The 144,179-nt window shown below is 37.3% G+C and overlaps 5 protein-coding genes and 1 pseudogene across 5 annotated transcripts in view; 5 read left to right on the top strand and 1 right to left on the bottom strand.

The window, feature by feature from the left end:
- The first annotated feature begins 14,047 nt into the window (after window positions 1-14,047).
- LOC140229702 (uncharacterized) lies at window positions 14,048-15,037 on the top strand (annotated as a pseudogene).
- A 37,958-nt stretch (window positions 15,038-52,995) lies between these two features.
- LOC140229701 (NXPE family member 3-like) lies at window positions 52,996-53,805 on the top strand. Its single transcript, XM_072309943.1, has one exon. The coding sequence runs from the start codon at window positions 52,996-52,998 to the stop codon at window positions 53,803-53,805; it is 810 nt and encodes a 269-aa protein (XP_072166044.1).
- A 13,738-nt stretch (window positions 53,806-67,543) lies between these two features.
- Window positions 67,544-114,682, top strand: LOC140229700 (NXPE family member 2-like). Its single transcript, XM_072309942.1, has 3 exons — window positions 67,544-67,549; window positions 113,371-113,865; window positions 114,506-114,682. The coding sequence occupies exons 1-3, from the start codon at window positions 67,544-67,546 to the stop codon at window positions 114,680-114,682; spliced, it is 678 nt and encodes a 225-aa protein (XP_072166043.1).
- A 1,743-nt stretch (window positions 114,683-116,425) lies between these two features.
- Window positions 116,426-118,252, top strand: LOC140229699 (NXPE family member 3-like). The gene is made up of 2 exons (XM_072309940.1): window positions 116,426-116,489; window positions 117,456-118,252. Exons 1-2 carry the CDS (start codon window positions 116,426-116,428, stop codon window positions 118,250-118,252), a joined length of 861 nt encoding a protein of 286 aa, XP_072166041.1.
- Window positions 118,253-130,982: 12,730 nt separating this feature from the next.
- On the top strand, window positions 130,983-138,975 carry LOC140230082 (transmembrane protein 218-like). Its single transcript, XM_072310291.1, has 4 exons — window positions 130,983-131,063; window positions 134,524-134,688; window positions 135,323-135,422; window positions 136,720-138,975. The coding sequence occupies exons 2-4, from the start codon at window positions 134,585-134,587 to the stop codon at window positions 136,858-136,860; spliced, it is 345 nt and encodes a 114-aa protein (XP_072166392.1). The 5' UTR covers window positions 130,983-131,063; window positions 134,524-134,584; the 3' UTR covers window positions 136,861-138,975.
- A 983-nt stretch (window positions 138,976-139,958) lies between these two features.
- The window catches only part of LOC140229492 (succinate dehydrogenase cytochrome b560 subunit, mitochondrial-like), a 12,621-nt gene continuing 8,400 nt past the window's right edge, over window positions 139,959-144,179 (bottom strand). Inside the window, exons 5-6 of the mRNA XM_072309744.1 lie at window positions 142,864-143,027; window positions 139,959-142,043 (exon numbers count right to left, since the gene is read on the bottom strand). Of these exons, the coding sequence (XP_072165845.1) occupies window positions 141,939-142,043; window positions 142,864-143,027 (269 nt within the window). The 3' untranslated portion in view covers window positions 139,959-141,938. The remainder of the gene's footprint in view (window positions 142,044-142,863; window positions 143,028-144,179) is intronic.

Below are 144,179 nucleotides of genomic sequence, written 5' to 3'. Positions count from 1 at the left end.
TATTCTCTCCTCCTCCTGCATTTTTACCGGTATAATTACGTATAAAAAAAAAATACGTTTTATTCAATCCAGGTTGTATTTTATCACTAATTTTACATCATGGAATCCAGCTTGCTTACGTCCACGATGCCACGTGATGTAGTTCCTTTTTTCCTTTCTTTTTCTTTTTTCTTTCTTTTCCCTTCCCAATTATTTTGATTTCATGTTAGTTGACATCGGTTTGTTTTATTTTGTTTTGTATTGCTGTCTTGTGTATTTTCTGAGAGTCCCATATCGTACAAGCTTTGCTTCTTAGTGGGACTCTCCATTTCCATCCCCATCCTTAGTTAACTTGTATCATACGCTTTATGTATATTTTAACAAAGATATAATTGCGTGTTTTTTTTTTTATCTGCTACTCATTTTCATATGTACTTTGTTAAATCACATTCTGCAATTATTACAAATATCCTGTACATATGCAGTGTATATTATTTCTTTTTTTTATTTGATGGATGTGAAAATAAATTTGAATCTTGAATCGTGAGTCTTGAATTATGCATAAGTGCGTGAAGGAGCCTGTAGATTGTTTCGTTTTGCTTGTTTTTCTTCCACGACGTGCAGTAACTAGGTAACATGATGGCAACGGCTTAATGGAAAGGGAGAAAGACGAGTTATAGACAGAACACATGTTAACAAGTGCTTTCTAATGAAGGGGAACATTGTTCTTAAAGTGATTATGAACGAGCCTTAACGCAGAAGATACCGGCTGAAAGAAACACGATAAACACTCAGGTTAGACTTGTGGCGCTGTTCACTGCATCATGGATGCAGGGCTATGAATCCTTAAAGTGTTCTGCCAGCTAGCCCCTGGTGATGAAAACAAATTAAGCAGATATACATGATTATACTATATCCTTTCCAAGGCATTTCCAGCACCCGTCAAAACTCCGCCATCCCGTGCATTCCTTAACTCTTAATCAGCGGTAGGGGCCTATTCTCTAATTTTCAGATGATCAAGGGTGTGTTTAAACTGGCTGAGGTCATAATCGAAATCCATGACAGTCACGAGTCAATTTTTCTTGTTTATACCAAAAATGATATCATTTATCAAATTCTTTATTTTAGCTCGAACTTCCCAATCTCCCCCCCCCCCCTCCATTTCTCTGAACATCAGAAATACATTACCAGAATGCAGGGTGTGTGGTATTACTTTCACTGATTGCGTAAATTGGAAGCAGCATTTGTTACATCCGTTACACTTTGATTTTTAGATAGATGCAACTTTGTTGCGTAATGTGCAAATTCACGTAATGTTCAAAAATGTTTTCAAGTTTACTTTTATAGATAAGATAGAAATTAAATCAACAAAATGAGAGAAGTTTCATGAAAGTTTGAAAAAAGGAAGACAACTATGAAACTTAGAGGTTTGGTTTTTTTTTTTCAAATTTTCCCAAAAGCGTCTTTTTGGCACGACCACATACATAATGATACTAAGACAATCTCATCGGTTCAATTCAATTCAAATTTCATTTCAGTTTTCGAAAAGAACATAGACATTTCACTTTGTTTGGTAACAGAGAGTAAGGTTTTCATAAACATAACAAAGTAAACTGAGAATAACAATTCGAAAAATGGTTGGTTGTACACAAAATGTCATCGAAAGTAGGCTTTTGACGGACCTCTGCTAACTGTATTATAGCAGTCCCTAATTTAAAGCTTGTAAACAGACACTGGGAGAGAAAAAAACGACTTGAAGATTTACTAAGGGGCATTCACATTTAATGCTTGTAGCGTTCCCATCAATTTACTAGGGTTTTCAAAAAAAGAATGTATAACTTTTAGACATTTTGCATGATTTCCTCAAACTTTCCTGGATGTTTCAATACTAAATCTTTCTGAGTTCACTATATCAAAGCATTCATACTTCATGGAACTTCCTTTTCAGGTCACTGCTTTTATATAGGTATTTTGACATCGATATAGATATGAGCACGAACATGACCGAAGTTTTATCTCCATTCTTCACCACTTTTTTTTTGTGAAATTAGATACAGCCCTAAAGCATACAAAATTGATAGAAACTTTATGGTAGACACTCATCTTTATTATCGGCCGTTACTGGTATTCGTAACATCATTTGTTTCTTCTTTGAATGGTCGCTCTAAAAAAAAAAAGTACGAACAAATTCAAAAGTGGTTCCCTACATACGGGAACCTGTTGACCTGTGTATTAAGGCTATGAGGATTTCAGAATTCAGTATGGAACGGGTTAGGATTTATGTATCATGGAGTGACGTGTAGAGAATTGGAAAGTGTTGGCAGTATAACCTCTTGCATTATTTAAATCTAAAGAGACATATTACGATTTTTGTTACTAGTTCTATGATTATTAACTCCTGGGCCAGTGCTGGATATTTCTCTTACTGTGAAAACAATTGTAAAAAAAGATAATAATAATAATAACAATAATAATAATAAATATTTCTATATACCACAATGGAGCATACACGTATTCCTATGTATAAAAAGGCCCATTATAGTACATTGAAAGTGCCCCCCCCCCCCCCCAGGTTGCCTCGGGCCTGCATAAGTTATCAATGGGCAAATAAGTTGGCTGCTGATCATTTCTCTTATATACATATAGTGCGAGAGATAGTTAAGGTTATTATATTACGGTAATAATTAAATATATGGTATGTTGACTTAGATAGTGTTATATCAACTGTAGTTATGTGTGTGTGTGGGTGTGTGTGTGTGTGTGTGTGAATGTGTGTGTTTATGTATGTGGGTGTGTGAATGCATGTGTGTATGTATACATACATATTCAATGCAAATAGACATATGAACATATTATGTTATGTATACATGTATATGTCTATATCTATAATGTTATTTTGCTAGTAATTGTTATGCTTTAAATGATGAGAAAATATGATTGTTGTATTTCATTAGTTTGATATAAGAATTTATTTGTATATGTTTTTTTTTTTTTATCAATGATGTATTTTTGTTGATGAGATGATGTTAGAATGGATTTTTGTATTGGATTGAATGATTGATTTGCGTATATAAAGGTAATATTTCAGAAGATTGTATGTTATTGCATTGTATTATGACACATCAGATTATTTAGATACTAACTATTCTGTTGGTAGATCCTAATGAAGACCTGATGAAAGGCCGAAAGCTCGACTGATTAAAAGGGAGACTCAAGATCGAGAGCAACGTCCGCCTCAGTCTAATTTCTTTATATATATATATATATATATATATATATATATATATTCATAAAACGAAGAATCAAGAAATAAACTTTTCTTGGGGGCAATAAAGAGTGAGTTTATTCGACTCTTTATTGGCAAAAAAGAAATGCATTACTAGTTTATTTCTTTCTTCGTTATATTTGAGCCAATACGTGAATTCTCAACATTTATATATATACATATATATATATATATATATATATATAGTTATTATTATTATTATTATTATTATTATTATTATTATTATTATTATTATTATCATTATTAATGGTGTCTCTATTTCCTCAAATCATTCTCAAATCGTTCAGCCCAGGAGGCTGAGTTGCAAATTATTTTACAAAAATAAAACATTATACATATACAGTATCACATAGATATAAAAATGTAAAATTACATAATCAAGATAACATACAAGCTCATTCAAAACAAGTACAATTCAATATGGCATCAATAGAATATGAATTATTATCAATTCAAATTGTGTAAAATAAACGATGGAAAATAACGGAAATGTGATCAAAAAAGTGCAGAATACTAATTTCGATAAATATGAAATATGCGACCCTGCGTCACAAAGCCAACAAAAAGTCGGCAGACATAGATTTTCAGTTAAGGGCAGATTCTGAAAGAGCAGACTCTAAGCTTTAAAATGATGTATAGCTCAACTGAAATAGACTCTCTTAACCTATCTAAATATTGGAAAGAAAACACACACTCTGGAAAAGTGTGAACCGAGAAGCGCTTAATCTTTTCCAAGCCGTGCTTGCTGCGCGATGAAAGGGACAAAACACAGGATGTAAACCACCGGAGCAACAACAATGAAGGGATTATCAGATTAAGCTGAAATTGAATATGTTCTAGTAACATACTCTGTAAGTGATTAACGCCAAATTTCAAAGCAGTAGCTTTACCTTTTCAAAAGTTATTAGTCTTGAAAGTGAAGAGTGTGCAAAGGATTTCAGGAACTTGATCATTCTACTCTCCCCCCAAAGTTGGTTGTAGAAAAAATGCTGAAAACACATTTTCCCATTCATGTTATGATCCCAAATTTAAGAATGATGTAGAAGAAGGATAGCTCTTTTAGAACATATGAAAAAAATCAAGATAAATCGGTTGACCCATTTCACTTTTTATGAGTCCTCACGTAAAATCAAGGGGTGCGACTTTTTGTTTGTTTTGTGGTGCACGGTCACCATAAACATAAACAAAAGTATGATGTCATACATTTCATTTTCAATATGCCTTTCCTAAATATCAATATAAATATATATATATATATATGTATATATATATATATATATGAACAGTTTGTTCGCAAAAACCGATAAGTCCATATTTGCGATTAAAGGTCAAGAAAAACAAAGAGAATAATAAGAAAATTTTTGCTTCTTTTGACCATAATTTCAAAAATGTACCTTCATATGTACTGATCAATATATCATTTAAAAGGATTATTTTGTACTTTATGACAGATACCGTACTTCAAAATCTTCAAAAATGGACTTATCGGTTTTTGCGAACAAACTCTTCATATGTATGTATATATATATATATATATATATATATATATATATATATATATATATACAGTCCGACCTATGTTGTCGAGCCATGTCGGGACCGGCCAGATAAACGATTATCTGGCCGGATTTGGGAGAAACGATGTTTATGTAAACATGTGAATACAAGTTCTCAGTAGGCCTATTTGTACAGGCTGCTGACACAGTGGTGCTATCATACGTTGTCAATGTACACTACAACAGTACTTTTCTTCTGTTATAACGTTTATGTTGGGAATAGCATAGGTAAATTGAGTTTTGTAGTAGTCTTAATTGTGTTTGAAATTATTTTGTTGTTGTTGTCATTGCTGTTGTTCAATGCAATTTAAATTCAATTCAAAATTTCGAACATTGCTTGCTGAACCGAGCTTCACTATTCTGGTTGGATATTAAGTGTTATTTCACCATTCGCTAATACGAGCCTCATCAAATTAGTCATTTCAAGTTCGGTATTAATGCTTATAGGTAACGTCGCTATCATCAGATCATCGTCCCTATTCACCATAAGGCGACAGTGCATAACCTACGCTAAAAATAAAATAGCCTTGCCGGAATGACCTCCATCAGTGTCAATACCTTTGTAAGCTCTCTCTAACATAGATTTATTTATTTATTTATTTATTTATTCAAGATTTCATGCGTGTTCACAAAATAGGAATGCATACAAATGTATGCAAGTACATCTCATATAGCCAAGACAGAATATATACAATAAGTATACATTGATAAGAAGCAGTTACAGGATAGTATACAACTCCACTAAGAGAGCTACATTATTCAAGGTAACGAACACGCAAAGGAATTGCAACATAAGCTTAAAGCTTGAAAATCGTTGAAACCCCCGTGCACACAATCTATATGCTTGCAAATAGTTTAAATGATACTTGATAGGAGTTGGGGGGGGGGGTATTTACAAAAAGAGCGTGGGAACATGAGGGGGAAAGAAGAAATGCATGTGTGGTGCCTATTTGTCCTGTCGGACATTGACAAGAGAGAGCAAGAAAAAGTTTAAAGTGTCAAGTCATTATAAGCAAATTGTACTGATTAAATTGATTAAATTTTTCATAAATCCCATTCAAATGTCGATTTCAGGGGAAATATATGATCATAGCAAATTTAATAGTTAATAGTATCCAGGGCCCCGTCTTATAAAGCCTTCAAGTCAATCACAAGTCCCCAAATCAATCGCAACTTGCATTGCAGCACACACAAAACTTGTGATTGATTTCTATCACAAGTCTTTATAAGACAGGCCCAGCTGATAATAGAATAGAATAGATCATGATATAAATTATGTTCGAAGGAGATAACAAATGTATGAAAGCTATCACAATAATATTTCCTCTCGATCTGGCACCTCAATTATGAGATTATCCTTATAATTTAGGTGGCGGGTTCGAGCACCATTTAATCACCTCGATCTGCAAACTTATTTATAAGGTAATTGAAGTGCCGCTGAGATATCGCATAATTACCTTGGCATATTGTTCTTCCTATCATACAACTGATGCATATAACGTGCGTAAAGGAACACGTTGTTCCAGGTTCTTGAATTTCGTCTTTTTTTCTTTTTTTTTTTTTGCCGATTGCATTGGTCTTTAACATCGAGAACATCATTCTCTAGGGCTGCAAAGTCACAGGATGCCATGTTATAATATCTATATGAAGAGTTTGTTTGCAAAAACCGATAAGTCCATTTTTGAAGATTTTGAAGTACAGTCTCTGTCATAAAGTACAAAATAATACCTTTTAAATGATATATTGGTCACCACATATAAAGGTACATTTTTGAAGTTATTGTCAAAAGATGCAAACATTTTCTTATTATTCTCTATATTTTTCTTGACCTTTAATCGCAAATATCTGCATTTAACAATTTTGGACTTATCGGGTTTTGCGAACAAACTCTTCATATATTATCATCTTTGCCATTTACATAACAACAACATAAACACAACCGCATGGCAGCATTTCACACGATTGTTTCGGTGTTGAAACGATGTGATTACTGGTTTGAAGTATACTTAGTATGTGATATCATTGGTTTTGTGCTCCATGGTTCGGCGGTTGTTTCGCGCAGTTGTCAAAAACGGTCCGTGTGGCCGTCAGTTGGATGGCGCTACTCGTCGTACCGAATTAGGCGGCAGAAACCGCCGATAGAAAGACGCAAAGACCGCCTTCGGCAGTTTCGGGCGTAGATATGCCAAACATTAATGACCGACTGCTAGCAATCGTGCTCTAATGAGTGAGATACACAACTGAGCAGGAAATTGCAAGAGTACCGGTCAAGGAACCCCTGCAACTGGATTATATCATCAGGATCTAACTATTAATTTTCATGTCGTGGAGGTAAACGCTCTAATTTTGATCACATTATCGCTTTATCTTGCACCTAAGTATATTGCACTGACGACTGGTAATGGTTGCTTTTATTTTTATTCGCGGTGACATGTTTTGTGACTATCATTGAATTTGTTGCAAGTAGGCAGTATTGCCAGTTTTTGTTGTTGTTGTTTTTTCCTCGGATGTCAGTTCAATAAAACTGGCAATGCGAACGTGATATTTGTCCAAATTGATGTCGAATTTAAGTATTAATGTTTGAGTCAACAACATTTCGTATATTTTTCTTTGTCACTGACGACAACCTGACGAAAGCAAACGCCATTTTACACCGAAGCAACGTTATAGTGCGCGGAGTACATCATAGTCAACTCCAGTGTGTAGAGATGGCGTGTATTACAGTTTGCTTTACGTATATTAGTATAATTATGATGATTGTGATGAAAAAAAAATGAACAATTTTCCGCCGCCCCTTCGTAACGATACTACTATAGTAACGCAACCCAAGGATGGGCTCGTTTTAATAATGCAGTAATAGCTCTCGAGCTACTTGTTAGAAATCGACAGTGTGAATTTATCTATAGGCTTATTACGGCACTCCAATCATAGCATATGGAATAAAATGGATTCAAGCAGACGCACTAAAGGCACACTCTGAATGACTGGTGTTTCGTGTATTGTGACTGGTGCAAAATTTAACGATGCACAATCACTGCTCAATAGAAACAAACGCTGCCATGGTTCCGTCTATTCAATTCAATTCAATTCAATTCAATAGTTTATTTATTTCCATCATCAAAAAGAAAAGAAAAGAAAAAGTTGACATAATCCATTAAATTTCATTTTTCTTACACTCGTCTGATAAAGGTTTTTTTTTTCTTCAAATACAATATAAAGTATATGCACGAATGATGTCATAAAAAAGAAACAATGCACTTTGCCATTGCAACAAAAATAGTAAATAATCACAACGATTGAAAACAGTGTTCCACTAAAAAAGCCAAGCTTGTAAGACGTGGAACACTGGAACAAAACAACAACAGCACCAATTTGTTATACCAATAAAACATATTCATTTTAAATTCTTCTATATACTATTGTACATTTACGCATTGATATAATGATGCTGATACTATGAACAATACTTACTAGGATTTTAGAATGCAAACGTATAAACTATATAACATATCACATTTGTGGCACAGACACTATGGGGCCAGGTATGCCAGGAAAATTGAACGGAAAGGAAGATATGCAACGGCCACAAAAAAACATAACGACAACAAAAGCAATAACACAAAACACAGAAATAACAGAACTTGAGGAAATGCACTACGATAAGACAGATACTGGACAACGAAGAACGAGGAAAGAGGAGCAAGGAAGAATAGAGAAGGAAAAGGAGAGGGAAAAGGAGAGGGATGGAAAAGGTCTGTGGACACACTACAAAATATCAAGGAAAAGTGAAACATGACGGGTTTTTTCATTAAACAGAATTAACTGGTATATTTAGAAAACAAATATTTTTTGAGTTTATACTTAAATGTAATTAACTTCACAGATTCTTTTAGATCGTTATCTAAACTATTCCAAAATCTGGGTCCGGTATAAACAAATGTATTTTGAGTGTGTACAGTTCTCACTAAGGGAAGATGAAATTCTTTAGATTGTCTCGTGGGATAATTATGTATGTGGCTGTTACAGTGAAATAAAGAGTAAAATATCTTGGGTAGATGGTTGCAGTTGTAATTAAACATGAATTGACCAAGTTGAAACAAATACAGCTCTTTTATTTTCAGAATTTTGTGTTCAAAGAAGAGCTTGTCAGGATGTGCTCGGATATAAAGGTTAAAACCAATTCTGAGCGCCATATTTTGCAGAAGAAAAAGTTTATCTAGGAATGTCGAGTATGTATTCCCCCAAGCAAAAATTCCGTAATTCAAGTACGGCAATACCAAACTTGAATGAAGCGTAATCAAAGCCGAAGAAGGAAGATAATATTTCAATCTATTCATTATGCCTATGTTACGTGCAATTACATTACAAATATTGTTTATGTGACACTTCCATGATAACTTATTATCAACACAAACACCTAAGAATTTAATAGACGAAACCGCTTCCAGGGGAGTAGTGTCAAATATAACATTGCCTGGTAATCTATCTAAGGAATTACTGAAAAACATATACTTTGTCTTCTCAATATTCAGTGATAATTTATTTGCATATATCCATTGTGAGACATTCTTCAATTCATAATTCATTGTACTAATTAAAGTATTAGGGTCAGGGTGGGAATAAAAAAGATTGGAATCATCCGCAAATAATATGAAAAAGAGTTTATTTGAAGATCTGTAAAAATCATTAATGTAAACTATAAATAAGAGTGGGCCTAACAAACTTCCTTGCGGAACACCACATTCTATTTTCTTCATAGAAGAATCAAAACATGTTGAAATCTGTCAGATAAATAACTCGTAAACCATTGCAAGGCTTTTCCGCGAATACCATTATGGGATAGAGAGAAGTATACCGTGATTAATCGTATCAAAAGCCTTGGAAAAGTCCAGGAAGATGACTATTGTATGCAAAAATGTATCAAGTGCATGTGTAATCTTTTCCACAAAGGTAAGTAAAGCGTGGGTGGTGTTGTGATTTTCTCTGAATCCAAATTGAAAATTCGTAAATATATTACTCATATTAAAAAATTTTACAGTTCGGATATATACTATTCTTTCGAAAATTTTAGAAATTGAAGTTAATAACGATATTGGTCTGTAATTATTGACATCATTCTTCTTCCCTTTCTTATATATAGGTATAACTTTGGCAGTCTTCATCTGATTTGGTACAAGCCCAGTAATAATTGATAAATTAATAATATATGCTAAAGGATCTATTATTTGAAGAATTGTATTTTTCAATAAATAATTATCGATTCCATCACAACCTGGGCTTTTCCCTTCTTTCAAATTATAAATAATATCAATAACTTCTTCATTATACGTAGGGTCCAAAAATATAGTTTTAGGATTAGGTATATCTAAAAAAATCATAAAACACTTTATTAGATGAAGGGATACTTTGTGATGAATTTTTCCCAATCGATGCAAAAAAAAAACATTAAAAATTTCGGCCATGCCAGCAGGTACATTGCTTGAGGTATTACCCCATCGTACTTCTGAAATACTAGATACATCATTAGATGTATTCATAACATCTTTTATTGTTTTCCAAGTATTGTTGATATCATTTTTATATTTCATTATCTGGTTAACATAAAATTTTCTCTTTTGTAAACGCAATGAATTAGTAAGCGTGTTTTTATAAGTCACATATTTTTGTCTATTTTTATCCGTAGGGTTACTTCTGTGTTCATAAAACAAATTATTTTTTCTATTGGGTTATCCACGGGAGTCTTGGAGTTCTTTTGTAACTACTTTTCCTTATACAAAACGGAATATGTTCATCAATTTGAGAAGTGATAGTTTTCATAAAATAATCATAACACAGATCAAGATCGGTATTGTTGTATACAAAAAACCAATCAATATCTTTTAAACTATTTTGCAAATTAATAAGATTATTGGTCGTAATCTTACAACGTCTCTGATAATTATTTTGTCTAGGAGATAGCTTAATTGGCACTTGTGTAAATATAGGATAATGATCAGAGATGTCAGATAAAACAATACCAGACTCGGGAATTGGGAGAATATTACAAAAAACATTATCAATCAAAGTGGCAGATCGGTCAGTAACACGGGTCGGCTTAGATATTAACGGTATTAAAGAAACAGACATTAAGGTTTCTACAAATCCTTGCGAAATATGTTGGGAGTTACATTTCATAAGATCAATGTTAAAATCACCCATTGAATATGCATGCTTATTTGTAAAAATAGAGTTCTGCATTAAATTTTGTATATACAACAAAAAATCATTCGGATTCGATCCAGGGGGTCTGTAAACAACTCCAATCAATATGTTTTTCCCATTCGGGTTTACCATTTCAACAAAAAGAGATTCAACTGCATCAGTCATGACATTCAGTTCTTCGTGGATAGAATATTTAAATTTGTTGGGAATGTATAAACCCACACCACCACCCATTCTTTCTTTTCTATTTCTGTACACGAAATCAAAGCCGGATAAAGAAAATAAATGACTTATATTGGGAGTGAACCATGTTTCGGTCAGACCTATAACGGAACAGTTATTACCAGAGTTTTCTAAAAATAATCGCAATTTATCAAAATTTCTACTTATGCTTCGTATATTCAAATGAGCTAACAAAAGATTATCATCATCACTATTCATAACATACTAGTATTGTTTATACATATAGTTTATACATATTTTTATACATATTGTTTATTCATATTTTTATACATATTCATAACACATTGTTTATACATATTGTTTATCTCTATTGAGATTAGTATAATCATGTTGCCGATAATCTTGTGTGTTAATGTTCAATTCTTTTTTCATAAGTTCTTATTATGTCATTTTTACTGAAAGATCAGTCTAATATTCTTGGCAGCCATTAACTGCCAGTCATTTTAACCCTTTGTGGAATATGATGCATTCCCCCCCCCCCCATTTTTTTGTGTATTTCTTATTTTTCTTACCGTCAGCCACCGAATCGAATTGTTCGTTCCCGAAAAGCGTCTGTGATTCCTAGGAAATAAAATGGTGTCTTCTAAAGTGGCAAACCTTGTTTTCTTGGTAACCTGCTTTACCCTGTCCTCATTCTACTTCTACGGAATGTCAACTGTCAAAGTCAGAAGTAACTTTGTTGCACCCCCCATCCGGAAGGTAAGAAGCTTTGTGTGATCATTGCAGTTCTCCGCTTCTTTCGTCAGTTAATTGTTGATGAACGTCAGAGCCGTTATTGCCTGATATTTCTGTCAATTCACATTGAGAGGATTATACACTTTTGTCGAAATATGAGTTAAAAAAGAAACCAACCAGAAGTAAGCTAATGATATAGCAAGGTATATTTTTGCTTTCTATTGAAATTATGAAAAACGCAAATATGAAAAAAAAAAATTCTGATGAGTAATTTGAAGTCCTTTGCGAAATCCAAATCCTAAGGGTCTGTCGCGATACACAAACATAGCATACACACACACACACAAACGCACACACATCATGTATGTGTACATTATATAAAACATCTACAAATAGATCCTCGTCATTTGATTGGTTGCTTTATATTGACCATTTATCCCATTGTACTATTACATCATCATTCGTGTATTTAAGGCTCAATTTACCGTGCAATCTTGAATCCATGCGATTTGCTCCATTGCGCGCACGCCGAGAGCCCGGCACACTATAAACGTGTAATGTATATTTAGGATATTTTGGGGATAACTTCCTGTTCATTAACAACTCATCTTAAATTCCCTTGTTTTTGTAAACTCACCTCAGAATATAACACCAAGATTATTTACTATTAATTTCCAGTCGTTAATTACCCTTGTTTGATGTTTACATCAAGGAGTCATTCAATCACCCTTGTAACAACCCTTCTTTGTCCCTGGTTTAATTACCGAAAGATTATATACACACACCTTGTGAACCACCAGACTCTTTGTCTGCCCCTTATCTTATAATACTTCCTCCTCCACAAAAGAATCCCCCTCTTTTAATTGGTCAAACATCACTCCTTAGGACAACCCCTTTGGTCACTCTTTTTAGTTATCCCTTTTTGTTTGGTTGTCTTACCAAAATTCTCACCCATCACCCACTGAACATTTCCAAGTTTGGTGTTCTTTCCAAGGCCCCAAGGGAGATCATGATTTCGACATCAGAGAGTCAACCTCTACTTGATATTGCTCTCTCTCCTGCATCTTGATACTTCTATATTTTACTCTGATGTACATACTCGTCATTTAACTTGTCATTGAACTTCATCATGATATTTCTGAACGATTGTGAATAAACACTTTGCATCGATGAAATGTACCAAAACTGTACCTGAGCTCCTTCATTTCTGCTTCATAATAACATTCCAAATGTAACACCACCCGTTACATTACATGTTGGAGAACCTTATATCGATCCTATATCGGAATACCTCATCATTACAACTCGACATCGCTTTTGGAAGGAGACTTTCACCAGACCATGCAGGCCGAGCATAAATAGGACCGTGGCAGCATGCGACCTGAAAATTGTTGAAATGTGACTATAACAGATTTCTCGTCGACTTCGAAACTGCAGTGCTGACGAATCAGGCGATGGACTTCAACAATTATTTAGACAACGAACTTTGTGGTGACATGGCCTTTGCAAATGACGACTGATTGACGACCGACTTGGATGACGACGCAACGAGGACTACGACGACTACGACCTGAGGGACGTACGAGGAGGACCCATGACTGGTGTTGACGCGGATGCAGCTCCAGGAAAAATTCTTCAAAAATGGACGCTTTGCTGAATAATGACTGACACATTTCGACAACGATAGGACTACCAGACGGATTCAGGACCAGACACTTACAGTGTAAACACTAATAACATTTTCAAGGATAATTGACCCTTAACTTGGAGGACTGATAGTTTGATTTATTATTGTGATTATTTTCTTGTTTTTGGAATACTATACTATGCAATCATTTTGGGAATTGGAGACTTGGTTGAACCCTTTCACATTGGGTAAATGGAACTTTAATTGTTATTACTGTCCCAGTGTGAGAGATATTTGAGAATATGTTGATTTTGATTAGTGCTTACTGAGTTTGCATTATTTTATTTTGACTGGTTATTTGTATTTAATCCTCAGTTGTTTCCTTATGAATTTTTCATACTCATATTTGTTTGACTGTTATTACTGATCTTTGACTTTGATATTTGATTAGATAGGCTTTGTGTTACTCAATATTACGCCATGACCAATCACAGTACCAATACCACCATGACCACCAGTAGGACCCTCCGACAGACCGACTTTTTACCGACTAAATTTTCTGGCGGCCGACTAGATTACAATGACTGTACTGCCCATATTTTGACCTTTGAAGACTATTTAGACGCCCATGACATTGACTCGGACAAAGCTGGCAACTTGACGACTATACTTAAGACTTTCAAGCGGACATTAGAGGGACAGGCCAGACTCTGGGTAGACAAATTGACTTTCACTACTTATGACGACCTAAAGACGGCTTTCACTAGGCGATTTAGCCCCGCCAATCGACTTTTGCTAGGGTTACTGACTTTAACACCATGACTATGACTGATGGAGAGAGTGTCGAAACTTTTCTCCAACGACTCAGACAGACTGCCTCCTACATAGACTATGGGGAGAAGCAAATAAAGGACCGTTTACTTGCTGCACTGACCCCCGACTGTCGAGCCGCCATTCTTATGGCATCGCCGACATCAACGACCACCCCTGACGAGATAGCCGCGAAAGCGCAGCTTTTCATAGATCTTAGGACTGACACTACCCCGACAAAAGAGGTGACATTCGCAACCCAAGACGATGTCGACCTTCTAAGTGAGGAAATTTCCTCCCTTAGATTTAAAACCGAACAGAAAGACTCCCGAGGACGAAGACGAAATCGACATTCCCAACACAATGACTCTGACCGCAGTACCAGCCGCAGCGCTAGTAGGACTCGACATAGGGATGACCACAGCAGACATGAACGTAGTTTAAGTAGGGACCGACATCATTCTGACTACAGACGTAGTTTAAGTAGAGACAGACGACATGAAAGTAGAGACAGACATCCTGGACGGCGCTCTCCTTCTCGTGATCGTTATCGGTCACAAAGCCGAGGACGCGACCAACGGTCTCGACCTCGATTCGCTGGCAAGTGTGACTATAGTCACATTCCTGGCCATTTTTGGAGGGATTGTCGGCATAGGTTAAGAGACATTAAACGCGACAGACGACCCCAATATTACGGACCACCCCCACCCCACAGACAACAATACAATGACTATAACCGACATCATCATCGACAACAGCAACAACATCATCTACAATACACAGGACAGTACTTCGACATACATCCCCAGGGTTTTCATTAAGGGAGGAAAATAGAAGCGCTCTCTATTCCCCCTCCCAAAATGAACACCCCAGGCCTAGGGACGGACAAAAAACTCAAATCGACATACTTAGGGACAGAGGACGTAGACCTGCAACTGACTAGTAATAACTTTGTTAAGGGACGAATTGACAGTGGTAAGCACATTTTCATTCTTTTTGACAGTGGTGTTACCAAGACATTGATTTCTGACCGCTATGTTAAATCAACTCCACACCTTTCCAACCTAAAGAGGCAGAGCGTGACTCCTACTCGATTTAAACTAGGGAACGGGCAGTTCCTTGAAGCGCAAACCGCGATTAAATTCAGAGTCACAATTCAAGGTTACAAATTCGAAATTTCTGCTTTAGTCGTTGAAAACCTTGTTGGTGTTGATTTGATATTAGGCAATAACACACTTTCGGACTTAGACGGGACTTTGACTTTCAGGGACCATAGGTTCAAAATGAAACGGCGTAGGATACCATTTTCCCCTACATCAAAGGTGAAAATCGAACCATTTGGGTCCAGACTCATGACACTACAGGGACATACACCTGCCCACTTACGTAACTGTGACGTCATACTGACTTCCAATGACTACCTCAGTAGGCACTGCCCATCAACAATGGTGGTAAAACTAACAAAAGGTGCGACTCAAATCATTGTGACTAATACTGCTGACAGACCTCTACATTTCTCTGAGGGTAGGGCGATTGCCTTTCTCGACACTACTAACCCCTTAGGTGTGACTGAGCCCCTCCCAGTAGATAACATAACTATATGACCTTGACTGACAACAAACATGCACTTTACTCCACCCAGCTTGACACCGCAGACAGTAACCTTGACAACCAGACTAGACAAGCAAACCTTGACAAATACCCCCACCTTGATCCCAATGACCCCATTGCTAACATGACTGAAGACCAAATCATTAGAGCCCATATTGACTTAAAGAATAGTGTGCTTTCTCCCTCTGAAAAGAATGAGTTGATGCAGATCCTTAAAGGTAGGGAATCCCATTTGCATGCCTTAAATGAAGAGTTGTATAAATACAGTGGTATGTTGAAGAGAGTATCATTTTAGAAACTCCCATAAAGTATTGAAAGTGGAAGGTAACATTTAGTACATTCTTATTGACCGTTAGATTTTGAATTGAATTTTTTTCGGGGCTCACCGTAAATTCCAGTACATTACTAGGCTACCTTTGCAGACCCATGCACTGCATGTGTGTCCATCATGTATATTATGTGAAGAAAGTTCATCAAAACTTACAAACATTTCTATATACATTCTTGCCACACACTCTATATGTTATTACATCAGCTCTTATACTTTTAGATTTGTGTTTATAGATAAAAGAATACAGAAGACTGCAACAAAAAGGCTTAAGTGTGGCTGACACACAGAACTACTGAGTTGAGTTTTGTGCATTATTCAAATTGTAGATAACTATTGACTTCCAAATTTCTCAGCAGTGGCCTAAACAAGTCCCCTGAGGCTGCATTTTGGGAGGTCTGTAAAAGGTATCCCCTACCTTTAAAGACAACAGACCCGCATTATCCCTCTATGGTGAGCTATCTAGTTGCCCAAACTTTGAAGTAGACATTCACTTGACCAATGACGAACCATTTTTCATTCGACCATACTTTGCTACTGAACCTGACAAACGACAAATCGAAAAGGAACTGACCAAACTCGTGAAACTTGGTATACTTGAGGTTGGACATCAGGCATACACCTCGCCTGTGTTACTCATTGCCAAGAAAGACAAGACTGATAACGAGTAGTGACCGACTTTCGTTACCTGAACTCTAGAATTAGACGTATCAACCATCCCTTTCCCCTACTGACTGAAACCCTTAAACGTATTGGACATGCTAAGACTAAAGTAATGAGTGTCATCGACCTCAAATCTGCCTTTCACTGCATTCCCCTCTCTACACAAGCACAACAGTATACCGGCATTGTCTCCTATCATGGAGGAAAGCACTATTACTATAAACGACTTGCCCAAGGACTTAACATTTCACCCGGACTATTCCAAGCAAAAATCGACAACATTCTAGGCACCATTCCCAACTCCCGCAATTTCTGCATTGCTCACCATGATGACATAATCCTATTTAGCCCCGACAAGACATCCCATAAACTCCACCTGACCAAAGTATTACAGGCCCTCTCTGACAATGGACTTAAAATCTCTCCTAAGAAATGTAAACTCTTCACCAATGACGTAGACTACATGGGACATAGGATAACTATTAACTCGGACGGTGAGGCTTGTTTTCGACCACTGAACAATAGATGCGCCTCTATACACAACATGACTCAACCCAAGACACCCAGACAAGTTAGACGGTTAATTGGTGCTGTCAATTATGTTGCAGGATTCTTCCCGAAAATACAGTCTATTTTGAAGCCAATACACCAGCTTACCCGAAAGAGTAAGAAATTCAAATGGACTGACGAACATGAACGCGCCTTTAACAAAATCAAAGACCTCATGACCAAACCCCCTATACTACACATGCCTACGAATACCGGACGATTCACACTTTACAGTGACACATCACGGACTGCGACTGGATCTTACTTGACTCAAATCATCAACGGACATGAAAGAGTTATAGGCTATTACTCTAAAGTTCTCCCTGACGCTTGCCAGAGGTATAGTGTAACAGAACTAGAATTGTTTGGCCTTTTGATAAACATAACTGCTTTCAAACACTTGTTGCGTGGCTGTGAATTCAATGCATTTGTTGATCACAGCTCAATTGTTCAGATATTAAAGTCCAAAGATGAACCATCCACCACCCGCCTTCAGAAACTAATCTTGAAATTATCAGAGTACTCCTTTAAGATTGCATACAAGAAGGGTACCGAACTTGTCCTAGCAGATTTTCTGTCTCGCATACCAAGCGACAAACATGCCGAAATAGATCATGTAGTGCCCATTTCATTTAGTTTAGTTGATAATCATGACCTAGATCATCTTCATCCTATACAACCTGCCGATCGTCCAGTGACACGCGCCTTTGCTAAAAAGATGGGTATTTCTGTTCCCAATCTTTATCCCGACAGACCCAAAACTAACAACAACAACAATATTGATACTGACACCGCCCCACCCCCTGAACCAATCATCACACCTGCACCCAATAACAATACCCCACATTCGCATGAACCGGCCAATCAGAGATCAGCATTAGACACACCCCCTGACCTGCCCCCAACTACGACACACTTTGCCCCACATGACCATAACAGACCCAACACACAGAAACCAACACCTAAAGCTCCGAAGCAAACAGAACCTAGACTGGTGGACAAACAAAATGAGTCACCGTGTACACAAACATACAGGGATGTACCCCCAGACTTGTTTACAGCCCCTAAGCCACTGATCTCAAATGTTGAGCAGATTGTTGCTCCACATATACCCAAACAACATGACATAGACAAAGTACTAGACTTGATAAAGAGAAAAATCATCCGTGACTACAACCTGCCCATTGACATACGAAGACTTAAGACAGAACAAGAGACATCTCCATTTTTCAAACCGATCTATGACTTTCTAGCCTATGACATATTACCTAGTGACAAAAAGGCAGCGAAAACAATTCAGCTGAAAGCTGAGCAAAACATCCTATGTGATGGTGTATTATTCCGCCTTTTCTTTGACAAGACTGACGACTTTAAACTACAACTTGCTGTACCAGAATCACTGACTGATGTTATCATTTCACAATACCATGACAACCTACTTAGCAACCACCAAGGAACAATGCGCACTTACTTGACAATACGACGTAATTACTATATGCCACAGATGTTTGACAGGGTACAAAACTATGTCAAAGCTTGCCTGAGATGCCAACAGTTCCGTGGCAAACCAGACAAGTTACGCCCATTTCACACTCGTGTACCTGACTCCTATCGACCCTTTGACAGAATAAGCCTTGACTTTAAGACCATGCCTACCTCGGCAACTGGTTTTAGACATTTGATGGTCATTTGTGACGAGATAACCCGTTTTGTTATTTGTGCCCCACTTCGCACTCTCGATGCCGAAACAATTTGTGAGGCATTGATACAAAAGGTTATCTGCATTTTCGGACCCCCTTCCTGCCTTGTGACTGACGCAGCAGCCGCTCTCACAGGCAAACTACTGACTACACTGTGTACCGCCCTGAACATTGATAGGAAAGTGATTAGTGTTGCAAACCACGGCAGCTTACAAGTTGAACGCCACATTCGAACACTCTCTGACTTCCTCAAGGTGAACTTGAACCAATTTGGAACAGATTGGGTTCGGTTTATTCCCACTACTTGCTATGCCTACAACTCATTCTCTTCCCCTCATCTAGGTGAACACTGCCCTTACCAACTTGTATTTGGACGAGACCCCCCAACCATGACTAACTTGACCTTCAACCCAATGTCTGGTCTGACCCAGACTTATGACGAATATGTTTCCCATCTCAAACGGAAATTTGACCAGATCTCTCACACGATGCTTTCGCTCCAAAGGAGAACTCAAGACAAGCAGAATGTCGCCATTACAAATAAACTGCGGCAAACTCCTATCTATTCAGTAGGCCAGCTAGTCTATTTGTACAAGCCAACTTCTTCCTCCCTCACTGCAAACTCGAGAAAGATTGCAGCTGCTTGGGTCGGACCTTTAGTTGTGCATGAAGTGCTCGATAGAACCCACTTCATTCTCTCCACTCTCAAAGGTGAAATTCTGCGAGATATCTGTAACTACAACAGGTTGAAACCCGGTTTCATGAAAGCATCGGATGAGAGGAAACCCATCACCCACCTCCAGCGACTGAAAGAGGCACTTGGAAAGACAGTGACCCCTGGAGACGGTGAAACCTCTGACAAACCATCAGTAAATTTTATTGATGAGCATGACCACACCCCTCCTGAATGCACTGCTGATCACATCATGTGCTTTCAGACGACAGACCCAATCCAAACATCTGACTATGTGACATCCATCACCCCTAACAACGGAATAGCCGCCCCAACCCCCCTACGACAAACTGACCTTGAACGACAATTTGACCTTCTAACAACTGCGCCTTCTGACAATGACATGACCCTACACCGAGGACGATTTAAGAACGGGCAATTACAAGTACTGACTTCATTCATTAGGACTCCGACTGACGGTAATAACCCAAAAGAGGTTAGATTTTGGTGGAACATAGGACTGTATACAGACACAAGGAACTTGATAAGACAAATTCTGATTGATAGAATCATTCCTGTCACGGGAACACCAAAGAAATATATGAAACGATTATACACATAATTTTCTTGATAAGCTTTATAAGTCTAAAGCTGTATATGATATATTTCTTTGTCATTTTATGATTTGTTGTATTTGTTGCTGAAGTAATATACGTAACTTTCACATTATTAATCTCATTGCCAAAATAATGAGAATATAAGGTTTGGAATCCTTTTTCAAGGCTGTGTAATTGCATGTTATATTATTGTATCAAATCAATTGTCTTGACACTGATTGGAGAAATTTGAGTGTAAACTCATTTTTAATAAACAGACTTGAAAGTGTCTGTTCTTTCGCTTTCTTCTATCGTTATCAATTTGGAGAAATTTACTTTCTTATCGAGTGAGGTTTGAGAGTCATATTCTTCTGTGTACATCCTTCACTGAAGTGATAATTCCTAATAGGCCGCACAGATAGCTCTCATACCTCGAGCGCACTCGTTACCTCTCCGCTGATACTCAATTAGATGCTTGGAAATTAGCGTCTGCGAGAATGACTCAAAATCTTGATTATGATTTGATATATTAATTTTCGCTGATATTTCCTGATTTGCTCTTTTAATCATGAATTCCTATTCATGCATATTTTGTGCTCGTTTGATTTTCCTTGTTTGATAATTGAGCATATTGAAGTTATAAATTATAGTCATTGCTCAGTTGTTATTGTTATGGTTGAAGAAATTGACCATTTTAGGATAATTATGTTGAAGAATATTGCATTAGTTTTGGTTACTTTATTCACTGTATCTCATCGTAAATAGATCATCATTATGTCATTTAAATGTGTGAGAGTGAATGTGTGAAAGTGATAGTGGGACAGTAATGATTTGAGTTCCACTACCTACCATTCATTTGTTTTTATTTATAATATCTATCATTTTGTTTTCCAACATTCAGATTCTGGAAATTCCAGAAGCCTCTCCTTGTTCTGATTTGTTTGTAATATTTTAACCCCCCCCCCCCCCCCAGCCTTGTTTCCTAACAAAAGGGGATGTAATGTATATTTAGGATATTTTGGGGATAACTTCCTGTTCATTAACAACTCAACTTAAATTCCCTTGTTTTTGTAAACTCACCTCAGAATATTACACCAAGATTATTTACTATTAATTTCCTGTCGTTAATTACCCTTGTTTGATGTTTACATCAAGGAGTCATTCAATCACCCTTGTAACAACCCTTCTTTGTCCCTGGTTTAATTACCGAAAGATTATATACACACACCTTGTGAACCACCAGACTCTTTGTCTGCCCCTTATCTTATAATACTTCCTCCTCCACAAAAGAATCCCCCTCTTTTAATTGGTCAAACATCACTCCTTAGGACAACCCCTTTGGTCACTCTTTTTAGTTATCCCTTTTTGATTGGTTGTCTTACCAAAATTCTCACCCATCACCCATTGAACATTTCCAAGTTTGGTGTTCTTTCCAAGGCCCCAAGGGAGATCATGATTTCGACATCAGAGAGTCAACCTCTAGTTGATATTGCTCTCTCTCCTGCATCTTGATACTTCTATATTTTACTCTGATGTACATACTCGTCATATAACTTGTCATTGAACTTCATCATGATATTTCTGAACGATTGTGAATAAACACTTTGCATCGATGAAATGTACCAAAACTGTACCTGAGCTCCTTCATTTCTGCTTCATAATAACATTCCAAATGTAACACCACCTGTTACATTACAAACGCTTGACAAGCGTTTGCAGTGTGAGCATGCGGTCAAGCGCGCTAGCGTATGGCGCTCATGCAGAGAGCACTCTCTGATCTCTTGATCTCAGATCTTGCACATTCTCTCTTTTTTTTCTAAATTCATAAAACATCAAATGACAAGGATCAGTTTTTTAGTTGTTATATAACACCAATTATGAATATTTTCATTCGTGCAATGAACAGAATATTTTATTTCATTGATCCATTCAATGAAGCGCAGCCGAGTTGAATGAATCATTTCATCTTTTACCTCATGAATTCTGTCCATTGCCCTCATAAACTTTCATTATATGTGACCCTGCATCACAAAACCAACAAAAAGTCGCCAGACATGATTTTTTTAGTTAATGACGGATTCTTAAAGAACAGACTCTAGGCTTTCAAATGATGTATAACTCAATTCAAATGGACTCCCCTGTCTTATCTAAATACTAGAGAGAAAGCACACACTCTGGAAAAGAGTGAACTGAGAAAAGAGGCTCTGAAGTACAGGGTCTATTCAAGAGCTAATCTTTCACCAAGCTGGGCTAGCTGTGCGATGAAAGGGACAAAACACAGGATGTCAACCACTGGAGCAACAACAATGAAGGGATTATCAGATTAAGCTGAAATTTAGCTTGCTCTATCAACACATTCTGTCCTTGATTAATGCTAATTTACAACACAGTAACATTATCCTTTCAAAATTTATTAGACTTGAAGAGTGTACAAACGATTTCAAGAAATGAAAAGGGGCCTCTAATACAAACCTGATCATTCTACTCTCCCCCAAAAAGGGGTTGTAGAAAAACTGCTGAAAACACACTTTCCCATTCGTGTTATGATCCCAAACTAAAGAATATTGTAGAAGAAAGACAGCTCTTTCGAAAATATGAAATACTCAAGATTGACTTGGCTGACTCATTTCACCTGTTTTGAATTCTTACGTAAAATCAATGGTTGCGACTTTTTGTTTTGTGGTGCACAGTCACAAATGTGTAATATATTTACTTTATACACACACAGACATAATACCGTCATAATATATACCTATACATAACTGTCATGTAAGATATATCGATAAGTGTGGGAAAATAAGAACATTGTAATGTGTGATTACTCGTCTAAAAGTCGATTCATGGCTTCATTTTCCCTTAATCTACCCCTGGTTGCAAGTTCGAGAATGAGAAATCATGGCTCCCAGCAGTACCTACAGAACAGGTGAAGATTGATAAATATTTGTCTGTTTCCTTTTAAATCAATTTTTCTATCTCCAGCTGACATTCTCTCTTTCTTTTCTTCTTTTTTTTTTATGTTTTGATCTATTCTATTTTTCAATCTTGCCAACACGTCTAAAATTCGACGCGGTCAAGCCTTTCGAAAGAATTGATCGTTTGGCATGTGCAATTAAGTGCCGTACTGAAAAAAAAAGCAAAACAAAAACAAAAAGCCTTCAGCAGAATGAAAGCAGACGTAGGTACTTAGCCGTAGTTATATAGTCAAAGACACAATGACGAAATTATTTTAGCATTTCATTTTATTGCGCTTACGTACTTGTTCTATGCGGATAAAAAAAGCTTCCCACGTCTTATTACTGTTAATAGAATGATGTACAGTAACAATATTATAGATATGTCATACATAAACCGATCCCAATTTGACTTCTATACAAATCTTCAAGACATTTCTATCTTCTATGAATATAAAAATCAAGAAAATTAGTCACATCTTTTGCATCCACCATATGGGTGCGAGAAAGAAAAAAATGACAAAAGTTGAATCGTCAATTACTACCATAGCCTTTTGAGTTATATTAGGATAATATTGTTAAGCGCCGACAATGCCAAATTGACGTATGTGGCTATGATTCGTGAAAACGAGCCTATTTTAATATTGCATAATTTCCACAACGTCTTTATTTCAAATTTGATTTCTATAAAACCTTAACGGTTACGTTGTCTTTTTTTTTTGGTCATTTTACTGTATTAAAGTCACCTTGAACGTGAAGTGGGCTTCCACTATAAAGCGGGACCACATGCCAATCTATATCAACATTTGTTTCCTCGCCTTATATTGCTTCTTCTTTGTTATCTTCCTCATGATTCTCAGGACAAACAGGTCGTCAAATCTCAAAATGCAGTCAAAGGAGAGGTAAGAAAAGTTGTATGCTGAGTGCTTGAATTGCGTCACAATAAGGAATCCTCTACTTAGGGGGTGTTGTAAGAAAGTCAAGTTGCAATTGATCGCAAATATCTATTGCAAACTTTACAATAGATCTATTACAACTTGCAATCAATCGCAAGTTGCAGTTGAAAGAAGGGAGCTTGCAATTAATTGCAAGTTTCTTGCAACACCCCCGTAGATCGACTGCATTTCACATAGTGAATTATTTCATCATAGCATTACATTTCATTAGATTATAACAAACATGTAAGTTTTATGCATTTTTCTCTATTCGTTGCCTATGGAACTCCAGCTCATATTTTCTTTTCTCCGTAATATGAACAATCCGGAGCACTTCAAGGTTTCACTCAAGACTCACATTTTGAAGGAGTCTATACGACTTCGAATGCTTTAAAGCTTTAAAGTACTATAGTAGATAATAAAAATGATAGACGCCAAACGAATGTTATGAATCATAATCATCATTGGTGCACAAAGTGCCATATGGACCAGGAGCCTTAGTGGGTCTAGCTGCAACAAAACGCTTAATGTGCCAAACAACAACAACAGCAACAAGTCTTTGTTTAAATAATTCCCATAAGTCCTGCTTTGTATGATCGCTTTCGTTCAGTCTGTTTATGGTCATGTACTTATGTTGGTTTGTTTGTGTTTTTTTTTTTTTTGTTTTTTTTTTAGTTTCAACAAAGCAGTGTTTCCTCGGATATATCACACCTTTTCTGCACTGAAAAAAAAATATATATATATACATTTATCGGCGGACTAACAAAATGCTAGTACAGAAGTGCCCGTCTGGACTAGCATTTTATTAGTCCCTTCTGCTGGACTAACATAAAAGCTTATGCTAGTCCAGCATGTGGCATACTATTTAAAGGATAAGTTCACCTTCATAGACACGTGGGTTAAGTGAATGCAGCAATATTAGCAGAACGCATCAGTGAGAGTTTGAGGAAAATCGGACAATCCATTCAAAAGTTATGAATTTTTGAAGTTTTTGCTCAGTCATGGCTGGATGAGAAGACTACGAAAGCTTGTGATGTCACATGTGTGCAACGCTATAAAGAAAGAATAAAGAAAATTCAACATATTTTCACTTTTCCTGCATAACAAAAGGTCACTTGACTTCTCTCTTTCAGAAGGCAGGGGCAATAAATTATCACTAAATATAGATAAAACGTGTTTTATAAACTTCAATACTTCACATTTGCAACCGATAATGCCTAATGACATTATTATTGATGGTATGCCCATTATTGGAAAAAAATCAACCAAGTTCTTAGGGGTAACCCTTGACTCCAACTTAAATTGGAATAACCACATTGACAATATAACCACATTAATATCCAAAGCCATTGGAATACTTCGGAGATTAAAATATTTTGTAACGGAAAAAGTACTCATTATGTTATACAATGCATTAATCTTACCGTACATTAATTATTGTAATGTTGTCTGGGGAAACTGTAATAAAACCAAAGTAAATGTTATTTTTCTTTTACAGAAAAAGGCAATAAGAATATGTACCAACTCACATTATCTAGAACATACTGATCCATTATTCCTTAGACTAAAAGTTCTTAAAGTTGACGATATACACAAATTTCAAACAGCAATATTTATGTTCAAATACACGCAAAATCTACTCCCACTCTTCCACAACGCATTTTCCCTTAACAGGGATGTCCATGCTTATCCCACGCGCCATCGTAATGATTTCCATTTGAATAACCCTAAACTCCTATTAGCTCAAAAATCAATTCGGCATAACGGGCCTGATATTTGGAATTCACTCCCTCTCCACATAAAACAGTGCACATCTCTCTATTCCTTTAAGGCAAATACAAAGAAATATTTCTTGGCACAATATCATACGGTACAGTAATCATTAAACATGTACCTCTTATACTCAACAACAAGGCAATATTTGGTCCACCCCCTTTTCCTTTTCTTTTACTTTGCTGCTTGACCCTTCGCCCATATTATAACATATCCAATCATTTTCTTAGAAGTGCTGACCATCAACACTTTCGCGCTTCATCACCTGCACACGCACTCACAGGCACCACTCCTGTTTACCAAGTAATTGTATAAAACTGGATTTACACGCACTTTAACATGGCCCATCTGTATTAGTGTTCAAGTACTACAATAAAAAATGGTAATTTAACTCTGGCTGTCCGTCTGCTCAAGCACGGCTTATAACGGCGGCCCTCTGCATCATATGTATATATTATATATTGTACTGTGAATTAAGTCATTATGGGCCATATAAACATTTTGTATGTTATTTAACGTTTCATTTGTCTTTACATACAAAATATGACATACTATGTAATATGTCAATAATTTTCAGAATTGTATTTGTGTAATTGAACCTGCCTTTGTTATTTTTGTTATTCTGAAAGAAAATATGAAATGCAGAAAATAAAATCTTTTCAAACAAATAGTATTACCCTTAACATACGTCAGTAACAAGTTGAAGAAATGTGCACTTTATCCAAAAAGTAAAGTTTTTTGAAATTCTCTTTTTATTTTCCTTATATCGTTGCACGCATCTGACATCATACACTGTGGTAGTCTTCTCATCCAGCAGTGATTGTGCAGACACTTTAAAGATTAATAACTTTTGAACAAATGTTCAAACGAAGTTATCATATCAAAATCAAAAATTTTCACATCATATGAAGAAGAGAACTCGAAAGAAATAGATGATTACGTATAAAGTATAGGAACATACCTTCCATTGCATTAATGTAAAAAAAAAAAAAAAAAAAGGAGGACGACACTCTTATCGAGAAACATTTGCATGACTTGGATAATGACCTCTTGCAGGGCACTATTAAGGTTTATTACAATTCTCCCTTATTTTTAACTGACAAAAAAAAAACACATACAAACAGGTTAACAAACTGAAATTCTGAGTATGTTCATTATTTGACCGAGGAGGACAAGATACAGGGAATATAAGGAGACATAAATGAAATTAAAAGATACCTGGATAGGAAAATTTTGAGAGACTTAGAAGGATAGTATGCCGTGTTTTGGAGTTTGGAGCTGTATAAAAAACAAAACAAAAAAACGAAACAATAGCTTTACCTAAGACTTTGCATTTAAAGAATAATGAGAATTAGAATAATTTATTTTACAGTGAACCAATAGTATGATTTCGTCAATAGTTCGTAGCAATCAGTTTTGCTTTTGCTTACTGCACTGAGACGTCACTCAGACTTTTTGTCAAGTCCACTAAATGAAGCAAAGTCAATATCTGTGCAAGCATATTTTCAAAGGTGGATTTCCCTAAAATTCTTCTTTCTATATAATTGTTCAACTAAAGACTGTCACAGTCACATCACGACTTGTTGTAGTGTGCTTATCTATCGAAGACGACACATGGATCTTAAACAAATTTTTAAAGATCAACTTTTGAATTGATTTTTCGATTCTCCTCAATTTTTTTTTTCAATGTTTTCCGCCATATCTTGCATTTGCAAATTTTTGCAACTCACGATACATGTCAAGAGGAAATTTTCCTTCAGTATTATCAAATATATCTATTGGAGGAAGAGCCAGTTTTATGAAAAATCCGGACTACTTATCCCCCGTGTGAAGCTAAGTTGCCGTGAGTTACATAATGCACTTTACGTCGGCGAGCTATCGCACATCAATCTTTGGCCGGGCGGAAAGCTGTAGTTTTATCCTGTAAAGGAGGAGCAAAGTCGGTCACAATAGCAGAGACGTGAGGTCATTGATATAATTAGCAGTGCGAACATGAATGTTATATCATTGGTATATAGGTAAAGAATATTACAACATTGTTGTTCTCTGCGTTTCAGCAAAGTTTGTTCTACCTTTGGTCTCTCTATTGGCCTTCGGACTCTGTACTCTTAGGATGCTATTGTTTTTGTCATGAACTGCTTTCTGCATGTATGTGGAAATATAGCTTTTGCATTGTTTTCCTTTTCCTGCTGATTCCCACCATCTCTGTCGACAAGAAGGCGTCTGTCAACACTCTCTTGCATTCACAACCATTGAACCAAATTCGTAGTCTTCTGATGCCCTTTCCGTGTGTAACTGTATAATGTGAAATATTCTGAAAGGAAAAATACCATGATTGGTTCCTGAATTGCTGCATTTACCGCCATGTGCATTAACTATCGACAAACCACTTGCTTATATACAATAATTTATAAAAACATAATATTATTCCGGCCTTACCTAACAACTGTAGGCCAACTTTCCTAAATATAGTCACAACGTGGTAAGCTTACTTGCCCGTTTTCAGGACAATAGGCATTTCCAAAAGACACTTACAATCAAATCAACTGAATGAATTAAAACTTAAAATATAGTTTTCCATGCAATTAAATAACTGCAGAAAATGTCGGATTTTGCTAGAAAATGGCGGCAAATTAATATCAAGAAATGTGTGTATGTAGATAAACTTGTGATAACACGATTTCAGTTGGGTAACGACGAAAACGTGAAATATTCCTCAGAAAGGTCCTCCTGAAGTAATGCAATCTCAGAACATACCCGATCGTGGATTCTACCTGACATTTCATATTCGGTTACGTCAAATTACAATAATATATCGGACCATAGCAGTATTAATCATGCGCGATTCTAACGTAACAGCTTGTTAGCTGCATGCGATTTAATACTTAGGCCTATACAGGGCACGATTCGATTCAGTCTTCATACCTACTACTGTACAGGGATAGGGTTTCAGTAATAAAACTCGGATACACCGACTTTGTTGCATTTCATACGTTTGATCTCACAACACTCATAAACAATTCATTATCATGGCAAATCGCGCCAGCCGTAAAAGGTCCTTGGCATAGAGGCCTGCAAACAAATTCTAGATTATCATGAAAATGAATTTTGAACCTTTCTTGCGAGAACTTTATGTCATTCACTTTTCTATAGCATAATGAAAGAGCACTTACTAACCTCTTTCAGAAAGCAGGGGAATATTTGCTACCCTTAACACATGTCAGTATCAAGTTGATGGAATAATATTATGTAATTTTCACGAAAAATGATTCTTTGTGGAATTCCCTTTATATCTTCTTGATATTATTGTCCTCACATGATGTAATAATCTCTAGTAGTCTCCTCATCCAGCAGTTTCAACACCAAAAACTATTTTATAAAACACCTAAAAAACAATTACTAATTTCATAACTTTTCCAAAGATTGTCCGATTTTCCTCTGACTTTCACTGAATAAACAGAAGTGTTATACTAATGTTGCTGCTTTCACTCAATCCACATTTCTCTTTTAGGTTTTGGTTTCCTTTAATCGAGTGACTCACGGCTTGGAGCGTGGGTTCGAATCCAATTCAGTCTCGCTTGAGCAGTGGAGTGTGTGTTATCATGCCGCACCTCTAGGTTGTAGAGGCAAGGAAGTGTACAAAGATACCTCTCTGGTATAGAGGCAGAACACTTTGTCCCTCGGGCATAGGACGTAAAATGGAGGTCCCTTGTGCGAGACAGTCACACCCAAAGACGGAAAAGATCCCGCTTTATTCATTCATCGCAAAGAGCAGGGTGCTTAACGTTAGCCCGGTGAATTAATGGTCCGCCCCAAGTACCTACAACCGAACCTTATGTATGGAATACCACCAAGTGGATATGTATATAGGCTATCCAGCCATCTTGTCGAGTAGAACGTGAAAACGACCAAACATGATTATAGGCCAAAAGGGAAGGGATTATATCAATATTTGTCTTTTGATAAAAAAAAAAAAATCATCTGTAAACTTACTGCACTTTCAAGGAAAGAAAGTATTTCACTTACGAGTATCCATATTTGTCAATTATTATGCATGCTTCTTAATAAAGCAATGGTCTGTTTCCCAACTCTTACTCTATTTCACAAACCAATCATATCTTGCTCTATCGTTCGTCCTTTTGCAAATCATCTGTCATTTACAAATCAATTACTACATTGCATACATTGTCTATCGAATATTCATCTTTTTATAAATTGTTCGTCCTTCATAATCATTCTTCTTTTAGCAAATCTCTTTTTTTTTTGTCTTCGTGTTTGAAAGCCCTGCTAGGATATATTTTCTTTTTAATATAACCAAAATATTAGCTAAAATATTGCTCATGCCAAGTCATTATTCTTGTAATTTTCTCTCGTCCTCCTTATACATTGTATATAATTTCTCTGTTTATTAGATGGAAATGAAAATGAATTTGAATCTTGAATAAGAAAACTCAAGCCAGTGATGTCACAATGCTGCGTACAATCTATGTCAAAATAGCGCCTTCCAAACTAAGGCGATATCAAAAGAACCTCTCACTCAAAATGAACATCAGTACCTTCCAACTGACGGTGGCAGGATGTGTCCGCTATTATCCAAGAGATTCGATCATCCAGGATACCAAAAATTCAAAGCTATGCCATTCTGGATTGGCTACAATTCGTAAACTGGGCTTGATATTCAACCGCAAATCTGACCTAGTAAAACGTACTACAACCAGGACTTGAAAATATATCAAACTTGAATAAAAACAACCAAATCTATAGGGGCAATGATACTTGAAAACTTGTCACGTAATAACCCTTTCTGTATCAGTGACTCTAGACAGTGTTTACAACACTATTTACGCTATTCCAGGTTTTCCGTGCCATTCGGTTTTCAAAGCACACAAAAGGTTAAAGGGATGGTACAGTTTTGATTGACATGGGGATACAGCTTTTAAGTTTTTGCAAGAAAATTACAAATCCACTTATAAAATGTTAAAGAGGATGCAATCCTAAGAAAAATTCAAAGTTTATTTTGATGAAAACTAGATTTGAAATGGCTGAGATATCAACGATAAAACTCAAAGTAGAACAAACAGACTCACCTTTTATCAGAATCGCTTTGGATGTCTCGGCTACTTCAAAACCAATAATTTTTAAATAGACTTTGAATTCCTCTTAGCATTGTATGCTCTTTCATATTCTGTAAAATCTTTCTCATTATGTCATGAAAAAGGTTTGAAACCCGAAGTTGGCCATCTCAACCATATCTATACCATCCCTTTAAGGTAGATAATGAGAGGATAGAAACGTGTCACACTTTAAAGGAAGAAAGAAAGAATGAAATACATAAAATGAAATGGAATGAAAATCCCTACAGCAGGCGGGAGATATAAATAGTTCTCCAACCACCAATCAAACATGACACACCATTATTCACCAAATCCTCATCACCCATATTATTCACAACTGGACCCAATGGAAGACAAGGGGCCCACATCATGAGCTATGATTGATCTTATTTTCAATTCATTGACCCTATAAGCTCAGTGAATCGAGATTAATATTAGTCGCATAATCTTACCTCGTTAAAATAGTGACGTTTTATTTAAGATTTAACACGTTTAAATTGCATCAATCGTAAGATCAGTTACCCTTTTAAAACCTGGGTTTGTTGCATAAAAGTTCATATCAAATATAAGTCTCTGAATACTCGGCTCTGATTGGTTAATACCTGACTTATATTTGATCATTTTGGACCTATGTTTGGTTGCATCTTTTTGTGCAGCACGGGCCTGGTATCTTTTATGTACTGCAGCTTGTATACGATCAATCAAATCCCCTCTCTCTTTCTGTTTCCCTTTCGCTGTCTCTTTCTCAGACATTATGTATATATGTATATATATATATATATATATATATATGTGTATATAATTATGTATAATTTTGACAATTTAAACCCCAAACAAAGTTCTGGTACGCCTGCAAAAGTTGTCAAATTTTGCTCCAAAATGTGAACGTATGCCTAGGAAATATGCGGAATTACGCTGTAATAACAAGATATTCGATGGGTAACGACGAAAATGGGAAATAACCAAAAACGTTCAGTCTCAGAACTGTCTTACCCGAACGGGGCCAGGCTAGACTCGGACTCGGGGATAACTCGGCCTCGCTTTGCTTGACGGCGGGATGAGTTGTATTGGTTGTCCCTCTGGATAGTACAGTGTGGTGTACTATGCATAATTATGGGAGCGGCCTGTATAATCTACATTAGCGTTCTGGGCCCGTTGCATAAAAGTTACAATTATGGTAACTTTGCCATCCAATGGTAACTACCATGGCAAAAATACTCAACAGCCAATCAAAATTAAGAATTCCATGGAAGTTACCATTGGATGGCAAAGTTACCGTAATTGTAACTTTTATGCAACGGGCCCCTGGTTACTCGCAGTAATGGTCCGAATTGTTACAACGTGCGTATCAAAAACCTCTTTGGCGAGCATGCAAAATTAGTAAGTGTGCGCCTCTCAAGCACCTCTAAAAACAATCAAAGACGCTTGATAAACAACAAAAACTTCAAAGACCGCGCATCTCGGCAACTAAGATGATGTGCGTATACTAGTAGGCTTGAGGACTGCGCGCTATCCATTTATTTTGTACAGGATTAGCACGCACTTTCCTGTCTGCTCAGTAAGGCCTCGTTTGGTACCCGTAGTATTATAGAGTACTGATGAACATGGCGATCACGAACTGTGTGTAAATTGTCTGAAATAGGGTCGAGTTGTCCCTGAGACCGAGTTATTCTGGAGCCTTCTGGAATAAAAGTCGGTCTACCGACTTTTATTATTTTTCTCAAAACACTCCAAAACGACTCATCATTCCGGCAAACCGCGTCAGCCAGGTAAGTTTCTTTGTAGACTTTTTCGATATATTGCAAGCAAATATGAAATGGTGCCAGACGGATTCTCAAGCCCTTACCAGAACTTTGTTTTCACTTTAATTTCTTGGCAGAAAATTTCATTCACGAGCAATAAATATTCTACAGTACAGCTGGTCCGTAATCCCGGCGTTTTCAAGGTCGGTGACGTGATACAGATCCGTATCAACGCGCGAAGCGAACAGAACCTAACCAAGAAATATGGAGGGGACTACTTCCGCGTTAAATTGTACACGGCGAAGAGCAGGTCTTCGACAAGCTTTGACGTCACGAACGATCTCGGCAACGGAACCTACGTCGAAAACGTCACCCTCCGATGGCCGGGTAGGATAGAGATTCACGTGTCTATGATCCACTGCGCGGAGGCGGTCCGAGTGCTCGAGCGGATTCGTGGGCCGGGCCAGCCGGCGAGAATGGTCTTCACCGGCCGCTACATGACGACGGTCGATAAGAAGCTAGTTTTTGAGGACCGCAAATGCGTACCAGAAGTCATCACTGACGTAAGTAGAGGACAAAGAAACATTACTTATCCTAGAAATCTGGGTTTTAAGGGCACCAACTCTGACATGTGGGGGCGACTAGTACACTGACTACATCTAAACTTTTGTTGTTGTTGTTGTTGTTGTTGTTGTTGTTGTTGTTGTTGTAAAGATACTTATACTAGGTCTCTTTTTATTCAGTTTTCTCATTTGATTTACATTCTTGGTTTGATTTGTATGTTGTATGGACATTCATTCGTCCAACATAGTATATCCTTAATTAAATGACTGAGCTTCAACCAACCTTGAAATTGTAGAGGGCAAGCTTTCGTCCTCTCCTGAGGACTTTCTCAAGCCTTATGCAGTGTCGTCTTGCTTCCGTTGCCTGTCTTTATTAATCACTGGCCCATATATTGGTGAAAGGGTATAGCCCGAGTCTCTGTTGAGAGCTGGATTGACCCTTCTGATCCAGAGTGCTTCCTTTATTTTTCTTTTTAACCAGTTGCTTTCAAAGTCAATGATACGTGCCTCATCCCATTCAATGTTGTGTCCTGTGTTGTAAGAGTGCTCAGCTATCGTATATCCTTATATAATTCTATACCTTTGATGAAAGAGTATATGTTTTTTGTGGGTTTTTGTGTGTGTGGGTTTTTTTTTTCGTGATGTGTCCGTCCCTCAAGATTCTTTTTATTTAAACAAAAGTTTCATTCACTGCTCTGCTCCTTTACAATGTCCTCGAATCATATCGTTACACTTTTTTAACTTGAACAAAGTGAGCTTACATTTTAAAATGCAAGTTTATTATCTTCCTAAGATATTCCTATAGAGTATCATTTTAAAAACTTCAGGTTAAAGGGATGATATAGTATTGGTGGAGATGAGAATTAGGCTTTAAACTTTTTGCGAGATACCAAAAAAAACCACTTATGAAATAGTAGAGGCCATGTAGCATTCTAAGAGGAATTCAAAGTTTATCAGATGAAAATCGGTTTTGCAATTTCTGAGACATCCAAAAACAAAGTGAAATAAAGCAATCATAGTAAAAGGTGGGTCCCACCTTCTGTTAGGATCGCTCTGTTTTGGATATCTCAGCCATTTCAAAACCAATTTTCATCAAATAAACGTTGATTTCCTATTGGAATTACATGTTCTTTCATATTTCATAAAAGGTCTCTCATCATCTCACCAAAAAAAAAAATGTTAGAAACCTGAAGATACGTGTAGGTCTAAACCAAAACTATGCGATCCCTTTAATCGAGGTTTTTATCCGCCCTTGCAAAATAGACGATTGACTGGTCGACGATCAGTAACCATACTCCACGGACCCTTTTCTAGCAAAACATTATTTTGAAACATACCTTCCGCGCAGTTAGGACGTTAGAATTCTTTTGTTGGTTTATTGATTGTTTCAATGCAGCCGTTTCCATTTGCCAATGTTCCTGTAGAGTATATTGTACAAACAGCGGCATGTCATTACGTTGTTCGTTAAGTCGGTTATTTAGAACCTCACCCCCCCCCCCCCATCCTGAATCAATCATACTCATTCAATCAAGATGATTGCGTTATCATTGATATATCTAGATACTGCTACCGTCTGTGTTTGTGTAACTAACATTGCTAGGAATCCGCGTGTGACTTCACGGATAACCGGACGGGCTATCCGTTTTTCTGCCAACGTCCGACAAATGGCGCCTTAAAGTGTGACGACTGGACCATGTGGGTAACGAATGGAAGCTCAGCGTCTTTTTGCCTGGACATCTTAACGGAAGAGGAGAAACAGTATCTCAGCATGTATGACACAACTTTTATTTTTTCACCTTTAAAGTTCGTTTTGTCAATATTAGAAACTGTTTGGTTCGTCATCGATACAAGATGATTGAATCTGGTTTCAGTCTAAATGATTGTTGGGTGGCATATTGGGCAATCTCACTCCACCCCCCCCCCCCCCCAAAAAAAAAAAGAACAAAAATCTGAACAATCTAACAAGCGATCCAATTTCACTTTTCTTTTTGATATTTAGGATGGATATGTTTGCTTCGCAATGATGAAAATCTGCATCATTATTTCATTTTTTTACAGACTTAAAAAAGATATTTTATAGAATTCTCCACTCTAAAAACACAAATGTTAAATTAGCATTTGAAAGGGCCGAGGAGTGACAACATTTTGAAAGTGTTGGTTTTCCTGCTAGATTCTACATTTAAAATGTTATTTTAAAAGTTGGATGCAACACTTCAAAAATGCTGTCACTCCTCGGCCCTTTTAAATGTTGATTCAACATTTGCGTTTTTAGAGTGTATGAGAGGCAAATGTGGCACTTTGGTAAATTATTAATGCTGCCATATCCACATTATTTGTCCACCATGTTAAACAACAACGTATAACAAAATCTCTCCCCATCACTGCCTATTAGTCGACAGGCTTGTAATTGACTGGACAGTCGCCTGTGTCAAGTTCAAGTTCATGTTCAAGTACCCTCTGCGATTTTTTTTTTCATAAAATTGAGTACAACATTTCAGTACATCCATGCATGCTCTGTTGACCACATTTGTTTGTATAACTTAATTTCGTACCTCACCCTTGAACAAATACGCCTTTACATCCCAAAACAATAAGCGATATAGTATATATGCATTTACAACCATGCACATTGTGACGATCGCACAAAAGAACAATGAATTAATGTTCACGCGCTTCATTAACAATAATATTTTCGAAGTAAATCACTATGAGTACAGTCAACAATAATCACTCTATGTTACATTTGAATACAGTAATCACAAGTTCCATGCAATCCCTTGGAAATGTTCTTGAAGATGAGACTTAAAGTACAGATGAATGATCCTCGATAGACAGAGAAATGATAATCCAAGATATAACTCAAATATCACAGGTTATGTTAAAGTATAAATCCACGGTGACACGTGAGTATCCAAACTAGGTCGTGACGACCGCGTCCAGTTAGCTTGCAAATGATAATCCAGCAAGTTATTATCCAGCAAGTCATCCAGCAAGTCACAGCTTCGATGTAGCAATGTCCACATAGATGAAAATGGAGTCGGCCACCATAAGTGAATCAACTCTGCACAGGCAATTATGTCTTTCAAGCCTTATTGCCACAAAATATATAGCAGGTCAGCAGGTAACACAGGACTGACTAGTCGTTTCAGTTTCAGAAGTGGCGTAACTCTCAGAGCAAAGTGTTGGGTACTCTGCCTATACGTCGTAGTTTCTGTTGCCTATCTAGGTCCCTTCAACCATTCTTGAAAGTTCGGTAATTATCTCAAACCTAGGGCTATGTAATTGTGAGTTCTAGGTCCTTCCACACACCCTTATTGTCTGATTATGTGCATTGCATGTCAAAAAATTAGCTAGAATTAGCTGAAGAAATGCTACACACTACGAGACATATACTGTACAGTGTATTCATCGGCTCAAGGTGTGTATTCATACACACACACACACACACACACACACACACACACAACTACACACATGGGTGAAAGGAATTTCCCTGGAGGGGTGTGCTTGAACATACTAGCAGTTCTACTGCGTTGCATCAGTAGCGACATAATTATGCAGGCACCATTCATAATGTTCTGGACTGTGTGGGCTCTTTCCTTTTGCGTGTATGCACTGGCAGCTTTACAGATAGAAACTTCATCACAGTTCCTGTCAATCCAATGTGTGTACATGTATGCACTCACTTAGACAGCCATAATGCATCATTGATATGTACATTTATGACGATAGGCCTACATAGATAAAAGCAACTATAAAGAGTAAGGGGGATAGGGAGAGATAGGGCAACAGACAAGGCATTAAAATGTCACTGAATTTATTAAAGGAATGGTGTGATATTGGTGGAGGTGGAGATTTGGCTATTCACTTTTTGCGAGATACCAAGAAACACCTATGAAATAATACATATCATACCATTTAAAGAGGAATTCAAAGTTTATTGGATGAAAATCGGTTTTGGAATGGCTGAGACATCCAAAAGCAAAGTAAGACAAAGCGATTCGAATAAAAGGTGGGTCCAACCTTTTATTATGATTGCTCTATTTTGGATATCTCAGCCATTTCAAAACCAATCTTCATCAAATAAACGTGGAATCCTTCTTGGTATGACATGCTCTTTCATATTTCATATGAGGTTTCTCATTATGCTAAAAAAAAAAAAAAAAAAAAATGTGAGAAACCTGAAGTTATGTCTCAACCAAAACTATATGACCCCTTCAATCCTGCCCGCACTTCCGAAAGTTGTTTATCTTCTACCACTTTGGTGGTGTTTTCTTTGTGTTCATTTCATTTTTCGAACAAGAGCCACATTGTTATCACGCTAGCTCCATGTGATTAAAACTCTCAGGAAAGAAAATAATACGAGAGAAGAGAAAAATGGCGACCGCGTGATCAAGTTCGTACGTGTGCATGGGCAGGCTCTCAAAATTTGATTTTTTTTTTTCACCCTTTTGATTCAGTCTTTAAAGGGGATGGCTAGTAACTAATCAGTGGGAATCAGTGGAAATACTGGGGATGATTGTTCCAATTCTTGTGGGAATCATTTAAGAGTACATTATATATCTATTGTTGTGTGAAAAATATTCGCTCCAGAACGGTCTCTTATTCAAGTAATGTGCAGTTTAATACCCCGTCACGGTACAGGCATGCTAACCTGGAAGCATTAAACTGCACATTACTTGAATATGAGACCATTCTGAAGCAAATGATTTTCACACAACAATAGATATAATTATAGTGTACTCTTAAATGAATCCCACAAGGATTGGATTAATCATCCCCAGCATTCCCACTGATTACCACTGATCAGTTACTAACCATCCCCTTTAAAAACAAAACCAGTGTTTAAGTCTGCGTCTAACATAACTTCAAGATGACTTTGGATGCCAAGTCAAGAGATCCACCAAGTACCGAGAACTCGCCAGCGAAAAAGAAACTCTTGTTGGAGAAAATGGAGAGCTCTCCACCGTCGCAATCAGCTCACCGCGCGCCGGATGTTTCGGGGGTGGGTATTAAAGCCCGAAGACTCTCTCACACCTCCAGCTTGGTTTCAGGCTTTCGAGGAGCGCCAGGAGGCACGCTTTGCGGCCGTGCTGTCTGAGTGCAGAGAGGAGCACGCTGCTATTCGTTTTGAGATGGGTGATCTGAAAGACGAGGTGTATAAAGTTGAAAGCTGCACTAGATGGAGCTCAGGATAAGATTGACGACTTACAGAACCGCAGTCGTCGAAACAACATCATCATCTGGGGTGCACCTGAAGGAATTGAAGGGCGTGATTTTGCCAGTTTTGTGTCATCGTTGATTGGAGAGTCTGTGAAGAGAGAAGCTATACAGAGAGCACATCGAAGTGGGCAGCAGGCCAGACAGGCTGCAGTGGCGTATCTAGAGGGAGGGGGGGGGGGGGGCAAGGGGGGCGCGTGCCCCGGGCGCCACTCCTTGGGGGCGCCACTCCTTGGGGGCGCCACTCCTTGGGGGCGCCAAAAAAGAAAAAAAAAACGGGAAAAAAAGGAAGAGAAAAAAAAAATCCCCCGGACGGGGAGGGGCAGAAAACTAAATCAAACAAGATAAAAACAAAATATGATGACGCTGACAAAATTACAATGTTTATTGTGTTCACACAAGAATTCCATGTTTTCTGAGCTAAGATACGAAATTTTCGGCTCGCTCGCCAAAATTTATATAAAAAGAAGAAGAAGATACCAAAACGTGATGATGACGCGGACAAAATGACAATGTATATTGTGTTCACACATGTCATTTTATATTTAGCAGGCAAAATGTTACACGGAGCAGCGGCTGCAATTTCTTTCGTTCTGAAGCGATCGCCGATTGGATCAAAAGAGGGCGCCAACGGTTTCGAACATACGGAGGGGGGCGCAAAAAAAAATCAAACAAGATAAGAACAAAATGTAATGACGCGGAAACATATAAATTTCGGCTCACTCGCTCGTACTAATTTGGAGTATTTTTTTCAAGACCTCAGTTTGTTGGTATAAATCGTTATTTATAAGGCCGTCACTACACCTTTATTAGAATTGTAAGATTTAATAAGCAAAACATGACAAGAATTCCATGTTTTGTAAGCTAAAATGCAAAAAAAAAAAAAAAAATTCGCCTCGCTCGCTCGCCAAAATTTATCAAAAAAAGAAGAAGATAAGAATAAAACGTGATGATGACGCGGACAAAATGACAATGTCTATTGTGTTCACACATGTCATTTCATATTTAGCAAGCAAAATGTTACACGGAGCAGCGGCTGCAATATCTTTCGTTCTGAAGCGATCGCCGGTTGGATCAGAAGAGGGCGCCAACGATTTCGATACGGGGGGGGGGTGCGCAAAAGAACCTTTGAATCAAACAAGATAAGAACAAAACGTAATGACGACGCGGAAACATATAAATATCACTTCACTCGTTCGTACTAATTTAGAGTATTTTTTTTCAAGTCTTCAGTTTGTTGGTATAAATCGTTATCTATAAGGCCGTCACTATATCTTGATTAGAATTGTAAAATTTAATAAGCAAAAAATGACGAGAATTCCATGTTTTGTAAGCTGAAATGCAAAAAAAATCGGCTTGCTCGCTGTGCTCGCTCGCCAAAATTTATCCAAGAAAAAAAAGGATAAGAACAAAACGCGATGACGCGGAAATGTACAAATTTCGGCTCACTCGCTCGTACTGATTTAGAGTATTTTTTTTCAAGTCCTCAGTTTGTTGGTATAAATCGTTATCTGTAAGGCCGTCACTATATCTTAATTGGAATTGTAAGATTTGATAGGCAAAAAATGACAAGAATTCCATGTTTTGTAAGCTGAAATACAAAAATTTTCGACTCGCTCGCCAAAATTTATAAGAAAAAAATAAGAACAAAACGTGATGATGACGCGGAAATAAACAAATTTCGGCTCACTCGCTTGTACTAATTTAGGGTATTTTTTCAAGTCTTCAGTTTGTTGGTATAAATCGTTATCTATAAGGCCGTCACTATATGTCAATTGGAATTGTAAGATTTGATAAGCAAAAAATGACAAGAATTCCATGTTCTGTAAGCTGAAATACAAAACTTTTCGACTCGCTCGCCAAAAATTTATAAGAAAAAAATAAGAACAAAACGTGCTTGAAAAAGCTTATCATGTGGATGGGGTTGGGGTTGAACACCTTTTCAGAAATTTGGGGCGTAATTTTCGTGCTTGCCCCGGGCGCCGTTTTTCCTAGATACGCCACTGACGGGCTGCCATCAGCAATCGCCCCCGCCCAGACCGAGGCCCATCCACGTGGGCTTTGGATCTTTCCTGCAGAAGGATGCTGCGAGAAAATCTCTTCTTGAAGCGTTCAAAGCAAAGTCCTACACCCATGAAGGGGTCACCTCGGAGATGTTTGTCTCCGATGATTTCTCAAAGAGGATCCAGCAAAAGAGGAAAGAGAAGCTACTGAAGATGAAAGAGCTGAGAGCCAAGGGTCAAAAGGCCTTTTTTATATAGGCCTACCCAGCTTCTATCGAAATCAGAAATGCGTCCGGGCAAATTGTAGATCCTTGATTGACTTTTTGTGAGCCCAAACATTTAGAACTCAAGACCAAGTTATGAAGAATATTAGCGTTCTATTGTTTGAGGGTGCTTCATTGGCATTGCGGAGTTTACTTCCCACAAAGGACTAATGAGAGCCATGGACCTTTTTTTTTTTTAATCTGTTACAATCGCGCGGAACTTTTCACATTGTTTTTGCTTGCATATGTTCATTTGTTAATTAACACATATCGCTATGGTCAGTCAAGTGTTAAAATCACCACAATTTTCATGTAAAAGTTTAAATATCTTGTCATTATCTTGTCTTTTGATTGATTTGATGTGATTTGATTTTGATTTATTCACAAAATGCATATACATACATTATTCACAAATATGTACATAGTTTGTACATGAAACATGTTATTATACATTTTGTGTGGATCGTCATAAGCTATGAAAAGCTTGACTGGGACACGTCCAGTATGGATAACGTACACATATTATGTACATAAACATCATACGAAAAATGTATTATGCGCATTCAATAATGTGATTCATAGATAGGGAAATGAGAGAAGGAGAGAAAAAGAAAGAAAGAAAAAGAGAGGAAGAAATAAGGAGAGGGATACTCTACATCATGGTGGTTAAGGGTATACAAGATTGACAAGTCTTGTTTATGACAAGCTGTTGAGCATTTTGGTTTGGGTAGCAGGTAAAACATGATATTACAAATACGATCATTAAATTGTAGGGGCTTACAAGATGGCTTTAAGAGGTAAAAATCATTTTGCCAAAGAAAATACAGATATATTATTTTTACAAGAGACACACTCCGATAAGGGAAGTGAGAAATATTGGTCATCCCAATGGAGGGGTCACTCTTGGTTTTGTAGTCATGAATCCAACAGCAGGGGAACCGCAATTTTGTTGAAGGCAGGTTTAAAAGCTACAGAAGTATCATACTGCAAAGATGCGGAAGGACGGTACATAATTTTAGAAGTGATTATTGAGAACACTTCATATATATTGGTTAATGTGTATAGTCCAAATAGGGACTCGCCTGAGTTTTTTGCTGACCTTTTTGGACAAATAGAGCAAATTGGTACCGCCAATTCTGTGGTTGCGGGTGACCTCAATGTCACTCTAGGCCATTTAGACTATAAAGGCTCCAGTAAATGTCATTCTAATAAATTTGCTAAACAACAACTACATACACTTATGGAGGAATACATCTTGGTAGATTTATAGAGAAGGAATGATCCTAATACACCAAATTTTACCACATACCAGAAAAACCCCGAAGTTTATTCTCGACCAGATTATATTGTGATATGTAATGATCTTGCTAGCAGTGCTAAGGATCCAGAAATTTGTGTCGGTATAGACTCTGACCATAATGTGGTTGGGTTGAAATTAGCATGTGATAATACCCCTCGGGGCCCAGGTTATTGGAAACTAAATTGTGCATATTTAAGACATGATTCAGAGTTTTGCTTGTTTATTAAGAGTCAAATAGATGATTTTAAAAGTAACCATGAGGGTTGTACCCAAAACGCGAATGTGATTTGGGATGCATTCAAATGCACTATAAAAGGAAATTGTATGGAATACACCATAAGAAAGAAAAAGAGATATTCGCAATGAAAAGAGTAATCTCGAAGCTGCAATTGGTAAAGTGAGGGAAGAATTGCTTCTCAGTGTATGACCCATCAAAATGGTGGTTCTAATGACACCTCCCATGATTTATTGAGTAAGTTAGAAGAACCACTACAATCTAAATTAAATAAGATTTTGGACAATGAAACTGCCGATGCAATCACAGGGTCTAGAATAAAGTGGGCAGAATATGGAGAGAAAAGTTTTAAGCATTTCTGCAATCTGGAGAAAAGAAATTTTGAGAAAAAGAATATTCGTTAAATAAAGGTTGACACAGGAAATATTATAAATAATCAAACAAATTTTGGATGAATCGAATTTGTTTTTCAAAACAAAAGGCTTTAGATTTTCTTGACAATGTGGACATTCCTGTCTAATGTGATCTAATGATCTTAAACCCATGTTGAATGATCCAATTACGAAAGCTGAAGTGTTGAATACGTTGAAGACCATGAGTAAAAATAAGACACCTGGATTAGATTGTCTACCAATTGAGTTTTATGTTGTATTTTTTCATGAAGTAATAGATATGTTGCTAGATTCTTAAAATTACTCTTTTGAAAATGGACTTTTGTCACCTTCACAAAGAAACGAGATAATCACATTAATTCCCAAGAAAGATAAGGATCCTTTATTTGTTAAAAATCATCGACCTATTTCATTATTGACAACTGACTATAAATTAATAGCTAAGATTATAGCAACCGTTTGAAAAAGGTGTTGGAAAATTAACACTCTGATCAGCAAGGATTTATGAGAGGCAGAAATATCAGTTGCAATATTCGAACAATTATTGATGTAATTGAATATACTGATTCCATTATGATTATTATTGATTGATTATTGAATTATATTGATGGAACAATTTTGTTGCTTGATTTTCAAAAAGCTTTCGACAGAGTGGAGCATAATTATCTGTTTGAAGTTTTGAAACGCTTCAATCTTATGGGGATAACTTTATTCAGTGGGTAAAGATTTCTATAATCTGAGGACGAGTTATGTTTGCAATTTATCAAAGCCACTGTCTTTATCAAGGGGAATTTTTCAGGGATGTCCAATTTCTCCTCTGCTCTTCTTATTAGCAATAGAACCTTCAGCTATATCTATACGGAATAATGAAAATATTGAAGGTATTTCTTTGGATGGTTCGGTTTAAAAAAAAAAAAATCAGCCAATTTGCTGATGACAAACATTTTCAGAATTCTCTGGATGTAAACTTAATATGTTAAAAAAAGAAGCCATTCATATTGGCAGAATGAAAGACAGTGACTTTCAGCCTTTTAAATCTGAAGTTTGGGTTGGCGTACCCAATCATTTCAAACGTTGGGTATTACTTTCTCCTTAAACGTAAAATCTCTCTATGAGTTGAATTTTGTACCAAAACTTCAGCAACTACAGCGTACTCTCAATTGTTGGCAACACAGAAGCCTGTCTCTTATTGGAAAGATTACTGTGATCAAATCTATCGTTCTTCCTCAGTTATTGTACCTATTTTGTGTACTGTGCTACCTATACCAAAATCTTATTTTTTTTTAATTAATGGTATCTTTTTTAAATTCATTTGGAATGATGGTAATGACCGGGTGAAACGGTCAATGCTCTGTAATGACTATGATCAGTGTGGCTTGCGCATGATAGATCCCGAGACCTATGCTAATGCCCAGAAAATGGTGTGGGTGACCCATTTATTAGACCCCCAATATAACAGCCCATTGAAATCATTAGAGGTACACTTTCTAACAAATTTTTTTCCAGATCAATCAGTGTTGTGGAAAAATAATGCACCAGACAGTGTATTGAATAAATTACATAATTGTCAGTTACAAGAAACTATAAATGTTTGATATTTGTATAGAAAGCAGTGTATTCTTCACGGATACGAATTTGCAGAATTATCATGTACAAGAGTTTTTATGGTGGAACAAAGATATCAGCTTAAAACATAAATCGTATTTTTATTATCCGATTTGGCTAGAAAAGGGTTTAGTTGAACTTTCTCAGTTATACACTGGATCTAGGGTCAAGCTTTTTGAAGAATTAGTAATCGAATATGATATTCCAATCAGAGATCGAAGGAAATATGACTCCCTAAAGAATGAATTTTTTTTTTTACAGTGGTTTGACTTCCCCCAACAGAATGAGGATATTGGAAATGTGTATGATACAATTGTCTCACAATTACTGAGGGTTTTAAAAAAAAAGTTCCACGTCATTCGTATAGTGTGTTGGGATGCTTTATGAATTCATGCAAGGCAGAAAATAAATAGAATGATGTATTTCAAGAGGAAGGAGAGGACTTAAAGGAGGTTGTATACCAACAATTTCAGGTGTACAATCGAGACTCAGCTACGATCATTTTACTTTAAAATGTTTCACAATGCAATCGGAATCAATAGTTTTCTTTTTAAGATTAAAAAGAATTCACCAAATTGCTCTTTTTGCAATGAACATCCTGAAACCTTGGACCATTTGTTTGTCAATTGCCATAAATTAAATCACTTTGGCACAATTTGATTTTTGGTTTCAAAAGAAACCGGTATGAATGAGGATTTTTCATAATTTCATCCAACAACTCATAAAAACATAAAACATGTATTAATTTTCTGTTTTTATGCTTGAAACATTTCATATATGTGTGTAAATTTCAAGATCGCCATCCAACTTTTGAGGCATTTCTGGTTTTTGCAAAAATGAAACAAAATTTTCGAAAAGAGAATTGCAGAAAAGAAAGACAAATTACCGAACCATTTGAATAAATGGACAATCCAACTTAACCCTTCATAATGTAGTTTTTAGATTGTATGCCCGTTTCATGAGATGATATATTGTAATATTTGATAAGTTTATAAATAACACCCAATTCCCACAAGATATCGACATTTGAAACTTCTGTATGATTAATATTCTGTATACTTAGCATGTGATATGTTTGCCTTGCTGATATTGACTTTGTGTACCTTCTGTAAATATTGTAAATATGTTTGTTTACCTGTTGGTTTAGATCCAATAAAAAGTTTAAAAATATATATAAAAACAACTAACAACAAGTATTAACAACAATAACAAAAATTAATAAATGAAAAAGGCCAAAAAAAAGAAAAAAGAAAATAATACGAGTGGGATCAGACTTGTAGGAAAATATGGTCGCGCACACTCCGTCGATAATAATATTATAGCCACAAAGTAACGCTGCATAGTATGCAGCGTTACTTTGTGGTTCTGAAAGTGCGTGTTTGTATTCCATTATTCATAGGAACTCCGTGCTCCGGGCAGCTAGTAGTACAACTAAGGTCAGTATCCTTGATACGACACGTCTTTGCACAGTGATAAACGTGTGAATTATAGATTACACTATCTTTGTTCTCCCCCATTATACAATGAAAACAACACCTGGACTGCGTCAAGCCCATAAACGGATCGTTAATGGGGCATGCCAGACAATTTGGTATAATTTCCCATCATTTAGTGTACATAAATCTATAGTGCCATGTATAGATTTATGGAGTTTATTGTGGTCCCTGAGCAGATAAACCAACGCTCTGAAATAAGAATGTATGTATATATATATATATGTGTGTGTGTGTGTTCATATGTCATGTATATGTATGTATACGTATATATCTCAAAAAGATGATGCCATAGAGGCTCACAATCATATTCAAGTAATGTTACGGTCCATTCTATTTCAATCTCGCTTGTTTAACAAGTTTATCTCTGTAGAATTTATGCGTGCTATCGAATTCCTTTGTTTCTGCTTCCTTCAGCTGCAACCACTTACACATTCTTATGTGAAGCTCTGCTTTGTTATCGTTCTAGTCTAGTGTGATTTGTTATGAATTTCGGAATTATTGTTATTCTTTAATCCAATTACTATAAGTTCTGAAACTGTGTACTCAGTATAGCCAATTAATAGATATTCAAACGTATCTTACCCATGGAGGTCTCCTTTCATAATAACTCGCTTCTCTTCTAAGTTACCTGTAACCGATTGCTCTCGCCTATATAGAGGTGGTTGATGTTGGTCTTATCGGTGGATTCGACCCCTTCAAGACCACAACGTAAATTGTAATATAGTCATACATTATTTTGTAAATAGTCACCAAAAATAACAGTGTCTAAATGTCCCAGGTGACTTAAGTTTTGCTTAAATGTCATTTTTTTTTTTTTTTTTTGGTCAGTTATACTATGGGAGCTAGTCCAATTATTTCCAGTAAAGGATATAAATAGACTGGAAAATATTTGCGTTGTACAGAGGTTAGACGGTCAATCCATAGTTAATATGCAAAACCAATAAAGTGGTATCAAAAAGTTGATAATGGGTCATATATCTTTGGACAGGTTAGTACTTGCATGGGAAGTCAGTGGTCTGGATAATCCTTGTAGACTTTGAACCTCGTCGTAATGTCTTACTTCTATGTTCACACTTCAAACGTAATGTGGATTGTCCTTTGGTTGGTGCAAAAATGTTGAATTGAATTGAATGTCTTGAATTCTTCACCATTGATACTTCACTGTACGGGATATCTATGGGGGTCATTTCATAATGCGTTTTGTTAAATTTTTTTTCTGATATAAGCTAAACTGAAATCCTTGCATCTGATTGTCTGAGAGCAAATTTGTCAGAAAAAAATATCCGACAAAAACGCTTCATGAAATCCCTCCCCCCCCCCCCCCGTTTTGCTTCTTATCCATAATTTCAGACTTATGTCTGTGTATCAGGTATCTGTCAGTTTGTGTGTGTATGTTTGTGTGTGCGTGTGTGTGTGCTAAAAGGTAAGTTTTCTTTTTTTCTGCGCCCAACGTCGACTCACTTCTCTTTATCTGCTTTTTTTCGACAAATGAAAGCAATTTTGTGCATGTCAATATTGCATACTTCAATCCATGCTTTATTTCATTCTATATAAAGGACACGTTACACTGTGTGAATTGATGATTGATGGATTAATTTTGATTTTATTTCTGAATTTCTTTTTCATACATAAAAGAAATACAAAGTCAATTGAACGAACTAATTGAGCACAGTATAATTTGAATCTGACAGTTAAAGCAAATGAATGATTAATTGAAATATCCAACTTTTTTTCTGACATAATGCAAAACAAACGAACTATTTTGTGCATACATTTAATTATGCAAACATTATGTTACAATATATTTATCGTTCAAAGACAAATTAGACAACTCTTGATGTACAGAAATTCAGGAGACCATCATAAGCAAACCCTTGACGAGGACAATGGCCTCAGAAATGATTGTCTATACAATACAACATTGTAAGAAAATAATATACAAGTCACCACTCACCGAGTGGCGATAAAGAGAAAAGGAGGGAAGAATGAGGGGGAAAAGTGAGGCGGTGCATTGTGCGAGACATAACTATAGAGTGTCCGTGGAAATGAGTTGTTAATATTTGTTATTTGTTCGTGTTTGTGGTGTACGTTTAGTTCGGAGCCCTTACTTTAATTATTGAAGTGAAAAAATAGCACAGATAAATAGCAACATGCTCTAATATTCGGATACATATTGAAATAACAACATACCTTTAAGATGTCTTTTGAATAAATGAATAGATCTACATCGCTTAAGGTTATCGGGTAAAAAAATCCAAACATCAGGGCCATGTTTTAAGATTCTTTTTTTTTTTTGTGCTATAACAATTCCTGGGTTTTCAAGATGATAATCACAGGAACGGCGAGTTGGGTAGGAATGAATATTAAAATTAGGAATCTGGAAATCATTGAACACCAAGGGAAGTTGGTTGAACGTGTATTTTTGCATAAAAATTGCCGTTTTGGAAAGTATGAATCTCATTAATCTTCAATGTTTTTGATTGAGAAAACAACGGATCCGAGGGAGATAAATAGTGGGATTTTTTGTAAAAGAAATATTGAGTATGTTATAGTTGTACCACAATTTCCCCACATAATATTACAATACGTAATATATTAAAACATTATAAGATATAAGCAAAGATTTCTGAGAAACCAAATTTATCAGGTGGTATAAAATTCAGATGCCTCTAAGTATAGAAACTGAAGTATGAACATTGTGTAAATGATCATTCCAAGACAAATTTGAGTCAAAGGTAATACCTAAGAATTTAGATGTCTTTTCAACAATTGGCTGTATAATTAACATTTAAAGAATTATGAAGCTTAGATCTAACAAAATTTGTCTTAGAAATACTAAGTGACATCTTATTACCTAAAATCCATTGGGATACTTTACTTATCTCCATATTTAATGTGGTGATAAGACTTCCAAATACTTTAGGAGAATAGAAAATATTTGCATCAGCAAAGGCATTAAAATAAGAAACGATGATGAATTTATAATAAAATTAATATAAGTCAGAAAAAGTAGAAGACCCAATACGGATCCTTGGGGGACACCACATGTAATCCAGAATAGGGCTATACCTTGAATACCATATCTCATCAGTATATTAATCAAAATGTCATGGTTGATGGTGTCGAATGCCTTTGACAGATCCATAAAAAGCAAAATTGTATGCTCTTTATTCGCAAAACATTCTGTCACCTTATTTAATGACTGGACAATAGTATAAGTACCAGAGTGTCGTTTCGTTTGTTTTTTTTTTTTTCTAAATCCGTATTGATTAGCGACAAGCAAAGGATTGGTATTTAGGAAAATATACAAATGTTTATGAATAACTTTCTCACGAATTTTAGACATACAGGATAATATGAAGATCGGTCGGTAATTTGTCAAAAGTGAAGGATCATCTTTCTTAAAAATCGGAATCACTTTGGCTATTTATAAAGAATTAGGACATTTGCCGGTACAATATATAAATAAAAAAAAACAATACGTAAGAGGTTTAACTATACTGAAAATTATTTTTTCTTCAGTAGGCACATACTAAGTCCGTCATGGCCGGTTGACTTACTAGACTTAAGATCTCTAACAATTTGAAGTATTTCTTCATCATCTGTTGGAGTAAGAAAAAATGTCTTATGGAAAGGAAATGGAAGATACTTTGTAAAACTGATATTAACATTACCGACATCGATTGCTTGTCTTGTGGTTCATACAGGGTTGTTGTTAGTTAAAGACTTAAAGACTAGGAAATTTTCTTGTGTAAATGCCATCAGAACATTATTGTATTCCCCTCTGGGGCTACGGAAAGGGTTCATCAATTGATAAATATCCTCGCACAATCTGGTATAATTATTCCTTCGTTTTTGTTCAGGGGCGGATCCAGGAATTCCGTGAGGGGGCGTGTTTACAAAAATAAAGGGGGGCGCACGCACCCCTCCCCCATTTTTTTTTCTTTTTATTTCTTTTGTTTCAACAAAAAATAAAGGGGGGCGTACGCCGGTTGCTGTCCTCCCTGGATCCGCCCCTGTTGTTGTTTCGATTTATTTACTTCACTTGCTTGATGCATGTTTTACTCGGGGGAATAGGTACTCTGCGAGATACACATTCATTGCAATGTTTGAACAAAATTGTTATTGTGTTATGTAACAGTATTTGTATGGAAATCAACTATTAATTACTTCGGATAGAAGAATTCAGTGGGACACATCATTTTGAACAAAATTAATTCTTTTTAGGAGATTATATGGAACAAAAGCAAAATACTATACAGTACATTTCATAGAATTGTTTATCCAAGATCAAAAAGAATTAGATTGAAAAAATCAGTTGTCACTGATATTTCCCCTTGTTGTTTCAACTACCAGCAAACATCTTTAGATGAAAAATAAGCAACTTTCTGGAGTATTATAACAATGAATGAAATGTATATCTCTTTCGCAGGCACAAAGTACCCATTAAAGGTTCTCCAATTGTTTTCAACGTAAACAATAACAGCAACGGTAAGTAGACCATGATCGCATGATGAAATTTCATTATTCAAATTAATTCATTTATTTTCCATATCAATTGATACAAAAATCACTTGCTTAATTCGAGTGGTGTTCTCGATCCACAATGGCACTCCAAGTTTGTCTGTCCAGCATTGCAGTTATTATCTCGTTGGTGTCTAGACCAGTGTATCTCTTAAGCATGTCAACAAAGTTGATCGCTGGTCTGCTTGGTTTCCTGCTCCCATGCTTGGGCATCCAGTGTATCAGTTTAGAAACACATTCATTGCTCATGAAGCAGTGGCCGGCAAAGCGAAGCCTCCTTATCTTAATCTTCTGGCTTATTTTAGGTAAATCCCTATACAGTTCTGTGTTAGTCATATGTTGTCTCCAGCTTACATTTTACAAAGTAACAACTCTAATTAATTCTAACAAGCATATGAAACGCCAAATAATTAGATAATACAATGAAGTGATACGAAAATGTATATGAAATAACCTTATAATATTTACCCTGTATATATCTATATATATATATATATATATATATATATATATATATAAAACACACATTGATGACATATGATACTTCAAACGACTCTTGCTTTTGTCATCTTGTGTACTGAATGTACTGCCATAAAGTCTTTCTACTTATTTAATTTGGCATGGTCGTCTTCTAAACGCTAAATACTTACTTAACCTTCATAGATTCAAGTTCATAACAGCCAGATTCTGCTTTTATCATTGTTTACAACTGAGAGAATATAAATTATGTCAGTAACCAAATTCAGATAAGGAAGGGGATAAAACTCGGCTAAAATCAAATGAGCACAAAGCCATTCTAGGTATGACGTATAAGAAACAAAGCCTTTGTTGTTGAAATGTCGCCTTGTTTTTATAATGTATAAATTGAAAAGATTCCTTTCTGTCGCACAATATCTTTTCCTATATAGAACATCGAAGAAAGCATTCTGAACTTCACCAACACAGTGGTACTTGAGGTGTGGATTAATTAGATTAAACCGGCAGTTGTTCTGAGAAGAAAGATATATTAGTTTCTTCGCTTGTTTCTGTTTCGGGTTTAGACATACCATGCACTGTCTACATATTTATTCACGATGAAGTAGCACACATCAAACTACGCACTTCAGAGCAAACAGTTTTATTGCGTTCGTCCAGCATAAAACCCTACAGGCAGACAATAAGGTGAAGGATAAAACGTGTCTTATAAAACTGTTTAGTTTATCACCTATAAAATGTTACAAATATAATTATACACACTGTGTAGATATAATAGTAGGGATCATGCTCAGTTCATGCTTGAACACTCGATTCCGATCCAGATTAAAGTCCGAAGTTGAGCTTTTCAGGGTGTCGCGTGAGATTTCCAGACAGTCATCTTTTTATTCATGGCGCCATGTACTCGTCTTGAAACGTCTGGTAGCAGCACCATGGCATGTAATGCGTCTGCTTTGTTGTATGTGTAAAGTACTGGCTCTTTGGAATGGAAAAGTTTGATGGCATCGTATATGAAAACATGACTGCCTTTAAAAGCTCAGTTTTGAACCTGGCTCTGGTTTGGAATCCAGTCTTGCAGCATGACATTAATGGCCAAGAACATTCATCAAAGGTGACTTATGAAAATTGCAGAAGAGCAATGTGAATTAGATACAGTGAAAACCGTAGAGAACCTGCAGACAAAGCAAAAAAAAAAAATGTTCAAACTAGAAAGGCAAAAAAAAAAAAAAATGTGACTGAACTGTAAATGATCTGTTAACAGGATTAATGGTCCAGACTTCCGGTACTAAGGGCAGCGAAAGAAACTAGAAGGATTAACACAAATATTTAGGATTGATGTATGGAAACTTTTGACCTCCAGGGGGGGCGTTTCATGAAGGAACTTGTCGGATAAAATATCTGACAAGTCAATTATATCCGACAAGTTTTGAGAAATTCTTTAGTCTGATTGGTTGATTTCTCTGAACTTGTCGGATATAATTGACTTGTCGGACATTTTATCCGACAAGTTCCTTCATGAAACGCCCCCCTGATCTTCAGCTAAGGACTATTTTGAACCATGCATATGCCATTGGGTGTTTTTGATAAATCATGTATCATGAAAATATGTTACGCATATATCTAAAAATTGTCTGTCCCCATTAAAATATATTTTGAAAGGATTAAAAGAAGTTGTTAAAATCTGAGGGAAATTGTTTTCTTCCAGTTGTATGTAAACTTTTTTGACCAAAAAAAGTACATGTTTAAAATAATTGATACAGAGATAAATGAATGTAGGCCTACATGTATATCATACCAATCAGCCAATATCGTACTTTGAATAGCTGGCATGTTATATTCAGGTAATTTTATAAGGCGTATTCGAGTCCTTTTATTCACTTTCACTTTATCTCAGATTGGTTGGGTGATATGACGAAGTACCAGAAGTCTTTGCCGCCGTGTCTTCCCGGTCAACATCTCAAGAACGCCATCCCTTCGGGATTCTTTTTCAACGACGTGTGGTACTCGGACCAGTGCGAAATACAACGCCCTGATAAAGCGGAAGCCCTGGCGTGCATGCGAAATAGGGACATCTACATCTATGGGGATTCCACTGTGCGACAGTACTACGACTTCTTGGCAAGTGCGTATGGACCAACACTGATAGGAAAGAGACCAAGGGACAAGACGGAAACCCAAGCAGGTCCTAAGGTGGCAGCAGACACCACCAACAACATCACTGTCCACTATAACTTCCAAGGGTTTCCTGCACGGCCGTCTTCCTTCTTGCGCCGCAACTCACTGGACTACATCGTCAACAGGTTGGACAGCCAAGAGGCAAACGATCGCACGGTCGTTCTGATCTGCGTCGGAACTCACTACACAATCTACTCACTCGAAATGTACCTGCAGAGAATTAAGGACATCAGGGCGGCGGTGGAAAGACTTCACGCAAGAAGCCCTAACACGCTGGTTGTTCTGAAGAGTGCCAATACGAGGGCGCACAACGGCCTGATATCCATTCTTACTAACAGCGAATGGTACATCAAAACCATCGATCTAAAGATGAGAGAGGTCTTTTCGGATTACGCCAAGGTGGCCTTCATAGACGCCTGGGATATAACCGTCGCACAGAACTTCAAACATAACGTTCATCCCAAAGCGCCCGTACTGAAAAATCTCGTAAACTACTTCTTTTCTTTTATGTGCCCAAAATTTGAGCCAGGGTCACAGCATTGACGATTGCTAATTTCTAATTCTCATTTACATTTATGATATTGAGAGAAAGAAAGGCAGAAGGAGAAAGAGCAAGCGAGAGAGAGAGAGAGAAGGAGAGAGGACTGTTAAGACAATGATGTTCTGGACTCAAATCGTGGCAGGAATCATGATTATAGGTAGTCAGGCATGTATGAACAATATGAGTCAGCATGCGAGTTTTAGAATACAACGAGCATATCCATTTATTTTCGTTCAAATGCAATATCATACTTTTAAGCAACCGACACCTGTAATTCAATGGTGAGTAACTAACATTGTATTGTATAATACTCTTCTGAGATACAAAGTTTAAGCTGGTTTTTTATATTGACGGGAATATAGTGCACAAGGCTTTATAAGAAAGGGTAAGCGATAGTTGATTTGCGCATTGATAAAGCACGAGGAAAAGTAAAAGACGTACTGGGTGAATGAAATGAGCAGAATCAAATTATTGACGAGGAAAGAATCAAATTCACAAGACATGCAGATCTCGGGGAGCAGCCTCAAAGTGTGCACATTATTTAAAAAAAAAGGCATCTTGTCAAGTTGCATATGAAAAAGGGCTTACAATGGAAGATTAAACGAGAACTTACCGTTTGAAGTTTAATATTAATTTTATGAGTAATTGGAGGGTGAGATTACGTCATATATGAGATCCCGCTAGTGCGCGCGCCACTCAATATTAGAAGCAAGAATGTGACCACTGATGTAGGAAGATAACGAGAGATTAAGTTACCGTTTGAAATTGAGGGAGGGTGAGGTGGGACGTAATCTCACCCTCCAATTACTCATAAAATTAATATTAAACTTCAAACGGTAAGTTCTCGTTTAATCTTCCATTTTATATCGTAATTTCGTGAGAGATTACGTCATATATGAGATTTCGAAGCCAGTGGTTACATTCTCGAGGCAACCCCCCCGAACAGGGGTAGGGAGCATACCTTAGATAGAGGTTCCATTGCCATTCTCATTCAGGCTGAATGCTGCATAGATATTGTGTCTCCAAGAGTTCACAAGTTCAGGCAGTTCAAGACATGTCTGCTCAAATCTTAGGGCTTCACAGTCTATTTTTTGATAATTGTTTCTACAAAATTTTTCTCAGCAGGACAGGGCTTGTTGTAGTACTTGCGAAAGGTTCTTTCGTTGGCCCAACCGGCTTGCGCAAGTATCTTAGATACTGGGAAATTTCCTTTATTGGCTGCGGAGGTCGACGCTGCCCGAGTAGAATGCGCCTTGTAGATCCCTGTATCAATACCCGCAGCCTCCAAAACCTCCTTAATCCAGCGAGCGATTGTTTGAGAGGATACCCTGTGATACGGTTTCTTGTAGCTAACAAAAAGGTACCGCTCACTAGCTCTGATCCTGTGGGTCCTTCTGATGTATTCCTGCAAGTACCTGACCACACAAAGTCTCCTGTCTGGTGGGTATGCCTGGAGCTTGACACTGTGTGAGTAATTTCCAGGCTTGCTCTGTTTTAGGAGATCATGAGGGTGAAAGGTGGCTGCATTCTCTCTTAACACCATATCATCCAAGCTTAGGTAGTGTAATGATTGAATCCTTTGTGCTGAGATTAATGCAATAATCACACACAATTTAAGCGTCAATTTTTTCAGGTCCAATACGTGCGCTGGGGACCAAGAACGAAGAAAATTGAAAACAAGGTTAACGTCCCACGTTTCCATGTATCTAGGCTTGGGTGGGCGTAGCTGAAAAACTCCCTTCATAAACCTCTGGATAAAGGGATGGTTTCCAACTGTAAACATAGTATCTCGAAGTATCACAAATGAAGATAGAGCACTCCGTGCTAAGTTTATGACACTGTAACCTGCCCCTTTTTCGAAGAAAATTCCAGGACAGCTTGAACATCTGAATACAAGTAGTTGCTGCATTTCTTGTCACAAAATGCTTTCCATTTGTTTATGTACACTGCATACTGTTTTTTAGTCCCTTTTCTCCAAGAAGAGGCCATTACAGCAATTATCCGTGCATTCAATCCCGCATCTCTGAAGGGGTTGCACAGAACCTGCAAGCAAGAAGATCAATCTGAGTGTGAAGTGGGTGAGAAACTGGCAATGTTAGTAAGGATTCACTCCTATGAATAACAAGTGGTTCCTCATTCATCATCCTGTTTAGGAGAGGAAACCATGGCTGGCTTGGCCATTTTGGGACTACTAGTATCCCAGCTGCATTATCAGATTTGATTTTTTGAATGCACTTAGCAACTAAGCAGAAAGGAGGAAATGCATAAAAGTACCACTTTCCCCAATCGAGAGTAAAGGCATCAACAGCCTTGGCATGTGGGTCGGGCAGCCATGTGACATAGTTCTCTACCTGCTTGTTAAGTCTGGAGGCAAATAGGTCTATTTCTGGTGTCCCAAAACGTGAGGTTATTTCTTGGAAAACTGTGCGGTCAAGCATCCATTCTGTGCGGTCATTGAATTTTCTAGACATGCGGTCTGCCTCCACATTCAGCTTTCCTGGCAAGTGTGCTGCTGTGACCCAAATTTTATGAGTTTCGCACCACTGCCAAATCTCTCGGGCTGCCCGATCACAGTCAAGGGATTTAATGCCTCCCATGTTATTAATGTACGCAACAGCAGTACTGTTATCTAGCCGTAACAAGACATGAATGTTTTGTGAATTAGAACAGAAGGACTTGAGTCCCATGCCAGCAGCCAGGGTCTCCAGATAATTAATCTTATTCTCCCTGGCTTTTTGCAGTTCGTCTTCATTCCATCTACCCCCTGTATGGGTGGTATGATCAGATGCCCCCCAGCCTTTGCCACTGGCATCCGTGCACAATTCGAGCATAGGTTTAGGGTGTCGTAAGGGTGAGAAAGCAGACTGCACATTGTCTATCCACCATTGCAGCTCTTCTTTTGCTTCCAAAGATAGGCTCATTTTTCTGTCAAAATGCCCCTTATTCATTTTGAGTGCTTTGATTTTGTCCCTTTCTAAAGCCCTGTAATAGAGCTGTCCATACTGGACTGCGGGAAATGATGCTACCATTTTCCCGATAATTCTAGCCACCTGCCTGACACTGGGGTTTGCTATTTGCATAAGTTCAGTGCACAAGGACTGTATTTCCTCTGATTTGTTATCAGGCAGTCGAATTGTCATGGTCTGAGTGTTGAGAATGAAACCAAGAAATTGTATTTCTTGAGTGGGGCATAGTACTGATTTATCTGGGTGCACCAAGAACCCAAGTTGTGCAAGGATGCTAGTGGTTTCCAAAACCGTTTGCAAAGTTTGATTCTCACTTTCTCCAATAATGAGGATATCGTCAAGGTATCCAATTACTACATGCCCTTGCTCTCTCAGTAATGTGAATGCAGGTTTCAGTAGTTTCGTGAACAACCTTGGCGCCGTGCTCAGGCCATTAGGCAGTACTTTGAATTGCCAAAGTTGATTTTTCCAGGAGAACTTTAAGAACTTCCTGTGTGCTGGGTACACAGGTACTGTATAGTACGCGTCCCGAAGGTCGACTGAAGCTAAGAAACTATTTTCTGAAATGAGTTCAATAGCAGTATGGATATTTTCCATCTTAAAATGCTGGTACTGGAGATATTTGTTGAGATCAGACAGGTCTAGGATAACGCGTGTACCCCCATCTTTTTTAGGCCGTGTAAAAATATTAGACACGTATTCTCCAGTTTCCCTCTGGCACTGTTCAATTACTCCCTTGTCACGGAGTTTAGAAATTTCAAGATCAATATCAGCCTCTTCGGCTTTATCACATCGAAAAATGTAAGGGGGTTTAGTTCTAGATGGTGCACCCATCTCTTTACTGAATTCAAGCCTGTAACCACTTACAGCATTTAGCACATGTGGGTCTGAAGTAATTTTGCGCCACTTTGGGAAGAATTGCTTCAGTCGACCTCCTACCACAGGTTCTACATTATCATGATGACATAGCTTTGCATGATCACTAGAAAAGGATGTTATATTTACCTCGTCAGTTGAACTGGAGGTTATCGTGCTCTCTTCATCCTGAGCCTTGCTTGCTGCCGCAGTGCGGTTGGTGCTGGCTGGGATGTGTGAAGGTGTGGGGAGCTGGCGGCTTCCCCCTCCCCTTGGGGCGCTGGCCTAAAAAAGCATGGCTGGTAGCTCCAGTCCACGGTCCTTTTGCACCTGTAGGCCTAGTCACATCACTTGTGCTTGCACGAGATGTAGTCCAGCCCGCGTCGCGGTACTGTTGGGGCAAATTTGAGCTTCCTGATGTAATCTTGCTCCTGCCCTTGCCATATGCACTCCTGCCATAGTCATATGGGCTGAAACGCTGCTTTTTGTACTGTCTGCTATGCTCACTCCTGAGGACACCCTCAGTTGCTTTTTGTTCATCCCTAATGTCTTTCATTTGCTTTCCCAGGTCGTCACCGAAAAGGAATTTGGAGACCGGTGTAGAGGGCTTGCAGAGATGTTGGAATTGATAACCAATGTCTGGTTTCATGAATTCCTTACGTAAGGAATTTAGCTCAAAGTTCGCACTGCACAGAAGTGCTAGTGCATCTTGCTGCTGTTCAGTAATATTCTGTGCCGACACTGTATGTATGTAGGCATTGATGCCTCTCGTGAGATTCTTTTGGAGTCTCTGAAATTTGAGGTCTCGTGTCTTTGAAAAGGCAGGTAGCCCATTCCAGATTCTTTGGTTGACTTTCGGCACATCCACCAGCTCACAGTTGCTGGGAATGGGGTATTTAGTGATCGTTTCATCTACCACTTTGGGCTCAAGCTGGTGGGTCAGAAGGTAGGCTGTAGACTTAGCAATTTCTGGGTCAATGGGGGGGACCAACTTCCTCAGCCACAGCAAATTTGGCTGCAATGTTTGGAACTTTTTCCACTACAGGAGGGGGAACTTCGCCTTCTTCAATATCAAATTTGTCATCCTGACAACGATCCCCTTGACCTGGTTGGATAATCACTGAGTTTTCATCCATATCTCGGCCCAAAAATGGTGCCGCATATTCATCATCATAATGGCAGTCAGTATCTGCCGAGTCTGAAGGGGAGTATTCAGAACGAGTCCTGATACTCTTTCCATTGCCACCGCCTTCACGGGCTGGTGTCTGCTTTGCCGACTGTGCCTCCACAAATTGAACAACCACAGCTAATTGGCCTTCAAGCTTGCCGAGTCTATCCTCCAAAGTTGAAACTTTAGAAGCCAGTTTGGCAGGTGGTTTCACTGTTTTGTTTGCAACGGTACTACCACTAGGGTTAGCACTGCTTGTAGTTGCAGTAGTACTATTACCAGTACCTACCTTGCCGGCTCTAGTAGGCGTTTTACCTTTGGCTGTCGCAGTTTTCTGCTTGCACTCTTGTGCGTGTTGGTCTCCGCGACCCCCGCCGGTGGCTGCCGGGGACGCAGCTGCTGTCAGCAGCGGTGGTGCGGCTGCGCCGCCCACGTTTGGAACGTTGGTTGAAGACATAAATACCGTTGTTGTTCAGCTGAAGAATGATCGTTAAAACCATAAAAAACCTGGCAAAACCTCCCGTTGAGGTAACTTTAGCTATTATGTCAAACCAACTCGAACGAAACTTGAATTTTCAAGTGCAATTCCGGCGAATTTTCCGATGCACAGAAATTCGCGTGTAAGCAAGATGGCGGCGACTAACGAATTGAGTGGCGCGCGCACTAGCGGGATCTCTCATATATGACGTAATCTCTCACGAAATTACGATATAAAATTACCTCTGACGACCACGTCCACCAGATTTTCATAACTTTTTGTTTGTGATTTAGACGTGGAGTGCTGTGTGACCGGGGTATTAATGGTAGTGCATTAGACGTCTATTGAACGGTAAATTAAGCGAGCTAGCCGTGCAATAGATCACTGCCAGATCTAGATCTAGTCCTATCTGTTAGTCCTCCTCTTAGATACGTTGAACATTAGATCTATTTTGATCTAAACCAGGCCTATATCGTGTGTTGTGTATAACAATATTCATCGTTTTATAATTCGTGCTATACGGTTGGAATATTATATTCGCTCTATTCAACTCCACTTCGCGTCGTTGAATAGAATGGTTAAACTTCACGCTCATGTAACACTAAGAACCATCGCACTCGTGTATACTATAAGCCCTGTTTATATTCATGTTTTAATGCTTTAAAATGGGGAAAGAAAGGAAAGTATCTCGGTCCGTTCTCATCAAGTGAACTCAGTAACATGCCACCCCCCCCCCCCATCGCGTGTAATTTTAGTAATCAGAGATGTATGCAAAATTTCCGCAGCTTATACATGAAAAAGTCTTTCGTTCTTTGGAAAGAGAAAAAAAAAAAACTTACCCATTTTCCGTTTGTTTTTAATCTTAATCCTAATCAAGTGTGTTCATCCGCCCTATTTTCCAAGATTTTAATAGTTTTATCACTTTCGTTTTATAGGGTCCCTAAAATCCAAGTGCATGTTGATTTGTGTTGATTTTCGATACCCTCGACATCTCTTTTGTGGTGAAACGAATATCTGTGATATTAATGTGACTAACAAAAGACATGGCGAGGGAACATGCAAGTTATGCTGAGTCGAGGGGAAGGTGCATTCCATTGTCTTTTATTAAACATTCCAGTACTAAGCAAGTCCCCCACATTTCATGTTTGTAAAATTGTCTTCTCTTGTATTCTTTGTAATTACGACGCTATGTCCAGTCTTATGTTCAATCGATTGTATCATGTTATCTGTGTTTGAGATGTGGAACACTGAAATCAAAGCAAAGCAATCAGTTATAACTATTGTTCACATTTTGTGTATATAGCAATACTTAACATCAATTTTACTGATTCAAATTCTTACAGCGGCTGTTTCTATCACTAAATAAACTCACATTTTATGACTTTTTCAAAGCACTAATGTTGGGTGTTTGTTTCATCTGCAAGTCGTAAGTTATGCCTTTAACACTTGGAGTAAAGGTGTAAATTGTTATCTACGTTTGTATGTGTATATGTGTTTTAGTTTGTCAGTGGGTAAGGAAAATTAAACCGTGCATTAACTGCCGAAAAGTAGTAAGTACAAACGATTCCTTCATTCTCATTATTTTTCCTGTGGAAAAAAAAAAAATCAAGCCCGTAGATTGAATATGCCAAAAAAAAAGTAGTCTCCGACCTGTAAATCCCTGCTGGAAAGAACACAATGTGCCACAGTATGTTCAAACTGTGTTCAAATAGTCGACTATGTGAAAACGCTCGAACTTAACAGTGTGAAGACTATTTCACACTGTGGTGTGGTTTTCACAGGGTACTCACATATCAGTGTTATCAATGTTCTGTTTCACGCTGTGAATTGATGATTCACGATGTGTTCACACTGTTTAAATGATCGAATTTTAGTGTGAAGAGATTTCACACTGTGTTCACAATGTGTTCACATTGTGTTTCACAATGTCTTTCACATTGTGGGACATTGTGTTCTTTCCAGCAGGGATGGATGCAGCCTCTTTAATGGCATAGTAACCTTCGTATAGGTCCTTAAAAGATCTAAAAAAGATAGTAGTTACCTGTAACATGATGTTACCCTTGACTTGAATCTATACTGTTGACATGATGGCGTCATGCAAAATGGAAGTATAAGATACAGGGGAAACATTTTAAATTGTATAGTTTCCTGTTAAATGGGTGCATTCTATTAAAATATAATGGTCGGATCGGTGAAATGATGGCATTATGTATTAATGTTGTCCTGCATAATAATGGTATCTTGCAGGATAGCAGTTGGTATACTTTAAAATGGAGGTATGATATGATGTAAAAATGCTATAGTAGTGGTATCCTGTAAAATGAATGCATCCAGTATACGTTTGCAGTCCCCGTATGGCGCTCGTAACTGAAAATAGATCGGTTTCGAAGCTCTCACGTAGGTCTCATGGAATACACGCAAGTAGCAGGTAAGTAGCACGCGTTTAGCAGGTAAGACGCAAGTACGGAACTCGCCAACATCCTTGTCTGCCAGCAGAAAAAAAAAAGTCCTGCTTGCTGGAAAATCCCTACTCGCAACAAGCCCTCGTAACTTGCCCGGAAGATGTGACAGGGCCTAAACTTGGCTGCGGGTAAATAGGACTTGCGTGCGCAACTCTGGGTAACTACGGGTGAGATAGGTGCTAGGAACTGCCATGTGTGGGTCATTTTCGGGGACCTTCGGGTAGCAAAATTGTTCTTCGCAAGTTGCACGCAAGGCTTGCCCGGAAAGGTGTGACAGGGCCTTTATGGGTGGAAAAGAGCTGCTTGGCGGAGGTCTGTGCTCTACGAATGTTTTTGTCCTTACTCAATGAGGTCTTTGTGGCTTCGATCTGATTCACGATCACAGTGCTTTCATACCAATCAACCATTGTGTCGACCCGCCACAATAAAAGACTGTAAAACCTCACGTAATCGATGTTGTATACCCTATAATAGGGAATGCAGATGTCTCTCTATAATTAACAAAAGGAAAGCACCGCGAAAAAGGGGGAACCCTGTTGAAATTGAGCCAGCTTTTAATGACGTCTTCTATACTATTCTTAGCTGAGAACATAACAATAATTCAATAATGGCAGCACAATATCGGCCTACATAATACATACCCTGAGCATGTCGCATTTCCGTCTCATTCAATACGTTTTTGAGTTGAGTTGAGTTGAGTTTATTAACAACATACATTTGAATACGATAACATGATAACATGAAATTCCATAGGGTAAGATACAATAACATGAAAATTTTTTATGAGAATACAATGATTTTGTACAAGGTTCTTACAGCTATGCAAGCATATATTTTACATACTTATATTTATCTTACATTAGATTACATGTGGTGTAATAGATTTAGTTTCGTTGTGATACATTTATCACTGAAAAGGCAAAGAGTATGAATAAGTATGTAATGTCGAAATACGCATAGACAAAGGTTCTGAAAAAAAAATAGAAAAACAGAAGATAATGTTGTTAAAGGGGGAACCAAAAGTTAGCACAAGTGATAGTCGAGAATGGTTCTCCCATTATAGCTACATGTACATATATTTAAGCTGCTTATTGCAAGGTCTACTCTTTTAAAGTAACTGTACTATAAAAGTACATTAAACTAAACACTGAATATTCTTTTCTTCACTAAACTTCATTTAACAAGTGCTTTTTTAGGTTTCTTCGAAATGAAGATCTTGTTCTTTCCTCCTGAATATTTTTGGGCAAACTATTCCAAAACTTTGACCCGACGAAAGATATAGAAAATGTACCATGTGTTGTTTTACATTTCGGAAGTCTAAGCATGGAATGATCTTTGCCTCTAGTCCTGTATGCATGATTCATTGGCTCAATGCGTTACAGAATGTGGTAAATGTCCCTTGTGTAGATCATATACAAAGATTGACACTGCAAGCTTATGCAGGTCAAGAACATCTAACACTTCTAGACTGGTGAATAACTGCCTTGAACTTGTTCTTAAGGGGGAAAATGTTATTGCTCTCACGGCCATTTTTTGTGCTAAAAGTATACAATTTAAGTGGCTTCTGTAGGTACTTCCCCATACTTCAATTCCATAAAGTATATGTGATTGTATAAAGAATTTATATAAAAGCATGAGAACATGCCTTGGAACAAAGTATCTTAACTTAAGAATTAAGCAAAATGCATTTGTTGATACACTGAATCTGATCCTTCCACATTAAGGTCTCATCAATTTTGATTCCTACAAAAGATGCTACATGTACTCTTTCTATAACCGTTTCAGAGACTGTTAACACACCTTTAATTGCAATTGGTTGTCTTGGTCCTTTAATAATCATATAATTTGTTTCCTTCAAGTTAATAGTTAATTTATTTACAATACACCATTCCTGTACCTCATTCAATTTTCTATTTACGTCATCCATATCAATTTCATTTGTACCTTTGGGAAATGTATGAAAAATGTTTAAATCGTCAGCGAATAGTCTGAACTGAAAATAGTTCGATGAGCTAGGTAAATCATTGATGTATAATAGGAACAGTGTGGGCCCCAGCACTGATCCTTGTGGTACTCCACATGTGATCGTTCTACTACTGGATATTTCATTCTTGTAGCACAATACCTGCGATCGGTTTGAGAGGTGATTTTGGAACCACTGCAACACAATGCCTCTTATGCCATAATCTTCTAATTTCGCAGAAAGGATGCGATGATTGATTGTGTCAAACGCCTTTTTGAAATCTATAAATGAAGAGTTTGTTTGCAAAAACCGATAAGTCCATTTTTGAAGATTTTGAAGTACAATCTCTGTCATAAAGTACAAAATAATACCTTTTAAATGATATATTGGTCACTACATATTAAGGTACATTTTTGAAGTTATGGTCAAAAGAAGCCAAATTTTTCTTATTATTCTCTTTATTTTTCTTGACCTTTAATCGCAAATATCTTGTATCTCTATTTGGCAAATATGGACTTATCGGTTTTTGCAAACAAACTCTTCAAATATACCAAGGGTTATTTCACCTTTATCATTTGAGTGTATTAATGTATTAACCAAATTGATTAATGATAATTTTGTACTGTATTTCTTACCAAATCCATACTGGTGTCTGTACAAAACTTTAGTGGGCTCTAAAAAGTCCATTAGACGACCATTGACTAATTTCTCGAAAATTTTTGCAATTGCTGGCAGAACTGAAATAGGTCTGTAATTACCTGGGTCATCTTTCGAACCTTTCTTGAACAAAGGCGTCACTTTTGCAATCTTAAGTGCATCAAGGAATTGGCCCGTTTCTAATGACAAATTAAAGATATAAGTCAATGGGGGAAACAATATATGGTGCTGCGTCCTTGCTCAATCTTATTGACAAATTATCATAACCATGAGACTTTGTAGCATCAAGAGCATATACAATATCAATATTTCTTCTTCTCTTATAGGTTTCCAAGCCAAAGACTTTGTATTTCTGGCACCCAAATAATCTTGAAAACAACTATTAGGAGGCCCATTTGGTATTCGTTCTGCCAAATTTGACCCAACAGTGACAAAGTAGTTATTGAGTTCTTGGGCTATTTCATTGTTAGAAGATACAACTTTGTCAATTCCACCTTGATTAATAGTTAACTCTTCTATATCCAAATGCTTATCTTTAACCTTTCTACCAATTAACTCATTAATGGTATCCCAGGTCTTTGTCATGTTACTTTTGTTACGATTAAAAGAATTGCAATAATACAATCTCTTTGCATTTTTAATAACTGTCACCAAAGTGTTTCGATACCTTTTATACTTGTTTCCGTATTCGTCACTAAAATTTGATGACCTGTAGTTTTTGTATAAGTTGTGCTTCTTCTTGATGGATTTAAGAATCGCTGATGAGATCCAAGGTTTCTTTGAGCTGTTCTTTTTCTGGGATACATTATATTCTATTGTAGGTGCATGCTTATCACATATTTTCTAAAAACATATCATGAAAAACTTCATAAGCTGGGTTTACATTTTCGTATCTAGATACATGTGCCCAATCAATTTTCCCTAGATCCTCGTGAAATGACTGGGCATTAAATGACTTGTAGGATCGGGCAAATTTCCGCACAAAAGCATTCGTATTTTTATTCCCGTTTTCGAAAATGACAAAAATTGGAAAATGATCTGACACATCTTTCTCAATGACACCTGAATGAATTGTATGACTATACACATTAGTATAAATATGATCAATAACAGACGACGTAGAATCTGTAACCCTTGTGGTGACGAGATAATCTGTTGCACTCCTGTACTCTCTACCATACTCAGATAATCATATACCTTTTGATTATTCGTTTGAGATATATCTATATTGAAATCACCAAGAAGTACAATGCCTGTTTTTCCAACCTTAAGCTCCTCTAAAACATTAAGCAAGCTATTTCGAAATTGTTCAACATCAGTATTTGGTTTTCTATAAATTATTCTTATCACAATTTTATCAAAACAATTCTGATTTATCCTGAACCAAAGACTTTCTGTGTGCTCAACATAATAATTGAGTGTAACATAGTTCAGCGTCTTATGAATATAAGCTCCTACGCCTCCACCCCTCTCCTTTCCCTGGCGACAATTGACCTCCAAAACATAATCCTGTAATGGTAATGTGTTAACATCACATGTACTAACGTTCCAAACTTCAGAAAGTGCAATAATATCAAATTTGAATTTAAGGCTGTGATCATACAATAATTGCAGTCCACTTATATTTCTATTTAAAGACCTAACATTGTCATGAGTGATACTAAGAGAGTTCTCATTTATTTTATTTATTTTATTACCAAAATCACTGGGACATAATTTGTATTCATGAACTTCCAAAGTATTGACTTCATTTTCTATCATTACTTATTGGGTTGGAGTTTATTCTAATGTGGGATTAACAAGGTCACAGGCTATACTATAAAGTGAAGTTTGAAGTCGCTATAGGAACCATCATCAAAACCCAGATCAAACAGACCATCCGGGTTCTTGATGATCCTCGTCTCTCCAGTTACATTCCCGTACTTGCTTGTTGTTGATTTGACATTTCGGGCCGTCTTTACCTTCATGAGGATGGAATGCTGCATTGCTGTCAAGTCTTCATTGATGTATACCCCTTTCATGTTGTCCTTCCCTTTAAGTCCAAAACGGGCAGCAAACAAATTGTCTCTTTTCCTCCTTGCTGTGAAGCGGACAACTTACAGTTTGCCTGCTTTTCCCTCCTTCGCGCTTCTTTCCAAGTCGCTGACAAGAAGATATGTTCTCAGGGCGTATCTCCACACCCGCTTCCCTAGCCACTTTAGCAATACTTTCAGCAAGCTGGTCCTCCGTCTCCTCGTCAGCCTCGATCAGGGATCCCAGTCAGCCGAAGGTTGTCCCTTCTCAGCTCCTGCTGAATTTCATCTTGCTGGAACTGTATTCGCAGCAAATGTGGATTGATGGCTTCCTTGATGGTGTTGAGACAGGCCTCCTTGACCACCTGCACTATTTGGGGTAGTGCAGCTTTAAGCGCTGTTTTCACTGCCTTATCTATGAGCTGAGTGATCTGGCTGCCTGCTGCCCCACCCTCACTTAGCTCTTCACACAGACCACCTGAATTAAGCTGTATGTCCCTGTCGCTGGGTGCGGTCTGGCCTCCCTCAGCTGCCATTCCTCTCTCCCTCTCCACCGCTTGGTCAACTCCCGGGTGGGCAATGAAAGGCCGCCTTTGAGTTGGAGTTTGGTCTTGTGGTTTAGGACTGCTAGGCAAAAATTTCCCTGGCATCTTATTCTTCTTGCTTCGACCAGGCATGTTGGCAGGAACTCACAGTAAATGCTATATGTGGGACTTGAGTTCAAAATTGACACCAAGATCAGCAAAGATGTTGTCCTGAGAATGCTCCTTGTCTCTTGCGACGGATAGTGGCAGTGAAATCAAACCACACCAAAACAGTCTACTCTGTGTCCAGTAGTCAAAGGTGGTAATTATTACTTGATGAAAAACTTGAAAAAAACAAGAAGATGATAAATCCAGAGAGCCTTGTAACACGTGACACATTGCAATTGATTTACTACCATATTTTTACGTTGGATAGGTCTATACAAACTGTAATGCTTGAGGCCGTAACCTCTAATCACAGGCAACCGTATCACGGTTCCTGTGAAATGGAGTTATCGCATGAAATTGTGTCATCCTATCTAACATGAAATCATATTTTGAAGATGGTGGTATCCTATTAAACTGTGATAATTTGTGAAATGGAAATATCCTGTACGGTTGGAAGCTTGTTAAATCGTTTACGGCGTCCCTAAAAATGGAGGTAGGACTAATCTGTGGTAAAATATTATGCTGGAATCTAATCAATTAGCGATGTCCTGTGAAATGGAGACATACTGAGAATTAATATAGGCTTAACATTTGAAATGATGGTGCCCTGCAAAATAGCGATATGCTATTAAATGATGGTATCTCGTGAGATGGTCTCTTCTGGAATAGTGGTATCTCGTTAAATGTTTGTATCCTATTTGATTATGATACGCTACTGTGAGTGTGCACACCCATATATAGTCATGTGATAGTGGTTGCCTCTCAGCGTGTAGCTCTCAATATTGATAAACCTTTTTGTCAGTCAACATGTGTGATTTATCATCGAGATGTGGTGCAAATTTTGTCTCAGAACACTGCAAGGAAATTTCCTCCTGTTTAATTGTGAGGGTGTCAGAACCCTTAATGTCAACATTTCGGAGTCCTGAGATAGCTGACAGTGTTCAAGTGCTATGTTGACTTACACACACTCCTGATTCACAGCCACAGTCAAAACTGATGATCTTCTTGATATTCATGCCACTTTGATAGTTCCATGCAGACTCTTGAACTTCGATCACAATGGCCATTAAAAGGATTACCTTTTTTTTTTCTATTCTGTCCCCCTGTATGTGTCCTTGACTGTCACCGCAATGGAAGTCATTGTACAATACCTTTTTGAGCAAACCTGAAAAAAAAAAACAGAAAAATTAGCACCAGCAACCAAGACACGTTCTTTATATGGTCTCCGTGAGGTGCTGCCTCTAACAACTGCCTTGATAATCAAGATAGCTTATTTTCAGGAGTTATGTCATGTCAATTTAAAAAATAAGCTCTAATAAAGCTTATACTAAAAAGAAAAGGCTTGAATTCAAAGAGAAGATTTTAACAGTCGCCTTGCTGTCTGCTGAAAATTTAAACGAAAAGTAATAGAGAGACTAGCTATGATGCAAATTGTGGAATATCTATCAGATAACACGCCTTACATGTCCCGTCCCGTCCCGTCAGTACCACAGTGTGGAAACGGCACTGACGAGGATATGTTATTTTGTCACGAGGCCAGCGTGAGTAGGCTGTTTTGGTATTGCTCGATTTTACTTAGGCATTATACACAGTTGATCATTATTATCATATTGACTCACTTATTCGAGGTGGTTTGAATCAGGTGGATGTTTTCACAATTGGCTTTTGTCATTATCTGTATGGTTGATGTCATGTTAAAGGGATGGTATAGTATTGGTGGAGATGAGGATTGAGCTCTCAATCTTTTTTTTTTTTTTTCGAGATGCTAAGAAATCACTTATGAAATGTTACAAACCGTACCATTCTTACGGAAATTCAAAGTGTATTTCATGAAAATCTGTTTTGAAATGGCTTATATATCCGAAACAAAGTAGAATAAAGTGATCCTAATATACGTTTGGTCCCACCTTTTATTAGAATCGCTTTGTTTTTTTTAAATCTCAGCCATTTCAAAACCAATTTTAATCAAATAGATGTTGATATCCTCTCGGATTTACACGCTCATTCATAATTGCATAAGAGGTTTCTCATTATCTCAAAAAAAAAGTTAGAAACCTAAAGCCAGGTCTCAACCAAAACTATAAGATCCCTTTAAGATCGAGAATGGATTTATCTGTTCAATGCCATGGTACCCACTCTTTCCTCTTTTTCTTTTTTTCTCTCTGTGTATTTGTGTATTTGACATTCCCTGCTAACGACAGAGGGATTGTAGTAGAGCAAATCAATTACTGTATCAAAGATATAGTTACCTGAGCAATTCAGAATAAGTTAATCATTAGTGCGTCTAGGGCTGAGGTATTTCATTTCACGTCATTTGCTCCCACTCCTCAAAATATTCATGGTGTATGTGTGGATAGTGTACATATTTCATCAGCAAGTAAAATTTGTACAAGTTTTTTATGGACATATCTATCAATGTCGGATGATGTTACCAAGACCTGTCAATCAGCTGCACCTATTCAACATTTGGACAGGGAATCAATGTCCAATGTCCCATGTTGATAATTGCACTGTTTTATATCATATCATATAATGGAGATGGATAGATTTCAGGTAATCCAGGATCAGTACAGCGGCAAGGCTCATCACAGTTGCTCGCTGAAGAGACTCATGAACGCCAATCTTGTGCAAATTTCCATGGTTTCCAGTTGAGAAAAGCATTTATCTTTAACACACTCATGACGTGTTGTAATTTTCTCCATGGCACATCACAGAACTTAAATTCAAAACTACACCCCATCTCGTAGTCTGCACTCCTCTCCACAATGCCTCTTATAATAGAAAGTATGTGCAATCGATTAAAACCAGAACACAGTGGCATCTGAGCCTTCTCAGCATCTCTTCTCTGAAACTCCTTACCGACAAAAATAAGAGACGACAAAACGGTAGTACCGAGTCCCTGTGAAATGGAGGTGTCCTCTAAGACGGTGGTACAGGTGGCTTGTGAAATGGAGGTATCCTGTAAGACGGTGGTACAGTGTACCAGTTTCCTGTGAAATAGAGATATCCTCTAAGACTGTGGTATAGGTGTCCTGTGAAATGTAGGGGCATACTGTAAAACGGTGGCGCTGGTTTGATGTGAAATAGAGATATCCTCTGAGACTGTGGTATAGGTGTCCTGTGAAATGTAGGAGGCATACTGTAAGAAGGTGGTACTGGTTTAATGTGAAATATAGGTATCCTTTAAGACGGTGGTATAGGTGTCCTGTGAGGCATACTGTAAAACGGTGGTACTGGTTTAATGTGAAATATAGGTATCCTTTAAGTCGGTGGTACAGGTGTCTTGTAAAATGGAGGTATCCTATAAGAAGGCGACACTAGTTTCCTGTGAAACGGAGGGATCCTGTAAGAGTAAGACAGTTTCATACTGCATGGCTTCGTGTGAAATGGAGGTATCCTATAAGACGGTGATACAGGTGTCTTGTGAAATGGAGGTATCCTGTAAGAAGGTGGTATCAATGTACCGGTTTCCTGTGAAATAGAGATGTCCTCTGAGACTGTGGTATTGGTGTCCTGTGAAATGTGAGAGGCATACTGCTTAAGACGGTGGTACTGGTTTAATGTGAAATATAGGTATTCTTTAAGTCGGTGGTACAGGTGCCTTGTAAAATGGAGGTATCCTATAAGAAGGTGACACTAGTTTCCTGTGAAACGGAGGGATCCTGTAAGAGTAAGACAGTTTTATACTGTATGGCTTCGTGTGAAATGGAGGTATCCTATAAGACGGTGATACAGGTGTCTTGTAAAATGGAGGTATCCTGTAAGAAGGTGATACTAGTTTCCTGTGAGGTATCTTGTAAGACGGTGGTACTGGTCTGCTAGAAATCGAGGTATCCTGTAAAACGGTGGTACTTGTTTTCTGTGAAATAATGGTATCCTGTAAGACGGTGGTACATGTGTCTTGTAAAATGAAGGAGGTATACTGTAAGACGGTGATAATAGTTTCCTGTGAAATGGAGATATCATATAAGACGGTGGTACAGGCGTCTTGTGAAATGGAAGTATCCTGTAAGACGGTAAAATGGAAGTATCCTGTAAGACGGTGGTACTAGTTTCCTGTAAAATAGGGGTATCCCGTAAGACGGTGGTACTATTTTTCTGTGAAATGGTGGTATCCTGTAAGACGGCAATAAAACTAATTTACTGTGAAATGAAGGAGGTATTCTAAATGACGGCAGTTCTGGTTTCCTCTGAAATGGAGGTATCCTGTAAGACAATTTTCCTTCAATTATTGTTCACATTTTGTTTATTCAACAATACTTCACGCTGATTATTTATATACTCATTAACATTTTTTCATTGGCTGTTTCTATCCCTAAGTCACATTTTAGAACTATTTTGAAGCACTAAAGCTGAGTTTTTGTTTCATCTGTAAGTGGTAAATAATGCATTTAACCATGATTAACATCGAACACATAGGTACCATCAGGCAGGTTAACTTTATTCACTAATCCTCACACTATCACAATAATACGCCTATTTATAGATCATATCTCTTTCTGTATTATTCCCATTTAAACCCTGAATGCATGTAGAATTTCATGAGAATCATGCATTATGATATAAAATTTTATCTATAATGTACATTAAGTTTTGTACATAATTGAGATTTATGTATCTGTCATGATGTTCGGATTACGCAGGGTTATGATTTCGGCAGTAAAGCATAGATTGATGGGCTATAATTTCGTTGAAAACGAGAAAGGGATGGTGTAGTTTTGGTTGGGATGGTGATTCAGTTTTTAACTTTTTGCGAGATAGTTACAAACCACGTCTGACATTTTAAAGAGCATGCAATTTTTCTAAGAGGAATTCAAAGTTCATTTGATGAAAATCAGTTTTGAAATGGCTAAAATATGAAAATAGAGTAAAAAGTGGGTCCCACATTTTATTAGGATTGCTTTGTTTTGGGGACTTTTGGATATTTCAGCAATTTCAAAACCAAGTTTGTGAGATTATGAGGTCTCTCATCATCTCACAAAAAAAAAAAACCACACACACACACACACACACACACACAAAACTGGAAACCTGAAGTCCGCCATCTGACCTTAATTTATACTACCCCTTTAAGGAGACACAAATTGTCTCAATAAGGTCCAATGTCTCTTTAATGTAGTGATGATGAGAATGTAATGTCTCCATGAAGCTGGATCCATTATAAAAATATATAGCCGCAGCAGGGGGGGTTAAATTCATAAACGTGCATGGCGGACTGGTGTAGAGTGACTGCATGTCATATGGCAACAGAACGCATAAAACGTTATGCCTATATATAGGCTGTGCTCGGCCATATTATGGGAATTTCTCCGGTTTCAGGAAATACGTATACTTTACGTTAGCACCTCTTTTGTGAGCGATATTAAAGGAATTGTTTACCTTTGGGAGCAGTGGTTTGAAAAATATTCGAGTTATCACATTTGATGCATATAAAGGTTAGTTGTATCACAAAACATCCTTCCACATACAAATTTTGCAATAAAGCCTAAAGCAAGGAGATATAACTATTTTTCTTAAAAAACAACAACAACACAACTGTAGACGGTTTATTGTAGATTTTTTTAAATATAACTCTCATTCACATTTTGTATATTTAGCAATGCTTAACATTGATTGTTAATAATTAAGATTTCTTGAATTGGTTGTTTCCATCCCTGACATTTTAGAACCAGTTTGAAGCACAAAAGCTGGGCTTTTTGTGACATCTGCAAATGGTAAAAAATGCCTTTAAATCTCCAACATCCCGAATTGAGAGTATAAAAGAGAGAGGTTTTTTGTCAAAAATGACAAGTACTCGAGAAATTGAGGACAATGTTTCATTTTCATCGCTTTTGCAAAATTGTAGTTTTCCTCTCGGTCGAATGCCGATATATACGGTGCTTAAATTCATAATGGGTTGAAAATGAAACTGGTGAAAGTGTAGTTTGAATCATTCATTCAACGAATAACGTTAGTCATGATACGGGAAATCGCCCGGCAAACAAACAAACAAACAAACAAGCAAGGAAAAAAAAAGGAAATCAATGTAATGTATATTTGAATTTTCTAGCATTGCTTTTCATAGGCCTATGTTTCACGGACTGCTTTATGTTTGATATAAGGGGCAGATTAAGCAAAATGCGCGAGAAGAGGATATGCGCACACTAACATAATTTTGTTGCGAGATTGTAACATACAATATTGATATGATTATGTCGATATTTATACATTCCTTGAGTAGGAAAACTAGAGTGATATACAGTATTTGTTGTAGGTTTATCTATATTAACAAAAGTGTTAATATTCATGATACTACATGTAGTAGGGCCCTATGCTAACATCACTAAAATGCAATTTTATTCGATGTCTAGGTGGAATGGCTAATAAATCGTCCAAACAAATCTGTACAAAAAAGAAATGAAAATCGGACTTACAATAAGGAAGTTTTGAAAATCTGATAAGTTTTCACCGAATATTGATCGTTGCAACAAATATGACATACAAGCTAAAAAAGGAAATGATGTCATCGACCCACTACTATCAATTCATCATAAAATAATATATTCCACATACTAAGAATCTTGCTATAGGATTGGTCAAGAGCTGATCACGTGATTAAGCATCACATCACATCACATCACCTGAGAAGAAAAGTTCGTTACACTTTATATTGATAGTCCCTTTTGTTTCGCTGATCTCTACAGTTCATGCAGTCCTAACGCGAGATGAGTACACGCGAAATAAAAGTACGTTGCACTGTGGACTATCTAGTCCACAGTGCAACGCACTTTTAATTCGGTGCCGTGCGGTGCGCGGAGCAAATTCTTTGTTTTGTCACCACTCTACGCGCATACGTCTAAAGTACTGCAGTAAACTATGTAGCCTAAAGTCCTAAGGATACTCAGTACCTAAAGACAGCTAAAACGATTTCAGATGAGGAATAAAATGGGAATATCTAGGACCCTTTTAGTTTCAGGCAATGAGACAAACTATCACTTCCTTGGCAATCTAAATGTGTACCCTATCTTTCCTCAGCTGCGCTTCGGAAAGATAGCTACATCCAGATCGCCTCGGAAGTGATAGTTTGTCCCATCACCTACACCAACGGTAATTATTTGCTTACTATCTTCTTTACAAGTCATCATTAGTAGGATATTGCAATAGTACAAAAGTTTGATACGATGAACACATGATTTTTTTTTCTAAATCTTTAGTCAAAGTGTCATTTAAATTCATGGAAGATTTGTGGGGAAACCTTGGCGGTAGACTTATCATGAGACGTTATCTCATTTCCTGTACATGTTGTATATGGGATTTATGCTACTGCGATTGTTTCGCGTACAATAAGAAAGAAAAATCACACCTAACATTTCTTAATTTTATCAAACTCTATTCGTCAATAGTCAATTTATTTCGATGGGAAATTACAGTGTCATAATGATGAGCGCGAATCGACCTCCAAAAAGCCAAGGTCTGTCCCTTTATCATATTGAGTATGAATTCCTCTACAAACTGCATTTTGGTTTGAAGATGAAAGCTTTTCTCATGGAATTTGAAGGGACTATATTTCATTGGGTGCATGTACGAAAAATACGTGATTTTTTTTTTTTTTTTTTTGAGTGAAAAGAACTCGTAGTCTGGCTTTGCGGACCCTTGGACAGAGTTTGAGCCGAAGAACCCGTCTTGGAAATTTGATGGATGAAAGGGTATATCTCACTTATCCAGGTTAGTGAAGATGAAACACCTCATTTCTCCCAGCTATTTTACAAAACATTTTGCATTTTGAATTTTAACACACGTCTCTATAGGGAATTATTTACCCGTGTGAGCCTTAAAAATTACCTTGCTTCGAAGTATTGGAGTCAGCGACTGTTCTTGCGGGGGGGGGGGGGGGGCTTGTATATCGGCATGCATGTTCTCTCGCAAGAGGTTGCTTGCAGCTCAATTGACTCACTCTACTATAGAGTATGCATGTGCGAGCAAACCGCTACGTTCCCGTACACTATTTACAGTACCCGCGTTGGCACTGCACCTTGCTTTGTTTCGGGATGTCGGGGGTGTCATCATTACCTTTATTGCCTACAAAATACTGTAAAAGACTTTGTTCTATCAAGCACATTGGTAGCCCAAACAAAGAAATACATTAAAATACCACAATCATTCAAAGTTGTGTGATGCTGATGACTGCTATGTACTAAGATCTAGTACCACAAGAACATGATAAGAAAACAAATTGTAGTCAAGCAGAGTTAGGGGGATAGAGGAGGGGGGTAGGGGATGGGATAAAAAGGGGTAGGAAGGGATATGACACAATAGATCAACATAAACAGGCAGAACTTGTATGGGGTGAATACTTCCCATAAACTTGTGTGCATTGCGTGCATACTCTATGGTAGAGGTCATATTTCTTAATTGAGTTTTCAACATCATAATGTGTTTTTGATGATATTTGCCCCTTCATCGTATGAGAAATTGCACACTGAAGGGTTGCAAAGTTTCTCAAAAGGACACGTTTGAAAATGATGCTCTTTGGGTTTTTTTTTTCAAAAATAAATCTTGCACCGTTAATTAGTTCTTCGCAAGATGAATACATAGATGCAGATAGTTATCCTTGATTAAGGGGGTGTCGTCATTACCTTATTGCCTACAAAGTACCGTAAAAGATTTTGTTTTATCAAACATATTAACTTGATGTATTTTGAGCTGTTTCAGTGTAGCCCAAACAAAGAAATACATTAAAATACCACAATCATTCAAAGTTGTGTGATGCTCATGACCGTTATGTATTAAGATCTAGTACCACAAAAACATAATAAGAAAAGAAATTGTAGTCAAGCAGAGGGGGGGGGGGGGCATATGGAAAGGTTTTTGGCCAAAAGTCTACTAAAATCATTCTACAGCTGAGAGTGCGCGCTGCCTGCACACACAAAACGCCAAGGTGCACGCTTTGAATTATTCATGAGCCTACAAGGTCTGCCACACACGTCCTGCACACAGCAGTGATACGGACTGGTCCATTGTCGAATATGGGTAAAATGCTGCAGAAACAACATAGGGGCAGTCATAAACATAGCATTATATGGGTTAAATCTACATTGACAACATGAATTACATGCTTTTCATGAAATTGTTTACATTATCTGCTTTTTAACTGACCACACACTCACACACACACACACACATATACGCACACACTGACTGAGGTATCAATCTTATATTGCTGACAGTCGCTTTCTGGTCATGTGCAGCAACTTCAGTAAATTAATAGCAAAAGCCAAGTACACTCTAAAAGATGCACAAATAGAAACTGAAAGCTGATGTAGTGTAGATTCACAATCATGTTGGAATGTTGACCACCGCAAGTTCCACCGGCACTGCACTGCACTGTGCTTCATGCTCCACTCGCGGTTACCTGGGCACGTTCACCCCCATTACACAATGGTGCACTCTGCGTATATGTGCTTGCCGAGAAAGATATGATCATCGAACATCATCGAAGAAGAAAATTCCTGTTTTCTATATCTTCTCAGCAACATATAAAGTCATAACTGGTACAGTAGGTGGTCAGTTAATACAAGGGTTCACCGCTGACTTCAGGAAACTTAGAAATGAGAAATACATATCCAATTTACGTTATAACTCACGGTATATAAAATCATAACTCGTCCAAATGCAGCCACGAATAAACAGTGACGTCATGTTTCATATGATAATGAGCTTCTCTGAGTCGCTGATTGTGATTGGATTGAGGACGGGACCTTCTCAGTTTTTTTGCCAATTCCGACAAGACCTACAATCCAATCACAATGAGTTTGACATATATGATAGAGAATTTTTTGGCGCGTAATATGGTAGAAGCCACAGCTTCATGTGCCATTCGGTTGCGGAGATACAGCCTTTCAAATAGGGAGGTATCACTGCATCACACGGCGAATACTTCAGGAAGTGTGTACAATCTTATGGGGCAGTTATTCTGAAGTGAACTCACAAAGCTGTTTTTGAGCAGCCAGTCCGACGTTATTAGAAGTCCATTTATCTTCTAATTTTAGTATTCTACAGAAAAATGTCATAAGACTAGAAAACCGCTAGCCACAAGTCCACGGACATTACTTACTCTATGATATTTTTCCATTAATGACAGTAAGTCGGGTTTTGCTTGTGCGTCTCCATAGGTTATAACACAGGGTGCGCGCGCGCGTGTTCTGTGTGTATTAAAAGAGACAACCTTTCCATATGTAGAGGAGGTGTGGTGGAGGGGGTAGGGGAGGGGCGGAGAAGGGGAGGGAGGAAGGGATTTGACGCAATAGATCAATATAAACCAGCAGAGCTTGTATGGGAGGAATACTTCCCATTGACCTGTGTGCATTACATGAATACTCTATTATAGGGCTCACACAAGTAAATAATTTCCCATAGAGACGCGTGTTCAAATTCAAAATTTAAAACATTCTGTACAATAGCTGGGAGAAATGAGGTGTTTCATCTTCACTAACCTGGATAAGTGAGATATACCGTTTCATCCATCAAATTTCCAAGACGGGTTCTTCGGCTCAAACTCTGTCCAAGGGTCCGCAAAGCCAAACTATGAGTTCTTTTCACTCAAAAAATCACCTATTTTCTGTACATGCACCCAATGAAACATAGTTCCCTCAAAGTCCATGAGAAAAGCTTTCACGTTTCAAGCAAATTGCACTTTGTAGAGGAATTCATACTCAATATCTACATCTATTCAGTTTTTTGCCAAACTGCATTATTGATTTTTAATTAATTTTTTCTTCATTTATTATCTTTGGTAGGAATTTGTGAAGGGAATTTCATTTACAGGTGTGAGCCCTTTAAAACACGTACAGGAAGCTCATTTTCACTCAGTCTGCGCAGTGCGAGCAAACCGCTACGTTCCCGTACACCATTTACAGTACCCGCGTTGGCACTGCACAGCGTCTCGTTTCCGGATGTCGGATTCATTTCCACAAGGTGGGTTGGTTGAAGACATGCACCGTACTATTTAGGTGCACGGAGAAAAGAATTAAAAATATGCTGTTTCGTCTTCTACCTCGCACATTCACAACATGGCGATTACTATCAGGAAATCTCACGTGTGATTTTGTATGTGTCTACTTCTTCGGGATCGATGCTGGATATTTCAAAACGTAAGTAAACTTCCTTCATTTTTGTTACTGTGCAGTGCAATAATCCTGTGTGTCTTTCGAACAGCAATGACAAGAAGCAAACTGCTGTCATAAGAAGAGAATTGCATCGAATTTCAGTGCCAGTTTTTGAAATGCTGCCACACTGTTTTCTACCCAAGAGCAGCCGGCACTTTCCTTTGCTTGTAGTCGGAAGAAACATGCCCATTTATTCACCCTTTCCTCTATATTCTCCGCGACTATTTTCGGTCATAAGACAGGTAAAATGCATTCATATAGAGACGTGAATGTGTCTCAGGCCTCTTATAATATGCGCTTTCAAACCATACTGTCTTTCAGTGATGCAAGCGCTTATATTTGCCATTCCTCATGACGGCGATTCTCCGAGAGCAAGCAAAAAAGTGCACAGCCATGTTTGATTGAGATAGTGTCTCCATACATTATTATATAGCCATCGGCCATCTGTATGATGTCGTTGTGTAAAGCAGCGACAAGACTAATTGAGAGTATGAAAAACAAACAAAATATAGAATAAAATATAGCAAAAAATACGCAAAAGATACATTGTTTTAATATGTTTCAAATATATATATGGACTGTTTTAATCTGGTCCTGAAATCTGCAAGTGGAGCTTGCTACGCAATCTCCACTCGCGAAATTGAAATTCACTTTTTTTTTTCTGAATTAATGCCGAAATTAAAATTTGTCCATAACAGTTCTCCTATGTTTAAAAGATAGCGTACATACTGAGATGTAGGGGAGACAGGGTCTATAACTGTTACAAATTCTACATTTTAACCTCCATTAAGGAAAGAGAGAATTTCATTTTATTTTCTCTGAGAATATTGCTTACCTCTATAAACTGGAAATAGTAAAAACTTTAACAGTCAAGCAAATATAAACAACGTATTATAGTTAACATTAGATTTTTGAACAACTTCTATCCGCCTCTCCGCCCCATCGGAAAAATTTGTGTTGGCGCATGGGATATTTTACTACACATTAGAAAATATGCATACACCACGTATGTAAACACAGATCTTATTAATGAAGCAACGCACGCTTGTGCATTTGTGAATTTTCTCGGATGGGATGCTACACATTAGAACATTAGTGAATGAGGCGCAGATTCGCATTAACATTATTCGTGCATAAACGGAATAATCGCCATTACTGTTGACTACAGTGGAAGCTTACTTATCTTTAAAGTAAATGAAATCAATTACTGAAAAGCAATACTTGTGTAAATCATGCTACGTAACAGTTCATTTCTTTTTCACATAGCTAAAGGCTCACACGCGAGTCATTGATTTCATTGATTGGAGCGTGTATAGCTTTTAATAATATCTGAATATGCTTATGCCTGTACATAAGCTTATGATAGGAAAAACCACATGATATCATAAATCTCAATTCCTGTAGATAACAAAGCATAGATAAATTGAAAATAATCGGGATATAAGTAGTTACACCTCAATGATATTCAACAGATGGGACAAGTTTCTCAATGTGACAACATGATGAGAAGACTCTTTTTGTGCATTTATACCGTATGTCAAAAAAATAAATACAACGGGAGCTCCGCAATATCTTTAAAAATAGTGAATCAATCTAAATACAAATTAAGGGTATGAAACTATAACTCATACCCCACATCATACAGAAAACCCCATTCGATTTGCTTCAGTGGGCAAAGAGAAATGAGGAATTTTGTAGAGGGTGTCAGGAATCTCTTCCCTCCAATTAAGTTTTATCTATTGGAGAACGGCGCTATAGAAATTGTATGTATTATTATTATTATTATTATTGTTATTGTTATTACTACTATTATTATTATTATCATTATTATTATCATTATTATTATTATTATTATTATCATTGTCTCCACACACAAGAGCATCGAAGTGCTCATTCACGGAAGAATCAGACTCATGACATGCTTTACAACAATCGACATTCCTCTGTGACCGCTCAACCAAATTGAATGGGGTTTTCTGCAAAATAGAACTAAGATGTTATATTTTAAGACCTTAAAGTAGCATTTAGACAGATTCATCATATTGGGTGTTATCAATGCGAAAATCTGTTTGTTTGTTTGTTTGTTTTGTTTGTTTTTTTTTTTTTTGGGGGGGGGGGACATGCTGTATAATGAAATGGAAGATACGATGCAATCTTTCATCCGTCGTCAATTTTCATGCTTAAGCCAGCGGGTGGTATCGTGTAGCCGTACTTGTTCAATGCGCAGATCAATGGAGCACTCTACTTGGCATTGTGTACCCATACTACTCTTGAGAGGAGTATAGGGAAAACAATGGAGTATTGGGGTTCGTGTTCTCGTGGCTCTTCCAATTATAGTCATGATAGTGACATTACACATACCTACAACCCAATTAGGATTACCTGCAAGGTACCTTTGGAACAGTAAACACAGCAGAAAGCCGATTGGACTGTCTGGAAGGTTTTGTTTGTCTTTATTGTTCCATATTCCACATTTCAACAAATACACTGTCAAAAGATCGGTGTTAGATTTAACACCATGGATGTTAAATCTAACATCGATCTAACTTCAATAGAGGACCGCACCCACAGGTGTAGAAAATGTATTGTGACGGTAATAAAAAGTGTTCACCTAGCACTTCGTGGTGTTAATTTGACACTGTGGCTGGCGATATTTTTGACACTGCGCTAGAGTTAATTCAATAATGACACCACATGGTGTTGATTTGATATTGGTGGTGTTAATTTCAATGGTATAACACCCGTCCAGCTTCAATAGGGGACCACACCAACTGGTGTTACTGTGGTGTAAATGTGTTTACACATTTTTCAATAATCAAGTACTTTATCGGAAATTTCTTTATCGTCTTGTTGAAGTTCAAAATTAAAAAGAAGTGCAGTAACTAAGAAACTATTCAAAAAACAATTTTAAATTTTGAAATGACACCCGGAGATGTTAATCTAACACCATGAATGAGCACCGGAAATTTAACTCCAGCTCGGTGTTTCATATTTAGCACCAGACTTTTTGCAGTGTACATGAACCATAAACATAACAATACAAAAGCAAGGATGAATTGTCAATTATAGCTTATAAGACAATTTAACATGTGAAATATGAGGAATCTACATAGAAGCATTGCTTGTATGGTGTAGATTCCCAGATGCGGATGTGAGATCAATTCTTACTTGACATATACAATTGAAGGAATGACAATTTGTGAATTGGGGAAATATAAACGTCGAAGAATAAAAAAGACAAAGAAAAGACAAAGAAAACAATGTCCGCGGCACAAGACTTCTTGAGAGCTGCGTGATCAACCGAGAGAGGTAACAAGTCAGATACAGCGTACAATAGCAGAAATATAAAATATGCACAAAGGAGGTTCAGGAGATAATAAGAAATCACGAGCGAGGCAGATGTTACATAATCGATAATGACAGTAATACGAAGTATGAACAGAGAATGTCGAGGAGGATTGAAGAATAGATATAAGTATGTATTCAGAAAAAAAAAATAGTTTAAGTTTATGATTAAATGAATTAAGAGACTAAGATTTTATTATTTCCCTATCCAAATCATTCCAAAATTTTGATCCTGTAGTAGTTATTATTTTTAAAGCAGATGCGGTCCGTACAGGAGAAAGATGAAAAGAATCTTTTTGTCTAGTAGGGTGAGAATGAACTTCAGTATTTTTAAAAAACATCAAAGAAAACAAATCAGGGAGACCACCTGAGTTTAACTGATACATAGATCCGATATTGAAATAATATAAATCCTGGATCTTAAGTGTTCTACTGGAAAAGAATAAGGCATTATAGTGTGTTCCAGAAATGTAGCGAAGTTAATTATCTGTATAGCTCTTTTCTGTATCAATAATAAAGAATTAAGTCTAGTTGTACAGCAGTTTCCCCATGCCAGGATTCCATAACCTAAATAAGGCAATAAAAGAGTAGAATACAATGAATGCAGAAAATACTTACGAAAATACTGTTTTAACTTGTACATGACACTTACATTTTTTTATAATAATTTACGCAGAGAATCAACATGAACTTTCCATGTCGACTTACAATCAATATAAAGACCAAGGAATTTTATTTGTTCAACCTGATTCAATTCCACATCGTTTACGAGCAACTTGCTCGGTAAAATATTGATTATATTGCTAAAAACCATAAATTTTGTCTTAATCAAATTCAGTGACAATTTATTAGCCTGAATCCACTTAGATACTGACTTCAATTCAGTATCAATGGTATTCAGTAAAACATGAGGGTTTCGATTGGAATAAAAAATGCTGGTGTCATCGGCAAAAAGTAGAAAATAGAACAAAGAGGACGAACTGTGAAAATCATTCATATAAAGAATAAACTGTACAGGACAAAAAAAAAAAACCACAAGTTAGGCTGTGAGCTGGACGCACGGCCATTCAAACTGACAAATTGAGTTCTTCCAGTAAGGTAACTTCTAAACCACTCCTATAGGCCCTTCCACGAATCCCATAGTGTTGTAATTTGTGTAATATTATTTCATGGTTGATTGTGTCAAAGGCCTTGGAGTAGTCAAGAAAGATACCTACTGTGTGACACTTGGCATCAATCGCTTTGGTATAATTTTCTCTGTCATTATAGTAAGGTACCGAGTGTGGGCCCATAAATTCCTCTAACAGTTATAATACTGACTAATGCTAGAACAAATTCATTGTGATTTGTTTGCTATATAAAGTAATGAGGCGGACACTTATTCCCGTTTGATAAATCACCCTCATCTCAAGTACCGAAGTGAATAAAACGATGAAATCTCTCCCGGCCACCATCGCAACGGGAAAGCAATTGACAGTGCTAATGACCAATCATTATACTTATGACCGATCATAAGCAAAATTACGTGTTATATACAGTAAGCAAAATGCTATAGGAGTATCGCTGCATGCACGAGTCGAAACTACCACACATGCATACGTGATATAGTAGTTGGTTAAGTTTTGTCTATATACAGCTGTATTCCACTTGCGTGTGTGTGGCCGATGCTTTCAAGAACTGGATCTGTCTGCTGAATCGTCGAGATTTTAGCAATATCTTCCGAAGCGTTAATTGGTTCATTATGCACCCACACATTTTGCCTACAGGATGTATTCCATTGAGAGCAACTTGATGTCGGAATGATGAGATAACCACATTTCAGTACACTGTATGGTTGGTCCTACTACTCATCGACCGCCTAATTTCTATTTGCCTGATGAGAATATTTAACACTGAAATTCATGTAAAAACTTGACCTTCGTGATTGAGAAAATCCAGCACTATCAAATGCTGTTGTCCCCTTTTCAATTCGAAGTTTCAGTGCAAAAATATCGCCGTCGAACTTGAGTGCCCTCTTTTCAGCTCCCCGCGGTGCCGCTCCTTTTTTTAGATCGAGACCGCTGCTTTAAATTGTGTTGGCAAGGCACACAAACCGAGTTGTATTGAACACCGTGTTGTACGAAGCTTGTTAGAAAATGCATTGACATCACATAACGATTCTGTTAAAAATAAATTCGAAATTTTGTCCTGATTAAAACCATTAATGAACAGTGAATTTTCGCGTTTTCCCCACACATCCTAATCAACGGTGAAAGCCAATACATTTTTACGTGCTCTGCGCGCAGTGCATTGCGTAAGGTTCTGTACGCCAAAACTACGCGGTCGGTTTCGATGTGTAGTAGAGCTACCACATTGCGAATGATTTAGTGTGAGTGGTTACTAAAATCATCTCATTTTAAATAAATACAAGCAACTAAACTATACGCGAGTTTACCTGGTACCTCATTCCAAATGGTAGGTGCATTATTGTAAACTGTCAACTTTTTATTGGCATAATTATTATCACATAAAGGTTTTCACGCCAATGAAAGCCTTTTCGAGATGTTTCCGAAATTTGTTTCTGTTACTCTGAGAGAGTAGGAAAAAGTGAAAATTATTTTCAAAAGTTTCTAAAAGGAACACAAACGAATGGCCAGCAAAAACATATCTATGTCATTAAAGAAGAAGGTAAGCTATAGGTAGGATAATTAAGTAATTATCAGCAATGATGTATGCAGTGGTCCGTAATATGTTTAAAGTTAAAAGTTATTACATTCATAGTTGACTTGACTCCCCACTATTTTTCCTATTTGTTATTTACGTGTATTGTGTACGAGGGCTGCATGCAAAGCTACGCTTAAAGGGATGCTACAGTATTGGTGGAGATGAAAATTGGGGTTTAACTTTTTTGTGAGATTCCAACAAAACACTTATGAAATAGTACAGAGCATGCCATTTTAAGAGGAATTCAAATTTAATTTATGAATATCGGGTTTGGAATAGCTGAAACATCCAAAAACAAAGTAAAACAAAACGATCATAATAAAATGTGGGTCCCACACTTTACTAGGATCACTCTGTTTTGGATATTTCAGCCATTTCAAAATCAATTTTCATCAAATATACATTGAACTCCTCATGGAATTACATGCTCTTTCATAAACTCATAAGAGGTTTCTCACTATCTGACCAAAAAATGATAAAAACCTGAAGTTAAGTCTCAACCAAAAGAGACCTTTAAGCTGTGGCCCTTCTGTATTCATTGTAATTTACAGCAATCCGTCTACATTAACTACAAGTTTCCAAGCTGATTGGGGATCCGTAAACGACCAGCAGAAAACTATAATGGGGAAAGAGCTTGCCATATAGAATAGTAGAAAGGGAGAGTTTTCTAGACAAGGGTGATAACCCCTCTTTGGGCAAGCCTATGACAGGCTTACTGGAAGACAAAACCATTAGAGTGTATACATCATGTTTGTGACGTCTAAATGGAAAAAAAAAAACTAATTTCACTTTAAAAGCGTCCATGGTTATACAGGTCTGTACGTTTGATAAAACCACGACAAATCGTAAAGTCTGTTATTTTGTAACTTTGTCAGTGGTTAATAAACAACTTTTAGAATAAACTTCGCAAATACTAAGGCACGTAAATATAATATCATTCTCCATAAATTAGTAATTGACAGAGGTAGCCAAAGGTTTATCTTTACAGGATTGTATGAAATAATCTTTGAATGGAAAGAGAAACGTCGTGATTCTTATCTTAAATGTTTTGTTTACGAGAAGACCTATAGGGACAATCATTTGCAAAAATCTTTCTTCGTCTCGATCACGCTGTTATCATATTTTCTTTTCTCTGTGGGGGGGGGGGAGGGGGAGGGGGAGGGGGCAATATGAAGACATTTTGTTTTTCTTCGCGTTGATTAAAAAAGCCTAATAGAGCCTACTAACACTTGAACAGTAAGAAGTTAGATATGGCATTTAACTTTACACGTTCGCACGTAATAATTATTTATGCTTCTGATTTAAGATGATAATTATTATCAAACACTTGAATGGTTCGTAAACTTTGATGTTACTCTTTCCCATGTTTCTCCGTGCAGTATCTCATGCGAATGTCTACATTATGTATGTAAACAATCTTGAATCAGTATCGAATTTCCCACTTAGCCAGGGTTGTCACGTTATTTTGCGTTTGATAAGTCCTCATGTGGATCGACAATATTTATCATGTATTGTACTTGTTTCCCGTAATGACAGCTGTGGAGTTTTAAAAATTGGATTTGGTATATGAGAAATAAAAAAGAAGACTTCAGTGCATTTGATAGATATATAAATGCACGATGCACAGACATAATGAATGCGAGGAGTATCACCGATATTTAATCATGGTGATAATATTCGCCATTTAGGTTTAGAATGCGTGATGTAATTTGCTTTCATGCTTCATAAAATTACCACCACCTGTTATAGGTTTTTATGTTGGAGAACAGCTTACAAAAATTCTAAATTAATGGGATTACACCAGCAATAACGGTGCAGATCACTATTTAAAAGCAAAACAAAAACATTAGCCTGTCTTCCGCTGTACAACACACACGCTGTTACGACACGGATTGTCGCCCCTACACGGATTGTCGCCTCCTGCTCGGGGCGACAATCCGTGACGAGCGCTGGCGGCACGGATTGTCGCCCCCTACACGGATTGTCGCCTGGCGACAATCCGTGACGCTTGTGCAGTTCCCAGTTTTTGACCTCGAAGGCGACAATCCGTGTTGGCAAAAAAAAATTGTTGCGACACGGATTGTCGCCCCGTCACAGATTGTCGCCCCGGGCTCGGGGTGGTTCCTCCGGTGTTAAGCTTTGGTGGGATGAGTATGACTGGTAAGTTATGCGTATGTGTGTGTGTGTGTGTGTGTGGGTGTGTGTGTGTGGGTGTGTGTGTGTGTGTGTGTGTATTGTGAGCTGCATGATATGTGATGAGTATGATTTATTGTTGTGTGTGTGTGTCTGTGTGTGTGTGTAAATGTGTGTATGTGTGTGTGTTTGGAGTATAATAATACAATATGTAGAAACTGTGCATGTGTGGTGGTCATAGTGGTAGTGGTTTGTTTGTCTGTGTGTATACGTGTGCCTGTATGCTTACGTGTGTATGTGGAATATAGCGGCGCTACTGTGGCAATACAAACGCCTTCAGAGTGTATGAGCACGTGTTTAAAAAATTCACACCAGCGTTGATCTAAAAATAGTATGGGTGTGTGAACCAATATCAGCGGTGAGGCAGGCTAGGCGAGAGAGAGACCGAGAGAAAATACATACGAGGGAGGTACCCTCCCCAAATGTTATTTGTCTTTGTTCATCTTTTACTGCAGTCATTTTCTTCCATCAGTCTTATAAACTAGAACGTCCATACCACTATTCTTTGTCCCAGAATAGGTTTGGCATGCTTTATGCATGAGCGAATAATTTCCACACGCCGTAAAAAAAAATTGTCAATCGTTAGTTGATTTTAGCACAAACGAACTGCCATTGCACACCGCTAATACATACGTAATACAAACAAACACCAACAAACACTCAAACAAATCCTCATAATGCAAATAAACCAACTCAACACTTTTTTCCTTGATAATCATTGATTTCATTCAAATCATTCATAAATCGACTCATTCTGGGTGTAACATGAAATAAAAAGTTACAAATGGCAATTCGAAACAGAAACAAATCCATTTGTCAATTTATACCACAAATAATCTCACTTCAACATAGATAACTCGATTATAGACCAATCCTACTAACAATTTCTTCACGAGAAAGTTTTGACATGTAGGGCCCTACCAAACCTATATTCCTTGAATACATTGGTTTGGATCATGTAACACCTTCTTACTTACAAGGGCATATACATAAAAAAAAACACACACACACACACAAATACATTACACGAATCTAGAATGAAATCAGTCATAAAAAACCCGACCACCCCCTCCCCTCCCCATCCGAAACAAATCTAGGGCCTACATCTATCCTAAATATTAAATCCTACCAACACCTGTCATACCATTCATAACTATCCTTCTTCAAATCCAATCCCCAACCCACCAACCCCTGATTAAACAAAACCTAAATCATCCCACACCCACATTCACCAACCCAAATACATACACACACACACACACACACACACACACACGAAGGTTCCGTTATTCCGAAATTTCATTTTTTCCGAGGCTTCATTTTAATATCCGAAACACACAATTCCCTATACCTAGAGGTTCGTTGATCCAAAAATGAAATTCGGAATAACGAACCTTCGGAATAATGAGCCTTCGGACGAATGAGCCTTCAGAGTAACAAACTGTTGCAATAACGAAATGTAACCCCCTTCCCACATACCGACGCACACCCGAACCGATACCACATTCCTTCCTGATGAAACGATTTCCCAATGTTGATAAATAAGACATAATGGACCGTATGCAGAAAAGCAGCATCTGCCCGCACGCAAGCTCCACTCCGAATTCATAATTATACAAATCTGCCTAACAAACTCATCAAATTCAAAGCTGCTGATAAAATCAATATCAACGTTTATGCCAGCAACAGCTTACTAGGTATCCCTCCCCACGCGCAGCTAAAAAACACATACGCAAAAAAATGACATAATAAACACATTCGTCCATCACACACACACACACACACACACACACACGCACGCACAAACGGACACTAAATTATCATGTGCACCCGCACATACACACTTCCTTGAAACCTCACCATGACTTTTTACATGGTATGTTTGCATGGATGTAGCCATGTAAGCCATGTAGCCATTGTCACTTGTTGATTTTTGATATTGCAGGTATGCATTTCTGATTGCATCCCTCGCTGTGGTGACTCTTACATCATTTGAGTAGCGGGCTTTATGTGCTCTCTTCTTCAATGGTATGACTTTCTCTGTCGCTTCCTGGTTGGCCTTGATAAACCTCTCATATCTGTCAGTCGCAGATTCATCTTCAATCTCACAATTCAAGGCCTTCGAATCTGTTTCTAACTTCAACCGTATATTGCTTTTGAATGTTGGCATCAGTACTAAGACATCTCCAGTCGTACTGTTTCCTCTTAGGTGCTGCCTTACTGGTCCTGAGCGATAGCTTTATACGAGCTGATACTATCCTATGGTCGGAGCCAACGCTTGCAAATGTATTATATGCCTCCACATCTTTAACACTGTTTCTCCATTTCTTTCTTATCAAGATGTAATCAAGTTGGTACCTATTCCCACCTGGGCTCATGTACGTCCACAGCTTGCCCTCCTTTTTCTGGTACTGTGTGTTTGTGATAATGAGGTTCCTCTCCATGGCCAACTCTAGAAGATATTGTCCATTCCTGTTGGTTTCCTTGTGAAAGGGGAAGATAGCATCCGCAGTACCAATCCTAGCATTGAAATCCCCGACAATAAGGAGAACGTTGTGGGCAGGTATAGCATCATTTGCCCTCCTCAAGTTGTCATAATGCTCCTCCACAATATCCTCTTGAGTTACATTTGTTGGGCAATAAATGACAATGACCGTCACAGCTGGGTTCCCCTGGAAGTTGGCAATTAGGATTTTTGTCAGTATGTGCCAGTACGTTGGATAGTGATCTCCTCGCTTTGGAGTTCAGCATAATGCCCACTCCACCTGTTGCTGCTCCAGCCTTGTTTTTAGTAGCTGATGTTGTTATGAGCGTGCAGCCAAGCATGAAGCATGTCATCATACTTGACTGACTCGTCATGTACAATCCGATGCTCCTGTAACCCCAGTGTGTCTATGTTGTGCTCCATAAAATTTGCAGCGAGTTCTTCCTTGTTACATATTTCTCTAATGGTTCGCACGTTCATCGTAGACACCAAGGTTGTAGATTTACAGTTTACAAGGTTCCTCCTCCTACAGGCACCATCATTAGTCCTGCCCCTTCCAGGTGGATTTAAGGACAAAACTTCATTTGATTGCTGTCAAGCGATCCCTGTGTCGGAAGATAGGTTATTAGGGACTCTAACTCTAGTGTTGTTTCGTTGTGCCATCATGGATTTTCTGTTGCTTCATAATCACTGTGGTCGCAAATCCTACAGCATGGTTTTTCTTAGGTTTTCCTTCCTGAGCACATAATAGTCACCCCACAGAGGTGACCACCCTGATCCGTTCGTGGCCAGCCGTATCATTTAAACTAAATTAATTATGACACTGAATATCATGAACGCGACCAAGCACGAGCGAGCGGAGCGAGCGACGGGGGGGGGGGGGGGGGGGAGGGGGATGTCCCCCTCCCACGGTGAGAACTTTTTGCATTTTGATGTTGTAAATGGTGCAATTTTATGCATGTTTTTGCGTGTTTTATCGATTTGAAACAGTCCCACTTGTTTAAGGTAGCAATATATTTTGATGTAGATTGAACAATTTGCCTATAAAATTGTATTATTCAAATAAACTTATTGCATTAAGATTCTTACAATGAATATCATGAGCGCTGTCTGTTAAGCAATCAAACAGAAAAAGCAAGCACACGAGGGTGTAGATAAGGGGAATTTCTCTTCCCACACGAAGGTGATTTTGGATTTTCAGAATTGAAATTCAGCGATCTAGTGCAAACTTTTGGTGCCAAAAAAAAAGTAATATTGGAATAAATAGGGCTTTTTCAGGAAAGTGTTAAAATCAAGGAATTTAGCTCTTATTCCGAGTGTGCATCATCTCTGTGTATGTACAAAGTCTAGTGAGGTAGATCTTAGGGGGAGTTAGTGGGAGGGGGATTCCCCCTCCTGCTCGACGGAGCTTTTGCGTTATGAGAATTGAAATAAAGCGATCTGAAGCACACTTTTTGTGGAAAATTCGGGAATTGTCATTCCCCAAAGTGTACTAAGTCTACAGAAGGGACCAAGCAAATTGGAGGGTGGCAAGATACCTCTCCTATATTCGATGGAGTTTTTTTCAGTTTTAGAACTGAAATTCAACAATCTGGTGCACACTTTTGTTGGAATATCTGGAAATTTGTCAATCAGAGAAGATGGGAGGGGTTAAGACAGAGGACCCAAAGGGGGAGGAGGTATCCCCCTCCCACGCGAGATAATTTTTTTTTTTTTCATTTTCAAAATAAACTTTTGATACCCCTTAGAACTGCATGCTCTTTGACATCTCATAGAGTGGTTTCTGAATATCTCGCAAAACGTTAAAAGCTAAATCCTCACCTCGACCAGAACTGTACACACCGTTTAATTGAAAGTACCTAGATATCTCCTCCCACCCACGGAACTTTTGCATTTTTTTTTTGAAGTAACAGACCTGATGCAGACTTTAGATGAAACTTTTGGAAATCTGTCAATCTAATAGTGTAGAAAGGACTGAACGGGAAGGATATGGAAGGGGGTATAGGCCTATCACCCTCTCCCGCGAGGGAGTTTTTGTATTTTCAGAATTGAAATTTAGCCATCTTTGGGTGAAATATTTTAGACAGTTTTCTATCAAAAAAGTAAGAAATTTCCACACCTCGGGAGTTACACGAGGAGGAGCAAAATGATATGTTTGTCTCTAGTACTTATATGGGGGAACCTCCCCCCCCCCCCCCCCTTCGACGCCTCTGCATAATGAGGGAATTCTTTTAAGTGAAAACTCTGCTGCACACTCTTTGATGAAATATTAGGAAATACGTCAATCTCAAAATTGAACAAAGTGACAAAGGGACCAAGTAGTGGAGCTTTTGCATGTTTATGATTGCAATTCAACGATCTGGTGCATATAGTTCTGGCGGTATTTGGACAATCTTCCATAAAGAAATTTCGAGATTTGTCCTCATCTCGGGAATAGATAAATAGAATGGACGCTCCTGATCATCCCTGTGTATGTCCACAGATGTATCCTGACTGAGTCATCAGAGTCATCATCGTTTCAGGAATGATTCAGGAAATGGAGGGGGGGGGGTCAATTATGGCTGTATAGCTTTTTTGTTACTATTTGTTTGTTGTATTCATACATTATTTGCGGATGGTCCCGAGTTGCTCACGTCATGTTTACATGTAGGCCTATACTATTTGACATTGTCAACGTCTGGACCATACCTTATGTCGATATTAATTTCTTCGCGAGCGAGCGAAGCGAGCGAGCGCTTGAGAAAATTATATATACATCGTTCTACAAGAATACTGTTCAGCTCTGTTACCTCTCTGACGGTGGGCGTACGAACGTCATGCAATATGCCATGATATGCCAAAATTGATAAAATCACATTTTTGCTTCCTCCATTTTTTTTCCAAATTTCGGGGGGGGGGGTGATTGTACAGGCCATCCCCCTCCTCCATTTCAGGGGGGATTCACCCCCCTCCCCCCCCCCCCCCCCGATTTACGCCCATGCCTGAGAGGCTCTGGTTGAAACTTCATGAGGTGACTTCAATAGCACTACAGTGCACTCCCGTACGCGCTTCATGCATGCTACCTTATTGGTGATCGTGCGTGAGCAAAGATCTATCCTACACACTAGTGTTCTACGCATCAGTGAGCTGATATATCAATGATGTGGCCTACGTGGTGGGGGTGAGTAACAGCAGGGAGGTGTAAGAAAAGGAGAGACAACTCCCTCGTAATTCATGCAAACACATGTTTGGGTTCAAAGCGTTACGATGGGATGTATAGCATTCAACTATACGCTTTGAAGTCATGCTCTACACCGCTTTAGTTGCAAGGCGAAGTTCGGAGACGAAAAACGCATTTCACCTTTTTTTGAATTACAAGCATTATTTCCCCATAAAATTTTAAATCGAATACTCAAATTGATTAAGAGTAGTTTAGGAAAGAATTCAATATTATAAACATGTATTTCTGGTTTCTTCGTAATGCGCAAATCGAAATAAAATGAAAATTAGGCCCGCTTAAAAACCTAATATTTTTCTATAATGCGCACATTTCCGCATGTTAGTTTTCTATCCTTTAATCTGGGATATTTTGATCTTTCAAATAAAGTACTCTGCTAAAGCGTGCTCCAGCGTGCTTTTAAACTATTTGCTGTTAAAATTGTCAGTTTTACACTGCATTTTGATTCGCTGCTCCAATTCAAGGTACACAAATTCATTGTTGCCATCACATTGAAAGAGAGAGAGCGAAATGCAGTAGGGGCAAGTATTTCTAGATATGAGAGCGCTAGTCCCGATTATTGATGCTCTCTTTTGTCAAAGCACCTGATTTCCACCTGTAGTTAAGCGCATAACTTCTCGGCGGTGCCGCGCATCCTTCAAAGGAGAGCAGGAGTTGTCTCTCCTTTTCTTACACCTCCCTGGTTGAACCAGAGATCTGCGAGTCGTGCGGCGAAGCATGAATTCCCAAAAATTAAAGATAGAATCTAACGTCGAATTATAGCATCGAATCTAGCATCGAATTTGATGCTTTCAAAAAGAACCTCAAAACCTTAATCAGGCCAAGATATACGGTAGACTTAGTTGTTGTTGTCCTCGCAAAGAGAGTAGATCTACGATACTCTGTTGTAGCGTAATAGTCTGTTCCACAACGCCATGGGTATCTTTTTAGGTATTAATCATATTGGTACAGTAATACACAGCCCAATGGCTGCAAAACCGCGACAGGGCTGTACCAGGATGGTGCACAACAACAAAGCGAACACAAAGCGAAAATGTCGATCGCGTTGAGTTTTGCTACTTGACATCATTTTTGTTACCTCAAACTTAGCCCGACCAGACGTTGTTTATACGCTATGCGAATACAGCGTCTGACCAGCGAGCGGGCACCTTCAAAGTGGGGAACCACAACACAACTACAAAACTTATGAAAATTTATACGTTCTTTATAAACAATGTACACGTTACCAAACGTTACTCACCTTAAGTCAACGGCGTAGCCAGGATTTGATCGGGGGGGGGGGGGCGGTTAGTCTGCGAGGGAGCGAAGCGACCGAGCCCGAGCGAGCGGAGTGAGCGAGGGGGGAGGGGAGGGTGTGGGAGGGGGGTGTCCCCCCTCCCACGGTAAGAACTTTTTGCATTTTGATGTTGTAAATGGTGGAATTTGATGCATGTTTTTGCGCGTTTTATCGACGAGAAACAGTCCCACTTGTTTAAGGTAGCAGTATATTTTGATGTAGATTATTATTAAACAATTTACTTATAAAATGGTACAATTTAAATACACTTCTTGTGTTAATTCTTTTCACTGAATATCATGAACGCGACTGAACCCGAGCGAGCGGAGCGAGCGAGGGGGGAGGGGAGGGGGGTGTCCCCCCTCCCACGGTAAGAACTTTTTGCATTTTGATGTTGTAAATGGTGCAATTTGATGCATGTTTTTGCGCGTTTTATCGACGAGAAACAGTCCCACTTGTTTAAGGTAGCAGTATATTTTGATGTAGATTATTATTGAACAATTTGCTTATAAAATGGTACAATTTAAATACACTTCTTGTGTTAATTCTTTTCACTGAATATCATGAACGCGACTGAACCCGAGCGAGCGGAGCGAACGAGGGGAGGGGAGGGGGTGTCCCCCCCACCCCTCCCACGGTAAGAACTTTTTGCATTTTGATGTTGTAAATGGTGCAATTTGATGCATGTTTTTGCGCGTTTTATCGACGAGAAACAGTCCCACTTGTTTAAGGTAGCAGTATATTTTGATGTAGATTATTATTGAACAATTTGCCTATAAAATGATACAATTTAAATACACTTCTTGTGTTGATTCTTTTCACTGAATATCATGAACGCGACTGAACCCGAGCGAGCGGAGCGAGCGAAGGGGGAGGGGAGGGTGTGGGAGGGGGGTGTCCCCCTCTCACGGTGAGAACTTTTTGCATTTTGATGTTGCAAATGGTGCAATTTGATGCATGTTTTTGCGTGCTTTAACGAGTTGAAACAGTCCCACTTGTTTAAGGTTGCAGTATATTTTAGTGTAGATTATTATTGAACAATTTGCCTATAAAATGGTATATCATTTAAATAATCTTCTTGTATTAATTCTTACACTGAATATCATGAACGTTGTCTGCAGTTCAGCAATCAAACAGAAAAAGCATGCACACGAGGGTGTAGATAGGGGCATATCCCCTCCCACACGAAGGTGATTTTGCGTTTTCAAATTCAGCGATCTGGTGCAAATTTTTGGTGCAATACTTTTTCATCGAAGTGTTAAAATCACGGAATTTAGCTCTTATTCCGAATGTGCACCATCTGTGTATGTGTATAAAGTCTAGTGAGGTAGAGCTTAGGGGAAGGGGGATTCCCCCTCCCGCTCGCGGAGCTTTTGCGTTTTTAGAATTGAATTAAAGCGATCTGGGTATAGCCACAGTCTACTTCTATGCATGGCGGAAGGGGGAGGGGCGGGCGAGCAGGGAGAAGGCGTGGGCGAGTGTTATCTCCACCCTTCCCTTCCGATGGAGCTTTTGCCACAATGTGCGGAATGTGGGGCGGACGGTGTTATTGTCGTCAGGTCGTCTCCTTCACCATGGTAACGGACAATGACAATCATATTCCACACATTGTAAACGTTACTGGTTCTAATATGGCAAGCCGAATTCTCGCTGGTTTCGGTGTCTTTGAGAGTGCAAAATGATCACATTTTGAAAATTGCAAGGGTTGACAAAAATGGTCCTAAAATCGTAACGCATTAGCCAAAATGAAAGAACTTGGCGTCAGTCTATTGGAAAAAGAATGGCCTTTCCAATAGCATGCACAATAATGACATATTTGCAACAATATTGCTGAAATTAAAGATCTTAGGTGTTCCGTTCTTTCTGGGCCACCCTGTATAATATATATATATATATATATATATATATATATATATATATATATATATATATATTGAACATGGGAAGAATACATATCGTAGACAAGAGACTGGTATAACACAAATCAACCAAGGTATTCATCACTTAGCACAGTGTAAGGTATTACACTACAACTGCCGCTGTTTTAAAGGAAACCTGAAAGTATTAAAACTCATGATTTGATAATATTATTAACTAAAGTTTCATTCCACTCAACCATATATATTTTTTTTGCTCCCTTACGTAGCACGTGCACCATATCCACAGGTCCGCGGAACGTTTTTATTGTGTTTATGTGTGTGTGTGTGTGTGTGTGTGTGTGTGTGTGTGTTAATAAGCCATATCTGTTAGGAAAAAGAATAACTTCAGGTGCGAGTTTTTTAAATTAGCAGTAGATGACAGGTTCTAGTCCCACTGGTTCCTTTTTTCCGACATGTTTGTTAATTTACAGATCAACAGTTACGATCTTTATAAATTTAATTTGAGAGGGAGAAAAAGTGAAGAAAACTCGCGCCTGAACCTTCACCCCCTCTGTATAATATCTTTCGTTCAAAGAATAACTTTTTCATATGTGATTTTAATGTTCCCTATTCCACACTAAAAGTTGATTAATCAAACACAATCATGACACTCACATTATAAACTGTGACAATGTTGCCTTCAGGTGTGAAAAAAAAAAATTGTCTAAACTGCGGTCATCTAATTTGATTATTTCATCTTTCTTCATGCTGCAGCTGTGTTGCCGTTAACGTATCAAAATTTACGCTTCGCTCACTATAAACAATGAACAAAAAATAAATTCGATTTGTGTTCTTGTGCGTCAGGTGTGGACCTTTTGTCTCTCATATTCACTGTTTCCTCGTTATTGAATAACTACAAAAGCGTTATATAAAAAGATTTATTGATGCTTACATGGTGATACAAAATATTGACTATTTTCGATTGTTTGTCGCCATCACACACTATCGTCAAAACAAAACAACCTCCACACAGCACGTAATAAAACGGGGAAATTGTGAAATTAAGCACTGGAAAGAAAACCAAGGCTCAAATAGAAAGGTGAATAGAGTGAAAGCAGCAATATCAGTACAACACATCAGTGAAAGTTTGAGAAAAAAAAAACCGGACACTCCATCAAAAATCTTTGAATCTTTAAAGGTGTGGCGCATTCATTGCTGAATAAGAAGACTACTACAGTTCATTTGGACATCAATATACAGAAAATAATTCAACAAGATTTCTATTTTGAATGAAAAGTACAAATTCCATCTACTACAGTTCATTTGGACAACAATATACAGAAAATAATTCAACAAGATTTCTATTTTAAATGAAAAGTACAAATTCCAAATTCCATCTATTTGTTACCGACAAAAACAATCTTTCTACAGTTTTCTAAAAGAGATAAGTGCTCTTTCATTATGCTAGAAGAGTGAAAATGTGTTGATTTCTTTAGATATCTTCTTTAAGCTTTATTGTTCTTTCAAAATGACGTAAAGGAGTGTGGCAGTTTCCTTTTCCTGCAATGACAGAAGCGATAATTTAAAGGTTCATAACTTTTAAATCAGTTGTCACCGTATAGCTCCTTGAGCTTCAAACTGAGATCATTTTCGGAACTCCTGTTTTGTAAACTTAATCCCGGTCTTTATCCCTGGTTGTGGGCCAAGATGACGCTAAACTTAACCGCCAACAGATAATCCCGTGATTCTTTTTCTTTCTTTCTTTTTAATTGGTTTCCCTTTCACGTGATATCCCCCCATTAAGTATAAAAACAGTATACTTCTCTTTAACAGTTTCACATCATCCAGCTGTGCAAACAGGATATTTGCAAGAATTCGTCATCCCTGATTACTTTGCAAATTGAACATTCACTTTATGAAGCAAAGTAAAAAATAAAAAAATAAAAAAATAGATAGATAAAGAAACAAAAAACGCCAGAATAAATGTCAGGTGAATTTTGTTAAGTATTTAGATTATTGGAGTTAGTGATGTGCTTACACACGAGCATAATATAAGCACACAAAACCAAAGGCTAAGCACACACAGATGTGGCGTATCATCGATTTTTTTTTTTTTTATTCGTGCAAGTTTATGTGTTAAGTGCGGAGTGGGATGGCGTAATCTAGCGGCATAAAGAAATTAATATATGCATTATGCCAATTTTTCAGTTTTGTCTAAAGGCACCAAATTTGTCCCACATTTATACTGATATTTTCTAAGTATCAGAACATTAAGATATGTACAATGATTTAGCACTTCAAAATATTGACGTCTTCTTCCCTTGCTGTGAACGATATAATTTCATGTATTCATAGTATTTCCAATTCAATAGAACTTTACGGTGTAATGAAAGTTACCTAATTCATATATTTACAATTGCTCGTTCATATGCAATTAGAGGTTATTGAAGGTTATGAAAATGCTTTTAAAAGTATCGTTTCTTTGCTATCACAATCTCGGTCAAATTCAAATTCAAATTCAAACTTTATTTTCACTTTTTCTTTCCAACAGAATGTACAAGAAACAATATGAGTTTGACATGGGGGTAACAAAATATACATAACCAGACAGACTTAACAAAATATTTATGTCTACATGATCAGTACAAAAAAGATACATACATTGTATATACACTCTGCGAAAAAAAAAAAGTGGAGGTACCCACTCAAAAGACTAGGCTTGTATCATGTGGGTACCTCTGAGGGAAAGGGGGAAATAAGGGGGTGAAAAGCTTACAACTACAAAGAGTGCGGGAAACTGGGGAAGTCGAGAATAGAGAGGGAAAAAAAAAAGCAAAAGTGTGAAAAGAGGGAACAAAAAACAGGGAAAAGAGGGGGGAGAGAGAGAGGGAGAAAAAGAAAAGACTGAATAATTTTGATGCAATCACCAAGGGCGAAAGCCCACAGAGACAATTAGCCAAGCGTCTTCGAAAGTGATATATTGTCGAGCTGCTTTCCAGCGGAAGAGCTTGTAACTGTGGGGACGAGAGCACGTATAGAATACTAGCACGCAGGAAAGATTATCTGTGCCTCAAGAGAACGCAGCCTATAGTGAAAGAAGAGAAGACAATGTCGTGCTTACGAAATACATTACAAAATTAAATTCATTCGGTTACATTATAAGACTTCAAAGAAACATTTTCAATCTCTTTTTAAAAGAATTCAATGAAGGTGCATTTTTTATATCCATGGGAAGGGAGTTCCAGAATTTAGGACCTACATAAATAAAAGTCTGCTGAGCTAGCAAGGTTCTTAACAGAGGTAAATGAAATTCATTTGACTGTCTAGTTGGATATCTATGGTATGTCCGGTTACGCATAAACATAAAGTTAAAAATTGACGGGAGGCAATCATTATTATAAGTATACATAAATTGTCCCATTTGTAATAAAAACAAATCTTTAATTTTCAGAATCTTATTATCAAAGAACAAAGGATTTGTATGAGAATATGGAACGGTATTACAAATAATGCGAAGAGCCTTCTTTTGTAACCATATGGTAACAGTAGAACCCTATCCAACAATAATTGATGCGTATTTCCCCATACCAAAATTCCATAATTCAAATAAGGTAATATCAGAGATGACTACAATGTAAACAAAAAATGTTGAGGAATGAAAATTTTTACTCTATTAATAACACCTATATTACGTGAAATTTTTTTACAGACATTATCAATATGAAATTTCCAAGAGAGTTTATTGTCAACAGACTGTAATGCCGAGAAACTTTATATGGGAAACATTTTCTAAGACAGCGTCACCAAAACAAATGTCCGCATTCAAATTATCTGAAAGGGTTAAAACATTACTAAATATATTGTCAATTAAAGTGGCCGACTGATGGGAAACGCGTGTCGGTTTCGAAATAAGAGGTAAGAAGGAAGAGGATAAGAATGTCTGTAGAAATTCTCCCGAGATATTATCCGTCGTATGTTTTAACAAATCAATGTTAAAATCACCGAATATAAAAGAGTCTGAGTTTATAAATAAAGGGTTTGTAAGCAGCGCAGTGAGATATGATAAAAATTCTTTGTTGTTGGAATTTGGAGCTCTGTAAATAATACCTATCACAATGTTTTTCTGACCAGGAACAGTAATCTCAATGAAAAGTGACTCAACAATGTCATTCATTTTGCTAAGCTCTTCATGGACAGTGCATTCAAAGCAGCGTAAAACTTATAAAGCGACTCCACCACCAGAGCGATCAGTTCTATTACACTACTCGCAAAAATAGTGTATCCTTCAAGCGCAAAAGAGGTAGTTCCTTTTGGTAGGCTGTTGTGCACATAGTTAGGCAGTGAGTCATCTAGGATTTCTGGAACAGTCTTGGACTTGCTAGTATACAAGTATGTGGCCCCAGGTTGGAGAAAATTACAGAATGTTCAAGAAAGGGGTGAATGGATAGTATATAAGCCGGAGAAATTCCGAGGTATAGGCAGAGTACCCAACACCTCTGCTCTGAGAGTTACGTCACTTCTGGCTCTGAAGCGACTTGTTATAGTCAGTCCTGTGTTACCTGCTGACCTGTTATGTTTGTGGAGATAAGACCTGGGAGACATTTTGCCTGAATTAATTAAAGAGAATTAATTTGCCTGCATTGGAGATAGACTCCATATTTTAATGTCAACGGACATTGTTACGGCAAAGCTGTGACGGGCTGGATTCCTAGCTTGACAATATAAAGTAAATCATCATTCAACGCATCGACTGGACGTGGTCGTCATAACGTTGGATTCTGCACATTTCGCCGTGGACATATATCGTGGATTTTACCCCGGATCTATATCGTGGACTATCGTAACCTGCGCCTCTGGATTTACGTCAGAGGTATCATTCATCGGTGCATCGCGGATTATTCATTTGTGCATCGAGCATCGTATTTGGACCTTTCCGAAGGAGTACTTGATTTCAGATACGTGTAAGTGATTCCACTAATGATTTATAATTGTTTTATTGATCATTATTGTACTGATGTGAAAACCGATTACGAGTCTGTACCCACAATATAACTGTTGATAAACCGCCTGAACATTAGTTGATTGTTTCTTTTGTGCCATCATTCTCAGAGTGATTTTGGTCGTAACAATGTATGCTTGGCTTACAAATCAAGAGAAATTGCATTAGCCATATTTTCTAAATGTACACCCTCCTCTCTGAAATGATATCACTTCGCATGTTCATTTTACCTTGTTTCTTTACTATTCTTTGTTGTCTGTTGAATGGTAAGCTGATCGTAAATAGAGAAAGTATCAATGAATGATGTTCATTGTTGCCATGGTACATAAATAGTGTCAAGATCAACTGAATATTAATGGGAAAACATTTTATTTTTCTTCGAAAGTATGCGACGATTTACAATGCATGAACATTGTAACTATCAAATTTTATTTTTTGTCAATAAACTATTCAGTTATTAGAAATCATAGTTAAATTTCACAATTGCCGTGCCGTGGTAATACTTTAACTAACAATCATTAGGTAATATTTATTATGTACGTAAGAGAGGGTCCTTAGCCAGATATTGTTGATCATTAGAACAAGGCTGGACATTAACTTTTTTTTTCTTTTTCTAGTCCTAACATCAAATATCATTTTTATTGCTCCTGAAAAAAGAAAGGAATAAAACATTAACAATAATTTGATAAAACATTAACAAATTACGATAAACCACGATAATACTGTTAAAATTTGCAGGTGTATACATAATGCGTCAAATACCAAATGCGTCGACTACTGTGACTAAGAAGTTAGGAAACATCAAAAAATGAAAGTTTGTATAATGTTTTGATGTTATGTTCGTGTATATCTGAAAATCCGCAAGGATTCAAGGGTTGCATCATGCAAAATTTAGATTCAGCACCCCGAAACACGTCAAAACTCAAAACCACTACTCAAAAAGAAAATACTAATAAAGAAATAGAAAATAGAAAAAGATCGCGTGGACGTTAAAACAATTATAGGATAGGTCGAAAATCTGACTTCGGCACCCAGACTTAGCACAACTGTAGAGTAAACAAAAAAGAACAATCAACCAAACAAACGTTCACCACCAAACAGATTAGGAAAGTAAAGTCAACCAGGTAAAAAATAACATTGAATGATGATGATATGTAATGTAATTTTATATGCTGATGACACAACTTTATTTCACATTCCGACCTGAAATTGACAATTTGAAGTGTAATATTGAGCATGAGTTAGGAAAAGCTAATAAATAGAATAGTTACTAAAAAGTTAATAAAGTTGTTATGATAAAATGAGTAGGGTTATTGATTCAATAGAGAATTGAAATTGAAAGAGAATTGAAATCACAATTGATTCACTTTGTATAGAAAGATTAGACAGTGTTAAATTTCTTGATGTTTATATTGATAAACATTTACAATTGAGCACACATGTAGATTATGTTGCTAATGAAATTTCGAGATGTGTCGCTATATTTGCATTAAAGTATTTTGCCATTACTTGCTCTTGATATTTTGTATCATTTATTGGTATGACCTTATTCAACACATTGTGTAGTTGTTTTGAGGAAATTGTAGTCAGGGCTGAGTAGATGCAATGAACATTTGAAGAAACGTATTTTCACTGGTAGTGATTACTTTACTCTTTCAACCCCTTTATTTAAAAAGTTGAATATTTTGAATTATCGTGATTTGCTTGGTTCAATAATTGGTTTTCTGTGTTTCCAGAATCTGTTACCTCTCAATATTTCTCAAGTGTTTTTCATAAGTAATAGCATCCATCATTATGATACTCGAAACAGTAACTTATTTTATGTTTGAGATTTTTATTGATACATCTTTTGCTTTAAAAAATAAATAAATTAAAAATCTCTCCGGTTTAATCTTCATGTTTGGAATTCCTTATTAAGTGATACACAGTCTCGTAAGCATTTAAAGATGGTCAAAATATCTGTTAAAAACTATTTTCTTGTTAAGTACTGAACATTATTGCTTTTGTAAGCACATTTTCAAGTGATTGTTACATCTCTGTATTATGTTGTTGTTGTTTGTATTTGAAAATGTAAAGCACTCAATGTGCATTTTTAAGCATTTTAATACATACCTGAGAGAACTTATTTTATACAAGGCCACAAGGTGTTTCTTTAGTTCTCTTTTTCATTTCCATGTACTGCTTGATATGTCAAATATGTAAACTCTTGTTTTATTGAAATATGTGATTGGTTATGCTTTGATCAATTTTTTGTTGTTGTGACGACTGATCTTTAATTGGAATGAATAAACAAAACGAAATATGCGTCTCAGAGAGAATTTACGTTTTCAAATACATCGCATATGCAATTTTTAGTGATTCAAAGCCAAGCACATACCCACGTTAAGACTTCCAGCATGGTGTTGCCATGACAACTGTGTCTTATCGGGAGATTGTAAAGGGCACAGCAATTTCTACAAAGTATAGTTGCCATGACAATTATCGTATAACAGGGAAGATATGACTTTCGATGACCAAATTTTGATGGCGGCAAACAAAATTTTAACTCGAAACAGACATTCTCAGACACTTCCATAATGTTTATACATTGTTTCGTTATACATAACGTATGTAAGTTTTGGGGACAATCAAGTGTTACCATAGCAATAGCCCTTTCTGAGTATTATCCTCACCTTGAATACCTACTTAAATTGCATTTTAATGAGTAGTTTCAAATCCAATATTCAGTGACTTTTATTACGTTTCAGTATTCTATTAAATTCCAGTACTCTATAATCGGAAATACGGGGGGGGGGGTTAACGACAAAAAAAAAAATTACCATGGCAACTGAAAAAGGCGTCATTTGCCGAGGCCTTTAGATACCTAACCGAAAAGTTAAGCAGTCTCTCATACTGCGGTATATAGGCCTTCATAACTTTTTATCTGCTTTAGTTTGACACGATTCCATTGGTGTTTTTTCGTTCCACCTATTACAGATGGCTGATTTGACGTCTACATTTTCGAAATCATCCTTTCTTACAGTCTTTGTGGGATCTGTGGTCGTTTTGTCAATTTTCCTCAGCCAATATTCAATCGGTTCCAATCAGGAAGAATTCCGTCCACCGCCAGCAGCTTCGGCTAATAGCCAAGTAAGTAAAAAGGAGTTGAAAGGTGAACATTGGTATATGGAAACAGTGATTCAAAGTAAGGCAATCAGGACTGGTGGGTGACTGCAACCATATAAATGGAAAGGTGTATGTTTGTGTGTGTTGGGAGGGGGAGGGGTTATACTGTTCGTTATTCCGAAGGTTCGTTTTTGTGAAGGTTCTTTTATTTATTTATTTTTTATCTATTTATTTATTTATTTCAATATTCTTTCAGGAGGGTGGCCCTTTCAGTTGGTTAACTGTTATAATTCTACCAAGGGGCCCTGCTCACATTATGAACAGATAAAAATGTCATGAACATCAAAACAAAGTACAAACAATGAAATAACTTCTACAACTCAACCACCAGCTGACCACTACTCCAAAAACAAAAATACAAACGAACTCAAACATTGATAAGATTACAGCTTAATAACACGTTGATAGGGCAATCAGAAAAGTATTGCCACCTCACCTACCGCCCCCTCCCCCCTTACAATTGTTGTTATACAATATCTTCAAATTTCGGGCTTCAATCATTTCTTCATACAAAAAAAAACAAAAAAAACACCTTAATGAACTTAATGATATACAACACAAAATAACATAAACACACACTTCAGTTCATTTTAATACATGTTCCATTATATATACCTCTATGCATGCTTTCATAACCTATCAATCATGCTGAGTACCCTGCATAATTTTTTGAAAACAATGATTGCGCATTTCGAATGAAATTTGGCAAATTATTCCACATATTTGAAGCTTGATAATGACAAGAGTTCTTAGAATAATCTGTCTTGGGGGCGTTTATAAACAAGGGACAATTAACGACATAAGGTGTATGAAATGGTGTGTGTCTTATAGCAATTGATTGTCTGAGATAACGTGGGCTCATCCCATTGATTATCTTATACAAATACATGTATGTGCAACTCTGGTACTGAACTGTTTGATGGTAATTGATTGACATTGTAATTTGGGGAGTATTTCCTTATGTGGCGTTAGTTGCATACCGATTTTGAAGTTTTTGGAGTTTATCCAAATGACAATGTGCACTTCTACCCCAAACAACAATACAATAATCTATTTGTGGTAACATCAAACTATTATATAACAAATGTATTATACTTTCGGGCAAATAATGCTTAATTCTACGAATATATCCAATTATCCGAGAAATCTTACTAAATACTTATCCCATCTGAGATTACTATCAATAATCACACCTCAATATTTACATGAATGAACATGTCCAATACACAATATGCAACTTATTCTTCTTTATCCTCCCTTTCGATCCAATGAACATAACTTTCGTTTTCTTAATATTCATAACAAGACAATTCATCTCCTTCGTTAATCCTACAGTGAAAAAAAAAGGTAATCATTCCGAAGGTTCGTTAATCCTAAAGTAAAAAGAAAAGGTAATTATTCCGAAGGTTCGTTAATTCGTAAACGAAACAAAATTCGTAATTCCGACTGATCGTTAAGTACACACCTTCTGTTTATTTTCTAGTTAACGGACCTGTGGTGTTACGAACTTTTGGATTAACTAACCTTTCAAAGCGGCATTGAATAATGATCAGATGAACAAACCTTGTTTAACTTTGCTATCAATGAACATATTGGTATGGGAAATTTGTGTTTTGGGAGAAACAAGCCTTCGGATTAACGAACCTGATGAATAACGAAAAGGAGGGGGTGGGGCTTTAAAAGGGAATTTCTGCGTTAAAGAAGACTTGTGTTTATCTGTTTTTTGTTTTTTTGTTTTTTTATACATGTCACTGATATGGCCACAGCACACTTACAATTTCTTTAAAGAAAAAAAATGATGATGGATGGCGTTTATCATGTATACAAATTCCATCGCAACTTCCGTCTGTGTTTTGTTTTGTTTTGTTTTTGCTTTCGGTTTTATTTTGGGATGGGGACATCCAAAAAAAAAAAGAGACTAGTGCTGGCCTGCTTAATAACAGACATGCTCGTCAGCATATATGTGCACAGAAGGTACACTTATCGATAACATTCATCCATTGTTAACGTTGCCGATTTGAAGATTATTCTCTTTCAGCAGATACCTCCTCTGGTGCATCCATTGTTGATTCCACGCAATCTGATTCTTAGATTGGAAACACGTGACCAAAGATTAGATTCCGGTTCCTCTATCACGTTGAATTTTTCTTTTTTTCGCAAATGTGTGTCTGATTTCGCGCAGATATAATGAATTCAATAAGTTTAGTTCAAACTTTATTCAACAGAAGTGGCCTGTTGCATCAAACATTTTACTTGAGGAAAAACTCCGGTAAGAACTGAAAACTCAGGTAAGCATGATGCTGACGTTGACTTTAACACATTTCAAAATAAGCCGAGTTTTCTCATGCTAAAGTTTTATGCAACATGTCCAAGGTATAGGTGCAGATTAGATGCTTAAACTAATATGATGGCCACAACGATTTGTGTGCCCCAGTCAATTTCCCAATCGAAAGAGTATTTTGCAATAGCTTACCCCCCCCCCCGCAACATATCTCACTAACAGCAGGTCAACGGATTTTGTTCTGTGAGTTTTCACTTTAAAGGCATTATTTGCCATTTGCAGATCAGACAAAAAACTAGCTTTAATGCTTCAAAATGGTTCTGAAATGTGAATTAGAGGTAAAAATGAAGAGTTTGTTCGCAAAAACCGATAAGTCCATTTTTGAAGATTTTGAAGTACGGTCTCTGTCATAAAGTACAAAATAATATCTTTTAAATGATATATTGGTCACTACATATAAAGGTATATTTTTGAAGTTATGGTCAAAAGAAGCAAAACATCTCTTATTATTCTCTTTATTTTTTTTTTTCATCACTGCTCCCAATGGTAAACAATAATTTTAAGAAGATATTAAGTGAACATGATGAAAAAACTTTGCCAAAATGGAGGACTCTAAGTTTGTTTGCCTCTAACTTAACACGCAAGCCCCATACATGTTTTGTCTGGAGATTATTTTTAACTACTGAGCTTATTTGCACTTTTTACTCTAGTGATTTTCGAAATTTTCGGAATAAAGGAGGAGCAGTGGAACAATAGGGCGGAAAATTAAACGAATATATCTCTACATGATGGACGCTGAAAAAACATACAACATACAACAGAAGACACCACGGTTATATATGTTATGTTATCAACACTAGAACAGATCTCTCCGGAAATGGACATCTATCATGCTGTCAGTACCAGCAGTTTAATTGAAGAACACACACATAATTGACAAAGGGCAGGGAGCCCGAAAATTTGTGCGTTCTTCAAATAAACTGTTTGTATAGACAGCATGATAGATGCCCATTTCTGGAGTTCGGTTTTATTATTGATAATATTATTTGACTTATGCGGACTACGAATTACATATATATATATATATATATATATATATATATATATATATATAGATAGATAGATAGGTTTGATTGCAAAACTTGTAAAAGGAATGGTATAGCAACTGATTGACAATGGTAAAATGACAAAGGAATAGTATAGTATCGGTTGACGTGAAAATTCAGTTTTTAACTTTTTGTGAGATACTTAGAAACCATTTTATGACAATATAAAAGGAATACAATTATTAGAGGAAATCAAAGTTTATTTTCTGAAAAATTGGTTTTGAAATGACATAGATATTTAAAAACAAAGTAAAACAAAACAGTCTTAATAAAAGGTTGGTCCCACCTTTTATTACAATCACTCTGGTTGGGATATCTCAGCCATTTCAAAACCAATTTTCATCAAATAAACTTTTAATTCCTTTTAGCATTGTATGCTTTTTCATATTTCATATGAGCTTTCTCATTATTTGTAAAAAGAAATCATCTTCAAAATATGTTAAGAATCTGAAAACCCCTCTCAGTCGAAACTGTACCTTCCCTTTAAAAGTCTTTTGTAAAGATTTTATAGTCCATCAACAGATGGTGCAAAATAAAAGCTTTCAAGTAATTCATCACTTGTTAAACAAGTAAAAAAAAAAAAGACGTCCTTAAAGATATGATTACAAATATTACAGATTTTCTCGTTTTCTTTGTTTTAGCAGCTTTAATCGCCAAATCTCAAATTGACAAGGATGGACTGAACTCGTTTTGAGAGCGAAGTCTTCAAAATCATATTCTGATGAATCCACACAAAATGAAGGGAATTCTGCTGAAACCCCACTCCTTTATAGATGCTGACTGAAAAGTAGGAACATGAATTGAAATGAATAGATATGTAGAAAAGATAGCCATGCACTGAACGTATTACTTATATGAACGGGAGCGTGATTTCAGTTGTAACAGTCATGTCAAATAATTTCACGAGAATATCATTTACCAAAAAGTAAGCTCTGAAATTTCTAACGCAGATATTTGCTTCCTAACCCCACCCCTCCCCCAGGTCTGGAAGTTAATCTGTAAATGACAAAATATCAGTGGTATCCCTCCTATCAATAATATGATTATACTTAGGTTATCATGGTATGGCATTGCTGACTTTATAAAGGGGCAGTCAACAACATGATTTTGGCAACGTTTTTCATGAACACATCACAAGCGGAGGGGAAGGTGGTTCATAAAGAGACGCCATTGCTTAAAGATCAAATTCATTTGTGCGTGGGGCAAAGCTCACTGCTGCATTAATCCTTTAGAAACTTATTGTAAGTTTTAAAAAAAAAGAAAATGATATTCACAGTCCATAGGCCGAGACCATTATATAACCGTTCTTGGTACCACCTAAGGAGCAAGTTCTGGAAGTGCAATTGGAAATGGCATATATCTGAAATAGATAATACTTTCTTATGATAGCATTTCCAGAATACTAATGTAGTGGTTTAGTCATAGCTATCAGCCATGAACCATGTAAATCCTAAGAAGCCCAAGCTCTTTTGGAAGATTCGTAATTCACGGGGATGGGGGGGGGGGGCATTATTCTCCCCCCGTCTGATTTCCATCTTTTTCAACCATCTGCTTTAAAAAGAAATTGACACAAAAATAATGTAAAGCACAACATGCACCAAAGAATGACACCATCAAATTTCACGAGGAATTCGCATGGGCTTCACTTTGTCAAAATACGATGAAAACAAAGAAAGTGTCATAAATGATATTCAATTAATTAGCTTTAAGCATAAGTCATTTGAGGCGAGAATGCAAACATTTTGTGTTTATATTTTACTTATAGACAGATTAAGAAACATAGTCAAGTCTTGTTTGGATGTTTTCAGTGCATTTGAAGTTGCAAATCTTACCAAAGGTGATAGTTGAGAAAATTGCAAGTTCCTCAAAATCGATCTTTACGAATTGTTATGAATGTTGATTATAGATATCCTTCAAATTCATTATACACTGTACTGAAACTCGACCGTCTTAATTTACGGTGGTGGAAACAGTTAGCGTGTACTATGTTCAGAGCTGTGTTTAATTTTTATGCGCCATATTTATGTGAGTTATTTTGTTACCGTGAGTTAGTGTATCGTACTAGGTCAGGTGAAAAGAAACTACAACTTTTTCGACCAAAAACTAATTATGGGAATAGATCCCTAAGGTACAGAGGAGCTATACTATGGAATGATTTAAATTATCAGGGTATAAATTCTATCCTATCCTTCAAACGATTCATCCTGACATGTAATAACAATACATTTTGAAGTGGCAGTAATTAATTATTTTGGGGTTTTGGGGTTTGGGTTTGGGTTTTGGGTTTTGGGGTTCTGAACTGATCTGGATTAAGGGTCATGGGGTAAAAGGTCATGGAACTCATTACATATAAAAACAGAAAAAATGTGTAGCGATGGAGGCATTCTTTCTTCTGTGTGAATAATGTTTTTGTTTTTTTTTTTAATAATGTAATGCATATGATATTGTAATGTATTGTGTGTATTTCTAAGCATATTGCATATATTGTACAAATATTTTTTCTATCTCTTTCTTATTCCTTTTACGTGTGTTTCAATGTTGGTACATTTTAATGATTGTATTTTTTTTTTTTTTTTTTGTAATACTGTATATGGTCGGACCCCTGTGAAAAACAGCTCTTAGCTGACCAGGGCTATCCGTCCCATGAGTGGAGAATAAATAAATAAATAAATAAATAAAATAAAAATAAAAGTGTTTACCACAGTCATGAAAAATCAACACAAGACACAAGATGGCGCTATAACTTATTTCCATCCAACGGAAGATAATACAATGTAGACATTTGATGTTATATCTAGATATTATACATTTCATGTTACACATTTACACATTTCATATCTGTAAGATGTTATATTGCTAACAATTTGCAAAAGATACAAACCACAAAGTTTAATACCAATTATGAACGAATGAATATAAAATGATGATAAAAGTCAATGAATAATTTGCAATAGTGACAAAAGTAAATGTATGGTAATGGAAAATTGTGATCTACTGAAAAATGGAACTTGTAAAACTTGGATCATCCGACAAAACAGTATGCCAGTACATGTATCATATCCAAAATGCATTCATTTACAATATTATATATTAGAGGATTGTGTTTTTAAGTGATGTATAAATATGTTGAAGGTAACATTAAAACGTATTGTACATGGTCCTATAATTTTCAAGTTTCATGAGAGGACATACAAACTTAAAATAAGATATAATGTTACAGTTAAGACACTATTCATTCAGCCTTGCGTTCCGAGAAATCATGCTGATAAAAGCAACGATACTTGCACACGGTTGATCACGAAAAAAAAAAAAGAAAGTACGAAGGAACGGAAAAATTTATTCAGATTTGACCAAAAGATCCAACACTGAAGCGGGAAGAAAGAACGCAAGGGCACTAAAAAACGACAAAGATCAAAGAGAAAGGAGAAGAGGAAGAGAAGAGAGGATCGGAAGAGAGGAAATGCCACTCCTTACTGTTCCAGAGTTATAATCAGGTGGATAATTCTTACTAACGCCTGATGTGTGAAGTATTGCATTACCACATGCAGACCCGCCAGTCTATATCCAACCCATCCCCACCTCCACCAACCAGTATTGCGAAATGAAATCATGCTTTATGAAAGAGCCCACAAATGATAACTCTTGGAAAGGGATCTTTTAGCCGACAAATGCCACTGCTCAACGCGCTTTGGCACAAAGCAGTAACCGAGTTCTGTTGGGAAGCTACGTGAGTGTAATCATGCGCTCTCATTGAGCTGTAATCAAAGTAAATCAAAGTGTTGTATACTCTGTAATTTTTGTACCGGTATATTTTTGCAAGCTGTGTTATTTTCTTCAAACAGTGTTTACAAAATGCTTGAATTAAAAAAAAAAAGAAAGAAAAATGAATGCCACTCCTTCGCCCAGACATGTGAAAGTGCTAAGGTTTTAGTATAAGCAAATCAATCATAGCGCTGTATGCAGAGAGCAAATATTTTCTCAGTTTATGTCTGAACGTAATGGTCTGACAAGTGTCTTTTAAACTATTAGCTAATCTATTCCAAAATATGGGTGTAATATAAACAAAATATATCTTCGGTATCTACAGGTCTCCTTGTGTGGTTGCATGGAATAGTTGTGTAAGTGGCTATTGCGATGAAATGAATCGTACAATAGTTTTGGGTAAGTGATTGCAGCGATATTTAAACGTTTGCTGGAAAAGATGAAATAAACACAAATGTTTCATCTTAAAATTTTAAATTTTATGTCCAGAAGGCAAAGAATAAATAAAAGAATATTGATAAGAAATGATCAATTGCTTTAAATGTTCATATCTTGTTATGGATATGAATTTATGCATATACTATTTTAAAGTATATAAAGCTCTATATTATGCATATGATGTTTTTATATGTATTCTTATTCAAGCTATTTCATTGATTAGGAAAAATGTTGAGAATAAAGACAAAGAAAAAAAAAAATCAGCATTTTTTTGCCGGGAGTGCAAAAACAAAATGGCAAAATTGCACAGAAATACTAAAAGATGAAAAAATGATGTGGTGGCACCCCCCCCCCCCCCGTTATAGGTCTACATCTTCAGGGGAAAACTATAAAGCTGGTTCAAAAATTAAAAAAGCAACTTGTTTTTCTTGGTCGCCATGCTAACCAAAATCAAATGATACAAATTAAACTTATCATCTTGTTCGGAACTATTTTTACGAAAATTCACCAAATTTGGAGGTAATTGCGCAAGATCTCTAGATATTATAATAAAGACATATACAAATTTAGGGTCGCAGGGCACATTGCCCCCCCCCCCTTGTACTTTTAAGAGTTAATATAATCAAAGAAGGGAGGGCATCCCACTCCCACACGGAGAGTTTTTGCATTTTTTGAACAATTTTCGCGCAACAAGTGAGAAAATGCATATTCATGGACAACATGCGTGTCTAAATTGTTGTTTCTGTCATCTCTTAGTATCCGTCCTCAAATATTATTCCGCCCTTTGCCAAACATTCAGAATCGCTATCATCACAATCATTTCACCATTATTTGAGCCAGACAACTTGGCAAACAAATCACAAAATACGAACATGCCTACAGTCTCGAGACATCTACTATGTATAACAAATAGTGCATAACAAAGCGTCTTCAATGCTTCAGAAAAATAGGCGCATTGTATTTCGACACGACAAAAAATACGACACACTTGATAGAACCATCATATCACAATTATTTGAGCTACACGCCTTAACAAACGTAACGCAAAGTACCGACAAGTACGAGACACCCAGATACGTATAGCAAATAGTGCAAAGCGATATAATACGTCCCTCAAATTTGTCAGCAAAAATGGGCGCATTGCCAGCGCGAATAAACACGACACACTTTCAAGAAAGAACGAATTAACTCCACCATCTTAAGGGAATGGATTAGGTGATATGAAATGAGCAAACTATAGTGCACATGGACATGTACACATAGATTCATTATGGGCGTCAATTCGATCCAGAGAGTTTGGGTTTTTTCTGTTTTTGTGGTGTGTTTTTTTTTTCACGGAAATAACTGTGACGGAGCAAAAACATTGTCGTAGGAGCAAATGTCACATGAGCGTTATTGTCGCAGGGCACTTCTATCGATTTTGGAGAATTTTTGTCTGCGGAGCATAATGTTTTTGTCTGGAACCTGGGCGGGCTAATAACCCCCCTCCGGCTCTGACATGAGGGAGCAGTTACATTTTAAGATGTGGAATTCAACGATCCAGCGTACACCCTTTGAGGGAATATTGATACATTTTTCAATCCAAGTGTGATACAAAACTATACAGGACAATGTAAAGTGCTACTCGTGGTATACCTAATTGTGATGCGTTGTGAAGAGCTGTTGCATTTTTAGAATTGAAATACAACAATCTGGTGCCCACAGTTGGTAGAATTTTAAGAAAATGTGTAATTAAATCTAAAAGTAAAACGATAAATACCAATGGAAAATTATTGAATGACTAAATCGTAGTTGGCAGATAGAACATGAATGTGAAACGTAGTCCTATTCGACTCTTATATTCATGACACAATGAAATAATTATTGTTAAATTGTCAAATGTGTCATTTTTTTTTATTTGCTGAAGGCTTTAAACGAGATTGTTGACGAATTCATTTTTGCTTAGATTTTACAGCCATACTTTCGATCATATTAAGGAAAACAGTGAATCATTGTCGGACTCCTAAGTCAACAAAATTCCGTAATGAAGATAATGTGCATTTCATTTTTTTCCACAAAACTTCGGCAGCAGTTACAAAGTAAACTGAGACAAACGTATTCCTGAATCCTGCTTTTAGTTGGATTGGATTAGCAGTTGACCTTAAGAGACTGATCGTGTTTAGTCTACCAATACAAACGTACGTGTTACACACACACACACACACACACACACACTCACACTATATGTTATAAATATATTATATATATATATATATATATAATACCGTTGGTCTAATGATGTTATCCTCGTTTTGTTGTTTTGTTTTTTGTTTTGTTTTTTATTTTCATTTTACTCCTAAAGGTCTTCAGCAGAACAGCCGGAAACATTTCAACAGTCACGAACAGTACGAGTAATGATTCTAAATCTGATGATTTCAGTTACACCAGCATTACGCTTTCGACATTTGAGGTGCTTGAGCCAAAAGAAACTTATAACGTCAACGACACTCTTCGGATCTTGATAACTGCGAGGGATACGAACAACAAACTCAAATCAAGCAAGGGGGACTACTTCCGGGTCAAGCTATTCTCCAAGGCAACCAAGTCTTCAGTCGGGTTTGATGTTAGTAATTACCTTGGAAACGGTCAATACGTGGCAGAAGCCACCTTGAAGTGGCCCGGTTACGTACAGGTGTTTGTCAGGTTGGTCCACCCAAGGGAGGCCGTGCAAGTGCTGGAGAGAATCCGAGATATCGAGCCAGGGCGGGTCGTCTTCGCTGGGCGGTTCTTGGGGATTGGCAATGACACGAAAAAGTTGTCTGAAGACGTCATGTGCGTTCCTCTGGTCATACGGGAGGCGAGTAGAGTTAATAAAGGCATTATTTACCATATGCAGTGCAAACAAGTTTGACCAAGTTTTAGTGCTTCAAAATGGTTCTAAACTGTGAGTTAGAGAATGATACAATTAATGTAAAAATGTTAATCAGTTTAATCAATATTAAGTATTGTTAAATATACAAAATGCAAACAATAGTTATAATGAAATTGTTTCTAGAATGAACCGTCTACAATTATGGTTTAGTGAGAAAAATAGTGATATATCCATATAATTTAGGATTTATTGCGAAATGTTTGTGTGGTAGGATGTTTTGTGATGCATCTGACCTACACACATGCATCAGTCATATGATAACTCAAACATTTTTGAAACCACTGCACCCAATGGTAAACAAAAGTTTTAACTACAAAAATGAACAGATTACCAGAAGACTGGCCGTGTTCTGCTTTTTCTAATATCAATAAAACTCGTAGACATATGTTTATAAGTAAATGTTTGTCTATGATTATGTATATATATATATATATATATATATATATATATATATCATATACATAATGCATTGAATTGATAATATGGGATATTTCATCTGATATTTCATTTGTATCATATATGTATCACTCTTGTGCCATTTCGAATATGGTTGCTGATCGTACAGGGCCCAGTATGTAACTATACAGACGAGCGCAGCGGGTACCCGTTCTATTGTGTCCGCCCGTCAAATCCCGGTCTAAGCTGTGAGGACTGGAGATTCTACACAACTGATAACACCAAGTCAACAAAATACACCATGAGTGCCATCACACTGAAAGAACAAGAGTATTTTAGCTCGTAAGTATTCTTTTAGCCCATTATTGATTGTGTCTCAGTATATTACAATAATTCTGTATTACTGTATTGGGATATGGAAACAAATAATGAAATTAGATTGAATGAAATGAAATAAAATGAAATGAAATGAAATGAAGTGAAACGATCATTGAAATGATATTATTCCGCAGTGATTCCGCTCGGTATTTACTGTCAAGTAAAGATGTTCATCTTCCATATACTAATCCCCGCACTAATATGCAGTCGCTATGTTGATATGGCGATCTTGCCTTTCCTGTTTGTTCCGCGAAACTTTGGCACAGTTTGCCAATTACTATCCAGAATTCGACAAAACATGTCTTCCCCTGAATTCTTTAAATCCTGTCTGAAGTATTTTCTCTTTCAACTGCCCTGATTTACTTCTTGTATCATGTTTAATGCATTGTATTTTGTTTTACATAATTTATTGTATAGAATAGGTTTTTGCATGTTGTATAAATCTCTTGTTGAGCGCGTAGAAACTTTTATGTTCAGCGCGATATAAATGTAACATATTATTATTATCATTATCATTATTATTATTATCATCATAATCATTATCATCATCATTAATATACTAGTAATCCATTATTATTGTCACTAATTTTACAGATATCTCTGTCCCTATGAATATTTCATTCCACTGTATTCCTTATCGCAATGAATGCATTTATTGCATGGATCACACAGAGTATGTGTATTATGTGTGTTGTCCTGAGAAACATGTAACCTGACTTGATTTCATTAAAGATACAGTATATTTAACATAGAAAAAATAGAAAGTGATAGTAATAATACACGAACCAACATCATTGTCACAAGGTCCCATAAATTGGGAGGTGCTCACGTATATTTGCTATGGGTTACAGCGATCTCCAATAGAATCATTGCGATACATACACTAACTACTCCTGTCAGAGAGAAAAAAAAAGTTACCGTTACCTCAGGAAACTTGTACAAAAATAATTATAAGACTGCAGATCATGAACGTGAAGCTCAATTGCAAAACATACATCCTTCCCGTGTTCCCTTGTTATTAGCTTTAATCTGTGTGATTTGTTTTTTTTGCAGACACAAGAAACTGCTTACGAGTTCTCGTGTAGTTGTAAAGGTTGTCGGTGATATGACAGGTGCGTATGATATCTTCGATGAAATATGTGCTAGACGGGTTTATGTACCTGCTCTTCTACACTACTCTCTTCTCTTTCAGAAATTAAATGAGACTAAGCACAATTATGAACAGCTGATGAACACATGTTCAAACACAAGCACACAATACATACCCACATTTCTCTATAATAGGGGCCGGGCCTTTATAAATTTCATATTGATTTTCAAAATAAAATTGAAATAAGTAAACGTAGATGAAACGACTCTTGTTCGGTGGTTTAATGCCTATCTCGTCGCCGCGACTCGTGCGGCTCAAGAGGACAAAAAGGGGGGGGGGGGCTTGTCCTCTCAACAAGAAGGCGACTCCAGGCCGACGCCCGAGATGTCTCCAACAAGGTGACACCTTATTCGCCTGGAAGCAGTAAGGACGTCGTCGGAAGGTCGCCTCTGGTCGCGGAGACGTCTTCGAGACGTCGTGGGAAAAAAAAAAAGTCTTCGAGGCTCGGCCACAACTGAGGAGATGTCGAGGACACGTCGTGGAGACATCTCCGAGACCAGGTGGGAGACTGGAAAAAGTCGCTGAAAAAACAAACAAACAAACAAACAAACAAACTCGAACATGTTCGATTTTCTCGCGACTCCTCGGAGACACCGCCAAGACGTCGCCGAGACGTCTCCGCAACGTCAGTGGCCGCCAGGTCGCCAACAAGTCTCCAAGCCAATGACATATCCACTTAAGCAACGGAGACCCACTTACATTTGTGATACTTCTGACCTCAGAAACACTGCTTCGTACCGTCACTCTGTAAAATGTTTTTAAAAAAAGTAACAAAACAATAAACGTCACGAAGCAAATCTGACATCGTGCGCTGCTTCATAGGTCAGTGTTGGATCTTTCCACAACATCGCATCCACCACACAACTTCTTACCTCACATGTTTCCCTTTTTATATTGAAATTTGTAATAAAAATATAAAACAATTAATACTCTGCCTTACTGAAAGTTTCTGGTCAAAATTATAGGCTATGGTACCTTCACTCATGGGGCTTCACCCCTCAGTGAATAGTATACTTTTTTTGGATTTACCTCTGCCCACGGTAATTTTAACCAGAAACTCTCGAGGCAAAAAAATGATGAAGGAGGATGTATACTGATTGGTTGAGGGCGGCCAGCAGGTGACCAGGCATTAGGAAAGTATGACTGCTCAAACATATAAGAAAGATGGAAAATGACATTGTAATCGGGTGTGAAATAAGAATTTGGGCATGGTTTTTATGATACGGAATTTCATATTTCCTCCGCAAAATGAAATGAAAGAACTAGCTCTAGCTTAACCATGTTAACCATGAATTCTAAATCTTTTACCGATTTATTACTGTTTCGGAAACTTTGCATGCTGCATTTTCTGTCTCAAAACTGACACATAGTAATCCCACACGCTTGTAATGCCAGAACATTTGCCTGCAATAATGATTTCTCAAATCATTGCATTGAGGTCAAGAAACTGCAATGTCACAATGTTAACTGAACGTTACAATATCGAAGTGATTTCTGGCTAAAGCGTTCAGAATAAGAGCACGAAGTGTGATCTGTTTTTACTCTCCAATATGCACTATTTCGTCTCTTTTTCTCTGTGTCAAATTTACAGATTGGAGAAATAATTTGACCCGTTACGAAGAAACTCTCCCCGGTTGTCAGCCTGGACAGCACCTTAAGAACACTATTCCATCTGGATTTTTTCATAACGACGTCTGGTACTCGGACCAATGTCGAATTCGCAGATTCAACGCCGAGTCCACCCTCTCGTGCTTGAGCCACAAATCCGTCCGCATATTCGGAGATTCGACAGCGAGGCAGTTTTACATATTTTTTACGTCCGCGTACCCGAGCCTTAAAGGGAATATTCCGATAGATACCACTCAGTCTATTATTGGTCCATTGATCGCTAAAGATGTACAGAACAATATCACTATGACTTTCAACTTTCACGGACACCCTGCGCGCCCGTCAAAATTCTTACGCAGAGACCCAGTTCATTACGTCGTCAACAGACTAAACGACCTAGAAGTTGATGACCACACGGTTATATTATTATCAATTGGCACACATTTTACGATATATTCCCTGGAAGTGTACGAACGTCGCATGAGAGATATCAAAGCAGCCATAAAGAGACTGCATGCCAAAAGTCCGAACACGCTCGTCGTGATAAAGAGCGCTAATACAAGAGAATACGGGCATATTGTTCATGTTCTCCAGAATAGTGAGTGGTATATCAAGACCATCGATGAAAAGATGAGAGAAATATTCGCGGATTATCCTCGCGTGGCATTCGTTGATGCTTGGGACGTGACAGTCAGCCAAAATTATCCAGACGGCGTGCATCCCAGTCCCAAAGTCCTTCGGAGTCTCACTGATAACTTCCTCTCATTTATATGTCCGTAATATGATATAATTTATACTTTATATCACGTGTTACATAAATATTACATAATAGGTAGGGCCTACATGTATAATTATATCATTGTAAATAATATATGTATATGAAGACCTGAATATAAGAACGACCCAATTCCAATTTTTGGCCAAATTCAGTTTGACATGGAAAATTGTAGCTTATGCATGGATTCATCTTGTGTATAAATGATAAATCCTAATTACTCCCGGAAGTGCCTGAAATAAATGAGTTAACTCTTATATGAACGTAAGAATGAAGGACTTCGGTCATTCTTACATTCATATTTAAGCGCTCTCTCTCTCGTCCTTCTCTCATCTCTATAGCAGAATATCATGTATATGAATCAAAGAACGACCCAAGTCCATCACACAAAATGGCCTTTCCACAATTAATGTAAATATTAATTGTCATAATAATTATATGTTCTTATTTGTATATTCAGTGTTGCCTTCCCATCACAGTTAAATGGAATATTATTGGACAAATAAAAAAGAAATGAAATGTTTTTAAGTTTACTCGAAGTGGTCTTCCATGGACTTGGGTCGTTCTCATATTCAGATACTCATATATTACTAGTATACATAATGCTCATAAGTGGATGGGTGTGTGTGTGTGTGTGTGTGTGCGCGCGAGGCCTCCGCACAACGAGCACGGTACCGGCAACGGTCCTTTTTTGTTGTTTTGGTTTTGGGTTTTTGTTTTTTTTTTTAGTTTTTCGTTTCGTTTTGTTTTGTTTTGTTTTGTTTTTTTTTTAGTTTTTCGTTTCGTTTTGTTTTGTTTTGTTTTGTTTTGTTTTGTTTTGTTTTTTTGCTATTGGTGCGTCAAAAGGAACCATGTGTGGTTCTGTTACAATATCACTTCCCCGCTATAGTACAAAATAAATCTTCACCTCGATTTTGACATAAGAGTAAAATTTTTGGTGATTTTCTAAAAAATTATTGATTTTTTTTTTTTTTTTACAGAACCAGACATGGTTCCTTTTGGCACGCCATAGCAAAAAACAGGACCGTTGTCGTTACCGTGCTCGATGTGCGGAGGCCTTTTGGCTCAGATTATTATTGCCGTTGGGCTTTCCTTCAGAACAGTGTAAAGAAAGATGATTGCTTATTATAATCTTATGATCACGTACTGGGGTTTGATTGATGTAATAAATGTTTAGAACTGTTGCAAGTGATACAGTTTCACTTGGACTAGCTCTCCCAATTTCGGTCAAACTTAACCTGAAATAAATTATCGCATGTTATCTAAGGAGTCGAGGGTTTCGCTGTAAAATAATAATATTGATAATAATAATAATAATAATAATAATAATAATAATAATAATAATAATAATGTTTATTATCATTGTGTTGCTATTGTCAGCATTAATTAACATTATTATCATAATCACAAGAATGGTTGTACGGCTATTATCCCCTTGACAATTACCCCAGACCTTTCCCCTAACTTTAATCCTGGTCCTAATCCTAACCCTAACCCAAACAAACCCTAAACCTAACCCTAACTCTAATCTTTATTTTAACCTTATCACTAACCAGTATTTAGACGGAGGGTAATTTCCTGGGGGGGGGGGGTAATTGTCCTGATACGCAGGAGAATATGAACTGATAGCTGTGGACTATTGATAGTAACAGTCATTGCCACAGGATGCTGTGTTGTGCATAAAATAGGGGAAGGTAACAAACTTATTCCATTGAGCACAAAGAACCCACATGTGCACTGTATAAATCAGTTACCTTGCGTAGCCATACTCTTTATCATACCAAGAAGGTTCATATTACCTGCAACAACTACCCAGGACCAATGGAAAGTCACATGTGTTAATTCCGTAAACGTTTTGGTGCATAATTGCTTTATACAGCTGCGTTTGACCGTTGCGTTTTTTCATAATAATTACTTCCCCTCCCGCACCGCACCCCCACCCCTTCCATGTCTCCATCCTATGACTCCAATATACCAGGAAATCATTTATTTCCCTTTAAAGGGGTCGTATAGTTTTGGTTGAGACCTAACTTACGGTTTCTAACTTCTTCTTTTTTGGCGAGATAATTAGAAACCTCTTCATGAAATATGAAAGAGCATGTAATTCCAAAAGGGATCCAACATTCATTTCATAAAAATTGGTTTTGAAATTGCTGAGATATCCAAAATAGAGCAATTCTATTAGGATCGCTTTGTTTTACTTCTTTTTTGGGGGGGATGACGTCGTAGCCATTCCTAAACCAATTTTCATCTAATACACTTTGAATTCCTCTTAGAATGGTACGCTCTGTATCTTTTCATAAGTGGTTTCTTGGTATCTCGCAAAAAGTTAAAACCAATATTATACCATCCCTCTAAAAGATCGCCTACATCGAGCACCCACTATGTGTAAGAAAAGAAACAGATGTTTCAGCAAAGATTGCACTCTCAGTGTAACTTCAAACTGCCAAAAAAAATGATAATAAAAAAGACAAGCAAGCGTAAATCTGACGATGACCCTGTAATCATCACGAGGAGATAAATCAATGAAACGTGAAAAAGAACGATCTACTTCCTTGTGAGGTTCATAACAGATCATTAGTCATGTTAGTATGTTTGGTTCAAGTGCCTTTTTTGTATGTATCTCATTGTTGAAATAATATAACGTTTATTGCAATTTTCACTTCTATTAGTCTTCTTTTTTTGATAGCCATCCACAATAAATACTTTTTTTGGAATGTTTGATATTTTTTTCATCAGCAGTGTTCATGCACTATCGTCTTTTCGATACCAGTGCGTGTCAACGTTGTAGTTGTAAAAGCATAGAATCCACAGTCAAGGAATTAGAGTTGACAGGGAAAAAAAAATCAACGGTTTTGGGTAATAAATAACAACAACAACAAGAAATATTATAAGCTTCTATCAACAAAGAGAATTTGTGAGCAAGCTATCGTCCACTCCTAAAGGTTGGTAGAAACCTGACATTGGTTGTATTCAAAGTTGATATTTGGCAAAATGCTCTATCATTATTCACTTGATCTTCACTTGTCACTTTTTATGTATAGTGTAGATAATAAAATAAACCCAAAATCCCTCTTCATGGTGATGGCGTAATTACAGGTATAATGGGTGAAAAGTGATTGTATCACACACGTTGTGAGTTGGATGATTTCGTGTATATGCCATTGAATTTATTCATTTCCTGCTGAAAACAAAAATGACAATGTTTTCTGACTTCATCACTTGTTCATTGTATTTCTAATGCATGAGGTATTTCAGGACATTCAGCTCTTTCAAATAGTTCAGTCCACTTTCTGTGCAATCCCTTTGCACGTGCAGTATTATAATACAATATACTCATATAGGTTTTTACAAGAGTAATGTATAAATGGAAGCAAGGTTAATGCCTTTATAATGCAATACTGTTACGGTACAATACAGTACAATACTGTAAATGCTATACACAAGATCGAAATTGTCAAAATTTCCAAACAGAACGATTGCTATTATACTGTTGAGTTTGTTTGTTGTTGCTGTTGTTTTTTGTAAACATATGCAGAATGAGCTTTATTTTCACTCTAGTTATACTTCAAATTCAACAGCTTGTAGCAATGCTCATAAACAGTATTCACTGTGATTTTTGTACGAGAAATAATTCATTTTTACGAATCAAGTTTATGAAAAAAAATCAATAAAGAAAATATTGCTTTTCATTCCGATGTAAAATAGAAACCATTTTGGCACATAGGACATCTTAATCCCCGTGACGTTGATATCGTATCTTCTCAGCATAAATCTGTACAATCGTCCCTATAAAATAGATTATTGTTCTTGTTGTCATAGGGGACAAGAGTATTTATGTGACTCATCATCAGTATATGGCAAGCAACGTAAAAGAGTAGATTTTGATTAACAGAAAGATATTATTTCCTTTCGTAATGATAAAGTCTAATAGATATGAAAAACTCAAAATATGTCGATGGGAATATGTCGTCATATCACATTTTGTTTTGTATTTGTTCGTTTTTGTCAGTACTTCCTGAATCCTATATTGTAAATGATAACCGTGGCACTATATCAGTAGCTTATGAGTTTTCAGAATGTCTCTTTCTTGTTGCTCTTTAATTGAAGTGACTTTCATTTTGTAGTTCATGCACAAACATTAGTGTCTAGTTAAGCTTTTAAATTATCGTTTTTGCTGTGGTGAACGGTGTACATCGATTTCACATTTGCTAAGTAATTGCTTGTACACATTATACTGTAGACATGCATGTGCTTGTTTCTACTAAATTGTTTGTACTTTTCTTTATGTAGAAATATCTAAGAACTGTGGATTTCCACGTTAAAAGGGGTACTCTAATTTACGTATACGATTATTGCGATAACTGAAATATTTGTCTGATAAAAATTAACCTGTTTCTGTTAAATTGTCTTCAGGTCTGCCAAGCATTCGAGTTTATGTGCGACATAAGCTTCACATACTGACATATAAACTTTTGTATGTACTGACGTATGGGCAAATTAACAGCAATTATAATAAATCTGTCTTATTCGCGGGCTTCACTTTTCCTACAAAGCAGTGATTTTGTTCAAAAGGTCCAAATTATGAAATATACTTCATAGTTGATGTTTCTTTTTCCGATTTTAAATATGAGTTTCTGTTGCGTATTACATTGATTTTTGTAATCATTGTAACTGGTATTCAAAAGAATTATGTGATAAAAGATAAATTATTGATGCAGTGAGGTGATATGGCTGATTATGATTTTTTTTCAATTGTCACCCTCTGTATACAAATGTATTTGTATCAGATCGCAACTGATTTATCTATATTTTTCACAATGTCTGAAAATGTTCGCATGTTGTTGGAAATGTGGATCAGCAGTTGGGATCTTAAATGTACGATTGAATAGAGGGCAGAGGGCAACCATTGAAAAAGAAAATGAAGCAGAGCACATAAAACAGCTCATTCCTCTTGATCAATTAATCTCTTTTTTTTCGTACGATAAGCCTTGTCCGCCTGAAGAACTAATATTCTAGGATAACAATGTCAGAATTTCGGCGTCTGGGTATTTTCACCGTGTCAATACCGGCAACCATGGATACACTGATTATTTTGTCGCTGCCCAGAAAGCATTAGATGGCAGGTTCGATTCCTACTATAGTTGTTTTTTTTTTTTCTGGCATGTTTGTTAAATTGTATACTGATATATGAGCAGTTGCGAATCTATACAATTACATTTGTATCGAGGGTGACAATTATTGGAAAAAACAGCTGCAGCACAATATTTGTGTAATAATGGAAAACAATTTCAATGAAAAAGAAAAATAGAATTGAACTGAAATAGATTTTGATAATATTTACACTTGCTTTATGTAAAATGATATTATGAACTGATATGAGTTGGAATTCGTTGCACTTGCTCCATTTTCACGTGTTTAGTCTGTCATGCGATGCTTCCTTTCTCTCTAAATAATCATTAGCGAAATTTAACTGTGAACTGAAATTAAGCAATTTGAAAACGTATTCCATGAATGATAGAACACATTACTAGACCGTATATTTTCTTTATCTTTCTTTCTCTTATCCATGGAAATCGGCAATCCATCTATACCCAAGAGACTCTTTCGATGATAGAATGGAAAATGTTCATAAATGAACATGTAATTTAATTACATTACTATACATTGTGATGGGAATGTTGTATTTCTTTAGAGTTGTCATGGAATTCCAATATTTGCCACTTCAAAAGCAGTGTCTCACCTCATTTTGTGTAAAGCAGTCCTTTGTTTTCGTTTCGTTTCGTTAATTTTATTTTCAACAGAGTGGCAATGTACAAGCATATCACAAGAAAAGAACAATTATATGAACATAAAATACATATTCTTCGAAAATAAACACCATGAAATAAAGAAGAATCAAATAATACAACATGTATATACATGTTATTTACTACGTAATGCTGAAAATAGAGGGGAAGCTAAAAAACAAACCTTGTAATATGCTTTCCCCTCAAGACCAATATCAATAATGTGTGAAAATGTAACCATGTATGGTATGTATGGGTAGACAGAAGTAAAATATAACGCATCGAACACTAACAACAGAACTACAGCCTTACAAAGACATTCACAAGGTCGCCATTCACAAGATCTTTAAAAGAAAGCGTAGTCAGACGATTTTCCAAATAATGCGTAGTGGCCTTTTCCTCCATTATTAAGGTCGAAATCGAAACCATGGAGTGGAGAAAAAGGAAGATGCACAACTGAATTTATCTAGGTCATCAGTGTATCGACTGCCATGTGAGAATTGAGGAAGGTTGTTCGTACAGTTCGTTTGATACAAAAGTGTAAGTCGTATCTTGAAATATGGCTTCGATTAACTCGTTCCTCGCAATTCTCCGAGAGCTTCAATGCCCGCAAAACGAGATTTATTTTTTCTTTTGTCCGTCGACAGAGAAGAGACAAGTTGGTTCTAATATCCGCCTGTGCGAACGCAGTCAAGCGGTTTATATTCGATGGTCAACTGCATGTGCCATCAAACAATGCAAAATATCGATCGGACGTGCGGAGCTTGCGCAGATGGGCTCGCAACATCTTTTGTTATACACTATGAGAAGGGCATCCGAATGGGGTCAGCAAAAGTCAAATCTCGTGGGCTCATCTTTGATGGCTACGTACGTCTTTATATGTTTGGTTTTTTCTTAGGAAAACACGGGTACAACAATATGATACGTTGGAAATAGTAAATTAATAGACAAAACTATACGCAGATGCGATACAAAAAATAAATAGACCTTGTCCATGTTAATTTCATTATACATAATGTATTCAGAGTAAAAACAGACAAACGAAACGGTATTTGTATTTGATGTTTCAGCCCTTGCGGACTTAAAAAGAATATTTTATGTAGCATTCCACACGTTTGCATGAGTAGTTCATGCTACTAGTCACTTACTAGTAATATTAAGTGGGAACAGATTGAAGAAAGTAAAAGTGTCCATGAATCAACTGACTAATTTGGGAACTTAGTATAGATCTAATAGCCTATAATAATAGTGAATAGATATAATATATCTATATCTATCTATATTTATGATACGTAGGCCTATAAAGCGTAGACGTCGATATAAATACATAGCGACGTACGGACAGAGGATTGTACACATCAGTCATCCAAATCTAGATGCAACTAAAGAGACTCAAGAAAAAGCGACGCCATTAAAAACCCCCTCCCCCCATTTCAAAGATGTCCGGTACTTTCCCGCACGTCATTGCAGTCTGCAATATTACAGAAATATTCTGGACAAAGGGGTGTAAGTCGCTAAATCATCAACAACCGCACACAGCACACACACACACACACAATGACTGGTTGGAAATTTTGATCGCAATGAAAAATTAATGAACGAGTTGTGATTCAATCATTTCTGCATACTTTGCATAAGAATATATCGCCGACATAATCATTGTGATAGATAATAGATATTCTTTTATTACTAGCTTTTGAGCTTAATGTCACGCAGACAATCAAAATTTGTGATTAGTCATCGTGATACTAAGCTCAAGATAGCTGATAAAAAGAGAATGAATAATTCAATGAAAGATTGAATGCGCACAGCTCCATGCGTATGATGATAAATGCATGATAGCGTCTTCCCTCCCCCCTCCCCCCCCCCCCCCCCGATCACATTCTGCATGCTTTATTATGCAATTCATACTTTCCTGGAAACCCGCATCTGGATTCTATCACCAGTTTCAATTTCAATTTCAATTTATTTTCATTTTTCTCAATGATAGATACATCAAATATGACAAAGTAAAATGATACATGATAGGTATTATTATTATCTAGCTATTAGGGATGCACAATAGAATATTGCAGAAATACAGACCATGGTCGATGGTGGTAAATCTATGAAAGTTTGAATCTAAGTATAATTCTAGTGCTAAAGATATTTATAATGGACCTATACTTAAAAGCAAGCTTGTTAAGCGAAGATCAAATTATTGAACCGAATGTAAAGACAAAAATGAGGAGCACGAATACAACATCAAGGACCGTCCAAAAAAAAAAAAAGAAATAGAAAACAAGACGAGGCAAAAATACACGGGAATATAGCAGATTCTTCTCAAATACAGATTAGGAGAACAATGGTATTGACAAACCACTTGCACGATGTCAGCATGCTGCAGACGGGAAAACAGAGTGTCATTATGTTAACAGTAAAATGTATAATAATGCGATTTGGACAACTAGGAAATATTTTTTGTCCTCGGAAGTGACTGGGTTAAGTGTTGGGAAATGAAAACGTACGCCAACAGCAAGAATTATCTACAGCCAGTTGCAACGAAGTGAGCACAACAATGGTGGTATACCACTTTTTAAACTAACTCGCATAATGCACCGTGTATTCATTCGGATGAATTTTATGTGAAACAACAAAAAATAATAAAAAGGGCAGCTTCATAGTATATTGTTTGGGAATAATAACGTGTTCATCTGTGGCCAAAAAAAAAAAATCAAATTCTTCATTTGAAAGTGTAAAGCCCCCGTTCCACTATGCCGTTCTCGCTACGATTTGACAATTTTCTCAGGTCGGGAAGGATTGGGTAAAACCTGAGCCGATCTGGACACAGTACGATGTTAGAACGCTCTAAGTACGCTGCAGTTACGACTACCAAGTGCTTACTACGCTCTTACTACGATGATCGGGAATTAGACATTGCGATCTCTGCCGCTGCCGGTACGCTTTAGAACGATGTAGCTACGCTGTTAGTGCGATGTTGCCGATGTCATCCGATCAATGCACGCTGTATCTACGCTCTGAACGATCTATACGATCTTATCACGCTGTTACCCCGTTCAGAGAGCTGAAAAGTGCCCGATGTGCCCCGATGTACCCCGATTCGACTGTGGGTCAGCAGTCAGTCAACTTATTAGCATGCAGAACCGAAGAAATATACTGTGGACCTCGAAGATTCATTCTTCTTTTTTATTTTTGATTTTCAAAGTTGTTGTTGCTTCATTATTCTCACTACTCTTTCTTCATCAGCGAGCCCATGCTTCTGTGCCTCCAGTGCCCTGGTTATGACCCACCATTTCCCTCTCCTCTCCCCTCCTCCTCCCCCCCCCCCCCTTGTCCACCTCGGACTTACTACCTTCTTCACTACATGTACTATATCTTTCTATCCTCTCATCAATTTTTTCCTTACAAGAGAGCCGCCATGTGTTTGTTAATGTGCGTCCGTATGTGTGCATGTATGTGTGTATTACTCTGTCTGTCTTTTTTTTTTGCTACCGCTTAGGGAAATTTGTTGTTGTTTTTTGCAATTATATATTTTTCTCTATGAGTGGACTGCATTCTAATACTACAAGCTCTGCTTTTATAGCAGTCCCCTCCATTTCCATCAATATTTTGTATGCATTTACCACAGTGACGTAACTGTTATTTGTATCTCTGTTGATAATTTGCCTGTATCTCTTTTACAATGTTATTCTGTTCATCGCATTGGGGTAATGATTTCATGACGTTTGTGTATATGAGCGTTTCTTTGTATTTTTTTATTATTTGTTTGTTGGAAGTGAAATAAATCAACTTGAACTTGAACTTGAAGAGCCTCCTCAACTCACGGTTCTTTTGCAGCAATGCTTTGTGTAAACAAAGACGTGCTGATTTTTCAAAGGATTTTTTCTTGATGTCCTTGCTTTTATAGTCCGTCTTCCTCCAGTTGTAGATGATTTCATATTCTTCAAAATTCTGCTATGTCCTCTTCCTCCTCTTTCAGCATCACGTGCAGTCTCTCTTTCTTCGCCTTTTGGGTAGCTGCTTCGCTGCTTTCTTCTCTTCCTTTTCTTCATCTCTTCTTCTTCTTCGAAAATTACAGCTAAAATTACTTCCCGTTCTTGTGCCGATGTTACTACGCTCAGAAAGACCTTGTTACGCTCATCCCGCTGCGTTTACGCCGTCATTACGCTCTCCCCGCTGCGTTTACGCTGTCACTACGCTCTCCCCGCTTGCTGTACGATTGAAAATATGTCAATTTTGATCGGGGAGATCGGGAAGAAATTTTGAACCGGTTCAAAATTTCTTCCCGATCTGAAAAACTGCCCGCTCCAACCCCGACCTCCACACGCTGCTGCTACGATGCTTCCGATCCCCGTACGCTTTTGCCGCTCTCTCCCGATCTACTAGATCGGGACAGATCGGGGTCCAAATCGTGATAGTGGAACGGGGGCTTAAGGCTCGGGTTCACTCAGCTCTCTAGCACTCATCACAAGTACACCAACAGCAGACTAGAGCAGCACACACGTGGTACCTGGAAGGGGTTCCCTGGCTAACTAACTTGTAGCCAGTTTATTCTTCGTAATTTAGCATGAGTTCACATGAAAATCCAGGTTGTAACATGAATATTCATATAAAGAATCCACATAACAAAACATGCAAATAAGGAAAAAAGGGTTACAGCTAAATATTCATAATATGTAAATGATGTGTAGGCTTGGGTGATTTTGACATGTTTTCAGTATTACAGGGACCAATGGATGTGAAGTGAAAAGAGCGGGAAAATGTTATGTGATATGTGGTGTGTCTGTGATAGGTGGGGTGCGTGGATGCATGTGGATGTGAATATGTATGTAGTGTGGGTTGATGTATTGGTGTGTAGAGGGGTGGTACATGTTATAACAGAAGGGGGAAAACACTGATAATAAATGGTTCAAAATAAGTCCCTACAAAAGTAAAGCATTGAATCTTTTTCTTTTCATAGTTTTGTCCCAATTATAGCAGTTCAATACAAAGGCCTATAATTATCTTGAACATTTCCCGTAGTCGCCGTAAGACCGTTGGGGACGCCACAGAAGACTTCGCAGCCAGTTTCCTCCATCCCTCCCTCTCCTCTGCCTCTTTTTGTGCCTCTCTATAGGGCTCACACCTGTAAATAAAATGGAATGTCCCAGACCCCTTCACAAATTCGTACCAAAGATACCAAAATAAATGAAGAAAAAATTTGATTAAAAATCATGAATGCAGTTTGGCATAAAACTGAATAGCTGCAGATATTGAGTATGAATTCCCCACATACTGCATTTTGGTTTGGAGATGAAAACTTTTCTCATGAAATTTGAAGGGACTGTATTTCATTGGATGCCTGTACGGAAAATAGGTGATTTTTTTTTTAGTGAAAAGAACTCGTAGTCTGGCTCTGCGGACCCTTGGACAGAGTTTGAGCCGAAGAACCTGCCTTGGAAATTTGATGGATGACAGGGTATAGCTCACGTATCCAGGTTAGTGAAGATGAAACATCTCATTTCTTCCAGCTATTTTTCAGAATTTTCAGAATTTTGAATTTTAACACACGTCTCTATGGGGAATTATTTACCCGTGTGAGCCCTATGTCCGGTCTTGTATGTTGTCTTCCCATTTCTTCTTTGGTCTTCCTCTTGCTCTCTTTCCTTTCAAAGTGTCAGATGTTTTGACTAGTCCTGATGATCTCACTGTATGCCCATAGCATTCGAGTTTACGTTTTGGGGGTTTTGTTTTTGTTTTGTTGAGTGTTTTTTTTTTTCACTAGTTGACAGTAGGTCTTCACTGAGAGCCCGGTGGCTTGTTGGACTCGGTTTACTACCTCATTATTGTGATCTTTGTAATTAAGATATGCCAAGTACAGTTAAGTATATCATCTCATCTCTCTGGCCTGCATCCTCCTTTACAGATTTTCGCTTAGGGTCTTTGTCTCACATGCATAACAGGAATATGCATGGAGAAGACACGGGAGCACATTAATCTTTTTTTTTCTTTTTTTTTTTCTTTTTTTTTTACTTTATTGCTCCGTCCATCTAATTGAAGATGTAATTCACTCACAAATTTTCTTGTAAAATAGTAGTGGTGGATCAAGGATTTGAAACTAGAGGGGGCGCAGATTGCAATTTCCTTCGCACTGCTACTAACAGTGTAGACCCTTATATAATATGCACGTTCAATGTACGATTCTTGAAAATAAAGATTTAAAAAAATAGAGGGGGCGCGCGTCGATATATCTTGTGCCCTCGCTTTGATCGGCCACTGATGACTAGACGTCTATAGAAATATAAAATGTACACATTTTGACAAATTGAAAGGAAGCTGTCTAGTTTACTGATCAACACAAAGCAAACATTAAGAGTTTAAAAATCTCGTTGAACTTGCAGTGGCGGGTGAGGGGGAGGGGGCTGGGGTTGTGGAAAGATCAAGACAGAACAGGTGGGTCACATTCTCTCTGAAAAAAAAAAAAATCGAGTGAAAATATTCACTCTTGAAGGAGTGAATACAAAAAAAAGAGTGAATGTAGAGTGAAATTGTTGTGATTTTTTTTTTTGTGAATACGTTCATTTTCACTCATTTTGGCGTGATCCCTCAGGGATCACTCGAAGATTTTGAAATGATCCCTAAGGTCACTCGAAAACGAGTGAAAGTGAACATTTTCACTCGATTTTTTTTTTTTTTTTTTTTTTTTTTTTTTTTTTTTTTTTTTGTAAGAGAGAGTTCGGCCCCCGAATTTCGGCGTCCCTAGCTACCCACGTAAGACCCATACATCAACCGTATCACACCGGTTAGCGATATTTTTTTTCCCAGGATGGGAAAGGCATTTATGGCCGCCGCCTACGACGGTACTACTACATGTAACCAAAGAGATTTTTCTCCTCCCCGATCCCCATAGACCCACCACTGGGGAAAATCTCTTTGCATAATTATAACCAATAGGCCCCATTTGTAGTTATTACAGCTGAGAGCCGTAGCGTAGCTAGCGCATTCCGAGGAAAACCGACGAGATCCGGTGACAGTCAGCATGAAAGTTGTGAGTTACTTACGTGTGTGGCAAGACACTTTACCTACAACTGTTAAATTATGTAGAAATTACAGCACAAAGTTGTGGAAGCCAGACGTAATTAATGCATCACTTTCAGAGCGGTTTTCTTATATAGTCCCACCCGTTGGAATATTTGTGTGCGCCTGCCGACAGCCGCGCAAACAAACTACCTAACCTACCCCTACAGATCTAGTAGGCCTACTACTAGGCTTAAATTTTAATCATCAATCATGTCAATGGGGCTTGAACCTTGGCGAGATAATCCCTAAGCCGCTCTAATTGCCGCTGCTCTTTCCATATCAAATTGGGATGGGATGTGCTGTGACCGTAGGTGATGGTGCTGTCTTATATTTTTACAATGAAATCGGTAATCGTGTAGAAATGCACACCTACCGTTCGCTTCGCCGTTGGTCAATCAAATTTTGTGTAGCTCTTGGAGATGCTAAATTGAACCATATCAGAGAGTTTTCATAGAATTAGAAAGCCGAAAAGGGAAGAAAAATGAGAAATCGGAGTTGAAAAGTAGGCCTACGTCGGTCGCGATCATAGTTCCGACGTAGTAAGTAATGCATCGATTGCATAGAGAATGATGTCAACGATTATAATCGATTCTGGTAGTCTCTAATTAGCCGCTTACTAACAATATTAACACGACTTGTGCAATACGTGTGGGCCCTAGATCTACTTTCATTTTCGTATTTTTTCTCATTCTTTTCATTGCCACTATCATGATTATCACTATTTAAATCATTGATACAGATTATTCATACCAGGATTTAGACATCCTTTCTTTAGAAATTGTGGCAAGTATTGATTTTATTATGACAAATGTTGATGATTTAATTTGAAATAGTGTTGAAGGGAAAAGAATGAGGTTGAAGGAAAAGTAGAAGAAAAGAGTAAATAAAGGCTATTAGAAGGAGGGAGAGAGAGAAAGAGAGAGAAAAGAAGATGAGGAGGAAGTTAAATTGGAAGGGGATTTGTTGTTTGTTTCTGGTGATGGTAAATGGTATTAAATTTATGTTTTTAATTGATAAGTTCAATTTATAGTATAAATTATTGTTTTTATGATAGTATAATGCTATTCATTTTTCCATTTCATTTTATTAATTATGTATAGATCTACAAGAACTGCAACCTCAATATTTGCTTTTGTTTTGTAGTAAGGTCCATTTTATTATCTTTTATTGTTTTGTACACATATTATCCTCCCATCATTCAGTCAGCAAAATATGTTGACAGATACAATGTTTGTATACAGTCAAACGCAGCACACAGGAGAAAATTAACTAAAACAACAAAACACAGACGCATCGAGATCACTTTCTTTTTTTCAACTTTTTACTGTTAAGCCGACGTAATTATTGTGGTTAAACACCAAACAAGCGGCTGTATCACAGACTACAACGATCGATCATCATCATTATATCGCTTTTCCACATAATCGATCATCAATCATGCTACGCTGATACAGCCGTCGATCGGCGTACTTTTGAGTCAAAATTAGCTACTTTTCTTCTGTAATTGGCTATGAAATTTCATGAAACCATCAGATATGGTTCCTCTTGACATTTGTGATAGCCACGAAAAGTTTTATTGACAAATTAAGGAAGGAAATGGTAGGTGTGCATGGTGTGCATTTCTACACGATTACCCAAAGATCACTGTAAATGATAATAGAATCTAGGTTCTATACTAATTTCAAATTTACATTTTATTTGTGGCAAGTTGAAATAAATGAAGTCGGATGAGAAATGCAGTTTCCTAATCCAGTATTATTCAGTAAAACAGAATGCCCACACCACAGACAGATGGACAGATGCAGACACATACACTTGTGCATTTCTCAACTATTTTTTTTTTTTTTTTTACTTCCCCCAGTCATTGCACATTGACTTTTCACTTTATCTCTGTAGCCTCTGGCCATTGGCCTCTGGCCCTGTCGCTGTGTTCTGGTAGTTACTTCATCGGGTTTCTAGAATGATTAAGTAAAAACGGCTAATTCAATTTCGGATCATTGTAGACTCTATGTCACAATATCTTGTGAGTTTGTTTTGAGCAATGACTTGAAAGTCGGCATTGATATTAATGATGCTATCCAACAACTGATATGGTTCAATTCTAAAGAAGCTACATGTAGTATGAAAGAATGTCCTGTGTGTGTGATTTAGGAGCAATTCGGTTCAGTGGAATTTGAGATATGTGGTCTACATGACATGGATGCGAAATACATTAGGCTAGCGCCCCAAATGGAATGAACCTTACATCTTACAGGAGGTTTCAACGCTCTTATGGCAGGAAGGGCAGTGTCCTGGAAAACAGCAACTGTAGCTGTAGTGATAGGGCAGTATAACACTACCAGGCTGGTAACTGGTGCCAGATGCCAATTGTGGTTTGGGGGTGAGAGGCAAATTTGTAGGAATCAATAGTTGCTTTCATACTGTTCCAGAGATGTATGATGTCTGGAAGGACTGTACCCCTTAGCACAGTGGTTCTGGTTTTGGAGATGACCAAAGATGCCAACTCTCCCACAGAAAGCGGGAGAGTTGGCGTCTGTGAGGTCATCTTCATAAAATCTCCCATTGTCCTTGAGCACTTGAGTTTGATTTTCTCCCACTCTAGCTATGTGTTTTCCACATAAAAGATATATTTTCTCCTTTGTAAAATTTAGCGTTTTCCTTATCAAGTTTCCTTATCAAGTTTTAGTTATGTCAATAATGTTCTAAAATAAAGCTAAGACAGGATCAGACGGCATAAAAGCTGGACTCTGGCTGCAGGGGACGCTGCACCTGCCCCTCACGATGTACTCTACCTGCATTGTATTGAGCGCGTATACATGTTTGTCAGATCAGTCTCCACTTTGCTGGGCATCCAGGTGGGAGACTCCAGTTGAAGAGATGCTTGGAGTTTGAGTCTTTGGATAATGAGTTGTTTGTCATTATATCCTTTTGTCCGTGTATTGAGGGAAATGAATTGGTTATGTCTAATGTCTTTGATTTGGCTGGTGATGCAGTAACTCATCTGGGCAAAAAACAAACAAAAAAATATTTAAAGTAAAATTCAGTAGTGAATTCACTTTGTTCCAAACATGTGCAACAATTGCAATGTTTAGTCAGATAAAACAGTGAAAAATTGTTACTGCAAGAGATAACATCCTATTGCAAATGATAATAGTAATAAAAAGTATAAATTGATAAAACAAAGTAAATAGATATAGTCATACACTCCTCACTGTTAAATGTAAGAAACCACACCAATGTTACATTTTTTAATGTGTGTATATCAATACCCAGCTATCTTTGTCTAAGGCCGGATATTGATTACTCGATATCCAGTTTGTGCTGAGAGAAAATCCTTAGGCTGCCACTAATGCTCATTTTTCATTCTCAGGTCTACAACAGACACCAGTCAGTGTATCTTTATCTGTCTTTCCTGTACACTGGTTTAGGTGAAAGCCAATACCAGATGACAGCCTATGTATCACACCAGAGGAGCTCACGGCAACCAAGATGGCTCTCATATTTGGCATCGGAACTGGGCTGTTTGTCCTGGCTCTTCTCTGGTCCCTAGCCATTCTTCTCTGTGCAGTCTTGTCAAGGGCCGATAATCTGAGGTTTGTCCTCTTCCATTTATTACTTTATTTCTCCTTCTTCATATCTTCTTTTTTTTATTCATTTCACTCTTCATCATCTCCATTTCCCTTTTCTTCATCTTCTTAGAATGCAATTTTTTTTAATCATTTTGGTAAAGTTGCTTTACACTATTTCTGCTTTGAGTATGTAATGCACTCATTTGTCTCTTTATTTTTGATAACCAAGAAAGCATATCAAGCTTGAATCTGTAAAATTGTGAGCAAGATTATGTCCGCCTTTGCATCAAAAAAGTCAGCAGTTACTCGACATTTGCAAATATTCACTTTGATATTTCTGCAGTGTGGCAAATTGCACAAAAAGGGTATATTTCATATTGCTCATTATATTCACATTTGAGTACTGTAAAACCATGAATTTTTGTGAGACCCAAGATTCGCGAAATTAAAATGCACGAAAAAGTTCTTGTCTACACTAAATGAAGTGAATGGAAGTGGTAATTCAACAACAACAAAAAATCATGCCTCAAAAAAGGTCGTCGGCTCGAATTCACAAAAATTTCATGCCATAAATATTTCTCATTTTACAGTAATTATGACATGACCATATTCTACCTGTCTTTTAATTACTACCGATATATATGGTATTTTCTCACAGGGGAGCAGCATTTGGGTTTTCCTTCCTCGTTACCATCATCACCATCGTCTTACTTGTTATTCCAAGAGAGGGAAGTGTGCCAGAACCTGAAGGAAATAAGGTTAGAATGATGTTCAATATTTTCATATTTTGACTTATGATTTGTTCACATGGCTGTTAAAAGAGCAATGAATGCCTGTAAGCAATAACGCAAAATAATCTCAGGACCAATGGCTGTAATGTGTAAAGTCCCCTCCCAGGGACTGTGAAACCAGGATAAAGTGCTTTGCCTAAAAGCACAACAACTAGTGCTGTGGGCTTGAAGCAGGACCCTTGTGATTAATGGTTTAGTGATCTTATCCACTTAGCACAATTTCATATATTCCCTAATTTATATCTGATTTTGATCAAATTTTCTGTGTTGTGCTTATCAAGTTTTACTCTTTTCTTTTCAAATCATTTTTAACTAACATAACAGATTTGCTTTTTTTTTTTAAAGGTAGGGGATACCTTTTACAGACCTCCCAAAATGCAGCAAAACATTAAATATGAACCTCAGTGGACTTGTTTAGGCCACTGCTGAGAAATTTGGAAGTCAACAGTTATCTACAATGTGAATAATGCACAAAACTCAACTACTCAGTAGTTCTGTGTGTCAGCCACACTTAAGCCTTTTTGTTGCAGTCTTCTGTATTTTTTTTATCTATAAACACAAATCTAAAAGTATAAGAGCTGATGTAATAACGTATAGAGTGTGTGGCAAGAATGTATATAGAAATGTTTATAAGTTTTGATGAACTTTCTTCACAAAATATACATGATGGACACACATGCAGTGCATGGGTCTGCAAAGGTAGCCTAGTAATGTACTGGAATTTACGGTGAGCCCCGAAAAAAATTCAATTCAAAATCTAACGGTCAATAAAAATGTACTAAATGTTACCTTCCACTTTCAATACTTTATGGGAGTTTCTAAAATGGTACTTTCTTCAACATACCACTGTATTCATACAACTCTTCATTTAAGGCATGCAAATGGGATTCCCTACCTTTAAAGCGAACACAATTTGAACAGGCAGTCACTTTTCATTCTAAGAGGTGTGTATTCAGTCATGTACCAGGAATTCAAATGGTAAGATTTTACAAACGTGACAAAGTAAGTTTGTTTTAATTTTGTCTTCTTTGAGAGCCATCTCCCTGTCCCTCAAAAGTTGTTGTTGTTGTTGTTGTTGCTGTTGTTGTTGTTGTTGTTGTTGTTGTTCTTGTTGTTGTTGTTGTTGTTGTTGTTGTTGTTGTTGTTGTTGTTGTTGTTGTTGTTGTTGTTGTTGTTGTTGTTGTGGCTGCTGGCTGCTGCTGCTGCTACTACTGCTGCTGCTGTTGTTGCTAACATTGTAAAATCTCCGTTCGACTCCCAACAGATTACAGACCAAACATTCATCCCCCGGGTGCTCATGCTGACCCTGTTTGGCCTCTTCGCTTTCCTCTCCCTGGTCTTCATGTTCTCGCTGCACTGGACGGAACCCATCCACGCTAAGCCCATCAAGAGCAAGAGATTATAGGGTGGAGACAGAGCAGCGGATTCATGTGCAGCGGAAAGACTGTTCAAAGAGATCTGAGACTGCAAAGGTTTTCGCTGATGCAGTACTATCAAACATCTTGCTGTATCCACGGCTTAGTCAAGTCTTACAGGAAGGGGTGAAATTATAACAGTATAGACCATAGAATATTCTCATATCTGGTTTTTTTTTTTTTTTTTTGTATCAGATTTCTTTATTCCAAGTTTCTACCTTACCTGCTGTATGTAGGTGCTGTGGGTTGCAGCTATGATATTCACTCTCACCTGAAGTTCCAATACGTCGATCTGCCTATCAAAAGTGTGGAGCAATGGCACGAATGATAACGAGGCAATATTTTGGCACTGTTACAGTACCACTCTATGTTGTGTGATGATGTCATATTATGGACCGTGAGGCAGTCGTGTCAGCAAACCGCATCAGCCTGGATGGTGTTTGATTATTTATTGCCGGTAGATGGTGTCTGAAATGACCAGATGAGCAAGGACCACTTGCAGGGACAGCTGTTTCTCCACTGTCAAAGATGACCACTGTGTCTGTCCCATTCCATGATACACAGGATCTACAATGCCAAGACACAAGAACACTTTCTAGACCAGTAATACACCTAAAACTTACACAGAATCCCATTCGTATTCTCTGTCTTTAACATAAGTGCCACATTGATTTTACCACCATCGAAAAGTTTATATACATGCAGTACATATTCATTTGTGTATTTAAATCCTACAGTGTGCAATTTACTTTCATGGTACTGTGACTGAGGAGCCCAAGACCAGTACATGCAGGTACACTGTAATGCATAGAGGCCTGCTTCTTACTTCACAAGTGCATGCTATGAAATCATACAGACTTGCATAGTGTGATTTTTTTTTGTGTGTTTTTTGTGTTGTTTTTTTTTTTGTTTTGTTTTTTTTGTTTTTTTGCTTTACTGTGGCTGCATACCACAGATGTAACGCATGATACCACTGAGCCTTATGTTGAATGTATTCAGAATGGGGGGGATGTTACTACTGTATAGTAATGAAAGGACAAGTCCACCTTCATACACATTGTGTATTGAGTGAATGCAGCAATATTTGTAGAACACATCAGTGAAAGTTTGGGGAAAATCAGACAATCTGTTCAAAAGTTATGAAGTTTTAAAGTATCTTTACAATCACTGCTGGATGAGAAGATTACTAGAGTGTATGATGTCACATGCGTACAGCAATGTAAGGAAAGTATGAAGAGAATTTCACAAAATGTTACTTTTTGAAAAAAGTGCATGTTTCTTCGACTCATCACTGACGTCTGTTAAGAGTAATATCATTCCCCTTGCCTTCTGAAAGAGGGAAGTCAAGTGTTCTTATGTTATGCGAGAAAAGTGAAAATATCTTGAATTTTCCTTATACTTTCTTTATATGGTTGTACACATGTGACATCACAAGCTGTAGTGGTCTTCTCATCCAGCAGTGACTAAGCAGAAACTTCAAAAATTCATAACTTTTAAATGGATTGTCCAATTTTCCTCAAACTCTCACTGATGTGTTCTACTAATATTGCTGCATTCACTCAATCCACATGTCTATGAAGGTGAACTTGTCCTTTAAATTGGAGTTATTTTCCCCATACACTAAATTTTTCCCCCACAATAACCAAAGAACTCCAATAGATGAAAGTCAGAGTCACAAAGCCATGTACATGTATTCAGTACACTTTTACACTAAAATTGTTGAAAGCCTGGATAAAGGCAGCTGGTACTGTAAAAGTAGTTGTTTTCGCGCGACCAATTTTTCGCGCTCGGCAGGGTAAGAAGAGTTTAGTATGTTTTTAATTCCACGGAATCAAGACATCAACTACTCGAACATATGGTAAGCAAAAATATTCGCTTGCTTTTATTTTCGGGCTAGTTTCGGGTTGCGTGAAATGCGCGAAAATTTCCACTTTTACAGTACTATTGCAGGCAGTTAAAACCGTGATGAGGTGTAAGACAGATGGTGAACATTTATGTTTATCTTTTGTAGTCATATGTAAATTTGTTCATTCATCCATAAAATGTATGTATCATAGAGATTTTGGGCTTGTAAATACACTTCTTATTTCTGAGAAATTATTGTTGGTTTGACATTGCTTTCCCGTTTGTCATGTGGCATAGTGTCGTTCCTCCATTTAACTTGCGAGGACGAGTCCTAAGTGTACTCAGGCAAGTGTCTATGGGAAATGCGTGTTGTAGCGAAATCAAGCCGTCCTAAATGGGTTAAACTTTAAAAACTATCAATTTAGAAAAAAAAAATATCATTATGCTAATAAAGACATCAGAGTTTGACCAGAAGATGGGTTAAGCGCTAACATTATAAGTAAGTCCATCAATAGAGCAAACTTAAATCTTACAGTGGTGCATTATACCTCACATGTTAAGTATATAATTAGTATTCTTGAGGGTATGATTATTAGCTATTCTACTTTCTCTTCTTTCTTTCTTTTTTTTTGGCGGCTTTTATCAAAAATATGTCAAATTAAAAATGGTAATATATAATTTTGCTATCAAACTTCATACAGTGGTTGTATATATATATATATATATATATATATGAGCCATGACGTGAGAAAAGGGCCCTAAGGCATAAAATACCGAAACCGAGTTTTCACCACCAAATTGTAGAATGAATTCTGACAAATTTAGATATGCAAGTTTTCTGAAATTCCACTCCTAAGTGCCCCGATCATGAAATTTTTAAAAAGCATGCTTTGCCCAAATACTGCCACTTTCTGAGCCTCCTATGCATTCGCGCGCAGCTACCTAGTAGATCTTTTTTTGCGCGTATCGCTTTGTCAAACTTCCACGCTGTTTTATGGCGCTTGTGCACGACAGCGCTAAGGGCCCTTTTCTCACGTCATGGCCCATATATATATATATATATATATATATATATATATATATATATATACATATATACAGTTGTATATATTTAATATGTATGTATATATTTATTCATTCATTCACTCGTTCATTCATTTATTTATACATAGTATATCCAGTACAAAAAAAAAAAAACAAAAAAAATTGAAATAAACATGGCTGAAGCAGGCACAACATAGCATTTAGTCCTGTCTGTACTCTTTAATACCACAGTCTGTGGTAGACAAGTGTGACATCATTTGGTGTTGTCAAGCATAAGAGGAAGGCAACACATCTCCATATCTTGCCTACATCATTCCTTGCAGTGTTACAGACACCAACACTAACACCATGATACACGTATCGCCAGTGTAAGCTTTACTCATATATATACAAAAAAAAAACCACACATTTCTGAATACATGTACTCAGTGTAGAAAATTAAGTCATAACCTGAGTAGAGGTAATGCTTAAAAAGCAAAAAGGGAAAGTGAATTTATTTTTAAATGCAATAATGAACACAAAAAAACAAAAGAAACTGCATCTGATCATATAGATGATGAAAGTATCGGGATCAGCAAAATGAAATATGATTTTTTTTTACAGAAAATAGTAGCTTTCTGTCCACTAAGCTGGCCTCTTCATGATGTATGTAATTTTTAATTTGAATACAAACGAATTTACATGAAAAGCCCAATTAAAAGGGCTGTTGCAGGTAAAGATACCATTTCACAATGACAAAATATCCACACTAAATGAAACCTCTCCTGCACTAAAATTCCTTAGAAAAATGCATAGAAAGGAACTTCACAGCATTGTCAAAATCAGTGTCTGTAAATAATGTGTGCTATATTATGCTATCCCTCTTTCTTTCTAGTTCCCTCTCTCCCTCTCTCTCTCTCTCTCTATCTCTCCCCTGTCGCCTCCCTTCTCTTTTCAATAAACTTGAAAAAAAAAAAGGCAAGAAGGGAATTTTAAAAAGCTGCATTGTTTGTTTGTGTTTAACCAACAAATCAATCCCTCAATCTGCACTTCGAAGGTTTTCTTTCAAATACTTTATTACAATCTACACATTCACAATTTCAGTACACAGTTCACATGCATGTTCAGGCAAACAGCGATGAGATCCACATACATATGTATGGAATCACAGTAAACGTGTTCTGGTCTTTTTTTCCTAAGTAGTGTAAGGGGCAATGCATAGTGGGTCGTACTCGTGTATAGACTGGGTTGACAGACACGCAAAGTGTCATTCCCTAGCTTCTCCATGCTTGAAGATGCGAAATATCACTTTGGCTAATAGCTAATTCAACCCTGGATCAATCATTTCTACACTAACTTCTTCTCCAGTTACTTTATGGCTGATTCTGCGTCATATTACAGTTTACAAAGCCAGCATCTCAGGGTTTTTTTTTTTTTTTAGGAACAATGATTTGCCCCAAGCACAAATCATTGATGTTAATTTACAGTTTATGAAATTTCCGAAGCACTGGCACACATTACTTATCTAGAGATATCTTCTACAACCTTGTTACAGATACACTTCCATTTATATGTTACTGTATACACGCTTTATTTCATAGTGATACTGTTTCTTTTCTCAAGTTTGGCGAGTTGACGGGTAATTGTGATGTTTACAACTCGCTAAAAATATCCCCTCCCCGACAGAAATTCATTGTATCTAAGGGAAAAATTGTTTGTATTTCTTGTGAAAAGTGACAACACTTTGTTCTTATTCCAAGGATGCAGTTCTAGATCATGAATTGAACCAGTCAATTTAAATTGCCTTAAAGTGCCACTTCGTGAAATTTACAGCATATACTGTAAATTTCTTGCTCCAAGAAAATTAATTATTTCCCAAACAGCAATTCTTCTGAAATATCAGTGCCTGTTTCATTGATAATTTATGACCTCTGGAAAGAAAGAAGAATATTAACAAAAGATAAAAGTCTTTAAAAAATGAAAGCTAACATCACGCAAAGGAAGCTCAGTAAAGAGCATGATCATCATCTGAAATCTCCAAAACATCATCTCAATGCCCTCGTGTGGGTGTACAACTCCAATCATACATCGGCAGTTAACATGTTAATGACCAGCAGAAGTGCAGCAGTCCGCATCCACATTTACTGAGGAATGACACCATTGCCGTCTGCCCGGGGAGGTTGAAATGAGCGAGGGCGCCCTACAGGGCTGCCAGGCCCGCTGCTCCAGCGATGGAGAGGCCGAGAACCAGGTAGCCAGTCTTGTACAAAGTCTTGATGTCATAGCCATAGCCCATGTCCCAAAACTACAATGAAAAAATAGAGGAGGAGGTACCAGCACCACCAATAATTTTGTAACCTGTGTCATGTATATCATCATAATTATATGAAAATAACTTGTGAAGAATGACCCGAAGAAAACTAGAAAAGCACTCGTACAAAGCGCAGACCTCTGCCAAGCAGCTCATTAATACCCAAGCTGAAAATCACCAAATTTTCCAAGATAGAAGCTTTTTGTTTACGTCATCAGCTTCCAGCAACACGGCACCTGGTCTGTGCAGAGCATGCGCAAAGCGCATAATATGTAAACCTCAAATACGCCTTGACCGAAAGATCGGTCTGTATCTGTCCGTCGGGGGAATGTTCCGCGGAGACTGCGTCTGGCTTCATGGATCCCCTCCGTATATGGAGGAGAGCGTTAATGGCAAAAAATAAAAGACTCCTCCGGACAGACAGATCCTTCTGTCTAAAATACGTCCAGCTTGAACTCCCAAGTTCATTGATCTGAACTGCCAAAAGATTATAAAAATCCTTCAAAAATCCATGAAAATTTCCAGATCACTACCAAAATTTAATCCTCTGTTCCTTGTGTCATTCTCAACCTTTCCTGCAAGTTTAATCCAAATCGGTTCACAACTTATGGAGTTATTTAGCACACATACAGGCAAACAAACTAATAAACAAACAACTGTCACTGAAAATATAACCTCCTGCCTTGGCGGAGGTAAAAATAAATGATATATCACTATAGGCGGACGATACAAATACCTAGCAGGTAGTGCTTTCAGATTTTTGTATGGAATATGAGCATAACAGTTTGGGGAGAAGCTAGCTTTCCACACTCACCAGGTGGCGAACACCGTTCAGTGTGTGGAACATCATCGGCCACGCGATGGCCAGCTTGGTGAGGAAGAGAAGAGCTGGGCCATAGGAGAGGGACTTCACCAACTCCAAGTAGTAGGCAAAGTCCTGGGGGAGTACCGCCATGGATAGTCCCACTGCATAGATACCTTGGGGTGTAAGGAGAGGGTTGAGGGGTACAGAAACAAACATATGTTAAATAATGCACCCTCCACATAAGACCATCAAGCTGGAAGGTATACCTCTCCTTTATTAGGGATGCTAGTTTTCAGGAGAGGCCTGAAAACTGTATGCAACAAGTTATTTTGCAACTAACTGACAATTTGCCCTGCATCAACATGGTAAATAAACACTGATTATGAAGTGTTTTAGCAGTACCTTTGACAGAAAATCCTGGGTACACATAATAGGGTTGAACTCGAACAAATGACTTAATGATTGCAAGACAGGCGTCATATCCACTAGACTACTGAGCATCCACCCAACAGCCAATGATGATTCAAATCCCCTACAGCAGCGGGTACTGCACATTTACTCAAATTAATGCCATAAAGGTTGTTGGTCAAAGCTCAACCCAAGTATGTATGCCCATGATTTTTTACCAAGGCTACTACTGAAACATTGAATAATCGCGATTCAACTACATCGATGTAGAGCGATTTGTCAATCAGTGGCAATAAATCTCTACACAAGAATTATAAACTTGAAGAGCTACATATTTCCTTCTAATAAGGGCCTGGAAACAACGGCAGAAAATGAGAAAGTGTGGATTCTGCGTGACAAGCATCATTGCTTCATGTTTGCACGCATAAGACAAGTATGACAGCCATCCTATCCTCCCCCTACAAAAAAAAAAAATTAATAAATAAATAAAAAGATAGCTCATCCCACCGTAACTTACAAGCTTTGATGAAGTTTGCACCCAATTACAGGGGGAGAGTTCTATCTGTCTCTTGATGGAAGATAACCCCTGCTATAAACAGATTTCCAATGCAATCTTCCAACCATACCAAAGCATGATCCGTAAGATACGCTTCTTTGAATAAAATTGCAAAATTCGTGTAGCAACGAAGTCCCGCATGGGTATTACCATTAAAAATAAAAAGAAATAAACAAATTACTAAGAAATACACAAAGAAACAAACAATTTCACTTGCAAAATGAGTTGTCTTTTTATTAAAAAACAAATGATTTCATACACAGCATTAGGAAGGCATGTTTTATTTGTCATTCCTTTACCTAAAAATTAATTCATTTTAATTGCCTGCACATATTCTGTATGGCTAATACCCTCTGTGCCC

Source organism: Diadema setosum, chromosome 6 (genome assembly GCF_964275005.1).
Source record: "Diadema setosum chromosome 6, eeDiaSeto1, whole genome shotgun sequence".
NCBI classification, from domain to species: Eukaryota; Metazoa; Echinodermata; class Echinoidea; order Diadematoida; family Diadematidae; genus Diadema; species Diadema setosum.
The sequence above is the reverse complement of the archived record's forward strand: the minus strand, read 5'-3'. Positions and strand labels throughout refer to the sequence as shown.

Bases quoted from the DNA above. Each gene is read 5' to 3' on its own strand.
- LOC140229701 (XM_072309943.1), top strand. From the start codon at position 52,996: ATGACGAAGTACCAGAAGTCTTTGCCGCCGTGTCTTCCCGGTCAACAT.
- LOC140229700 (XM_072309942.1), top strand. The intron at 113,866-114,505 runs GCGAGTAGAGTT...CTGATCGTACAG, and splicing joins TTCCTCTGGTCATACGGGAG to GGCCCAGTATGTAACTATAC.
- LOC140229699 (XM_072309940.1), top strand. From the start codon at position 116,426: ATGTTCGATTTTCTCGCGACTCCTCGGAGACACCGCCAAGACGTCGCC. The intron at 116,490-117,455 runs GTCAGTGGCCGC...TCAAATTTACAG, and splicing joins CGCCGAGACGTCTCCGCAAC to ATTGGAGAAATAATTTGACC.
- LOC140230082 (XM_072310291.1), top strand. From the start codon at position 134,585: ATGGCTCTCATATTTGGCATCGGAACTGGGCTGTTTGTCCTGGCTCTT. The intron at 134,689-135,322 runs GTTTGTCCTCTT...ATTTTCTCACAG, and splicing joins TCAAGGGCCGATAATCTGAG to GGGAGCAGCATTTGGGTTTT. The intron at 135,423-136,719 runs GTTAGAATGATG...GACTCCCAACAG, and splicing joins CAGAACCTGAAGGAAATAAG to ATTACAGACCAAACATTCAT.